The sequence below is a fragment of the Aphelocoma coerulescens genome, unplaced genomic scaffold, assembly GCF_041296385.1.
Source record: "Aphelocoma coerulescens isolate FSJ_1873_10779 unplaced genomic scaffold, UR_Acoe_1.0 HiC_scaffold_335, whole genome shotgun sequence".
Lineage (NCBI taxonomy): Eukaryota > Metazoa > Chordata > Aves > Passeriformes > Corvidae > Aphelocoma > Aphelocoma coerulescens.
The window spans coordinates 1-116,123 of record NW_027183678.1 but is presented as its reverse complement, the minus strand read 5'-3'; the positions used below and the strand labels follow the sequence as shown (position 1 = coordinate 116,123).

The following is a 116,123-nucleotide window of genomic DNA, read 5'->3' as shown; positions in this document are numbered from 1 at the left end:
CACCCCCTACACCCCCCCCCCCCCAACCCCCCCCCCCCTCTCCCCCCTAGCCCTCCCCTCCCTCCCCCCCGGCCCGGTCCCCCCCATCCCCCCTCCCTTTCCCCCTACACGCCTCAACCCTGCCCTACCCCTCCATCCCCCCCCCCCTCCTCCACCGTTCCTCCCCCCCCCCATCCCGCGTCCCCCCTGCCCTCTCACCCTGCTCCCCTTCCCCTCCCAATTTCCCCCACCTGCCCTCAATCCTCCCCCTCTGTCTCCCACCTTTCCTTCCACCTCCCCGTGTTCCTCTTCCCGCTTTCCCCCTCTGCACCTTGACCCCCCCCACCTGTGCTCCGTCCTCGTCCTCCCCCCCCTCCTTTCCTGTCCCCCCACCCCGCCTCTCCCTGCACACCCCGAACCCCCCACCTGCCCTCCTTCTTTGACCCCCTCTGCTCCCTTATTCCCGTCCTCTGTCCCGTCTTTCCCCCGCAGCCGCGGGGCTCGGGGCGCCGGAGAATAAAGCCCAGAGGGCCGGAGCCCGGCGCCCCTGCCCTCGCTGGAGCCCCACACGGGGCCGGACCCGCTCGGCGGGTCCTCTGTGCAAACAAGAACACCGCCGGGGCTCCGGCTTTCCACACACACACTGGGGATCCCCTCCTCAGGAGGGGGTCCCGGGGGGGGGTGGGTTTCAGGGAGGGGGGTGTGTTGGGGTAGGGTGGGCCCCCTCCACCGGAGGAGGGGGTCCCGGGGGGGGGGGGTGGGTGGGTTTCGGGGAGGGTGGTGGGTTGGGGTGGGCCCCCTCCGGAGGAGGGGATCCCGGGAGGGGTGGGTGGGTTTCGGGGAGGGTGGTGGGTTGGGGTGGGCCCCCTCCGGAGGAGGGGGTCCCGGGGAGGGGTGGGTTGGGTGGGCCCCCTCCGGAGGAGGGGGTCCCGGGAGGGGGTCAGGGTGGGCCCCCTCCGGAGGAGGGGGTCCGGGGGAGGGGGGTGGGGCGGAGGGGGGACTTTCCCCCCCTCCAGTCCCCGCCCCCTCTCCCGGACCCCCTCCTCCGGACGGGGCTCCCCCCGGCCCCCTCCCCGGGACCCCCTCCTCCGGACGGGGCCCCGGGGGGGAGGGAGGGGGGCGGGTGGGGTGGGGGGGAAGCAGAGGGGGTCATGTCACTCTGCAGCATGAGCAGACATAGAGACCACAGGCCAAACCAACAGCCCCTCCCGTCGGGCCCCCCCCACCCCACCCGCCCCCCTCCCTCCCCCCCGGGGCCCCGGTCCGGAGGAGGGGGTCCCGGGGAGGGGGCCGGGGGGAGCCCCGTCCGGAGGAGGGGGTCCGGGAGAGGGGGCGGGGACTGGAGGGGGGGGAAAGTCCCCCCTCCGCCCCACCCCCCTCCCCCGGACCCCCTCCTCCGGAGGGGGCCCACCCTGACCCCCTCCCGGGACCCCCTCCTCCGGAGGGGGCCCACCCCAACCCACCACCCTCCCCGAAACCCACCCACCCCCCCCGGGACCCCCTCCTCCGGAGGGGGCCCACCCCAACCCACCACCCTCCCCGAAACCCACCCACCCCTCCCGGGACCCCCTCCTCCGGAGGGGGCCCACCCCAACCCACCACCCTCCCCGAAACCCACCCACCCCCCCCCCCCGGGACCCCCTCCTCCGGTGGAGGGGGCCCACCCTACCCCAACACACCCCCCTCCCTGAAACCCACCCCCCCCCGGGACCCCCTCCTGAGGAGGGGATCCCCAGTGTGTGTGTGGAAAGCCGGAGCCCCGGCGGTGTTCTTGTTTGCACAGGGGACCCGCCGAGCGGGTCCGGCCCCGTGTGGGGCTCCAGCGAGGGCAGGGGCGCCGGGCTCCGGCCCTCTGGGCTTTATTCTCCGGCGCCCCGAGCCCCGCGGCTGCGGGAGAAAGACGGGACAGAGGACGGGAATAAGGGAGCAGAGGGGGTCAAAGAAGGAGGGCAGGTGGGGGGTTCAGGGTGTGCAGGGAGAGGCGGGGTGGGGGGACAGGAAAGGAGGGGGGGGAAGACGAGGACGGAGCACAGGTGGGGGGGGGTCAAGGTGCAGAGGGGGAAAGCGGGAAGAGGAACACGGGGAGGTGGAAGGAATGAGATAGGGTAGGGAGAGGAGTCGGGGTGCGTTGGGGAGAACGAGGGGGGAAGGGAAAGGCCGGGTGAGGGCGAGGGATGATGGTCAGAGGAGGGGGAGAAGGGGAAGAGAGGGGAGTCGGGTTGGGGAGCGGGGTACGGAGAGGGGAGAAAGGAGGGCTGGGGGACAAAGGAGGGCTGGGGGGGTCGGGGATGCGCAGGGGAGCAGGGAGAGAGGGTGGGGGGCGCTGGGGAGAGGGCAGGAGGGGGGCTGGGAGGGAAAGGGAGGGTGTGGGTGAGAGAAAGAACTGGGGGGGTAGGAAAGAGGTGATAAGCGGGGGAAGAAGGAGGAGGATAGGGGCAGGAGAAAGAGGGGGAGGAAAGAGGGGGAGCCCGGCCCGGCGGCAGCCTCACCGACTTCTGAGCGCGCAAATGGCGGCGGGGGCGATTTCCGGGCCTTAAATCCCCTCGGCCCCGCCCCGCGCAGCCGCGCTGGGGCCCCGCGCACCTGTGCGGACCCCGCCCCGCGCACCTGAGCCGGATTAGGGGCCGCCCCTGAAGCCGCGCCCCCGGCCCCGCCCGGGACCGCCCCAGAGCCCCGGCCCCGCCCGGCCCCGGGGCCCGCCCTGCCCGGCACGGGGGCGGCTCCATCGCTCGGGGCCCCGCCCCTCTCTCCCGGGCCGGGCCCGCCCCGCGCACCGGGGCCGCTCCCGGGACCGGGGCTCCGGGTCCTGCCGGCGGCCGCTGCGGGTCCCGGGCGGCGCCGCCTCTTCCCCGGCGGGATTGGGGCTGGCATCGGGACCGGGAGGAGCCGCTCCGGGACGGGCGCTGGGGCCGAGCCCGGCGCTGCCGCTCCTGCTCCGGCCGGCTCTCCGCGGGGAGCCGGGGCTGTGCCAGCGCCCGGGCAGCCCCGGGATCCCGAGCCGGGCCCGACGCGCCGGGCCGGGCTCCGCTCAGCCCTGAGCCCCTCCCGGAGCCCGCCTTGGGCCCCACGACGCGGCCCCGGGCTCTGCCGCCAGCCCCGGACGCGGCGCTGAGTCGCTGCTCCCGAGCTCTGCGTGAGGCCGGGGAGCCCGGCTTCGGGCTGTGCCTAAGGCAGGACTCGGAGCTCAGAGACACAGACTCGCCCTGGCCCGAAGAGCCCGCTTTGAGCATCAAAACACGGCATTTAGGCTTTAATTCAGGTCCAGCAAAACGCAGCACTTCAGTTTCTCTTTGTGAGCCCAAACACACAGGACTCATTCTCTTCCTCAAGCCCTGAAAACAGGATTTAGTCACTGTTTCTGAGTCCCAGCTCTGGCCATACCAGCCTGCTCTCAGGACTCTTTAGATAGAGAAATGCTGTTAGCAAGGGTTCTCTTGCTATTTTCTAAGTCTGTGAGAGACTTCTCTCTCTCACAGAAGAGGTGGCAGGGAATGTAAACAACCAAACCACCACCTGCAACCTTGAAAAGTCTTGATAATGGTACAGTAGAAAAATATTTTGAGAGTGGATGTTTTAGGATTTTAGCTAATCACCCCCAAGGGGAGGCTGATCGTTTGTCCAATTAGACTATGAAGAAAAAAGTCTATAATAGAGTTTGTAAAATAATTAAATAAATGAATCTTGCTGCACAATTCCTGCCTGCTGGATCTTCTCTCCTCCTCCTCCTCCCTGCGGCTGCGGGACACAGTGATATACCCTAGGGCCTCGGCCTGCGGTAATAGGACTCCACAATGCAGGATTTAGTCTCTGCTTTTAAGCTCTGCGCCTGCTTTTGAGCCCCCGAAACGCAGCACTGGGTCTCTTTTTGTGAGCCCAAAACCGCTCCTGTCCCTCGGGTTCGGAGCCCCCAGAAGTGCCCGGGGCCACAGCTGGACCCCAGCTGGGCACCAGCAGCTGCTCCCTCACCCCCCGTGGGATGGGGAAGAGACCAGAGACAAAATTCCAGCTCAGAACAGTTTAAGAATGGAAACCAAGACAAATACAATCATTTGAGATTAATGACAACACATAATAACAGTGAGAGCAACAAGAGCAGTGGTAACAATAATGAACAGGAGAGGGAGAAAAACCCCTCCACACCCCCCTCCCTTTAACATTATAAATCCAAAATTTAATCCAGAGCACCAGAATCTCCCACTGTGGGGGATTTCCATATTCCTGTTACTTTCTCTGTGTTCTGTCCTGGGGATTTGTGGACTGAGGGAGGCACTGGCTGCTCCTCTGGGCAAGGGGAAGGCCCCTGTGCTATTCCCATGAAGAGAACACCTGGAATTACTGCCCTGGGAGCCCAGTCCGGTCCTTCCAGTGACTGGGGGGCACCCAGAGGGTCTTTACATGAAATGAAAATGACATCCTGGTCCAGTGCATTGACAGCAGGATTGGACACTCCTGGCCAAGGTGACCAGTCCGTGGGAATCGCACCGGTGACCATCCAGGGGGGATTTTAAGTTGGATTCTTGCAGATTTCATCGTGCAGAAGCTCCAATTCTTTTTGGCACCTCTTGTTCAAATGTCTCCCCACTGGAAGAGGTCAATTAGTCTTTGTAATGACCTGACTGCCAGAGGCAGGGAAAAACAATCAGCGTTCCCTGAACGCCTCCATGACTTCCATGTCCACCTGCACCGAGTGGCCGATGGGCACGAGCTTGCCCAGAACAGGCTCAGAGATGGGGCTTTCAACCCAAACCATTCCATCATTCCATGACCTCCCCCGGTATTATTTTTGCACTGTTCCCTCTCAAATTTAAATTCCTAAATTTAAATGGTTTATTAAAGCAAGAATTTTTTAATTATTCAGGAATAAAAAGGGAAGCATCACACATACAAGAATCATTCCTACACCCACCAAACCATTCTTAACTGGAAGCCTATTCCCTCATCTCTGCCCTCCTTTTGCTTTCCTGGAAAACCCTGTGATCCCACAGTTTCTCCAAGAGATCTGCTGGGAGTACGGCAAGGTCTGCTCTGTCAGAGAGCCTGGGGGGTTTACAGCACTTGTTCCTCTGCATCTTCACCCTTTCATCAGCTTTCCCCTGGAACGGTGTTGTGGGAGAAGCTTGGAATTACCAGAAATGGATCAGGTTCACATTTTTTCCCCACCAGTTTTCATCTGGTTTGAAATTCCTGGAATGACCCTCAATTGTGCCCTGGAACAGTGCTGTGAAAGGATCAGTCAGAAGAACAGCCTGAAAGGAGAAAACCACCTCCAGCAGCAGCCGGAATGATCCCATTTCTGTTCTTACCTGGTCCTGCCAGAGCTCCCAACAGCCATTTCCATTCCAAAACAAGAGCTATGGAAGACATTCCTGCTGTCTGTGAGGGTGAGGTGGCAGTTCTGGACGTTCTTTGCTGTGGAATCAGACAACAAACAGCATAAATAATCTTGGTGGTCTCTTCCAAGCCAAACCACCCCGTGATTCCATGCGTGGATCAGCACCTGACCCAACTCCATTCCAGAAACCTCCTCCCACTAACCCAGAACTTTCCTTTTTCCGCTCAACATCAGGGATTTGCTGCCAAGTGCCCCGGGCAGGGGACGCCTCAGCATTCCCTGGGGTGCCTCAGCATTCCCTGGGCTGCTGTTCCACGCCGATCCCGTGTCCAGCGCCGTTCCGGGCTGCAGTGCCGGGCTCTCCCCACAAGGCGGCAGCACCGGGAGCGAGCAGCCCCGGCCGGTCCCGCTGTCTCGGGGCAGCTGCGCCTTTAACCCGCCCGGAGCCGGCGGGGCCGTGAACACAGCGGGCAAAAACCCCACCGATCCCCTTTATTTCACCCCCAGAGGCACAGGATCGCAGCATTCCCTGGGCTGGAAGGGACCCGCAGGGAGCATCGAGTCCAAATCCTGGTCCTGCACCCCAAGAATCCCACCCTGTGCCCAAGAGCCTTGTCCAGACCCAAACTCTGCCCCCAGGATCCTGAAAACACAGCGGGGCTGGGAGAAGGATGACAATGGAAGATTTTTTATATAGATCTCCTTGTACGATCGTTATATAATATCATTAGATCGCCCAGGAACCCATCCCTGTACCTGGACAGCCAGAAGTGCACAAAATCCCAGCCCCTCCCAAGATGCAGCTCCTCACACCAAACCTTGGGAGAATCCCTGGTGCTTCCAACACCGCTGCAATCCCACCTGGAGCTGAGCTTACAGGGTGCTCTGCCTAATCCACATCCAAGCCTGGATAGCCCAAAGCCTGCAAGAAAAGAGGAGGCAAAGTGAAAAGGAGTGAGGGGGAAAAAACCAGAGTTTTAGGTTTTTCCCCTGTTTGCAACAGGATTGAAGGGCAGGATGGAGAGGTTTTGTGGAAAAGAAGTACCAAAGGCTGCTTCATTCCCAGCAATTAGCGCTGCTCAGGTTGAATCCAAGAGGCCCAATCCACCAGGTTTAAACAGGAGCGGCCGACAGGATGGGTTATGACACAGATCTGTGAAGCTGGAGCCTTCTTTCTTCTCCCGGGCTCTCCCAGAAATTCTCCATGTCCGGACGCGCTCCCGCTCTCCCCGCTGGGGAGGACGGACTTGGATAGCCCGGGTGACTGGTGAGCCTAAAACAATAAGTGATGCAGTGATCCAAGTGTTTTTCCCCAGGAAATGACATATTCTCTGGACCTGGGATAACCCATATCCCATGGCCTTCTCCAGGAAGAGTCCCAGCTGGATAGGGTCTCCCAGAAAGGATTCCATAGGGGCTCACCTTTTGCTTGGAGCTCGGCTGAATTCCTCAGCAATGCCAGGGAATGTTGCCATTGGAGGCTTTGGGCAGATTGGGCTCAATTGCCTTTTTAGGTTTTGTTACCGTCTCTCAGACTTCCCACTGGAATGTGGTCTCCAAGGAACATGTAAATCCCATTGGATTCCTGCTCTTTCAGACAATTTTTTGTACCATTCCTGTACAAAACGAGGCCCCCTGTTCGGATGCTTTTCCCCACCGTTCCCCAGCAGTTTTATCTGCCAGTCCTTTCCCTGCGCTGGTTGGGCTCTTCCCAGATCTCTGAGCTCCTTCACAAGGCAGGAGATCCATTTGGCCCAGGAACCGAACCCTCCCGAGGAATTGTCTGATGCCATCTCCATATTTCACAGCTGATCCTTGTGCTCAAAGGATCCCCCTTTCTTCCCTCCAGCCAATTCCAAGCCTCGCTGCCCCCAGCCGGGAACAGTCCCCAGGCCGATCCCTGCAGTCTTCCCTGCCAGGATCCTGCTCAGGAATCCATGGGCTACGAATGGAAGAATTAATTCTTCCCACCCCTGCCCAGTTCTAATTCCAAAGGATTTGGTGGCTGCCTTACCCGGCTGGAGCCTGCTTCCAACTCTGTTCTTGCTGCTTCTGCTGCTTTCCATTTCCCAGGAATTCCACCAACGGAGCGACAGCGTTTTCCACCTCCTCCTCCAGGATTCCCTCTGTTGCGTTCGGGTGCTGGAAGGATATCAAAACCTGGGCCTCACTATCAGGAATTATATCCCCGGATTTGTTCCTTTCCAAATGTCACCTCTTCCCAACAAAGCACTGGCCATCCAAGGAATTCTAGAGAGCGATGTGCTGACCGCTGCTTACTCCTCTGGAATGTCAGAGCTTGGAAAAAAAGGGCAGTTGAGGCTTTTCCTGGTGCTGCCCATGAAGTGTATTTTACCTAAGTGCCCCTGCCCATGCCTTTGCCTGTATCCGCCAAAAATCCACCCGTTCATTCCCCAGCTGCTGCCTCCCTCTTTTCCTGGATCCAACAGAATTTTAACAGGTGAATATTCCCCTCTGGAAGAGCACCTTTCATTCCAAACCTAAGAACAAACAAACGAATCACTTTCCTTCGACCTTCCTTATTAGGATTCCACTGAGAGCAGTGGATGGAAAATGATCCTCTCCTGGTCCCTGCTGGATTCCCGGAGCAGGGATCCTTTCCCTCTTTCCCCCCACCCCCCGCGGTGCCCTCCTCCCCCTCCCGCCCCACCCCGCACCCTTTTCAGCCTTTGTTCCACAGCTTTTGCCTCTGGACCTCAGATCCTTTTGGTCTCCAGGAGCTCCCAGCAGCTCCACAGCCTTTCCTCTCCCATCCTGATCCTTTCTCCAGGAATGGAGCTCTGCATTGCAATTCCCTTCTCTTTTCTCCGACAATTCCCACCAACCCAAACCTAAAGCTGACACAAGGAACGCTCGGTGCCCACAAATCCAAATCCAGACCTGGCCATCCCTAAACCAGCAACTCCCGGACAATTTGCGTTCATTCCAACCTAACACTGAGGACTCACCTAATCCTTCAAAATTCCCAAGAAATATCCCGTTGCCTTCAGCTCCCAGGGGATTCTGCTTCGTGCTCACACGGATTTGGGACTTCCCTGAAAAACCCGTGCAGGGCACGCTGGAATCCCCGATCCCGTGAATCCGGGGAGTGTGAAAAGCTCGGTCCAGCCTGGGCCCCCAGAAATTTTTGCCAAATATCCCCCAAGTCCTCGGGACAACAGAACTCTCTGGTACTGCATTTTTGGCGTTGTAAAGCCTGGAATTACTTTACCCCTAGTGCTGGGCTCTGGATGTGGCCGAGAAAATCCCGGCCTCCGCACAGACCCAGATTCCAAACTTTTTGATACATTTGAGCAAACCGAGAAATTCCCCTTCCCTGCTTCTTCTTAAGGGCATCCTTCTCTTCCCTTACCCGGCCTGCTCTCTCCCACTGGGCTGGGTTTTTCCCTTCCCATGCTAATTAGTCCCTACTTCTAGGAGCTTTAGGTACCTTTCTTCCCTGGCAGGGATTTCTTAACACAGCTATCGAGGCTTTGGGAGTCTTCTTTATCTTCTACTTTCTGGAAACACACCCTCTGATCCATAAATGCCGCAATCCAGATGCCCAACTTCACCAAGACATCCTTTTCACCTAAAAACACTCACTCTCAACTCTTAGATCTTTTAAAGTTTTACCCCCGCAAAATTCCCCTGCTTTTCCACCGCTGAATTCCTCCGTCCTGATTCCAAGAATTTCTTGAATACCACGGGGCTTTTCTCAAGATTTACCCCCACAACCTTCCCTACGTGCCCACTGCTCACCACCTCATTTTTCCCTCAATGTCTTCGTTCTCCACCCCAGAGAGTCTGTCAAGTGTTGCCTCCAAAATGTTCCCCCTCTGTCCACTACTGAGTTCCCCATTTTGCCTTCAAAATATTCCTTCTGTCCCCTCCAGACTGCATCCACTTTTACCCCCAACATTTTACTTCCTCTACAATATTGATTAAACCTTTTCCACCCCAAAAATGTGCATTCCCTCCCTTAAACAGCACCTCAGCTTTTCCCTCAAAAATGCCCCAGAGAGAAACTCCGATTCAGCCCCCAAACTCCCATTTTCCTACACAAACAGTTCTTGTGGCCCCTCTCAATTCCCCCAGGCTTTCAGCTAAAGGAATAACTGGAAGCCTATTCCCTCATCTCTGCCCTCCTTTTGCTTTCCTGGAAAACCTTGCCATCCCACACTTTCTCCAAGAGATCTGCTGCGAGTACTGCAAGGTCTGCTCTGTCAGAGTGCCAGGGGGGTTTACAGCACTTGCTCCTCTGCATCTTCACCCTTTCATCAGCTTTCCCCTGGAACGGTGTTGTGCGAGAAGCTTGGAATTACCAGAAATGGATCGGGTTCACACTTTTTCCCCACCAGTTTTCATCTGGTTTGAAATTCCTGGAATTACCCTCAAACGTGCCCTAGAACAGTGCTGTGAAAGGATCAATCAGAAGAACAGCCTGAAAGCAGAAAACCACCTCCAGCAGCAGCCAGAATGATCCCATTTCTGTTCTTACCTGGTCCTGCCAGAGCTCCCAATGGCCCTTCCCATTCCAAAACAAGAACTATCGAAGACATTCCTGCTGTCCGTGAGGGTGAGGTGCCAGTTCTGGATGTTCTTTGCTGTGGAATCGGACAACAAACAGAGCGTAAATGATCTTGGTGGCTCTTCCAAGCCAAACCACCCCGTGATTCCTTGCGTGGATCAGCACCTGTCCCAACTCCATTCCAGAAACCTCCTCCCACTAACCCAGAACCTTCCTTTTTCCGCTCAACATCAGGGATTTGCTGCCGAGTGCCCCGGGCAGGGGACGCCTCAGCCCTCTCTGGGACACCTCAGCATTCCCTGGGACGCCTCAGCATTCCCTGGGACGCCTCAGCATTCCCTGGGGTGCTGTTCCACGCCGATCCCGTGTCCAGCGCCGTTCCGGGCTGCAGTGCCGGGCTCTCCCCACAAGGCGGCAGCACCGGGAGCGAGCAGCCCCGGCCGGTCCCGCTGTCTCGGGGCAGCTGCGCCTTTAACCCGCCCGGAGCCGGCGGGGCCGTGAACACAGCGGGCAAAACCCCCACCGATCCCCTTTCTTTCACCCCCAGAGGCACAGGATCGCAGCATTCCCTGGGCTGGAAGGGACCCGCAGGGAGCATCGAGTCCACATCCTCGTCCTGCACCCCAAGAATCCCACCCTGTGCCCGAGAGCCTTGTCCAGACCCAAACTCTGCCCCCAGGATCCTGAAAACACAGCGGGGCTGGGAGAAGGGTAACAAGGGAGGATTTTTTACATAGTTCTCCTTGTATGATCGTTATATAATCTTATTAGATAGTCCAGCAACCCATCCCTGGGCCGGGACCCCCACCCCTGTCCCGGGACACCCATCCCTGGGCCGGAATACCGATCCCCCGCGGCCCCCACCGTCCGCTCGGGACTGTCCCCGTTCCCCGCTCACCTCCGAGCCCGCAGCACCCGCCCCGGTGCCCCCGGCCCGGCAGCGCTGCTCCCCGGACTCCCCGCCATTGCCACGTCGGGCGAAGATGGGCGGAAATTACCGGTACCACACCAATGTGGCGATGCGACCTTCTCAAGATGGCGGCGGTGGAGGACCCCGCTCCGTCTATTCGGCTGCCTGAATGCTCCCGCCTACCCCAGGCGCCGCTGACCCCACAGTCGGTGTCCGCATAGCGGGAAACGCCTCAGAAAATTGCGTGCAAGCGCTGGGCTGGCGTTGGTGTCGGCGTCGCGTTCAGGCAGCCGAATAGACGCAGCTAGAGGGGGCCTTCCCTGCCACCATCTTGAGAAGGTCAGAAAACAGCGTAAACGACCGCCATCTTTAGTGTGGCGATGACCTAATTTCCGGTTTTGCCGCCATCTTGGGTGCTGGCAGAAGCCACTTCCGGTCGAGCCGCCATCTTTAGTGTGGTACTCACAAGGCCCCCGCCCCTCACAAGGGCTTCTGTCTATTCAGCTGCCTGAATCCAGCCCGGACTCCGACGCCGGCCCCGCGCTTTCCGCGCGATTTTCCGCCGTGGTCCCCGGTGCGAGGACACGGGTGGTGGGGTCACCGGCGCCGGAGGCGGGCGACGGTCCCGCGACCGGCGGCAGGCATCGGCAGGGATACCTCTCTTAGGGGCCTAGTGCGTCCGCCATCTTGAGTGTGGCGGAAGTGTCATCCACCCTCTGCAAGGTCCTGGCAGGTTCGAATAAAAACGCCACTTACGCCGTCCCGAAAGCGCCGAACTGCGCCTTCCTTTCCGAGCCGCCCCCTTGAGAGCGGCACGCGGGCGGCTCTATTCCCACCGTGCTCGCCCGGTGCTCCCCGCCCCGGCTCGCGCTGCGACCGCGCCTCTGCTGCCCGGCAAAACCGGCCCCGCCGGGCCGCCCCCCGCGCTGTCATTCGTCGCGGTCACCGCCCCGCACGGCGCCCGCTCCTTTGCAGCGCTCTGGCCCCGCTCATGCACGCCCGTGTCCCTTGGCGCTCCGAACCGTCCTTCGCCCCTCCCCTCCGCTGCCAGACGCGGCCCCGCTCGCTCCTTGCCCTTGCCACGCTCGGCAGCCACCGAGGCCGCCGCCCTCTCGGCTCCCCCGGCCCCGGGCGGCAGCAGCGCCGGGGCGCCGTGCCGGGGCCGGCAGTGCCGCGCTCTCGCCACCAGGCGGCAGCAGCGCCGCCCAGCTCAGCCCGGGGCCGGGCCGCGCTGCGGGGCACGGACAGAGCAGAGGCAAAAGCCGGCTCAGGGCGCTCTGCAGCTCCTGCAGCCCGAGCCTCTCGGCTCCTGGCGCCAGGCACTCGCTTCTTCCCTTCCTACAGAAAAACGCCGCCTCGTTATGCTCCAAACTTGCTCATCTCTAGTCCCAGCTTCTTATATTCCTATATGCAACAGAGTAGAGAGAGAGGGCTGGCTTATTTCAAAATGAATCTACATCTAAATCCATCGCCTTTGTCTATAGATGTCAAAATGAAGACCTTAGCAGGTTTTGGTATTCTGCACACATCCCTCCCTGGGAGGAATGGTAAAAAGTTAAAAACAAATGAAATTTAAACAGTAAAAAGTTAGAAAAAAAGTTACAACGGCAGAAATTTAGAAACAAACAAAGAGGTACAATACAAGAAACGAACAAATTTCTAAAGGTAGAAAGGTTGAAAGTTAAAAACAAAGGTAGAAACAAAAAAAAATTAGAAACAAAGTTAGGTAGACATTTAGAGACAAAGTCAGAAAGGCGAGTGTTGAGCTTTTGACAGGGTACCCTTCCTTCTCAGACCAGGGTGAAAGAGCAGAGGAGGCTGCTGTTCTGCTAAGTTCTTGATTTCACAGTCTCACAGCTGTCTTGAAGGCAGACTTTGAATGGGGTTACATGATAAAGCCAAGCAGCAGCAGCAGGCAAAACCAGCTGCTTCTATATGCTCCATACCCTATATTTTTTGCTTACAGAAGTGTGGATTATATTTGTTAATTGACCAGTAAGATTCACACACGATTCTAGTTTTCTTAACCCACCCTGGTCTAATTCTAACAGTCGTAAGCCTCACACAAGTGTTACATCTGTGTTACACAGATTTGCATCTACAGTTTCTATCAGCTCTTAGTGTTTATGTGAACACTCCATCTAAAAAATGGCAACAGTGCCACTCAATCTAGATTTTGTCTAAAGTAAAGAATTCTGTGAAAAGGTAACACTGCTGCAGCAAGAGCTGTGCTGAAGATCTCTGCTACAGCTTTTTCATGACTAAGGCACTTGGCATCTATTTCTCCTAAAAGTTAAAAATCCGTAGTTCTATTGCACTTTGCTGTGGCTTCATGGATGCCAGCTTGTCCAAAGGTTTCAATTCAAACCTAAGGCTTTGGCTTCCCTCCCTTTCTGGCTTCCCTGAGGCCAGAGGAGCCTCCACTCTAAGAAGGTTAGAAACAAGGTTAGAAAGGTAAAAGTTAGAAAGCAAAAAATACATTTAGAAAGGCACAAAGTTAGAAATGTAGAGTGTTAGAAACAAACAAAGGCAGAAAGGTAAAAATGGGGAGAAAAACAAAGGTAGAAAGTTTCAAAGTTAGAAGCAAACAGAGGCAGAAAGGGACAAATCTAGCAAGTTAGAAACAAACAAAGGTAGAAAGTCAAAAAGGTAGAAATGAACAAAGGTAGAAAGTTGGAGAGGCAGAAAGTGCAGAGGCTGGCAGCAGCCATTCCAGCCTTAAGGAGAGCCCTGTGGAGAAGAGCAACTTGTTCCATTGATCTTCACTTCGAGAAGGGCCTTCTGCTCTCTTGGGAAAGATGCAGACCAGGCCATGACTCCAGCTAGAAGCAGCAGGTGGGAATGCTTTTCCTTCACCTCCCAGAAAGCTGGGAGCTTTCATGTTTGAGTCAGTGGCCTAAAAGGGGCAGAAAGGCTGCCCTGACAAGTGTGTGGGCATGGATCTGTTTGGTCTTGCCCTGTGCCCATTCCCAAAACTCTCTTCAAACTTGCCCAAAATAGCAACACAAAGCCTGGGGCAGATTGTGCCTGAAGAAAGAATGGTCTCTGTTTTTTTTCCAAGCTGCTACAGAAACAAACTAAGGTAGAAAGGTAAAAATGAACAAAGGAGGGAAGGTGAGAAAGGTAGTTCGAAAGTCAAAGTCAGAGAAAGAGAGAAAGTCAGAGAGAGAAAGAGAGAAAGTCAGAGAAAGGGAAAGGCAGAAAGAAAGCAAGGCAGAAAGCAAGTCAGAGAGAAAGAAAGAAAGAAAAATAGAGAGAAAAAGGAATAGAGAAAGAGAAGAATCGGGTTTGAGAGAAAAAGAAATGGAGTTTAAAAGAGAAGTAGTGTTGAAGAGAAAAAGAGCAACTGAGAACTAGAGTGACAGAGACATCCAGAAAGAGTTAAACAGTGAGAAAAAGAGAAAGAGTTGGAAAAAGTCAAGTGAGGAATAGACTAAAAAGTAAAGCAAAGCAGAGCAGCAAAGCAAGAAATACGGCAAAAAACTTACTAAAGCACACCAAAGGAAGAGAGCAACCAAAGGGGGGAGGGGGGGTATCTTTATTAGGGTTTCTTCAACTTTATTGAATGAGGGTTTTTTAGTTACACTTCAGCAAAGCAAGTGGAAACAACAATGTGCACAAGCACAAGTACAAATCCAATCCATCTGCACACTGGTCAAAGTCCAAGTGACATCCAGAGCAATACGTGCAAGTGCAGCGGCAAACACGAATCCAGAGCAACACAAGCCAACCCCATCGCAGTACAACCTAACAATTGTTCTCTTTCTGGAAAATGTATGACATCTTATTGGTCCAGGAAACCCAAAACAACAGCAGCAGACAGAGAACAAAACACTCATCCACCACCCACCTCCTTCAGCTTCCACACAAACCCACCCTCGCTCTCGTCTCGAGAGCACCCCATGGGAAGGCGGTTCCCGGGAGCCCCAAAATCATCGCGCCTGACAAATGCCCAGCCCCGGCACGGTCAGCACCCAACCCCTGGCGATGAACGTCACCTCACAGAGCGGCCGGGGCCCAGATAAAAAAACCCAGCTGGGAGGGAAAAAAACCCCAGACAGCAGAGCTGGGTTGTTTTTACTCTAAGTTTAAAAAGTAGCTGAAAAGCCTGAAAGGCAAAACTCACACCCACAAGGTTAGAAGCATTCCACACACGCACTCTTCTCGCAGGCAGACAGACACAGACAGTCACACACACACACAGTCACACAGCCTTCAGCTTACACCCTGACTGCAGCCCTGACTCAAAACATTCCAGCCATGAAGATGCTTCGACGCAGCTTCTGGATGCCGCTCCTCGACGCCGAACGGGGCGCTCTGGGAAAATCGGTAGCGTCGGTGACCGCAGAGATCCGAGGCGGCCTCGGGGACCTGCGAGACAACGTGAGGCAGCCAACGAGCCGCCGAGGGCTAGGAGTTATTCCCACACCGGGCCCATAAGTCTTCTACCCAAAAACCCATAGAAAAGAGATGAACCACTAAGTTTTGTAACTCTTCTACTTAACCGTGACCCTACGTGCCGGGGCAGGGCAGCTCAAACCCAGACAGCACATAGGTAAGTGTTCTACGATGTACAGACCTGTGAAACAGAGAGGCAAGAACTAAAACGCAGGGGAAAGCAGGGATTAGATACAATAAAATGTCGGTAGGGCCTTTTTTAAGCTGAACCTAAGTCAATCACTACATCAACTCAAGTTGAACCCTATGTTAACTTCCAAAGACATATGTCTTTTCAAACCCAGATTTGCAATTTTAGGAAAACAGGAGCTGCGCGCTCAATGTACCTGGACTCCTGGCCAGTGGACGGGTGTGACAGAGCCCCAGGTCACAAAAAAGAAAAGCAAAACATGTGATCACATACCCTTGTACAAGAAACAATATCAAAGTGAGACCAACTTGGAGCAAGTCTGGATCATTCCCATAAGGGTTACCAGGAGGGGTTCTCTGCTCTTTCTCTGCAATGGGACTCCCCAGCTGAAGTTCAGACCAGGATGACAGGAACGTTTTAGGGTAACTGCTCTTGTATCCCTTCCTAATCGCTACTGTAACACATAATAATGATTTGATGCATTGCCTTTCTACCTTGATTTCTGTTACTGCTTCTTATCCATGTAGTTCATTCTTCTTACTTGCTTATCATCCATATAATAAATAAGCCTATCCCAAAAGAAGTCATTCTTTTGTTCTGATCACTTCACTAATAGCACTAACTAGCAAAAGAACACTCCCCTTCCTCTGGCAAAGAACTCTCCTTCTCATCCAGGTGCCTGTGGCTGAAACTGAAATTCCACCTCCAAAATGCTGTATGTCCAAGGTTAGTAATTCCCAAGGAAATTCCCCACCGATCATAAGCAATCACCTATAACTTCTCCTCTGGAATCGTTACTGCTTTGGCTTTCTGTGGAAGTGTTTCAAACATCCATTGAGGGTTCAGGGGCTTGCTCGGGTTGCTTATGGCTCACCCTGACAGGCCCAAGCCAACTCCAAGTACCCAGAATTTCAGGGAAATATTGATGCGGTTTATAAATGCTCCCCTTCCCTGCAAGTCAGTCCTTCACTGCACATCCAGGGAGCGGATTTACTCCGTCCTTTGTACTCAAGAGCACCTCTCCAGCACAAATCCCACCTCTCACAGACACAAACCAAACAGAAACCTACTGCAGGTGTTTGCGTTGAAAGTACAATTCTTAGCACATCTGGCTACATGATTAAAACACGTGCATGCACTGATGTCATAGAGGGAACGCTTTTCAGCGGAGAAAACAGCCATTTTGGTAGCATACTTGGATACACCTTCAGAAAAAGCAGAATTAGCACCAATTCCTAAGACTGCTGCTGAGGAATCCAGCCTTCCTTGGGACACCCAATGCAGCAGACACTGGAAAAGGAGGGAAAAAGCCAAGCTTGGAGTGGAGAAATAGAACATAAATACACCAGCCTTTCAAAAACCTTCACATTGCAATAGTGGGAACCAGTCACATTGACTCTTTCCTTGCTTTTTGTGATTACATAAATATGAAATACAAACAGGTAACAACTATTTTGAGTTTCCAAGTGCCAAAACCTGCTTTCCGAGTGGTAGGGGGGGAAAGCAGCAATTCAAACACCTCACAAAAAAACTAAAATCAACCAACCCATCAACCTAACACTCCTTTACAGCAAGCAAAGGCCACACATCCTAAGGGCTAGATGACCCATGAGCCAGCTTCCCCACATTCCTGCATTTCAACAGCTTCTGATTGCCCCTTGTACTCCTACAAAAGCCAAAAACTAAACTGAAGTTTTAGAAAAATAAAATTAGAATTGGTGAAACTAACTCTAATAAAAAGTGTTATCTCTTACACGGCTAAAATCTGTTGAGATATCATTAAGAAGCACTATATTTAGAACGCATTCTACTTACAACTCTTCTGTTTGACTAATCAAAGAGGCAAGCAGAAGCCAGTGTTTAAAAATTGATTCTCAAAACCGAATCCTAACACAAAACCCTGTCGCTACAACCGTCCCAAATGCATTTACACATAAATAAAGGGCAGTTTGTAGGAGTGGCTGCCTTCAGCAAAACACCAAACTCCCTCTCGAAGGTGAAACTCCTGAAAACTGATAACCAGTGAATCAAACTGTAACTACAAAAGCAGATGCTCTACCTACTCCCCACCAAAAAGAAATGTTCCTGGATTTTCCTGCGATAGCCACAGAGTTCGCTCAGATGCTTTAACTTCCCTTTTGAAAACTCTGTTCCTATATGTGAATTACCTCTGTGTGTACGTGTGGCAATCAAGAGAACCACTTCAGGAGATACACATTAACACTGCTAAAGAAAGAGATAGACCACAGAAACTCCTCCTGCCTGAGGGAGAGATTAAACCAGTTCCCTTTGTCCCTCAACCCCCCAAGCTCTGCCTGCTCGCAAAGACGAAATTTAAATACCAAAGGCAAAGCCAACCCCAGTGATATCGCACCCTACAGCAAAATTGGTTATAATGAATACTCCTGCAGTTATAGAAATACAGGGCAATAGCTCGAAATGTTGAAACAAGAGCACAAGTGATAAAAGAAAGACTAGGAAGTGTACCAGCCGAAGAATTACAAGCACTGGTAGTAAAAAGAAAGACAAACACTGTATGACTAATTTTGTATGGTTATCTGGGCTGGTGCCACATGATGATTGTATCGCTGAAAGTGTTAGAGTGGCAAGTGAATGAAAAAGAGAAGTTTCAGCAAGAAAAAGCTTCAATGGTTGTCTCGATTCTGATCCATACAAGTCCAGTTCTACCTGACACAAAAACCCCAGACCTTACAAGCCTATTGTAACAACAAAATGGATTCGCTGACAAAAATCAGAAAGATAAAAAGTAATCCACAGCACCGACATCAATTTGGTAAATGATTGCATTATAAGTTAAGCCATACTAGAAACCTTATTTTTGCAGCACAAAGAAAAGACTAACCATTGACCAAAAAGGTGTGTAAAATACTTCTATACAGCGCTCCCAGTGCCAGCTGAAACTTAGATAAAGCCATCCAAACCTAGCACCATCCTACACATCAAAAGATAACAAAACACGCCGTTCAACACAGCAGATAAGCTGTCTTGAACCTCTGAACCATCTACCAGTTACAAGTGATTACCACGAAACGCAGGCGTGCTGATACAGATCCTGTTATTTCAAGACTTAGTGACTGGTCTTCCAGTCCCCCTGTCCTAAACTGTACAAAGCGACACCCTTTCCTCTGGGCGAGCTCAGCTTTGCACTGAAACTAAGAAAATTTCTCACTGAAGCCTCACAAACCACTCCTCCACTGCCCCCGTCTGACAGCAGCGAGCGCAGCGCTGAGTCTGCAACCAGAGGCCAGAGATGGAACCGCTGCCGCAGCTCTCTGGAGAAACGCGTCCGCTGTTGCTTCGGTGCCACAGTTTGGATTTCTCCAACAACCTTGAATGTCTAAGCATTCCCTCACCGGACAAAAGCGAGGCACCGGGCCGAGGGGCACCCGGCGGCGCCCGAGCCCCGCGCACGGACGGCACGGAGCGGGCGGGACGGCCGGGAGCGGCGCGGCTCCGTGCCTCGCCTCCCGCCTGCGCTCGCCTCGGCTCCGCACGGCTCGGACCGGCGCGGCTCCGTCGGTCCCTGTCGGCAGCCCAGCCCCCAAATTGCCATTCCTCCTCAGAAATTCCCCAGGGGCCGGGAGTGCTCCCACGCAAGACATTCGGTGCCAGGGCACAGCCAGAAGCGCCCTCAAATGCAGCGGCACGCCCCCATCTAAACCCTTCAAATGCTGGAAAAGCTGGAGTTTCTTTCAATTTAACCCCTGGAACTGAGGCAACGGGGGGTGTTTACCTCAATTTAAGCAAATACAATGGCAAATAAAGGGGTTCTCCCCTTCAATTTAATCCCCCGAAATATCAGAAAGAGAGGGGCTTTCCTCAAATCTCTCAAATGATGGGAAAAGGGCGATTTTTACCTCAATTAAAACCCTTAAAAAGCAGGGACAATGGGGCTTCTTCCCTCAATTTAAACTCCTTCTGTCCTCGTAACCCCTCTTTTTTCTGGGGGCACTTGGGGAAGGTGTGGCAAGATGAAATCAAAAGGCAAAAGGAGAAAGACACCCACCCCCCCCCCTTGCAAATCCACACCGTGGCTCACCTGCTGCTGCCTGGCACAAAGGTTCGTCCCTTGGCACCTCCTTTAAGCAATGCTCCACATCCAAGTGCTCCCCCAAGACGCTGGGAGATGCTCCCACCGTCCTTCTGTGAGAGACCCCCCCAGGAGCCCACCACGAGCCCCTCTCCTCCAGCAGCGCCACGCAAAAGGGAGCTGAGGAAACCCCTCCTAGAACAGCCCCCGGCAGGAGCTGCCCTCTCCTCACCGTCACAGCTCACACCCGGGTGTTGGGGTGACCCAGCCCACTGCAGGGCTGGGGCAGCGTGCCAATCAATCCCAGCCCCTCCCCTGGATCGAGTCCCCCGAAGAGTCAGATTCAGGGGGCGGCTCAGAAGCCTAAGCTGCACCCCCTGGGCTGTGCCCGGGTCCAAGCCACCTCCCCCGGATCGGGAAAATTCTCGGTTACTCGGTCGTTCACTGGTTCTGTTATACCTCCCGCCTCTCGGTTTACCCCAGTGGTTCTTGTTGAATTGTATCCTCCCCCTGGCTTGTAACTCATTGCTTGTTTTCCCCTTTCACCGGGGTTTTCAAATTCCCTATAAAACTGAGGACAAGGGTCCAAGGAGCGATCCGATCCCTTCCCTCCGACCGACCTCATCATCATCCCATCGCATTAAACCTGTTAGAAGCCAGACCTGAACAGCCTCTCTTTTCCTTTGTCTCCGAGCTAACGTGAGCCGAGCCCGTCGGCTCCTGCTGTGTTCCCTCTGCCGAGAAGCCAGCTAGCTTGCCCAACAAGCAGCTCTCTTCCTGATCCCGAAGTTGCTTCTGCGACAGGCAGAAGTAACGCAGCTGGACTCTCTCTGACCTGGGGCACGCCAGAGCTCGTGCCTCGAGCACCAAACGCTGCATTACCTGGGGTTGTTGCTGGTCCCAGGGTGAGGGCAGGTGCAGAAAGCATTTGCTGCTCATTCCCTGGACAGCTCATCCTCTGTACCTGATACACTGGGGCACCAGGCTTTCCTTCCTATGGATAATAGATATTTGATGCCAATTGCAGGTAAACTGTCAGGGGTGTTTTTTGAAGTATCTTTTAAACTGTAATTACAATTATGCATAATTATTATATCATTAGCATTCCATAATTATGGGTGTGATTTTTGACATTTGATAGACAAGACTAAATCTCTTGCTGGTTTTAGAGTATTGCGTTGAAAGTCTGTGTGCTTTCTCTTCTTCCCCTGTTCCAGGAGAGTTCTTGGGAAACTTCTGTTATCTGTAAGAAGGGTGTAACATCAGAACTACTACAACCTATTTGCTCCTAAAGCAATGCACAGCAGCACATTTTTAGGCCGCTGGGCCTGTGCTCTGCGAGCTACCCAGCAGTGCAAATGATGAGGACATTCTCCTGCTACACTATCAACATCCCTGTCATTAGGTCTCCCCTTAACAGCATTCTTATTCAAACAAGGGGAACAGCAACTGTGCTGTGAGGAAGAACGTCCCCTCGCTGGTCCTTCAGGCAGTTCTAGTAAAAATAAAAAAATCCATTACCTTCTCTACACAGCAAGGATGGATCCAGCAGCTCTGTCATGTATTCGATTTCAGTCTCCAGCTCATCACACTGGGCTAGCACACGTGTCAACACAGGCAGGAAGTCATCGGCTCCATACGGCCTCCCTGGGTTGAAAGGAACGCAGGCAGTGAGAGACAAACCACACTTTTTCACCAGTTCCCGTGTTTGAAAGGAAAGCACTCTTTTGTGCCTTCTCTAGCCAGCATGTCTGTATTACTCCAGAACCCCCTGGAGTCACCAATGTGCAGCAAAGAGAACGTCGCCTGACACTCACTGCACGGGAGACCGGCTCAATCCTGTCCTTCCAACAAGCACGAATCTTACGATGCACGCCTTGAGGCATGCAAGGGAAATTTAGAGACTGGGCTCACCTTGGCACCAGCTCAACCGGTGAACTGGTGGAAAGGCTGCCATGCCAGTCACCTGCACAGTCTCATTGCCTAAGAGATGATGGATAGGCGTTTTCTTTATACATCCAGGGATAACATCCACCTTCTGGAAGTGTCCAGACACAAACACCAGTCTCTGAGTATGAATCCCACAGCAGAGAAGCCCGAGTATAAAAGCCTACTAGATTTGACAAGGAAATTCAACTCATTTCCTTGACAGAGAATAGTCAAAAACACCAGTGAGCAAGGGCTCCTGTGCCTGAAGGGAACCTACAAGAAAGATGAGGAGAGACTGTAAGGGCCGGGATTGACAGTGACCCACAAAGACCCAGGCCCGTCCATGGTCCAAGCACTTTTCCTGCATTTGGATTTTCTGTTCAGAAGTCACTGTGTGGCCAAATCTCTGGGTCTGGCTAAACGGTGTTTAGTGCAGAACTGATGCGATGGTCGCTCAGAATTGCCCAGAGCAGGAGCCAACTTGCAACTCTGGTGAAACTCAAGTGACACCAGCTGAGGCACACTCTCCAGATAACACACTGTGGGTGTGCCAGGTTCAGGGGCAAACGGTCAGGCCTTACCTTCTCCTGGTTTGAGGCCCGGTTTGGCAACAACACAACATTCTAGTGCAGGATCAGTGCCAAAGGGAAGGGCTGCGCAGACGCCCTGAGCCCCAGTCTCTGCATCAGCAGCAGCAGCAGGTGGGTGGAACTCACCTATTTCCAGATTCAAATCCCTTTGTTTGTCACTCCTGCTAGTTTCTAGGCTCTGAAAGCTCATTTCAGCTGTTGAGTGACAACACTAGCTGGTCCGTGGATTTAAGGAAGCAGACAGTCTTTGGGAATGTGCGCTGCCATTTGAGACTTGTCCAACAAAAGGGGCACGGGGGGACAGGAGGAGGACAGGTGTTAGGGACCGAGTCCGGAGGGCTGGCCGCATAAACGACACGTACCCCGATACGATTAAGCATCCTTCTCCCCTTATTGTTCAACTATGCCAACTTATATCTACTTTTGCAAAGATTCACGCCCAGTCCCTCTAGATGGCCTCTAATCAGAGGGGGAACTGGGCAGCTGTATACCTTGCCAAGGACTCTCAGGGCTGCCTGCAGTCAGGGGCCTGTTCAGGGGCTTTTCCTCAGCAACCCTGGGTTGTCCAATCTTTCCAGGGGTATCATATGCCCTTGTTCCATAAGGAATCCCTCTACAGACAGGGAGTTGTCACCGGCCCCGTGCTCATGGGCTGTAGGGGACACCTGCACGGAGGAGGAAATGGAAATGGGAAAGAGGGAAATGCAACCTAATGGGACGCAGCCCTGGCACCACATTTCCTCTTGTTCCTGCTGGCCTGGAAAGCCCCAGGTAAATCCAGTCCCTCAGACCTTGCATTCCTGAACACCAGGAGAGCTGGAGTTTTACCCAGATCCCAGTGCCCTGCACAGCTGCACTGACACGAGCACAGGCTGATCGCTCTGCCCAGCACCATCCCTCATTTTCCTCCCATTGCTCCCCAAGCGTCCCCAAACCACCCCGTGTCTGTGCCGGGGCCAGTGCCTGCCCCAAGCCCAACCAGAGGCTGTCACCCAGCCCTGCACCAGCTCCCACCCCTGGGAGAGCTGGGAATGCACTGAGAGCTCAGCTCCCTGGGCTCCCCAACACCCAAACCAGTCCTCAGACACACAAATAATGCCCAACCTGCCCCTCCGGGCACAGCCAAACACCACAATTCCATCATCCCCAAGGAACTCTGGCAGGTTGCCTCTTCACCTGTGCCTTTTTCCAGCAGCCATGGCTAGGACCGGGCTGTCAGAAATAGCATTCCCTAGGCAGTTCATCCCAGCACAGAGGAGAAGAGGAGCCTGTCACTCATCCACACCACGGGCAGGACAAGGGGGGCCCAAGCTGGCTTTGGCTGCTCCAACATCCAAAGCTCTTGGTGCCAAAGATAGGACGAGTTCAGTGGTTGCTCCTGTCCTGAAAGAGAGCAGAAAAGCGAAGTTAATCCCACTGTGGAATGCAAGACTCCTGCATTTCATATTTCTGCCCTGATTGCTCACCGCAGAGTATTATCCATAGAAAAAAAAGGAGAATGACACCATATCAAATAAAAAGTGCCCTTCTCCAGCACTTTTATTCCAAGCATTAAAAAGATGCTCATTTCTCTTCCAGCATTGTTTCCCTCATTTTAGCAGAACCGTCTTCATCCCAGACCCCCCTCGTCAGCTGTTCAATCCTCTGGCACTGGATTTGGACAAAGGAAGGGACGCACCTGGATCGCAGGAAATCACAGAGAGAAACCCCTCCAAAACCTGACAGAGAAAAACAACAGGAGATGCAGGAAGACACATCCCTCATTTGCACGTCCGGAGTGCTTTTCTAAAGACTTCCCTGCATCTGGATGCTCTTTGCACTTGGCTTTCTTTACAAGAATGCATTTGCTGCTAAACACGTCTCAGGCCCTTATTTGATCAGGATAAGGTCGGATGCAGATGAAGACTCACACAGGGAATAGCCAGGGAGATGCAGGGCCTGGGAACATCAAGGACGGAGAAGAGAAGGAACAGGGATTGTTTTTCTTGTTTAGAGCCAGCAGTGCTGTGAGCTTGGAGAACACACGGCACCACAGGGATCCAGGGCAGGAGCGGGATAACTCCGGGATAAGGGGAATCTGCTCCCACTCCAGGGCTGTGCCAGTGAAGGAGGGGAAGTTTTAGTGCCTTCATGGCACACAAAAACCAAACCCAGCACCACCGAGCTGGACTTTCGTGAACTGCAACACAAAGCGGCCCCTGGCCTTTGGGGGAACACAACCTCACCGAGTCACGGAGCCAGGGGATGACACTTGGGAATGAGCCTTGCGGCCTGCAGCCAAATCAGATGAGGGAGCCACAGGAGCTGTGGGGTTTCCTGCTCTTCCTGCAACGCCATCAGTCCAGACCAGGAGACCTTTCCTGGAACAGATCTTCCCTGTAAAAGGGAGCAACACCAAAGCTCAAGCCCTCATTTAGAGACCCTTGGAAAAGCAAAGGTGAGAGGGGATTACCTGGAGCCCCAGGGGACCGAGGTGAAGGGGATGAAGAAGCAGACAGCAAACTGCTTCCACTGCTTCTCACTCCAGCAAGGGGAACATCCCTGGAATTTCACGTCCAGCGTCTCTCCCAAGCCCCACCGGCGAACCCACACGTACTCCAGGACTGATCTCCTTTGTACTTCCAGCAGCACAGACCCACCGGGAGGAACTGCAATCCAAGGACACACATCAGCAACCGCCTTCCCGCTTGGCGCTCTCTCCACATTTTTCCCTTTCCAGTGGGATGCAGGTGCCACCCCCCAGAGGCAGGAAAACTGCCTTGCAATCCAGTACAAAACCTGCCTGGGAAGCCCAGGATGCCCGGAGCCAGCAGCCATTTCTCCTGGAGCTCCTGCTGACAGGCATTTGAAGCCTGCTGGGCCTCACAGCTGCTTTTCTGCCAGGGGCATTCCCATCTCTTATTTTTTAGCCCAAATAAAGGTTTGCAAAGCTGAGTTTTGTGAGAAGTGCTTCATATTTGGATTATTCTTAACTTGGGAGTTTCCCTTGGCACCAAAATCAGGGGGTAAACCCAACATGGCCTCAAAGGGCCATAAGATCCCAGATATCCAATCCCCAGTTCCCTCAGCATTGGTTCATTAAAGCTTTTCAGGGGTAATTTAGCAAACTTCAGGGTTTGGTGACTTCACCATCAAAGCAACACGAAACCTGTGCAAAAGGAACTTAACTAAAGCTGGCTAAACGCTGCCCAGACCTGGCAGAAAGCGCTTCCCACACCTCTCCTGGAATTCTCTTTCCCAGCCCTTCCAGCTTCGGAAGGCTTCTGTGGGAGCCTCAAGTCGCGGTGCAGCTCAGAACCTGCACGTACCTAAAGCAGCCCCACAGGAACACGAAGCTTCCCTCGGGCATTTCGTTTCTTTACCCCAAACATTCTTCCCACTCAGCCACAATCTAGAAAGGAAAGAAAGGAAAAGAAGGAAGACCAATTAATTCTGACATAAGGAGTCTTGACTATTCCAACACACTGCCAGGTGAAAAAACATCCCTGCCAGGCTAACAAATCCCCCTGATACTGTCTCCATTCTGTATCAATTATTTAAACGCTGTATTAAGGAGCGTAAGGACACAATGCTTGGAATTCTCAAAAATGGCTCAGCTTGGCTACTCCAAGCACTTTCTCACCCGGGGAGCTGAGCTGTCCCACATTTAAACGCCACATTTGATCCAAATCCCATAGAAATCTGATATTGTTTGGCTCCTGAGCTTTCCCAAAAGCTGTGCAGTCAAGCCTGGAAATCCTCACTGAAGCTTTGCCATGTCACATCGGGATTTACCCTTGGGAAAACGCCACTCTCAGCACTTGGGTTTCAAGAGGTTGCACCCAATGTTACAGACACAGAATTCCTGTGGGGTTTGGCATTTCCTGCACCTCCAAACACGTGAAAAGAAGGAAGTGCAGAGTCCCGAGGCTCCATTATTGCCATTCTCCTCACATCCCTTTCCTCAGCTGCACGTGGCTTTGTGCCTCCTCTGAAGGGCTGGAAAGGAATTTGGGAACCCCCCTCAGCTTCTTCGGTTTTCAGCTTTTTCTCGGAGCCGGCCCAAAAGGCAAACAGGAAAAAAAAAAACCCAGAAGTGCACAAAATCCCAGCCCCTCCCAAGATGCAGCTCCTCACACCAAACCTTGGGAGAATCCCTGGTGCTTCCAACACCGCTGCAATCCCACCTGGAGCTGAGCTTACAGGGTGCTCTGCCTAATCCACATCCAAGCCTGGATAGCCCAAAGCCTGCAAGAAAAGAGGAGGCAAAGTGAAAAGGAGTGAGGGGGAAAAAATCAGAGTTTCAGGTTTTTCCCCTGTTTGCAACAGGATTGAAGGGCAGGATGGAGAGGTTTTGTGGAAAAGAAGTACCAAAGGCTGCTTCATTCCCAGCAATTAGCGCTGCTCAGGTTGAATCCAAGAGGCCCAATCCACCAGGTTTAAACAGGAGCGGCCGACAGGATGGGTTATGACACAGATCTGTGAAGCTGGAGCCTTCTTCCTTCTCCCGGGCTCTCCCAGAAATTCTCCATGTCCGGACGCGCTCCCGCTCTCCCCGCTGGGGAGGACGGACTTGGATAGCCCGGGTGACTGGTGAGCCTAAAACAATAAGTGATGCAGTGATCCAAGTGTTTTTCACAAGGAAATGACATATTCTCTGGACCTGGGATAACCCATATCCCATGGCCTTCTCCAGGAAGAGTCCCAGCTGGATAGGGTCTCCCAGAAAGGATTCCATAGGGGCTCACCTTCTGCTTGGAGCTCGGCTGAATTCCTCAGCAATCCCAGGGAATGTGGCCATTGGAGGCTTTGGGCAGATTGGGCTCAATTGCGTTTTTAGGTTTTGTTACCGTCTCTCAGACTTCCCACTGGAATGTGGTCTCCAAGGAATATGTAAATCCCATGGGATTCCTGCTCTTTCAGACAATTTTTTGTACCATTCCTGTACAAAACGAGGCCCCCTGTTCGGATGCTTTTCCCCACCGTTCCCCAGCAGTTTTATCTGCCAGTGCATTCCCTGTGCTGGTTGGGCTCTTCCCAGATCTCTGAGCTCCTTCACAAGGCAGGAGATCCATTTGGCCCAGGAACTGAACCCTCCCGAGGAATTGTCTGATGCCATCTCCACATTTCACAGCTGATCCTTGTGCTCAAAGGATCCCTCTTTCTTCCCTCCAGCCAATTCCAAGCCTCGCTGCCCCCAGCCGGGAACAGTCCCCAGGCCGATCCCTGCAGTCTTCCCTGCCAGGATCCTGCTCAGGAATCCATGGGCTACAAACTGAAGAATTAATTCTTCCCACCCCTGCCCAGTTCTAATTCCAAAGGATTTGGTGTCTGCCTTACCCGGCTGGAGCCTGCTTCCAACTCTGTTCTTGCTGCTTCTGCTGCTTTCCATTTCCCAGGAATTCCACCAACGGAGCGACAGCGTTTTCCACCTCCTCCTCCAGCATTCCCTCTGTTGCGTTCGGGTGCTGGAAGGATATCAAAACCTGGGCCTCACTATCAGGAATTATATCCCCGGATTTGATCCTTTCCAAATGTCACCTCTTCCCAACAAAGCACTGGCCATCCAAGGAATTCTAGAGAGCGATGTGCTGACCGCTGCTTACTCCTCTGGAATGTCAGAGCTTGGAAAAAAAGGGCAGTTGAGGCTTTTCCTGGTGCTGCCCATGAAGTGTATTTTACCTAAGTGCCCCTGCCCATGCCTTTGCCTGTATCCGCCAAAAATCCACCCATTCATTCCCCAGCTGCTGCCTCCCTCTTTTCCTGGATCCAACAGAATTTTAACAGGTGAATATTCCCCTCTGGAAGAGCACCTTGCATTCCAAACCTAAGTACAAACAAATCATTCCCTTGGACCTTCCTTATTAGAATTCCACTGAGAACGGTGGATGCAAAATGATCCTCTCCTGGCCCCTGCTGGATTCCTGGAGCAGGGATCCTTTCCCTCTTCTCCCCGCCCCCCCCCCCCCCCCCCCCGCAGTGACCACCCTGCCCTGCCCCCTTATCAGGCTTTGTTCCACAGCTCTTGTCTCCAACTCTTGCATCCTTTCCCTCACTCCAGGAGCTCCCAGCAGTTCCACACCCTCTTTTCTCCCATCCTGATCCTTTCTCCAAGAACAGAGCTCTGCATTTCAATTCCCTTCGCTTTTCTCCGACAATTCCCACCAATCCAGACCTAAAGCTGACACAAGGAACACTCGGTGCCCACAAATGCAAATCCAGACCTGGCCATGCCTAAACCAGCAAGTCTGAACACACAATCCTGCACCATCTGCATTAATTCAAACCTAACAATTAGGACACACTGAAGACTTCAACATTCCCAAGAAACATCCTGTTGCCTTCAACTCCCTGGGGTTTTTGCTTTGAACTCATACGGATTAGGGGATCAAGGGATTTCCCTGAAAAAAACCTGTGTGGTGCATGCTGGAATCCCCTATCCCGTGAATCCAGGGAGTGTTAAAAGCTTAAGTCCAACCTGGCCCACCATAAATTTTTGCCAACTATCCCCCAAATGATCAGGTTAACAGAACCCTGCTCTGGTGCTGCGTTTTTAGTATTGGAAAGCCAGGAATTACTTTATTCCCAGAGCGAGGCTCTGGATATGGGCTTGGGGAGAACAAGACCTTACCAACTTACAGAGCCAGGGGATGACGTTTGGGAACAATCCTGGGCTGCCTGGCAGCAGTTCATTGTACCTCTTGTCACCCACGAACACCTTCACCCACTCCTCCAGGAGCCCGGGCCAGCGGCTCTGCTTCTCTTGGAGCAGGAGGCATTGCCCTGCCCACTGCAGGGACCTGCAAACCATTCCGGAGTCAGCTCCGAGCCAGGGACGGGGCAACACCCCGTCCCACGGCTCCAGCGGCTCGGGCCCTCGGTAATTCCGGATCTGAGCCTCGTAATCCCTGCAGGGAAGAGGCCGGCTCAGGCCGGGATCGGGGAGGGTGGGAAGCGCCCGGGGTGGGCGGAGGCTCTGCCACCCCCACGGCCGCGGCATCCGCACAGCTCCGGGGGACGGGGCCCGCCCCGATGCCGCTCCCCGTCCCGTTATGCCGTTCCCCCGCTCCCCATCCCGTTCCCCCGCTCCTCGCTCACCGCCCGGGCCCGTCCATGCCCGCCTGTCCCCCGCCGACCGCGCCTGCCCACTCAAACTGGCCGCGCGCGGCCGCGCCACGCCTCCCCATTGGCCAGCCCTCGGCCCGCCCCGCCTTCCTATTGGCCTCTGGCCCCGTCAATCACGCGGGAAACCCCGCCGCCCGCAGGCACCGCTCCCACGGCGGCCGCTACACGGCGGCCCGGGCGCATCCCCAGGGGAAAAGGAGGCACAAAAGGAGCAATTGGGAAGTTAAAGGGGAAGGAAGGCTGCGCAGCGCCCGCGGCGCCCCGACAACGAGGAGCAGCCCCCACTCCTCTCCCCATCTTCTTTTCCCACCTCCAAGCCCTGCCCAGCACTGAGGGAAATCTGACAGAGGATTCATAAAGAGCCCTCGCTGAGAGCAGTCATCGCCCCAGGCCTTCAGGCTTGGCAAGATTCTGTAGTGAACGGACCCAAATTCAATTCCCAAATCTCAATCTCTGACAAGTCCTGTTGGAAAGACAGCGGACAGTCCATCAGAACACGGAATTAAAAGGCTGCACAAGGAATAACAGAAGCTTTCCCAGGAATAGCCCAAGTTCCTTTTCTCCCTCACCGGTCCGGGGCCGTGAGACCGAACCTTGGGCCCCAGGAGACAGGAGAGGTGTTATCAACACTCGAACCTCCAAAGCGTTGTTATTGCTCAGAGAGCTGCGCCGGCACTGAGCTACTCCCATGCGCCTGCAGGGCTTTGGGGAGGGGCAAGACCACGTCCCACTCCTGCCTGGAGAAATTTCAACGCCCTAAAAAGTCATTTCCCTTCTCTCTCTCTGACCCAGGGCCAAAGCAGCTGTGTAGAACAACCCGGGGGATTTATGGGAGGGTGACTCTCTCAGGAAAGACCCCAGACCCTGAGGAAACAAACCCACCCCAAATTTCCAGCTGAAAACACGCTGCTTCCTGAACGGCAGCGCACAAAACTCTCTATAGCCAGACAGGAGACGACAAACCAGAAAAAGCCAAAAGATGTGCTCTGCTTGCATGCACTCTCTGACTGGTAATTCCAAAGGAAATTCCCCACAGATCGTAAGCAGTCGCCTACAATTTGTCCTCTGCATTCATGACTGCCTTGGCTTTCTGTAGAAGTGTGTCAAACATCCATGCAGGCGTCAGGGCCTGGGCTGGCTCGTTTATGGCTCTTCCTGACAGGCCCAGGCCAAACCCAAGCACCCCCCTCACTGCTCCAGCCCCGCTTTCAGGGAAATACTGACACGGCTTAGAAATACTCTCCTTCCCTGCAACTCACTCCCTCCCTGCGCATCCCCGGAGAGGATTTACTCCGCTCTTTGTTCCCGACAGCCCCTCTCCAGCGCAAATCCCACTTCACACAGACACTGACTAAGCAGACCTAAGGCAATGGTTCCAGCAGCAGCTGCAATCCCCAACTCCCTGTCTCCTGCACAGCTCATCCAAGCACTCCCAGCAATCTCACCTCGGCCCAGAGACTCTCTGTCCGCAGAGGGAAACACAACCCGATGGCACGCAGCTCTGGCACCACATTCCCTCTTCCCTTCTCCCTTTTTCCAGCACACCAGGCTGCTGGAAACAGCATTCCCTAGGCAGTTCATCCCAACACAGAGAAGAGGAGCCTGTGACTTACCCACACCATGGGCAGGACAAGGGGGGCCCTAGCTGGCAGGGACAGGTTCTTCTAGCACAGAGGTTTCTGAGCCCAAAAAGGAGCCTTACTTTGGCTTCCCTGACTTATTCAGCAGCCTTTTAGAAACACGTGGCAGGGAGGGAAGCTGCTTTTCCTGCCACCATTCAGCTGCCAAAACCAGTAACCCCTCCACAGTGCTGCTGCAGCCTTGCCTGGCCCTGGGGCCATAGAGCAGGAGTCTTGTGGGCATGAACCTGCCCTTGATGCATCCCCTGAGCAAAACCCACTAGTGAAAGGTGGTGAGAGCAACCAGGGCAGGGGTGGTAAGCAAATCTGTGAGCCCTTAGGAGAGGCCTGTGCCATCAGAAATGTAGAATGGTGTCTTTCAGTTGAAAGGGTCATACAGTGTTCATCTAATCCAGTTGCCTCACCACACACGCTGACATACAAAATAATAAGCAGAAACCTTATTTCTGGTATTTCCTCACTTCTAAGTCTCAGAACTTGCAACTAAACCTACTCAATCTGTAAATTTGCATATGTCATTGATTAGATTATTTGTAATCTTTCTCACTGCTGAAGGATTAACATGGTGTCCTTATATCCTGATGCTTATAAATAATTAAAGACACAGCGGAATTCTTCACTAAAATCTACCATAGTCTTTTCCAGAACTGATTTCTAATCCTTTCCAAGACAGCTGCACAAGTTAATATTAAAAAAAAAGTGCTGAACCATATTTCACAACTTGCCAGCTGCCTGCCAGGGCAGAGGGGTGCATGGTTCTGGCAGGGAGGGCACAGCCTCAGCACCAGCATGCTTGGAGAACCTAGCTCTGCTCAGTGCCAGTGCCTCAAGCAGCAGTGACTCAGGAAGGAGCACTTCCCAGCCCATCCAAAAGGACATAGGGATTTACTGGTCTGGCCACGGGGAGGGGGTGAGTGCTGCAAGGGGGAGGCTCTTGCACAAGTCTGGAGTGGGCAAAGAAGGCACAACTGAGAAGGAATGGCCACCTCAGCCCCTCTCCTTCATTACAGCTCTGCACCTTCCCCTACCTGTAGGTCATAGGGAGAGGTGACAATGGGCACTGAGGGAATCAGTTGGCTGAGCAAGCTGGCGGGCAGAAGGTCCAAGAAGCTGACTTGTAAAAAAAACCAAAACCTAGAAAGGTTAATCGTGATTAACCACATATCAGAAATGCCTTCCTCTCTAATGGTAAAGCCACTGACACACTTTTTCTCCTCTTGCTTTGTCATTTATCTCGTAAATCAACCCATCTGCTTTCAAACCAAACGTGCCAAGTAAATATGAAGATTATTAGGAAGCCTTTTTATTTCCCTAGAGCCAATTAAACAGCTGGAGGTTACATTTTTTTAATATTGCCAAGCTGTTACCAGGCGTAACAAAAGGCAGTTGGCTGCACACACAGCCCCGCAAGGTTTCACCGGGCTGATGCAGCAAAATCAAGGAACTTGTGCCTTGCAACCAGCTGCAAATGCCGGAGACGCACCGCTGATTTTATGGCAGCTGTCACACCAGAAGAGCTGATCCTCCCAGACAGTGGAAGTACACAATTAGGTCACATTAAACATCGAGAAAATGCCACAGCAGTTCCCCATGCCAACTACAAGTGAGTGACACTGGAAAACAGTTCCTAGCTGGCAAGAACCATCCCAGCATCAGTGCATAATTTCTGCTAAAAGTTTACAGATGAAGTCTGAGGGTGCAGAAGCGTGAGCAATCACCCAAACAGAGGGATTCATAACGCTTTCCCACAAGGCAGAGAAGTGAGACAGGCAAGCACCAAAGACTGGTTTATCCCCCCTGGGAAGCCACCGCTACCTCCTGTTCACAGAAACAGAGGGGCTGGCTACAGCATTCCTTCAGGAGGGTTTCCTTTAGGGCCAGAATAACAAGATGAAGCAGTGATGCTCACAGCAGAAGCTTCAGACTTGTGAAGGCTTTTTTTCCACGTACAACACCAAGCTCCTAGCCTTACCACAGGAGCAAAAGTATTTGCAGTGTCCTTACCATTGCACCCACACACTACAAAGTACGTCCTTGGCCAGAGGTGGACTAGCGAGAAAAGCACAGCCCACTCTGCTTACAGAAAGCCTTTTTGCATCCTGTCAGCACCACCTACATTCAGCTTAGTCCAGTCTTGCAAACCTGAAATCAAAGGTAGTTATGAAAGGTAGCTGTTGTCACAGGTAACAGACATTCTGTTGCACAATATTTGGTGCTCGCCACAAATTGCACTGAAACAACTTCTATGCCATTGCCACAACAGTGGTAATTATTTAAAACATGAATAAAAGGGCTCTGTACAGGAGGGCAATGCTGCATGGGGAGAGAACACACCACACCATGTAAACTTCAACACTGTGAGAAGTGTCAGTCTATGTCTTTTTACTCCCATATACTCCCATGTATCTTGAAACTACTTGTGGAGTCTACTGATTACAAAAGCATGGTAATTTTGCCTGTGATCAAAGACATAGCAATGATGCAGCAGCAAGCAGTGCACCTCAGGGAAATGTTACACAGTTTTTGGGATGGTAAGTGGGCAGCACAGCTTTCTCAGCACATGAATTAACACCTCAATTCTTTAAAAGTTTCCATTTTACCAGTTTCTTCACCAGGCTTTTTCAGTAGAAGCACTAGTTGTCACGATCAGCAGTCCTGCTGCAGTATCTCCTCTGCACGCATCCTCACAGAGCACCCCCATGCTTCGCTCCCAAACACAAGAGCAAGGCTATTCTTTACACTTTTAGGTCAGCCCTTTAGCACAGGCCAGGAGCAGCATCTCCTCCCAAAAGCAGCTGTCAGAAAGGCACAGGCAGATATGCATGCAGGAAGTAACCTCCTGAGGTACTGCTGCTGCACTGCCCATGACCAGGGTCTGAGAGCAAAGCCATGCACCAGCACATGCTAAGAAGCAAGCTGAGGGCTTACAGGAAACAACCAACCTCCAAGATATTTTGAATTGTGAAACAATTTAAGCTACAGCCCAGAACAAAGACATCAAAGTTATGACACCCTCCTAAATCAGATTTAGTCTGGTCTGTCATGGCACAAGATTACAATGTCACACTTTCACAGAATGGTTAAAGATTGGAAAGGGACCACTGGAGGTCACCTAGCTCCCAGACATGCAAGGGTCCCCCAAAGCAGGTTGTTGAGGATTGTGTCCAGATACCTTCTGAAAACCTCCAAAGAGGGAGACTCCACAACTTCTCTAGGCAATCTGTTCCAGTGCTTGGTCATCCACACAGTAAAGTTCTTGCTCATGTACATCAGTTTCTGCCCGCTGCCTTTTGTACTATTGTTGGGCAAAACCCAACCAGAGCCTGGCTCCATCCTCTTGGCACTCTCCCTTTCAGATACTGATAGACTTTGATGAGGTTCCCCTCTCTGGCGTCTCTTCTTGAGGCTGACCAGGGACAGCACCCTCAGCCTTTCCTCATACATGAGATTCTCCTTAATCATCTTTGTTACTCTAAGCTGGACCCTCTCCAGAGGCTCCATGTCTCGCCTGTCCTGAGGAGCCCAGAACTGCACACAGCACTCCAGATGTGGCCTCCCCAGGGCCAAGCGAAGGTGCGGGGTCTGTCCCTCCCGGGGAGGCTCCGGCGGCCTGCGTGAGGGCCGGGCAGGAGCGGGGCGCGCCGGCTGCTCCCTCGCGGGGCCGCGCTGGGCTCGCAGCGCTGCGGCTGCCGGGCCCTCGCTCCCGGCAGGGCCCGGCCTGGGCCCCACCGCCCGTGCGGGAGCACCGGCCGCCAGACCCGCCTCCCGGGACACAGCCCCGCTCCCGCCCGACCCCTGCCCCGCTTACAACACCTCGAGCCATAAGTGACAGCTGGGCTTCGCAGGACCGAGCGCGATGGAAAAAGGGAATCCAGCTGAAATACACATGGCCTCACACTCCCAAGCTGTAGGGTGGTCTGATGAGAGCAAGAGCTCATCAAGACAGGTCCAGCCTAACCTGGGGGAGACCTGGGACAGAGGAGCTTGAATGTCCCATACCTGGGAAAGCAACAAAAAGCCTTAACCAAAAATTATTTAATTCATTTATATTCAGCATTAAGTTCTCCTCCCTACCTCCCCATGCCCTCCCCACGACCCCAGCCAGCCTGGGTTTTGTAGAGTAATTTTAGGGCTCCGTGTTTCTGACCAGATCTCATCTACTGTGACATCTGAAAGAGCCCAGTGAGTGGAAGGCTCCAGCCCACAGATAGCCAAGAAAATCTAAGATTTCCTTGCTGCTCATGCAGTTTTCTCAGACTGTTTGTCAAAAGTTATTGGTGGCTATTTTTTAAATGAAAGGAGTAGAGAGAAAATAGCTTTGCGGCATATTGGGCTAGCAGATTGTTCAGACTCTGTACAGGGACAATAAAGCTTTTAGGATCCTTTGATTGACATATATAATGAATGTAGCTGTCAAACTTTTGTGCAGCAATTTTATTTTGTATTGGCAAGCTATTTCACTGGCCAGGGTTTTGCATAAAAGGAATAATTCACATTGTTGTGGTGCTGCTATTTACAGAGCCTAGAGGACAGTGGCATCACTACAATATAAATATTAATATTCAAATTTCTTTTGAAATACATAATTCTGTATGCAACCTATCCTACGTGCACATCTTCACACAGGGAGAAAGGCATTGTTCTGCAGAGAGAAGGGGGCCTGGAGCCGCTGGGGGTTGTTATTCATTCACTGATTCATTCTGTAGCCTTTGAAAAGCCACTTAGTTACTCTGCACTTTAATGTTTCTCTCTGTGGAGCAGAGAACAAAGCCTCAACACAAACTGCCATCACTGTTACCAGTCAGAGTGGCAGAGGTCACAGAGCCAGCATGGGGTCAAGGGGCTGCTCTGAGCAGCCCGTGTGTGCACAAAGCCCAGGACAGCTGTGCTCTTCTCAAACAGCTGCTTTCTCCTGCCGAAGCAGCGGCAGGATCAGCTTGGGCTACCTAAGACAGCAGTTGCTGCTTGCCCACTACCTTTCTTTGATTATGAACAATAACTTGCCAAGAAATCACTAGCCTCAGAGAAAACAGGCAGAAAGCAAAGGAGAGGGCAAAGCAAAACATAAAGGAGAGAGGGGGAAAAAAAAATCCATATAAACAAGGATGACTCTCACACTCTATTTGCTATGCAGTCAAGCCCACAAGTGGGTTGTGTATCTGAAGGTGGAAATACAAAGACATGTCCTGTTCCCTGGGGAAAGGTAAGCAACTTCTCAAATTATCTTTAGAGGCTGTTATTAGCCTTGCACTAGCACTGACATACCCTGTGCCCAAAGCCACAGCATGCACACACTGTATCCATAAAAAGAGATATTCACAGCTCATAGAAGTGCTCATAGAAGTGCTGTGCAGCTCATAGAAGTGCTGTGCCCGTGCTCTGGTACCAGTATCATTTAAAACAAAACAAAAAAAAAGTTTGAGTAGCAAGTGAGCGCATGGAAAGGACTTGAACGGCAAGAATTTGGAAAGAGCATGGGAATCCAGCTTGGGGTGCTGAGGTCAATGGGCACACAATTTTTTAAGAGTGTACCAGGTTTGTTTGTTCAGTCATTCCTATATTCATTTTCAATTCCAGAGACAGGAGCTTCATGTCTAGCCCCAAAATAACAGCATTGTCTGAGACAAAGCCAACTTGGTAAGGGGTACCAGAGCTTTTCCCAGCCCATTTATGTAATAAAGCATTATATACAACTGTTGGAAAACATACCAGTTTAAAAATTTTTTATATATGACTTTGGCCAGGTTTGCTCATCTTTGCCTCAGGGAAAGGGAACTGAAGCTTCTTTCCAGGGCATTGTTTCTCTAGGTGAGGCCTGATGGGTTTAGCATTTCAAAAGACTAGGAGTAGCCCCAATAAGATAAAGCCATTGAGGGAACATCACCAGAACAGATGTCAGCGGCCATCTAAGAACATCTACCCCTGAAGATCTAATTAACATCAGAAGCGAAGAAACACAGATCTAATAGGAGACCAGATACTAGGAACTACACAACTTGAGACCAATGAACACTGACCCAATTCGTTTCTATGAGTTTTGACTGTAAAAAAGATCTGAAAATTCTAGTAAAGGTCATGTGTCATGGAATGATTCTCTCGGCACACCCGGGCTATGTGTGGATGAGATGATTTCTGTGCTACATCCTGGCCAGAGAATAAAGTAGTGCCTTGACTCTCTAACATTAAAAATGTTGCTGGAGGCTTTTTTGTTTTTCCTGCAGTTTCGGTGACACAACCAGGAAGCAGAACAGGAGCTTTATGGCCCTGTTACTTGGGTCCTAAAATACAGAGAAAGAAGACAGGGCAGAGAGCAAAGAAGAAAAACAGAGCTTTGTCCTCATTCACATCATAGCCCTGTAAGGCTTTGACCAAAAGATATAACTGTATAGTGAAACATCTATGGGGGACTCTCTTGTCTGGCACAGAGGGGTTCTGCAGATGGACTTCCAGGGCGGGGAAAGAGTACCAAGTCGGCAACACAAATTACTTCAGGCCAAACTCCAATACATAACTATAGATTCCATAGATACATCCAGCCTTAAGCCCAGAAGCAATACAGGTGGGGAGAACGGAGCCTGGGTGATTTAAACTACGTGTTTAAGCAGTTCAAGGTAACTGGAAGTAGCGCTGGTGCCTCTGGGTTTCTCTGTTCGTTATTTAAGGTGAACATAAAAACACAGAGTGCAGGAGCCCAAGGATGTTCCTCACTGGCTTCAAGCTGGCAGTTTCCTAAAAGCAGTGCTTGTTGCTTTCCTTGGTTTGCCGACCAGCAGTGCCACCTCCCCTCCCTGCTGCCATGGAGCTCAGCCTTCCCCAGTGTTAACAAAATGGCACGTTACTCTACTTGGCCAGATTTTAGCTCTGAGAATTTCATTCTGAACAGTTCAGCATCTGCTTTAGCCAAAACAGTTCCACTATTTCCAGGAATATTATTAAAGGAAAAATAGACTGCTTGGCACATGTTACATAAATTCAGGCAACCTTTTACATGAGGATCTCTAGCTTCAGAAGGGAAATTTTGAAATCTGGCAGAGAGGTGACCTTTGTGGTAGAAATGTGTCTATCCCTATTAAAACCTACCTAACTTTGGCCAGATTATAGAGCAGGGAAATACTGCAGTTAAGGGCGCAGTAAAGAGTTCTGAGAATTGCACTTACTTGCTGTTTCTGCTGTGGGCAAGAGGTCCCTTATCTCCTGCAGAGCTGCAGCTTGTGCTCCCCCACTACCTTGGCCAGTTATGGCTGCACAGGTCCTCCATGGCTGGATGACGAAATTACAGAGCCAAGGGTGAGCAGAGAGACCAGCATTCCATCTGACGTCTACATACATTCCCGTAACTTTCTGATACAGGACAGCCCCATCTGTCACACAGCCCAGGTTCAACGGCAGCATCGCGAGTGCTGCGCAGGCACGAGGGCACTGCAGAAAACAAACTGTGACCAAAAAAGTCAGGGCAATTACAATACATAGATGCACAGCTGGAAGAATTAATGTCAAGCAGACAATGGCATTACAGACGTCCCCTAACAATGAGGGCTTGAATCTGCTGTCTCAGTAAAACTCTCTAAATTAGGTTTGTGTGCAGCATACGGAGAGTTTCTGAAAGAAATATAAATATAGGCCATCATTCTGCAAAGCTTCACAAACCCAAACCCTTGCATTCAGGTGCCATCTCACTGACTTTGCTGCAAAATCAAGGCCATTCACGTTAAAAGCACAGACAAGAACATCTGCTCAAACTGAACTTGTAGAAAAAAGCCCCAGTCCTAGGTAAGGCAGAACACACGTGTTTTAATTTTTAAAGTCACTATGACACAGAGACTTGTTAAGAAATGCACGTGCTTTTAGATGTATAGGGCTGCTGGAAGGAAAGGCTGAAGTTTTTTTACAAATGCCTGTAGCTCATAGGTTAAGGCTACCATCAGACCGATATCCTTCAACACTCCAACTTCAATACCAAAATTGTAAGAACCTCCTGCATTCCATTCCCTAGTACGGTAACAAGACAAAGTCCTCACCCACCCTGGATCGTCCAAACAATAGAATACAAGGTTGAAACGAGCCTTGTGGTTTGAGGGGCACCTTCTGCCCAAAAAGCCCAACTGTGCATCCAGATAAAAATGAACACCACAAATAGAGAGTACAAAAACCACGGAACACCGCTTCCAGCAGGCGCCCTCGTCGGTATTTAAAGGCGTGGCTCAGGCAATAGCAACAAAGCCCCGAGGCAAAAAGCCTGGGAGGTCGGGGTTGGGTTTTTTTCCATTCAAGCCACACGTGTTCCCCAGCGCCCATTACCGGGACTCGCTCCGGGCTGGCGCCGTTCCACGGTGCGAGGGGACCGGAGAAGCCACGCGACCCACGGCATCGGCGGCACTCGGTGCCCGGGGGCGGCCCCGCGCCGGGAGAGCCCCGCCCGCCCCCGGCACCTGGACAGCTCATCCTCTGCACCTGACACACTGGGGCACCGGGCTTTCCTTCCTATGGATAACAGGGGAGAACGAGGGGGGGAAAGGATGATGGACAGATGAGGGGGAGAAGGGGAAGAGAGGGGAGTCGGGTTGGGGAGCAGGGAGAAAGGAGGGCTGGGGGGATCGGGGATGCACAGGGGAGCTGGGAGAGAGGGTGGGAGGCACTGGGGAGAGGGTAGGAGGGAGGCTGGGAGAGAAAGGGAGAGTGTGGGGGAGAGAGAAAGAAACTGGGGGGGTCTCTGCTTTCCTACCCCCCCGCAGATCCATCACCTTCATCAGCAGCTTGGGCCAGAAGCGGGGAATGTTGTGTTTGCGGTAGTTGATATAGTGCTCAAAGGCCAGCAGATACATCTCCTGGCACTTCTCAATCTTCTCGACACAGATCAGCCCCGTCAGGTCTGCGGGAATCAGGGAATCATCAGGGGATTGTGGAATCATGGAATGGTTTGGGTGGGAAGGGACCTTAAAGCTCACTCAGTTCCACCCCCCTGCCATGGCGGGGACACCTTCCACTATTCCAGGGTGCTCCAAGCCCTGTCCAACCTGGCCTTGGACACTTCCAGGGATGGAGCAGCCACAGCTTCTCTGGGCAGCCTGTGCCAGGGCCTCAGCACCCTCACAGGGAGGAATTTCTTCCCAATACCCCATCACAATCTCCCCTTTTCAGTTTAAACCTCTCCTTGTCCTGGCACTCATTGCCCATGGAAGAGTCCCTCTCCCAATCCCATACCTGCAGGGATTCTCCCTCCCACAGGGCTGAGTGTCCCATGCACCCCCTGGGTGTTGGGGTGCCCACCCCACAGACCCACGTCAGCCTGGCAGGGGGCCCCAGGGCACCAAGGGGACCTGTGCTCCTGGGTACCAGGGATTGGGGTGCCCACCTCATGCTCCTGGGACCCCTCCCAGCCTGGCACAGCTGCCTGAAGCTCTGGGAATTGGGGTGCCCACTCCAAACCCCCCCAAAATCCAGGGGGGGCACGGTTTCCCACCCAACACACCCTGAAGATGTTGTGAGGCTCTGGCATCAGGGTGCCCACCCAACACACCCCCAAGACAGTCAGGACTCTGGGCATTAGGGTGCACACCCAGTGCACTTCCACGTGCTGGGGGTTGTGGGCAAGGGGGTGCCAACACAACAATCCCCGTGCACAGCCTCTGGGCATGGGGTGCCCTCCCAATTCCCCCTGAAGCTGCTGGGGATCTCTGGCATCAGGGCGCCCACCCAACACCTCCCCAGGACAGTGAGAACTCTGGGCATTGGGGTGCCCACCCAACACCCAACCCTGATTCCTCTGGCATGGGGTACCCACCCCATTCCCCCACTACTGGTGTGCACGCACACCTGAGGACATGAGCAGCACAGCCTGGAGCAGGGCCACCTCAGTGTCATCCAGGTTGAAGGCAGAGAGGGACTTGCCATGGTGGCATTGGGGAACGTGGTGTGGCCGTGTCACCCCTGGGACCCCCACAGCAGATGGGTCATTGGGGGGGTGTGGTGTGACTGTGTCCCCCGTAATGGACAGTGGGGTTTGGGGGTGCAGTGTGACCGTGTCCCACTCTGGGACCCCCACGGTGGACAGTGGCAGGGGGTGCAGTGTGACCCTGTCCCCCCTCCCTGAGACACCCCGGGGGGTGTGATGTGACCCTGCCCCCCCTCTGGGGCCTCCATGTCACCGGGGAACACTCGTGGCAGGGCCAGTGCAGCAGCCAGAAGAGGAAGCTGCGTGACAGGGCCAGTGACAGGGCCAATGGCAGGGCCAGGGCCACCCGCGGGCACAGCTGTCCCCTTTGGTCACTGCTCACCCCTGAACCCTTTAGGGGTGACCAGCTCAAGGACACTGGGCAATGTCCCAACCCCCCTCGACTGCCCAAGGACACCGGTGACATCCCAAACCCTGGCACTGCCACCATGTGTGTGCTGAGTGTGTGAGTGCTCAGCAGATCCTGGCTAGGGCTGGGGGCCAGGGTGGGGGACCGAGATGGTGACAGAGTCCCTCCACTGCATCCCCTCACCAGGAATTTCCGCTTCTGCTTCCAGTGGCTGCCCTGGGCATTGGTGCTGCGGTGGGCTTCTGTCACAAGGCGGATCAGCTCCCACTCCTCGGCGCTGGGGCGATGCTGCAGGGACTTGATCATCTCCTCCTTCTGCTGCCACTCCCGGTTCTCCTCGATCAGCTTCCGCTTGGCTACCTGCTTCGAGTCATCCAGCACCACTGCCGGACCCCCAGCATCAGCCAGGATCCCCCCACATCAGCCAGGACCCCCCATCCATGCATCCCACAGCTGCAGCATAGCACCCCATGGTGACCCCCCCCAGCCTCCTCCTGTGGCTGCTCTGGGCATCCCAAATTGCCCCATAGCACCAGGACCCCAACCCACCTCCCAAAAGCCCCCCACTATCATCTGGGATGCCCCCCAGTCAGCTAGGACCCCCCATTCATGCATTCTACCCCACTGCTGCATCACATACCAGCCCAGTCCTGCAGCTACTCCGGGTACCCCAATGTGCCCCAGGGTGTCGGGACCCCAACCTGCCCCCCAGCCGAGCCCCCCCACGCCCCCCAACTCACGGTCCATGGCCATGCCCACGGAGATGCACTTCTTGAAGCAGCAGAGCTGGCACTGGTTGCGGGTGATCTTGTCGATGACACAGGAGTAGGTGGGGTGCAGGTTCTTCTGGATGGTCCGACGGAAAAATCCCTGGGGAGGGCATGGGGGAGTGACCCAGTGAGCACTGCTGAGCCCCCCTAGCCCCCTGCCCCAAGTCACCTTGCAGCCCTCACAGGCGATGCAGCGGTAGTGGTAGCTGGCGGCCTTGTCCCCGCACACCACGCACTGTTCATCTTTGTCCAGGTAACTAGGGATGTACCCTGCGGGGACCCCCAGGTCAGGGACCCCCAGGGCACCCCAGAGCAGGGACCCCCGCAGCGGGGACTCATGGGGTGCTCCATGACAGGGATTCCCATGACAGGGACCCTCAGGGCACCCCAAGTCAAGGACCCCTGGAACACCCTGTAGCAGGGACCTTCCCACACACCCCACATCAGGGATCCTCCAGGAATCCTGAGTCAGGGACCCCCTTGCATGCCTCACATCAGGGACACCCCACACACCCCATGCCAGGGACCCCCAGTAAGCCCTCCCCTCCCTGTGCCTCAGTTTCCCCTCTGTCTGCACCCACTGTCTGCCCCACCACTACCCCTGCCCTGGCATGGGAAGGGTTAACACTGGGGGTGTGGGGGGGGTGCCTGAGCCCCCCACGCCAATAAAGCCCCCATTATCCCATTATCTGGCCGGGAACCGGCAGCGGGGGGGGTCCCTGTCCCCCTGGCACACAGAGACCCACTGTCCCTGTCATTGTCCGTGGTCCCCCCGCCTGGCAGGCCAGGAACCAGCCCCCCACCAGAGTCCCCCCAGCCTCCCCACCACCGACTGCTCAGGGAAACTGAGGCACAGATTGCCCATGATGCATGGGGCGGTCCCCAGCACCCTGGGCCCCTCATGTCCCTCCCGGGAGCCCACCCTTGTGTTTTGGGGGGGCTGGAATTGGGGATCCCCGAAGGGTGAGAGGGATGGGAAAGGGACCGGATGCCTGGGTCCCCCCTGCATGGAGCACCTGTAACTCAGGGGAGTGTCCCCAGCACCCCAGGACCGCCGCACCCACCCGGGATCCCACAAACCCAGGCGTGGGCACCCCTCGAGCCCACTCTGGCGCTCTGCAGGTGCCGGATGCGGGGGTCCCTGGGTGCTCCCTCCCTCCGGGAGCGGGGCGGGTGCAGGGGATGGGCGGGAGCCGGACGCTTGGGTTCCCCCCTGGCCCCCCATCGGGTCCCGCCGGCACCGGCTGCTCCCCGCCGGGAATGGGGCAGGGCGGGGGGCAGTGCCCGCAGGGCTCCCCTTATCGCCCACCCCAGGGCGCTGCCGCCCCAATGGCGGCACCCCGACCCACGAGGCGCCGAGGGGGATGTGGGGGACTGGGACCCCAGCAGACCCTGCAGGGATGTGGGGTGCAGGGGGGGACATGGGAGTGGGGTATCCATGGGACTCTGGGGTGCCTGGGGGACATGGGGACCTTGGGGTGTCTGCCAGGGACATGGGGTGTCCACGGGACCCTGGCGTTCCTGGGGTGCTCACAGGGGATAAGGGGTGTCCGTGGGACTCCAGGGGACCCGGTCGAGACATGAGGCGTCCGTGGGACCCTGGGGTACCTGCATGGACACAGGAATCTTGGGGTGACCATGGGGGACAAGGGATGTCCATTGACTTTGGGGGACCCAGGTCATACATGGGGTGGCCAGGGGACCCTGGCAAGGACTTGGGGCCCCCAGGGTGCCTGCCAGGGACATGGGGTGTCCGTGGCACCCTGACTTGCCTGAAGAGACTTGGGGACCCCAAGATGTCCACAAGGAACACGAAGGGTATCCAGGGGTCCCTGGTAAGGACTCGAGGCCCCTACAATGCTCACACGGAGTGCCTGCAGAACCCGGCGAGCACATGAGGTACTCGGGGGACCCGGGGGTGCCCAGCAGGGCCATGGGGTGCCCGGGGGGGTTCGGGGGGTGCCGTGGGTCCCCGTACCTGACATGCTGCTCTTCACCAAACATTGGCTGCTCTTTCTTTTGCGCTTCCCATCCAGCCACCTACGGGAGGGGGGTGACAGGCTGAGAGGGTGCCCACGGATTCCCGCTGCACCCCCCCAAACTTCCAACAGCTCCCCCAAAACCCCCCTCGAACCCCCTTCTCTGCTGGGAAATGGGCAGCCCCCACCCGGGGGTCCCAGTGCAGCGATGTCACAGGTGGGGTCCAGCCCGGGAGTGCGGGATGGGGGGGGGTAGGAGAGGGCCCTGGGGACCCCCCCCACCCAGAACACCCCTGTCGGGACCCCCCCCCTCCGGGACACGACACCGCCCTGGGGGGGCTGGGACCGAGCGGGGGAAGGGAAGGGAAGGGAAGGGAAGGGAAGGGAAGGGAAGGGAAGGGAAGGGAAGGGAAGGGAAGGGAAGGGAAGGGAAGGGAAGGGAAGGGAAGGGAAGGGAAGGCGGGTGGGGGAGGGGAAGGAAAAGGGTGGGGGAGGGGCTCCTTCCCAGTCAAAGACAAAATGTCCTTTTGGCTGAGCGGAGAAGTGACGTCATCGGGGCTCAGCCAATGGCGGGCGGCGGGGGTCCGCGCGCGCCCGTCCCCGCGGGGGGGGCCCGGGGCCGCGGGGATCGGCACCTGCGGGGGGGGAGCCCCGGGGACCCCGCATCCCCCGGGGCCGCTCCAGCCCAAGGGGACCCCGGGCCGCCACCCCCCACCGGGGGCCCGAAATAGTCCCGGGGGGGGGTGGAGGGTGAGGGGAGGGGGCGGCTGGGAGAGGCACGAGTGGGGGGACACCATGGCGGGGCACGAGTGGGGGCATGTGGGCGTGGGGACACAGGGACACCAGGGGATGGACCTAGCCGGTGACATGTGGGGGGCAGGGGGACACGCAGGACATGGGCACGTGTGGGGATACCCAGAACGTGACATAGGGACACTTGCGGACATGTGGGGTACAGCGGGGCTGGGGGACACCTGGGGTACGGGGATGTACAGGACATGGGGACACCCAGGTTCGGAACATGAGTGGGGACACATGGGGTGGACGGGGACATGGGCACAGGAACAAAAAGGGCACCCAGGACACAGGGACACACGAGGCATGGACATATACACAACCACACAGGGACACATGGGGACACAGGGGGTACCCAGGGCACGGACACATACGTGACCACGCAGGGATGCATGAAGGCACACTGGGCACGACGACGCAAGAGACACAGTGGGCACTGGGACATGGAGACACTTGGGGACACACACGGCATTCGGACACAGAGGGCACAGCCAGGTATGGGCCACACAGGGATGTGCTGGGACACGCCAGGCGTGGTGCCACACGTGTCCGCCGCATGTCCCCGTGCTGGGGTGGGAGCTCACCGGGTGTCCTCTGGCTCCAACAGCGGGTCCAGGGTGCTGGGCTTCTGTTCCATTCACTGCAATTCCATCAAGGAGCGCTCAGCACCGACCGAGGGGGCTCCGGCGCCACGCGGGGGGCCACGCCGCGCACCCCATGGTGCCCCTCAGTGCTCAGCACCGCGCAGCATCCCGGGCTGGATCCTGCGGGACAGGGGGGTCAGCCCAGACCAGCCGTGGGGGACACAGGGGACACCCAGGGAGGGGTGTGAAGCCATAAGGGACCCCCAGGAGCTGTGGCCACCGGGGAGGACTGGGTGTGAGCATGCAAGAAGGGAGGGAAGGAGGAGTATAAGGGCAGGAGAAAGAGGGGGAGCGGGGGCCTCACCTGGGCCACGCCCGGGGAGGCCAGCCCGGCCGCAACCTCCCCAGGCTCTAAGGGAGCAAATGGCGGCAGGGGGCGAATTCCGGGGCTTCAAACACCTCGGCCCCACGCACCTGAGCCGGGCCCGGGACCGCCCCAGAGCCCCGGCCCCGCCCGGCCCCGGGGCCCGCCCTGCCCGGCACGGGGGCGGCTCCATCGCTCGGGGCCCCGCCCCTCTCTCCCGGGCCGGACCCGCCCCGCGCACCGGGGCCGCTCCCGGGACCGGGGCTCCGGGTCCTGCCGGCGGCCGCTGCGGGTCCCGGGCGGCGCCGCCTCTTCCCCGGCGGGATTGGGGCTGGCATCGGGACCGGGAGGAGCCGCTCCGGGACGGGCGCTGGGGCCGAGCCCGGCGCTGCCGCTCCTGCTCCGGCCGGCTCTCCGCGGGGAGCCGGGGCTGTGCCAGCGCCCGGGCAGCCCCGGGATCCCGAGCCGGGCCCGACGCGCCGGGCCGGGCTCCGCTCAGCCCTGAGCCCCTCCCGGAGCCCGCCTTGGGCCCCACGACGCGGCCCCGGGCTCTGCCGCCAGCCCCGGACGCGGCGCTGAGTCGCTGCTCCCGAGCTCTGCGTGAGGCCGGGGAGCCCGGCTTCGGGCTGTGCCTAAGGCAGGACTCGGAGCTCAGAGACACAGACTCGCCCTAGCCCGAAAAGCCCGCTTTGAGCATCAAAACACAGCCCTTGTGCTTTAATTCAGGTCCAGCAAAATGCAGCACTTCAGTTTCTCTTTGTGAGCCCAAACACACAGGACTGGCTCTCTTCCTCAAGCCCTGAAAACAGGATTTAGTCACTGTTTCGGAGTCCCAGCACTGGCCGTACCAACCTGCTCTCAGGACTCTGTAGATAGAGAAATGCTGCTAGGAAGGATTTTCTTGCTATTTTCTAAGTCTGTGAGAGACTGCACAAAATCCCAGCCCCTCCCAAGCTGCAGCTCCTCACACCAAACCTCGGGGGAATCCTTGGTGCTTCCAACACTGCTGCAACCCCACCTGGAGCTGAGCTTCCAAGGTGTCTAATCCACATGCAAGCCTGGATAGTCCAAAACCTGCAGGAAAAGAGGAGGCAAAATGAAAAGGAAAGGGGGGGAAAAAACCCAGAGTTTTGGGTTTTCCCCGCGTTTGCAACAGGATTGAAGGGCAGGATAGAGAGGTAAAGAAGTACCAAAGGCTGCAGTATTTCAGGTGATTCAGAAGGGAGAACCCATTAGTTACAATAGCATTAGTAAAGGCAAACATCTCCTATTCCCTCATTTTAAGGGGTTCAGTTGAAGCAAACTCCCCTTTTTCAGCATTTTAAGGGTTTAAATCCACACTTCTACCCATGCCCTGGCATCAAATCTCTCACAAGGGAGCGAGCCCAGTACATATATAACCTAATGCTGCCCAAGAGTCCATTACTTTTCTTGTTCTTATTCATGACACTTATGGCCCTAACTAGAAGCCCCAGCAGGAGCTACACCATTTATACTACTACTACTATTCTTCTCTTGCCTACTTAGTTGCCTACAGCATACTACCCAGGAATGACTAATGAACAATTACACATGTTAACAAGGAATTACCCAACTCACCTGCCTATGCTGCTGAGACAAGAAGCTTCTTCTCTTACCTGTTATCTACTCTTTTGGCAGGTGTGGCTGTAGTAAAAAAAGAAGGCACCTACAGAGCCCCTTACTCCCCTGGAATTTAAGTCAGAGCAGCCAAACAGCTACAACTCCTCCCAGTGCTTTTATCCCTGATGGTAAAATTGCCTCCTCCCTTTTCCCGGGCATTGTGGGAACGAGAGGCGGGCCTGGCCAGGGGTATATTAACCCCAGTCCTGGGTAAAAGAGGCCCATTTCCTCTGTGGGGTTAGTTGGGGTAAGGGTGTCTTCTTATTTCTGTGAAGGGGGTCTTTTGGGTTTTCTCAGCTTTTTTTCAGCAGGTACTTTTGGTATCTGAAGTAATAGAGGCTTTGAAGACTCTGTGAAGAAGATAGCATTAAGTGCATGGTTCATGGCAACTTCCTGAAATTCCAGATTGTGTCAGGTACGATACTTCAGTTTTTTCAGCAGATTCATTTTGCTGCAAGAGGAAGCTACCCTGGGTCCAAGATGACATTGGAGATGGAGGCTTCTGATAGGTAAGCTAAGGACTGTAAGTATGAGTGGGAGTGGGAGCAGGGTCCCAGTTAGTAGCTGACTTGCTGGGATTTGGCTTGTATGCCACTCCACGGGTGCATTGATTTTGGTTTTCTTTGTCATAGCTGACTAAGATGCCAACCTGGTGATCACAGTGCCTTTGGAGAGGGCTGAGGTGGACTCCTTTTGCATCCAGTGTGGATTCACATTGTTGGTCACCTAAAAGCTAAGTTGGGGGCCAGGACCTAGAGATGGGATGATAGCAGGGTAGTGGGTTGGAAATTCCTGGGAGAGATGTAAAAATTAGTGTAGGGGAAAGGGATGCTCTCCAAGGGGCTTGTTAGGTAAGCTAAAGGGAGTAGCCCTACTTTTGATTGCAACTGTAGGGTGTGCAGCGCAGAGCAGTTCCAGTGTGTGTTGTCTCGTCCCGTGTGTGTTTTGTGTTTCTGGCATCCCTCGGATCAGATCTCTGTGCCTTTTATCCTTAAGGGGCTTATCATAAGCATTGGCCATCATCTCTAGGTTCTTGAACTTTCATACTTCTTGGTAGGATGCCAATGTCACTTGTTCTTTTACCAGTGGGCTTGGCCGCATCTTGGAATCACATCTTGGAAGCATTGAGTCAGATGTCTTTTGAGGCCTTGTTCCCGGCTGTACTGCCATCCATCCTTTCCAGCCGTGAGCTGTAATGTCCTGGGGCTTATAAGATTGTCAGGAGATGGGAGCATTCTAAATGTGGTATTGTCTCTCACAGCCATCTTGATCACTGTGACTGACAGTTCTTAGAAGAGGTCACTGTTACAGTCTTTTCTTCTGCTCCTTAGAGCCTCCTTCATCCACCATTGCCACACCCTCGGTTGTCTCTTTTGGCGTCGTCTCTTCTTCTTGCCATCGTTCTTCTTGCCGAGAGCTTTTTTTATCATCCTTGTGTCCTACTGTTTGTAGTATAATGTGTTGAGTTTGTGTCTCGCCTGGAATTGCTCTGCCCTGTAGAGTAGTCCTGAGGGGGGGTAGGTGGAGAAGAAAGGAGACTTTAGAGGGAACCTTTTGCTTTGCTTAGCCACCTGAGCCATGCCTCGGACAGAGTGACTGTGGCCAGTCTGTGTGGTGTTCAGTGGAGATGTGGGAGTGGTGCAGTGGTGTCTTGCAGTTTTATAGTAGTTTGTCCTAAGGCCCACTGTTGTGGGATCCTAGGCAGTTTGCTTTGAGGAATGAGAACTTGGGAAAGGCTAAGCTTTCCCTGTCTGTCTGGGTAACTTTGACAAATAATTCTTTTGCAGATGGATAGGATGTAAACCTGATATGAACAGAGGAGGCCAGAGGAGCACAGCAACGAGGTGGGTCGGTGCCTGAAGTCCAAGCTATGGCCTGACTTTGGGCTCTACGTTTACCTCACTGTTGGGACTTTCATTTTGAAGATGTGAAGTGCTTGAAGCAGCAGGGTATTGGCACCGGGGGGACCATGAGCTGGATGAGTATTGATTCCAGCACAGAACTGGATGTTACTGGAGTTGTTGTATTAGTGATGAAACTATAAGTAGCCTTTGATTTTTTGTGTTTTACAGGTGGTCTGCAGCATTCAAATTGCTACTCCAACATGAGAGACACCCTTCCAGACAGAGGTCACAGTCGAGCACTTTCAGGTGGAACCTGCCTCGGCAATGCAGCACTTTTGGACACTACATCGGTATGTGCCTTTCCATTTTGTTTTGCCCCTTCTCCCTTGGGAAGGTTGGTCATCATTCAGCTTTTCAGGGGTGGTGTTTCATGGTGGTTATGTTGCAGGGCTGTTCTTTGTCCTTATTTTTAGGAAGTAAACCTGGATATCAGCAGTCAAGGTCAAGTGAGTGAGGTAAGCAGTGACCAGTGGACACAACCAGTTATTGCTTGGGTGCCAAATTCTGGGGCAGCTCAAAGCATGCATTGTCTAAGCATCCATTTGTGTGTTTTAGGTGGCCCACTCGTATTATGCCTACAGGGGCTGAACCCCCTCATGGACCAGCTGATGGAGCCAGTTTATCACCCTTGAGCTGCCCCTGTGAGCCTTCCAGAACTATTACAGGACTCTGCGATGAAGCCTGTACCTTTTCTGTTTGAAGGTGCCATCTGGGCAGCCTTTGGCAATGGTTGAGGAGTTGCAGCGACTCGGGGAGGGAGGGAGGAGCGAGGGTCCACTCAAGTTTCAGCAATGCCCCATCACCTTGTCTCCTTTTAACCCAGGTATACCCTGTGCCGGCAGCCTTGGAGTGCGGCCACGGTGTATGAGCCGAGGACCGGGGCGTTCTCAGGAGACGGTGAGTAGTGGAATTGTTGGGTTTTGGCTGATGTGCTGCTGAGTTCAGGCACTGATGTTTGGTTTTCTTTCTTGTAGTAGACTAAGAGAGAACAGCTCACTGAGGGCAGGAACTCCCCAGAGGACGAGGCGGCCTTCTTTTGCACCTGATGAGGATTTGCATCCCTGGATATCCGAGAGCTAAGTCGAGGGCTACACCTCAGGGAGGGGGATGAGAGTGGTGTGCTGGGTCAGGACTTGGTGGGAGGGATTTTTGAATTAGCTTTGGAGATGGGGATGTCCACGAGAGGGCCCCTTAGGCCGTGTAAAGGGAAAGTCTCACTTTTGATCACAATGCTGAGGTGTACAGGGCAGAGCAGTCCCGGTGCGTGTTGTGTCACTTGTCTATTGTGTGTTCTGTGTCTTTTGGGCATCGTGTCACATGTCTTCTGCCTTACCCCTTTGAGGGGCTTATCAGAAATGCTGGGCATCATCCTTAGCGTCTCCTTTGCATTCCTTGGCCCGACGCTGGTACTCTTGAACCTTTGACTTGCAAGCTTGGACATGCATCGGAATCGCATCTCTCTTTAGCAATATCGAGTCAGACACCTTTTACAGTCTTGTTCTGAGCTGTATTGACAGCTGTGCACCACAACGATCCATTATAACAGATTAGGACTTGTGAGAATGCGAGGATAGGTGGAGGATTCCAACCGTATGGTTCTCGGGCATCCATCTTTGCGGTTCTTGGCATAAGTCCTTCTGTTAGGGTCTTTTTCTGCCGGAGTTCTTTGAGCCTCATCGGCCTCATCTAGGTCATCTCATTGGTAATTCTTCTTGCTGAGAGTTTCCTCTCCTTGTTGCATCCCCTTGTTTGTCATCTCCTGTGTCACAGGTGTCTGTGTGTTTGGGCCGGGGCTGCTTTGCCCTGCTACATGGTCTGGGTGTAGGTGTAATAGGATAAGTCCTAGGGACTTGACATTTGTAATGTAGGGATTAGTTGGACTCAAGATGGTATTTCTAGATTGACACAAGATGTCTGGAGCTGGTAAGTTCTCATGCAGTACTTTGACTTTTGTCGTAACTTTCTTTCAGCTGCAGAGGGATTGAACCTGTGACAGAGTGCCCCATACCAGGTGAGGTGGTTCCCACAGGAAGGTCAGTCACCATTTGTCTTTGCAGGGCAAGTGTAAATGGTGACCGTGTTACAGCTTTGTTCTTCATCTTTATTTGTAGGAAGTAATGCTGAATAGCAGTGGTCAAGGTCGATGGAGCGAGGTGAGCGGTGACTGGTGGACAGAATGAGTTGTTACTGCTTGGGTATCAGTTTCTGGTGCAGCTCTAAGCATCCGTTTTTGTTTGTGCATTTTAGGTGGTCCACTGGGAAGGTGTGCTGGCCCTGGGGATGCTGGAGGCCAGGTGCGTGCAAGCTTAAGGTATGGGTGTGGTGTACTTCAGTTGGAGCGGGGAGGCTGTGGTTTCAGTCTCTCAGCATGTTTTTCTGCTTTGCTTCTCTGCAGGTGCTGCTGCTGCCCTAGGCATGCCAAGGGACAGAGGCGAGCAGGTGAGTTGGCATTTAGGTGGGGCGACTGATAGGTGAGAGGTACGTGGCAGCATGTGAAGCGTGTCCCTTTTCGCTTTGCAGGTATCGTCCGGGCCACCTCCGGAGTCGGATGAAGATTTGAGGTGAGCCTGGGCCAGCGGTGCAGAGGGAGCCTGCGCATTATTCTTCTGGAGGGCAATAGTCACAGGTTGTTTTGTTGTCTTAGGTACCACAAGTAGGTGCAGAGCCTAAGTTTGGAAACGGCCGGTAAGCGATGAGCCTCGGCAGTTATGAGGGAGAGGGGCGTTGTGCAAGGGGTCACTTCTGGGACGTGTCATCACAGTCTGAATTTTGTCATTGTTCTCTGTCTTTTGCAGCCGCCCAAGTGGACTGTGGGCCATGTATTGACGTCCACGGTGCTGAAGCAATGTTTTCTGTCGAGGATGGATTTCGTCTGCTGGTCTTCAGAGAGCTAAGTGTGGGGACTGTTGGTTGGGAGAAGGCAAAACACCTTTGGAATCACAGGAGGCAATTTGAAGTTAGCTGAGAGGAGAGGGCTGTATTGGGCCGGGCCCCTTGGAGGTTAAGGGAGTTTTTCTTCAGCATCACTCGAGCCTTTGCCGGGCCGGGCAGTTCCAACCCATCTCCATGTTCTCGTGAGCTTCGCATCACTGGATTTTGAGTCCTGATGTCATTGTCCGTCTTTTCACCCGAGGAGCCTGCCTTCGGGTCTGGCATGATTGCCATGGTCTAAATTTTGCCTACTCTTCAGTGGAGCCACACTCTTGAGCATAACACGTGGGCATCTTGCATCTTGGCCATTTGTCGGTCGGTCATGTTTTGAGATGTCACTTCAGCCTTTGGCGGCAGAATCCTTCTCTAGGGAACCCTTTGTATCACCTGGCAGTCGTTGCCTCCTTCTCTAGGCCTGCTGCACTTCTTGAGCATCCTCTTACCAGCTTTGGCACTAACTTCTCATAGGGAGTTTACATTTCACTGTCACATACTACTGCCGTAGCGCCTTCTTTCCTTCGGCATCGTGGGCCTCTGGCTCATCTTGCACTAGGAATCTTGGGCCCATCAGGTGAAACTGCTGGGCAGTTTCAATTTGTGTCTATGTGATGTGGTTTGTGTCCGTTGTCTTCAGTGTCACAGGGCTTTGTGATGTCTCAGTTCTTTACAGGCATCGTTCTGGGCCATATCGGCAGCGGGAGTACTTGCATACTTTTCTGGATTGGGCTTATTCTGGCATCTTTATGGTTTTGCTTTTTGAGACCAGAAGTACACAAGATGTTCCTATCCGTCTTCCTTCTCAGTTTTGGTAGTATCTTTTTTCATGTGCCATTCCCTTGGACTTCTATATGCAGTGTACTAGACCCTCCTCACTGCAGTAGTTCCATAGCTTCCGTCGTCTCAAAGCATCCTGGTCTCAAGAATTTATCTTCTGAAGCGTTCTCTCAAGTCTTCGTGTCATCTTTGCTTATATTTGATGCACTGTGTGTCCATGTGCCACTTATGCTTGGAGCTGCCCTGCCCTGGCACATTCAGTCGTGGCTCATTTGAACAGTTTTAAAACTCTCCTCACTTGTCTGTGGGCTTTTGGGTAGAAAGCTTATGGGCCTGGTGTGGGGATAACTCCTAGCTGTCAGCTACTTGTAGACTGCCTCATGCTGTCTTGCAGGTCCCCGAGGCAGATTTTGATCCCTATGGTCACTGATGTTACCAATTTTCCCAGGGTCTACTGTTCCACATCAAGGAGAAGCAGACGGAAGATGCTTTAACATCTTCTTTGGGAGGGATGTTTCTAGTAAGGGCTGCAGTCAGAGTGTAAGCTGAAGAAGGGGTGTCTGAGAGTGTGTCTGTCTGTGTGTGTGTTGACTGGCTCTAACCTTATGTGTGTGGTGTTTTTTGCCTTTCAGGTTCTTCAGTTCATTTTAAAATTTTGAATACAAAAAGCCCAGCCGGTCCTGCCCATGCTGTGGGGTTAGTCAGAGGGACACAGGGTTCCTCTTCTCCTCTCTGCTGGGATGAACTGCCTAGGGAATACCATTTCTGACAGCCCAGTCCTACTTGTGTCTTTTGGAAAAGGGCAGAGGTGAAGAGGTAACTGCCAGAGTTCCTTGGGGATGATGGAGTTGTGGTGTTTGGCTGTGCCCGGAGGGGCAGGTTGGGCATTATTTGTGTGTCTGAGGACTGGTTTGGGTGTTGGGGAGCCCAGGGAGCTGAGCTCTCAGTGCATTCCCAGCTCTCCCAGGGGTGGGAGCTGGTGCAGGGCTGGGTGACAGCCTCTGGTTGGGCTCGGGGCAGGCACTGGCCCCGGCACAGACACGGGGTGGTTTGGGGACGCTTGGGGAGCAATGGGAGGAAAATGAGGGATGGTGCTGGGTGGAGAGATCAGCCTGTGCTCGTGTCAGTGCAGCTGTGCAGGGCACTGGGATCTGGGTAAAACTCCAGCTCTCCTGGTGTTCAGGGATGCAAGGTCTGAGGGACTGGATTTACCTGGGGCTTTCTAGGAACAAGGGGAAATGTGGTGCCAGAGCTGTGCCCCGTCAGGTTGTGTTTCCCTTTGGGGACAGGGAGTCTCTGGGCTGAGGTGAGATTGCTGTGTGAGTGGCAGGGAACAGGGAGCTCAGAATTGCAGGCACTGATGGAATAATTGTCTTAGGTCTATTTGGTTTGTGTTTGTGAAAACTGGGATTTGGGCTGGAGAGGTGCTCTTGGGAACAATGGATAGAATACATTTGCTCTATGGATGTGTAAGGAAGGACAGGGAAGGGGAGTATTTATAAATTGTTACCAGTATTTCATGCAAATTTGGGGTGGAGCGTTGATGTAGGTGGGTGGGTTTGGCTTGGGCCTGTCAGGACTAACCACAAAGAATCCAACCAAGCCCCTGACCCCTCAAGGCATCTGTGAAACACTTCCACAGAAACCCAAGTCAGAAATCCAGTGATAATGGAGGTAAAATTATAGGTAATTGCCTATGATCGGTGGGGAATTTCCTTTGGAATTATCAACCAAGGCAGAGCATATCTTTCAGCTCTTTTCCTGGTGTGCAGTTTCCTCTCTGGTTTAAATGAGTTTGTGTGCTCCTGTTAACAAGCAGTGTGTTTTCACCCTGAAATTTGGGGTGATAGTCTTTCTCTAGTGTTTTTCCCACAACTGAGTCATCCTTTCCGTGAATAGTCCATGTTGTTCTACACAGCTGCTTTGGCCCTGGGTCAGAGAGAGAGAAGGGAAATGACTTTTTAGGGCGTTGAAATTTCTCCAGGCAGGAGTGGGACGGTCTTGCCCCTCCCCAAAGCCCTGCAGGCGCATGGGAGTAGCTCAGTGCCGGCGCAGCTCTCTGAGCAATAACAACGCTTGGGAGGTTCGAGTGTTGATAACAACTCTCCTGTCTCTTGGTAGCAGTCCTAGGTGGAGGAGAGGAAAAAAGGAACTTGTGTTATTCATGGAAAACCTTCTGCTGTTTCTTGTGCAGACTTTTAGATCTTTGTATGATTTACTATCCAGTGTCTGTAGGTAGAGAATGACTTATTTGAGGTAAAAATTGAGATAATCAGTAATGGACAGGTATGGAAAATGTTTGAAGTAAACTTGAGGTGACCTGTAGTGGAGAGCATGAAGATTTTGAAGTAAACTATAGCAATCAGTTGTGCACAGGTAGGGAAACTTTTGGGGGTAAAATACAAGGTCATCTCTAGGTGAGGGAATGAACACTTTTTGAGGTAAACTGAGTGAATCAGTTGTGGAAGTATTAGTAAATTCTGGGGGTGAAACTTGATGTAACCTCCATGGTAGAAAATAAATAAATGTTTTGAGGTAAAAAGGAAGTCATCAGTGTTGGAGAGGCAGGGAGATTTTGAGAGTAAATTTGAGTCTGTAGTGCAGAGAATGAACATACTGAAGTTAAAGGGAGGTAGTAACTTGTAGACAGGGAAAAAATTTGGGGGTAAAGTCTGAGGTAATGTCTAGGGGAGACAACATTTTTGAGCTAAACTGAGGCAGTCACTAGGTGACAGGTTGGAAAAGTTTTGGGGGTAGAAATTAAAATGACCTGTTGGGCAGAGAATGGACATACGGAGGTGAAAATCAGGTAATAAGTAGTGGACAAGTAGCAATAATTTTGGAGGTGAAATCTGGGGGGATGTGTGGCAGGGAGAGCGTACATCGTGAGGTAAAGTGAGACAGTACTGGAAAGATAGTGAAATATTTCATAGTAAAACTTGATGAAATCTCCAGGGCAGAAAGAGAATATTTATAGGTCAAAAAGAGTAAATAGTTAGCGGGCAGGTAGGGAAAATACTGGGGGTAAAATCGGAGGTTATCTCTAGGGGAGAGAATGAACATACTGAGGTAAAAATCAGGCACTGAATAGTGAATGTTAGGGAAATTTTGAGGGGTAAAGCTGGAGATAATCTCCAGAGTAGTGAATGAATACTTTCTTGTAAAAAAGAAGAAATCAGAAGTGGACAGACAGGGACAGCTTGGAGGGAAAATCTGAAGCAATCCCCAGGGAAGAGAATGAACATCATGAGGTAAACTGAGGTAGTCACATGCGGAGACACAGTGAAAATTTTGGGGATAGACACTGAGACATTCTTGAGGATACAGAAAATTACTTTTTGGGCTAAAAATGAGATGATGGGTAGGGCAAAGCTTGTGGGAAAAACTTGAAACAATCTGTAGGGCAGAGCATGAGCATTTTGATGGAAAAATGAGATATTTATTCTTTACTTCCCTTTGGGCTAACTTAATCTCCACCCTTCCATGAGCAATTCCTTGGCTTCTCCTGGAGAAAACCCCACGGCAAAGGCAGTCTGCAAAGGAGCCCAGAGCTGTGCTTGGAGCAGAGAGTGCTGAGGCCTGCATGTGCCTCTGCTGCTGCAGGCTGGCAATATCCCCATGGAACAGACTGGGAAAATGGGATTAGAGGGAGCACAGTCCCTTCAGGGAAGGGGTTTTCTCCTGTGCACATCAGGCGCGGGGCAGGAAGGGAACTTTGGAAATCAGCTGATTTCCCCCAGAAAGCATCACTCGCATCAAGAGCAAAGGTTGGTTTGGGTGTGAGCACTTGAAATAACTTGGAAAGAGAAGCAATCACCTTTTGCTGCTTCTTTCTTTCTTGCAGATGCTGGGATTGCCTCTGTGGACATGTGCTGAGCTCTCCCCGCAGGGAACTGTCAGCCCTGAATGCCTGTGCAATAACTGCAGCTGCCCAGGCAGGCACAGTTTTTTCAAAATTATTTTTCTCGGACCGAGCACATCTCCTCAAGTTCCTTCTCACTTCCTGCATCCTGGAAATGCAAAAAGGGAAAAGATAAATGTGCAGCTCAACTGAAACAAAAAGCATCATTTCCCTTCTTTCTTGTTTTGTTCTTAGAGCCTGTTGGAGTGCTGGCCTGGATTTGGGAGGAGCCAAGTAGCCTGGAGCAGTGAGGTTTTTCCTGTCAGACTTGGCTGTCCTGTGCAGGGTTCACTGATGCTGTGAATTGCAATCCAGGGCATCTTCAGGCTCCTGGTGCTTGGGACGTGGCGTTTGGTGTGCAGAAAACATCCCAGGCTGTCCAGCTTGGGTGTGGCTGTGCATTTGCACAGTTCCTCAGAGTGGGAAAAGGCCAAGAGAGCGATGGGAAGGTCTTTCTTCCAGGCCTGGGCATTCTCAAGACACCTCAAGGATGTTTTTTAAATGTTTCTTGTCTTTTGTTTCCCAGCCCAGGGCTGAGCTGGAGAACGGTGGAGACAGTGGCAAGCAGGAGTCCCATGTTTACATCTGCCCTTGGATTCCAGTTTCTCCCAGTGGGTCTGTGCTGCCCGAAGTACAAAGGAAGGAGGTGTTGGAGTACCTGTTTGTTCACCTGTTAAGCTTGGAAGAGATGCCGAGTGTGAAATTCCAGGGGTGCCGGCTCCTTGCGAGCTGTTGGTTGCTCAGGAGATGGGGTCGGGGAAAGGGGGGGGAGAGTCCAAGCACAGCACAGTGGTAGGAGCTGGGTTTGCATCTCAATCTAAGGCATCTCAAAGCCTGATAAGCTGGAAAGAAGACTTTGCTGTGTTAATGCACAATTGCATTTTTGTGCCATTTTTTGAAATTAGGGCTGGGATCAACCTGGGGAGGAGGTTGTCTGGCACAATTCCCTGTGCCCTGCTTTGCCATGAGGAATGGATGCCTGATCTCTTTGCAGAGAGCTGCTGCTGATATAGATTTCTCTGTTTCTATAGTGAATTTATCCCAGTACTTGGCTGCTATAAAGAAGTCTCCTCTTGCTGCAATTTCCCCCTATTACATTTAAGATCAGCTCCAGCTGAGTTAGAATTTAATCCCGACCTTTCCTCCCTTTTTTTTTCCAAGAGGCCTCAGCTATCTCACTATTTCTTTCCTCTCTCACCCTCCAGGTCCTGTTTTTCAGACCTTTCCTTATAAAACCCTTGATAACCCATTCCCCACTTACGGCTTTGTTGTAGCCTTGTTTTGCTACCTTCTGGGTGCTGTGGATGAAGGTCTGGCTTTGAGGAGCACGCCCTGCTCCCTTTGCTCAAGGGATTGCAGTTATTCCAATCTCCTGCTGCTGAGGGCTGCCTTAGGCTCTTGCTGAAATGAAAAATGTCCAGGAAACTTTTCCTTTTTTGAGATTAGACTGGTTGAGATATGATCATGATGGTTAAAAACCCACAGTGCAAATGAAGGTTTCCCCCTTCTTCCCCCCTGCTCCCCACTTGCTCCATGCTCAGTCCTCTCCCTGCACAGTTCATTCCTTTGTAATCACAACTGCTAAGGAAACCTTTCTAATCTTGTCAATTGGCAATGCAACTGCTTTTAAATTCTGTTTTAAAATAGGTTTTGAAGTCAGGCTCTGCCCTTGCTATTGATTTGAATTCTTGACTGAGTAAGTTATTGGTGCTTAAGAAGCCCTTTGTTGCTTTAAAGCCTTTCTCCAAGGGTCAGAGAATAACACTGACAGGGAGTGAAGGAGCGCTGCCCAGTAGTTGCTTAGAAAGGGAGTGTGTTAAACCAGGTTTCTTTAAAAGCAGTTTTGAGTAAGTGAAATTCAGGCACTTGAATTACTTTGGGAAATGGTCCATTTAGGATAGGTCCACACTGACAGAAGCTGTTTCTCTGAGGTCAGTCCATGCTTTGATCAGTGCAGGGCCTTCCCCTCAAGAAACGCATGAGCCAAGCCCAGCAAGGTAGAGGAAAAGACAGACACAAGTTCAGCTTAGGGAGCTGCACGGGTGAAATCCCATGAATATGCCTGGAGCATGGCCTTCCCCAGCAGCTTTTCTTACAGTTAAATTCTTAAAAAAGCTAGAAGCTGATGCTCAGTACTTTGGGATCTGGCTCAAAACTGCGGAGAGGATAAACTCCCTTACTGGAACTCAGGCAGTGGAGTGCCCACAAGCCAGCAGCCAGATTGCTTCTTGTTCAGCTTCATTTCAACGTCGTTTTTTTGTTGTTTTGGTTGGTTGGCTGGTTTTAAAGTATTCTTAGAGATGCTACAAGTGGAAGAAGAGAACAGAAATAGAGTGGAGCACCACTGGCACATTAACTGATATTTTACTGTTCCTCTTTTTCTTTTAAAAATATATGTAGATAACATGAACTTTTAAACTCTGTGATTTGGGAGAAACACTCTTTTTTCTCCCTCTCTTTGGAAGAGATATGCAAGTCCTGAGCCGTTGGGCCAATGCTTGCTGCGTTTTGTTTACGTTTTTACAATCAAACAAGGGGCTGATAAGATTGACAAGGAAGATACAACTCAGGAGCTCACTAGGCAGCAGACTCTTTGGGTGATGCAGTAGGGTATGAAGACTGTTCTCCAGTGCAAGATTAATCCATAATAACATGCTCACTGACATAAAAGTCACTTCTTATAAGCCACTTCTTATTCCCTGAAGTGCAGGAGCTGAGGTGTTTGACAAAGCCTTGGCAGAATGATGAAGTAGATCCCTGTCAGATTTCTCCTTCTTGTGCTAGCGAGAGCAATCCATCTTGTTTAAGGGTTTTGTTCCTTTGGGATTGTGTGTAGTTTAGAGGGAGAACAGTACCCAGAAGCATTAATTATTTAATCTGCACTGCTTTTTCCTCGACATGTGAGGCCTGAGTATTGTGCTGGGAAGCGGGGCCAATAAAATTTCTGGGAGTCAGACTTGGAGCTTAAAAGTTTTAGAATTAACACTGGCGACTCAGCTCCCTCTATGGTCAGAAGAGGGGGAGACACCTTCCTTCAGGATGTCTCTCCAGGGAATGCTTTTGCAAAGTTTTCTCTCGTAACGGCTCAAGTCCTGCCTCTTCCTGAAATTGCGGTGTAGATCCCACTGGAGGCAGTAAATCTCTCAAATGTATGAGCTTGGGCCTACACACCTGCTAAGGTGTGACTAGAGGTGTGAGAACTTTTGCAAATGAATTTGGAATCATGAGAATCACAGAACCATTGAGGTTGGAAAAGCCCTCTAAGGTCATCGAGTCCAATGTGTGCCCAATCCCTACCTTGTCACCCAGCCCAGAGCACTGAGTGCCATGTCCAGGTGTTCCTCGGACACCTCCAGGAACGGGGACTCCAAACCTGCCTGGGCAGCCCCTGCCAAGGCCTGACCACCCTTTCCAGGAAGAAAGTCCTCTTGATGCCCAACCCTGGTGCGGCTTGAGGCCATTTCCTCTTGTCCTGTTATTGGTTGCCTGGGAGAAGCAGCCAGTCCTCACCTGGCTACACCCTCCTGTCAGGGAGTTGTAGAGAGCAAGGTCTTCCCTGGGCCTGTTCTTCTTAGGACTGGTATGGAATCACTATTTTGCATTAAAGGACAATAAGCAGATGTGTTGAAAAAATACTTTGAAATGTTTTTGCATTGTCCTGGAAATCTGCCAAGAATTGGAGTTGCTTACCAGGTTAGGTGTTCTTGCCTGCAACTTCCCAGGGGCTGCTGGAGGTGGGATGAGGCTATTGCAGAGGAATTACAAGTACGTGGTTTCTCACTCAGGAGACTCTGGGTTTACTATAGCTATGGAACTGGTTTTCCAGACTAGAGGAACCCCTTAAAGGACTGCAGAGGGAGGCGGAGATGGGATTTGGGGTTTGCATCCCCACCTCCTGAGCACACACTGGGTTAGATGCCCCTTGGCAGAGCTGTAAGGTGTAATGTGGGCAGCAGCTCCTCCTCTCTTTGGGGGCCTAAATTGAAACGCTTAGGAGCCAAATCACCTCTGAGCTGCTCTCTTGTGAGCAGGAGAGGAAGGGACACCTCCAAAGGCTACATAGCTCACTCATAGTCTGAAAAATCCTACTGCTGAATCTGGAACCCCCCCAGGGACGCCTGGGACCCCCCGGGCCCCTCTGTGATCCTCGACAATGCACCCCTCCATCATCAGACCATGCAGTGCCCCCCAGTGTTTTGCCAGTGGGAGCACTGGAAGAGATACTGGGAACGCTGGGAGGGAACTGGGAGGAAACTTCCCACCACTCTCCAACGTGCAGCAGCCCCAAGTGCGACCAGTGAGGAGGAGGAAGTGCTCCCAGTGCCTCGCCCCCCCCCCAAAAAAAAGGGGGGCGGGGGGGGGTTACGAGAAGAAAAAGGATTTTAATTGAGGGGAAAACACTCCATTTCTTTAATTGTGCTTGAACTTAGGAGGATCCCACTTCATCTACTGTTTGGAGGGTCTCAATTGACACAATGTTTTCATGATTTTGTATCTCAGTTGGCTGGGAATCACTGTTTTGCATTATTTTCCTGTCTAATTGGAAGAAGAAAGCCTTTATGGTGCTGTTTGATGGATTTGAATTGAGGGAAACCGCCCCATTTTCATAATCTTAAGGTTAAAACTGAGGGCAAAACACCACCGTCCCTGGTTTTAAAGGGAAGCCCTTTATGTGCCATTATAAGAGTTCCATCGAGGGGGACCCTCATTTGAAGGGACCTTCATAGAGGAAAAACGTGTCCAAAAGCCCCCAAAATGGTGTTTCTTGAGGGAAAGTGAAGAGGAAGCTGCATTTTCCCTCATTTCAGGAGGCTAATTTGAGCAAAAGTCCCCCTTGATTCACTTTTTCTTTGGTTTTATATTTAAGGGAGACCCTCCTTATGCATCAGTTACGGGTCTAAATTGAGAGGGAAGCTCCGTTTTCCCCTTGATTCAAGGCTTTGAAATGGTGACTAAAGGGAGTTTTCCCTTAATTGATTAAGAAATTGAAAAAGAAGCCCGGCATGGACCGGCGGGTCTGGATGCATCCCCATTGAGGGGGGGCAGAGCCGCTGCTCGGGGGCCCCGGGGGATCCTTTATCCCCCTCGTGCAGCTGCGAGCTGCCGAGGAAAAAGTCCTCGTTCCTAGGCTTAAAGCCCTGCAGGTTTACCTCTCATTCTCTTGCTCTGATTTGTTTGACAATAAATTCAATTTATTCCCCCCAGTCGTGTCTCTTATTCCAGTGACGGGTGAGTGATCTCTCTGTGCCCTTCTCCCGATCCTCGGGCCTTTCCTGATGTGTTCTGTTCCCTGCCCAGGGTGAGGAGGAGAGGGACAGAGCGGTTTTGCTGGCACCAGGCACCTGGCCAGGCCCAGCCCACCCCAATAATCCCTGCGATCATTCACGCCACCATTACCCAGGCGCACGGCGGGTCCGGCTCCGCGGGCAGGCGGCTCCAGTAGTTCAAAGTGGGCAAACTGGGACGGAGTGAGAGGAAGCAGGTGCTGCCGGTGGGTGAAATGTCTCTGCTGCGAGCTGCCTGGGAAAGGAGGAGGGAGAACCTAGTGCAAAGGAAAGGGGAGAGAAAGAGGGACAAGGCTGGAGCTGTGGAAGGAAGCGGAGATGGCCAAGGGGCAGCTGAGCATTTTGCTTTCCCACTCTGTGGGGGGAAAGAAAGCGCTGTCAAATCCATCCAGGAAAAGAGAGGAGAAATAGCAGGTGGTGGAAATCGCCGGCAATTTGGATGCAATTTGTCTGTCTGAAGTGCAGACGCCGACAGACACGGAGCACCGCCGGACGCCTGCTGGCGCTGCGCTGTGTCCTGCTCTGGCTGCAGCCCGCCTGGCGAGACCCCCAGCAGCAGCGGCCCGGGGGCGGCGGGTCGGGCAGCAGCCAATCGGAAGCGCCGCAGCGTGCGGCAGCCAATAGGAGCCCTGGCTACTCCGGCAGCCAATGGAAAGCGCCGTTCCCTGAGGGACCAGGCCCAGCTCGAAGCCCCTCACAGCGGCTTCGTTTGTTGGGACGTTTGTGGAAAGTTCGGAGTTCATTTTTTTTTTCTTTAGCGCACCTTTTCCAGGACAGGAGGGATTCCGGCGCCGCTTCGTGCCGGTAGGGAGCGGGAGAACGCGGCGGCGGGCGGCGGGTGGCGAGGGCCGTCGGCGAGACGGGGCTTGGGCCGCCTGCGGTGTGCGATCTCCCGAGAGCAGCGGGGAGCGGCGGCGGGCGGGGCGCTGTGGGAGCCGGCGCATGTCCCCGAATGAGCCGCCCGGCGCAACGCGCGAGGTGCCAATGAAATAAAATAGAACACGGTAAAGTGAAAAGCATCTTCTGCCAAATAATATATCAACAGACCATCTATGTAAGTGGTACAAGAACATAGTTTCATTGTGCTCTGGATGAATGTCATCTTTGTTATTGCAGAACTAAGTTAAGAATATTAAGTCTAATGATGCAATTTTACTTTTAGTCTATTTGATTTTATAAGTTACTAATCTGAGTCATGTATGCTTATAGTTTTCTCTCTTATTAACAAAGACAATTCAATATCCAGTTCATGATTATAGTATAGTTTTGAACCACTCAATAGTAATTTTTCTTTTGGAATATGTATGATAATTTCAAGGTGAGACATCTACATAATGCATTGGACACGTATTTGTATATTTGCAGTTAAAGTAACATGCTTTAAATGTGTGTGCATGTATATAAAGTACATATACTTAAGGAAGAGATCATAAAGAGATAAGGTACCTTTCAATCAATTTGAATTGTAGGCGGGGTAATTTTTGTTTCTTCTTGTAGGTGATTAGTTTTAAATCTTTTAAAGCAGTGTGTTTGTCTGACAGGCCACTCATGCTATTTTATTGATGTCTAGAAGGGACATCTTTTGCTGGCTTCTGACTCCATAGACAAAATAAAACCTCGAGATCATCTCAAACAAGGATAGATGAGGAAAAGAAAGAAAGAAAAACTCTAGCATCAGTGATAGTAAATTAGATATTGAGGCTACGTGGCCTAGGCAACTTACTCATTAAGTTTATAATGAATTTATAAGCTTATGATGACTGGGTTGCTCTAGATTTTCAGCTGTCACAATTTGCAGCATTGCTGTTAGGTTCACTAAAACTGAGCCGTAACTCTTTATTTGAATGTAAAATTCTGAATTTCAAAATGACCTCGGAAACCTAGTGTTGGAAACAGGTTTTAAATTATCCTCCAATTCCATAAAGGTTTTTATTTTACAGAACTAACCAAGAGTTACACGAATACAGTTTATAAAGCGTGTGTTTGCAGATGGGTCACAGTCCTTTCAGCTCTGGACTTCATGATGCCAGGAGAAGTCGGAAACTACACAGTATTTGTGAATGCAAGACTTTGCATTTAGATAGGTTTGAGCTGAACGATCTGAAAAAGCTCCCATAAGCACAGAACTCCTTACTGTCTGTGTGTTTGAGAAGGCTGAAGAGCTCTGTTTATTGCCACAAAGGGCCTGGAATAAATTATGTTTAGTAAATTGGCCCCAGGTTTTCTTGTTTCAGACAGTAGCTTCAGAGCAATCTGTTTTATAGGCTCCACTAAATCTGACCAATTGCAGGGAGGTGACACCTCATTTCAGAGACGTGGCATCCCACATGTGCCAGTCAGGTCCAGCCCCTCTCTCTGTCAGGATGGCCGGGCACCAGCAGTTCAGCTTTCTGTCTTTTGGCATTTAACCTACGGCCTGTTCCCAATTTATGGGCCCCGCAGGGAGGTCCTAGCAGGATGGAGCCAGGCTGCTCAGCCCCTCCTCAGCCTTGTGCCTCCCACCCCTACATGGGGCAAATAAAAGCTTCTTTATTCCATTGGAAATGCCCCTGTTTCAGCGAGGTGTATGCCTGGCTTCCTTCCCTGGTCGGTCTTGCAGGTGATAATGAACACAGTGCGGTGCTATTTCCTAGCTGAAGCCAAGGTGGGAAACCAGCTTTAGCCTCAGCATTTTTCATTTCAGACTCTTTTTCCTCAGTTATTTTGGATCTGTTCATGGTGAGGAGGTTTTACAATGTGTTGGTCCTTAGCTGAAGTATCGAAGAACTGAACAAACCAGTAATTTTTCCTTCTCTGACCAAATTCTTCTTACTTTTGAGGGGAGGAAGGAATGGGGGAGTCAAATTTGCGTTTAGGTTTTATGTTTTATTTCTGCCTATGGAACTGTTTGCTACTGAGCTGCGTGACCGTGGGTCTTTTCAGCACAGGACACTGATTGACATTGCATGTGTTACAGAGAGGAAGGGCATTTCCTGACGATTAATGGCAAGTTAGTTGGCCTGAAGTTCATTAACCTGAGCTAGACTGTTGGAAGGACTCTGTGTGGAATTGTATTAGAGGATCATCATAAACTAAAAATATATGTGACAATCTGGCCAGATTGCAATGAATCTAAAGACAGGACAGGGTTGGCTCGAGCTCACAGAGCAGCTGCCTCGAGTGTAAACTAACTGCCTTGTGAAAGCAAATGGTTTTTCACAGACTTTATTCAAATAAAAGGGGAAAAGGAAAAAAAAAACCAACCAAAACAAAGGAAGGTTCCCATTAGCAAAAAAAGCCTACATGAAAAAGTGAGGTTGTGAGCTATGGCCGAAGGCCCGAGTTTGGTGCTGATTCTCAATCAATTCAGCAAATGACAGTGCATTGACACAACTGGTTTTTTAGTCAAATTTAGTCCTGATTCTTCACAGTAATTTGCCTCAAGAAAATGAGCCCCATATCCTTTGGTGAGTTCCCTGTTGGCTGAGGCCCATGGCTTCAGGCCATGACTTCTCAACATACTTGCAGTGAGACTGGCTCCCTCTTAATTGCTTCTTTTTGAAGTATGGTTTGTCACTATCATCCTGCTGAAGATGAACAGGGCTGGTGTCTCATTTTCACATATTCTTCCCCCTCCTCCCCTCTCCTTCTTTTCCCCTTTTTCACCTCTAAATAAATTTCTTAAAGGCGATTTAACCCTGGGATGGTCTAATCCACTTCAGTCCTTCGTGGTCCACCCTCAAATAGATGTGTTGGCACAGAAGAAATTAAGGGTGTTCTCTTAGGATCTGATACTGTAATAAAGGGAAGAGAAAGATGAAACAGGCATTTCATGTTTGTCTGTTTTCTCTCCATGTCATTTCATGAACGTGTACTCACGCTTGGCCAAGAGTAGTGCATTCAGACACTGAATATGAGTGTTGAAGAGGGGACTGAGAAGAAAGAAGCTTAGTGTTCTGCAATAGGAATTATGCTTTGGGGATTTTACGGATTGTTTCCCTCTTTTTCACCATCATGCTTTTCTTGCACACTTCCTTGTCTTTTGCTACTGAGCGAAAGTCTGGAGGCTCAGAAAGCCCAAGTTTCATCTGAGCAAGATTTCCTGTGTCAGAGAGAACTGAAGGGATTCTGTTTCCATCCTTTCATGCCAGGAAGGATGAACTGCCTGTATCAGGACGTGCTGAATTGGTTCTGGGTGCTGCTGTAGCTCACAGAATTGCAAGACCTAGTGCTGCAGGAGTTCAAATAACAGACCAGTGGAAAGGCTCAGGGGCCACAAGCTGTGCTGCATCTCTCATGGACTTGCGAGGAACCTCTCCTTTGGTGTCTGTGCAAGTGCTGGCTGATGTGGGCACTAGGATTGCTCTTTTAATCAGGCAGCTCCAGTTCCTTTCAGAAAAGAATTTTCATGGCACATCATGAGCCATTAATCTCTCGACTAACCATAACATTTCCTTACTCCTTGGTTTTCCAGCATTACTCAAACACTGACATTTGTCATTTCACCAGCCATCTCCCTTGACCTCTAGCATCAGGCACTTGCAGGGGGAAGGATCTGGTCTCACAAATATTTTCATACTCTGATCTCTGTGATTTATTAACCGTGAAGTTTTGCCTTCAGAACTCAAGATGCCGTTTCAAATAATTTCACGTGCAAAAGTCGAGTTATTGGGCAAAAGGGATCCTTGATAGCTGGGTACAAAGGACAGCAGGACTGCTGTTGCTGTTTTCTTTTCAACTCCTGTGCTGGCTGTGTGACCTTGAGGAAATAGGTTCATTGCAGCTTTATGGTTCCGTTTTTGCATAGGGAAAATAAGGGCAGTGATAATTGCTTTCGTTTGTAAAACACTTTAAGATTTATGGACTACGAATGATTCTTACTAAGTGAAAAGTGTTGCAAAGCTGGCTTAGTTACACACTGTGCTAACAAAATCCCATATCAGCCTATTGACTCCAGCCTGAAACACTCATTAAAGTTTATAGGACATTTTGGTGGATGAGTTGAGGCAGTTATTCTGCTGGAAATATCATACTGAAAACACTTTTAAATCCATCATCCGCTTTGACTTTTTTCTCTATTAAAACGAAACACAACTGCTTGCTCTGTCCAGTTTTCTTAGTTTATTTATGAAAAGTTTTTGATGGATATGGATATGTACTCACTGTTAACTCAGCTTGTACCCCCATGGCATCTGAGACATTACAGTTCATTCTAGTCATAGCATAAACACACAATAGCTGTTGTACTGAGACAAAAAGAGCTATAAAACATATAAGATATCCAATGGACTAGTATTAACTATCAAGTTGCATGGTCACTTTTGAATGTCATATGTTCTTTTTATGGATACTGCATTAATTTAATTTGTGCTTAAACTTTAGCTAGGCTAGACACTGGTGTCTGAAAAGTTTACATATTTTTCCAATGTCAAAATGTGTAAATTTAGTATTAAGGAAACAAAACATATTTACTTGTACTAGAGGAAAACTACTTTTGTAGCAAAGAAATTAACTGAGGTGCTCCTTAAAGATAGGTCTGGCTTGCTTACAGAATTGTTACTTATGCAGTAAAGCAGATCTGCAGATGTTTTCTTTTTTTCTTCCAGATAAAACTTGGATTGTTTGAAAAGTGGGGAGATACTTCACCATAGTACAAAAGAAGGTACAGAAGAGGAGAGCAGAATGAGAGCTTTGCAAGTGCCACGTGCCTGCAGCCTGCTGTCTTTAGTGATGCTGTTCCTTCCAGTCACTGGAATGTCAAAACAAAATATCCCAAGACTGAAGCTTTCCTATAAAGGTAAACTTTTCAGTAGTTTTTCTGATTCTGCCACTTCCGTTTTGATGTGATACTGCCAGCAGTTCTTTTGTATTACTAACCAGGAAATACACAATAGAAGCCTTAAAGATGGATGAATTCTGCCTCGGGGCAGTATTAAAATCTGGGCTTTTTGTTGTGTCGGGGCACATGTTTCTGAAGTATAACTGTCTTTTAAAAGTATTATTTCTGTTTGCTCCAAGAGGATGTTAACAGACTCTACATAAATTAGAGGGGAGTGGTACTTGAAACACTCTGAGGTGCATTGGAGACATTCCTATGTGGCTGGTAGGGATGATGTGAGACATGGAGGACGTTCACACCTTCCTACAGCATCAGAGGAAGTTGAGAGAGCTGACTCAAGTGTTTCAAGGGGACTGACATTTATTTTTGTAATAATTCTTTTTCTATCACTAAGTGGGTATGTTAAACTCTTCATAGGTGGTTTTCTTTCTCCTTGCCTCTTTGGATCACAAAAGCGTGTTTCTCTGCAGAATTTCTTAGTCTTGTGTGTAGTTCTTGTTAAGAATGGTACCGAGGGATTTCAACACAGACATATTTATGTATTAATGGACAAGTTTTTAAAGAAGGTAGATTTCTTTTTGCTTTGAATGTACAGCACACCTGCACAGGCACAGAGGTGTGTCACTGATACTTTCTTCTTTAGTGAAAACAAGTGCTCTCCCATTAGTTATGTTTCAGCTGTGTCAGCACCTTGCCCTTATGGGAGCTATTTCTGCTCTGTTTTTCAAACTTATGTCTTCCTATGCATTGCAGAGTTACACTCAGGATGGTGTGATGGGACAGGCTGTAAAGCCTTCATTGGGGCTTATGATATGTTTATCATGAGTTTAACACCCAGAGAAATTTATTGAGTAAGCAGAATGACTTGCTATTTATTTACAAGCTTCTCTTTTGCTAGATTTGCGTGCCACTGCGCATGCTATTCCACTGTGTATATAAATGTGTTTGGATGTGTTTGTGTGAGAGAGACAGAGGAAGCAAGATCAAGGGATCTTGACAACATTTTTATTACTTTGGGAAACAGTTGCACTCACTGAAGCCAATGAATAGAGAAACTGAAAGACCTGACGTGAGTTACGAAAGTTAGCAGTAAAACCCTCCTAACATACAGCCGGCCTTCTCACAGCCAGGCCTTTTGAGATAATTCCCAAAAGCAGCATGTACCACATGGCGACGGCATTTATTGTGGATTTGACACTCACGATTAGTGAATTCCTCTCAACTTCAAAAGCAGATAGCCTTTGGCAAAATCCTGATGGATGCCTTTGGCAGGTAAAGAGGGGGAGAAAGAAAAATTATTGAGGTCAACACAGGGAAAAAAAAATGGCTGAAATCTTAGTTTAAAATAGTGGCAGAGACCTGCTGGGAACAGTTGGGGAAATGCCTGAGCTCGTTTAAAAAGACAATGAGCAGATGATTGATATTTAGGCCCTGATCCAAACTTTTATTAGCAACTTTATAAACCTTTCAGTTTGGCTTGAGGGATACCGTTTCCTGTCCAAACTTATTCACCTATATCCCCGTAGGGGGGGAAAATCAACAACAGATGCAGATGCAAAATAGCACATAAATCTTAATTTTGAGAGCTGTGATGGAACTGAAAAGTCGGAAGAAAGAGAATTACCAGAATTTATTGTGCTTTGTCTTACTTTCTTGGGGGGTTGGAAGGTGTATATTTTTCCACATGGAACAAGAAACAATTTAATGCTGTTTTTTCACACTTATGTACTGTAAATGATTCCAGTATGGCTTATCATAATCAAACTATATTTTGTGTGTTGACAACAGGATATCACATATACTGAGTATTTAATATAGTTGTGAGAATTAAGTCTACCTTCCTCCCCCCAAATCTTTCAGACAAAACAATTCCAAGGTTTCTGAGAATAAGATGTAGGAGAAATGAACTGTTTTGCCAGTTGTCATAAAATTGTTAGTCATGTCACTGACAAGTCCTGGCATCTCTGTTCTTTGGAATTAATACTTGAACTATCATGAAGAGGAGAATACAGGGCTCTTCTCCTTCTTTATGGAAAACAGATGAGAACTGGCCACATCAGGCAGTTCCAAAAACCTGGTCACACGTGTCTTTGAAGGGAAGGTTTCGTCTCCTTTCATGTGCAATGTGTTTATGGCATAGCTCCATCTTCCCAGAAGAGCTGAGCATTTGCTGGGGCAGGAGAGCTGGAAGTAAGCAGGACTTTGCAGTTACTGAGTTTTCCAGTTGCATCAATCAGTGGTGGATGGAGGAAGAGGGAGAGGGTAGGGTGGTTAAAGATGTGTCTATAACTGCAGGAGTGCTTCAATAAACCACAGCATGTCAAAGCTCCTTTGTGTTCAAACAGCAATTAAAATTTTAGACCTTCTCTGAATGGCAGCTATAGGTTTCCTTCTTCTCAAGGTCGTCATCTTAACGAATGGGAATCTGTGCAGGAAATGTTAAGATATTCCAGTGAATGATGTCGGGATCAATGTAAAGTCGTACAATGGATTTCCTTTATTGTTTGTCCCAGTCTAAAGATGTGTTCTAAAAAAACTGTGCATGTATAAAACTAAAACTACACACAAATCAATTAAAATACGTTGTAGTACAGAATCAAAGTCATATATTCTCCACCTGTGTTAATCAAATCCACTATGATCTTTAATCATGTATCTCATCTTTTCACATTTTCCCATATCCATTAGTTGAAAAATTCTCTTATTCACTCAGACTTAAGTTAGATACTTGTTCATGTCATTACTATCCCAGAAATTGTCACTCCTCTTGTGATGTTTTTAGGGTGCTCTCAGTGCATATACCTTACTTAATCTGTGTATCTTAGATACTTCTACAAGATTGAGGTGCTTTTATTACTGTAGTTTTAATATTAGGAGAAGGTAACAAACTGTCTTCTAATAGAAGATTAGGATCTTTAGAAAACCAGGGGATGATTTTGAGTAATATTCCATATTTTAACCCTCTTTGCCTAGTACTCTTTCAGTCTTAAGACCGACAGTGTATATTTATCACTCATTTTCATGTAGATGGAGATAACCTGTGACCTTCATCCAAACTGCAGAACTCCACAACCACAGCTTCCCTAAGCAGCACATCCTTGTTGTCTGCTGCCTCATTTGACATCCTCATTCCAACCTCTAGAGCAGATGCAGAAGGTTTTCATACATCAGTCTAATTCATTCATGTCATTTTCAGGACAGCATCAGTTCTGTTACTAAAGGATGGAAGGCTCTGTGTCCTAATTCTTGTATGTTTAATTCATACGGTGTAGACAGTCTTGTTTCTGTTTTATCTTCTGAGTAATAATTTTTCCTAATTCATTGGGAGGTCCTTCCATAAATATCGTGTGTGTCTTTTTAGATTTTACTTCATAGGGAGAAGTAAAGAATAGCCAGACCCAGAAGGTTGATTGCCTTCTGAGAAAAAGAAGAAAAAAATCAAATTTTTCTCAATTTGTGGCTATCCTAAAATTTTCCTGCAGAAAGAGAGAAATTGCAAATTTAACCCTATTGATTTGATTTACTTGGCTGCTTTTCATGGACATTTCAGTAAGTGTAGTCTGTGTTCTCAGTGAATGCATTTATATTACCAAAGTGTGCACCCTAGTTTCTTGGCTGGGGGGCATGCACCAGGCCAGATTTGGGCATTGTCACCAGTGATATCCACAAACATGTATCATTCCCGTGTGGGAATGTGGCCATTCCCCAGAGCAAACCATGCTTACTGTGACAGCCGTGACTTGGTCAGAGGACCAGGAATCCTGCACTGTGACACAGTACAGAGGAATAAGCACGACTGAAGGCAAGGTTTGGCTTTTAAAGCAGGATTTACTTAGCACTGTTCAAAACGACTATGGTAGTAATTTAAATCTAATAAACAAAAGCATTATTCTCAGCTGGTTTGTTTTTCTCCATATAGAATGAATTAAGGTGCAGTCTCACTCTCACTGAAGTCATGGCAAGAGTTTTTCCACTGAAGTAAATTGAAGCGAGATCAAATTCACACTCCTCACTTTTTTCATCTTACCTAAGTAAACTAAAGACAGGCAGTTCTTTCTCCTCTGCTGAAGGATGACCGTGCTAAACCATCAGCTCCACGTGGCAATTAGCCATGTTTAAGGATTGTTTAGTTTCCCGCAGTGTTTTGCACACCGGATTTTCTTCCCCCTAAGAGTGATCCATTCTTAAAACATGGTGAAAAAGCAAACAGAGAACATTTTGGTGCCATGAATTCTTTTGAAAATTTGACTGGGTGAGTACATTTCCTTAATGTTCAAAAATTATCCTTTGAACATGCTATTTAACAGTGTCAAGCATTCTGTTCTCTATATTGCTTTTGCTTTAAACCTGTTTCATTTTATAACTGATGAGATGCTTAACTGTTGCATCACAGCAGTTAGTTTGTTCAGTTTCAGTACAGCTGGCTTATTTCCATGTCATGCATCATTTAATTATACATCTAAAACGTAGTTAAAACTGTACAGCTCCATGAGCCTCACTTAAGCTGTCTGTGACACTGCAGTAATCCCAGTACCCTGACGGGGTGTTGCACAGCTATGACTGGTTGGAATGTGGTAAACTGGTGATGTGTAAGAGAGCCTAGAAATGAGCTTGCATTTTGCAGCTGTGCTTGCTCTACTAGAAGAGGAAGTAAAACCAGAAAAAAACTGCTCTTGTGGCAATATCAGCGTCTGTAAATCTGAATGCTTAATGAAAATCAAGGAAAATGTGCTGAGTGAGGAAGTGGTGCTTTTCCCTTGTTTGTCGTTTAATTAATTTTTGGTGGTCTGTTATTTGTCAGAAAAATCTATCTCAGATTCCTCTATGGAAAAACATGAAGTGTTTATGTGAGAGTGAAGATCCTAGTATTGGATGATTGTCTAGATATGCAAAAGACTTTGCCTGTTTTGTCTCAAAAATGCTTTCTGGAGGCAGTGATCATTGAGACTTAAAATGTACCCTAGCTTGAAGATGGATGGGTGCTGCTGTCCATGTGTATATGCCGTCGACCGAGTATAAACTTGAAGGCATTTATTACATCTTAGTAATGGGAAAAGCAGCAAATTTCTTGCAGACATTTTTTTTCCTTTTTTAAGCTAGTGAACTTGAAGGTCAGATTCAACTCTATGTTGCATTTTCTGTCATATAATTATCATATATATCATGTCCTGAAGAGCAGCCTCCAGTCAGTGACATCAACAGCTTACATAGCAGTTGAACTAAGAATAACCTTGGAGAACTGACCCATGTCAAGCTCTTATGAGTGTAAACTCTTGATGTCACTGACTGGAGGCTGTTTTTTCATGATCACAGAAGGGCCTCAATTGGATAAAAGAAGAATTGTATTCAAAAAATACAAAACTATTCTGCTGAATGTTCACTTTACTGTATCTCAGAAGATGAGAGGAAACAAAACTGAAAGAGTAATACTTAACAAAGGATTTTTGCTCTCTTATAAAAAGAAGGACGGGACAACATCAAAAACAGCTTCCCTAGAAGAATGCAGGGAAGAGACATGATAAGTGGCATCAGCTTGGAAGAGGGATCAAAACTCTTTCTTTGATTACTTTTACTAATGACATCTGTTTAAGCAAATCCAATTCAGAGCAGTTTCAGAAATCCCAAACTTGTTCTCTTTCTGAGGACTATTTGGAGGGCACGATCTGCCTGACGTCAGTGTCTGTCTAGCAGTGGACATCTGTGGTCACTATGCAGGTGCTCGATTCACATCCTGTTTCTTTTTCCTCCCTCCCCATTTCTGCAGTTCCATTTCTAGGTGAGTTCCCCAAAGAAGAGCTGAGGAATATAGGGGATGACTCTTCCGTACTCACAGTCCTTTGGAGATAAATACACAGAGATAGCAGAAAGAGTCAGAATTTCCTTTATTTAACCAGCGCAACATCAAACAAGTCAGAGAGATTGGTTAACTCTGTTTAAGGCAGACAATTTTGAAGATGGTGGGAGTGACAGATGTACATCTTTGCTACAAATTTGAAAAAGGAGACATTCTACTTTCTGAACAAAATCCTGGCTATCCCAGAATTTTGCACTGTGTTGAACCATAGAGTTTTAAGAGCTGAGAGGTTGCTGAAGACACCAAAATTTTGTAATTAACTTACTGGGCCTCTTAAAGGAGGGTGTTAGATCTTCCTGTGCATCATTCAAGCAGCCTGGATTTCTTTCAGAAAGATTTCTCACTAAATCTGTAACAAAACATTAGCCTATATGACATACTGCCCCAAAAGTAATCAATATAAATATTATTAATAAAAAATGTCCCCCTCCAAGATTAAATAAAAGCTTGCACCCGTATACCAAGAGCATCCATGGATCATGTCACCCATATTTATATTTGACAAGGGTTTGTGTGGGAGGGCGCTTGTGCCTGCTTTGTACAGGGAAGCTCTGGGGTTCCCAGGTTCACGACTGATGGGTCTGCACTTTGTGTCTCTTGAGGCTTTGGGTGCCCAGGGCCATGATGAGTTCCCGGGCTGGGGATGGCGGGTGGGGCTGGCCTGTGATGCGCTCTGGGGCCTGTGACAGCACAGGGGCCGTGTCACAATGGGGGCAGCTATTAAAGGCCCCATGGGTTGCCGCTGCCCCAGTAGAGCCTGGGCAAGCGGTGAGTGCACACAGGCGGTGGGGAGGCAGGGCTGGGGGAAGGCTGGGGCAGAAGCGCCGGCACCCGGGGCGTGTGTTCTGTCCCTGCATCCAGGGCCCAGCCCCTGGTGGGAGTGCCTTGCTCAGGCTCGGTGCTTGCTGGGGCAGCGGTGCAGGCCTTGCCTCCTGCCAGCTGCCAGGGGCCCTCTCCTTCCTGCTGCCACGTCCCTGTGGCTCCTGCCCCCCACTGGCTGCCTCCATGCTGGCCCTACTGAACCCCTTCTGTGTGTCCTCTTGCAGACCATGGCTTTATTGTCATTGCTCTTCGTGCTCGTGCAAAGCCTGATCCAGTACCCCCAGCCAGCTGGGGATGGGCTGGATGAGGCCACGCACCGGCGAATGCAGGAGCGTGAGGAGCTGCTTGACCGCGAGATGGCTCGGCTGCTGCAGGAGCTGGAGCAAGGGCCCCTGGAGCAGCAGGACGAGGGCTGGGGAGCCCTGCTCTTTGGTGCCCTGCAGCAGTGGCCATTCTGGGCTCTTGCTGGACTCCTGCTCCTCTTGGGCCTGTGGTTTAGCTGCAGGAGGAGTCCTGAAGCCAGCGAAACCAACAGCAGCGGCAAGGACCAGAGCTCCTGCAAGATCTTGGGAGAGGAGAAGGAAAAAGAAAAGGAAGAAGACAGTTTGGATTCCAAGGGAGATGGAGAAACCATAGATGTGACTGTGGAGGCAGATGACAGCGGCAGCGGAAATGAAGGAGAAGGCAGTCCTGTGGCTGCAAACGAAGGAGACGATGATGATGCCAATGAACGAGATGAAGATGTGAAGTTGAAGAAAGACAGTGATGTTAAAAGTGATGATGGCCATGATGCAAAGAAAGATGAAGGCTGGAGTGATGGGAATATGCCAGGAGACAATACTGCCGAAGGAAATGAAGAAGAACCTGGCAATGTTACTGGAGGTGTGGAAGACCTAGATGAAGTAAATGAAGGAGAAAACAAGGATGTGAAGGTGGAGCCAGACAAGGATGCTGGAAAGGAAGACGGAGATGGAAATGAAGAAAAAACCGATGATGCGTATATGAAGGCAGGCAACAGTGATGATGTAAATAAAGGAGTATACGAGGTAGATGGAAAGGAAGAAAAAGCAGATGTGAAGGTGCAGGGAAGCAGTGATGCCAGTGAACAACAAAGCAGTGATTGGATTGGGCAGGAAGACAACAGTGATGGTGGGAAGGCAATAGACCACAGTGGGTTTGCTGCAACTGAAGAAAAAACCACTCACCTTGGAAATGAAGAGACCAGTGCTGCAAACAGAGATGAGAAGCAGGGTGATGCAAATGCGAATGGAGAGAAGAATGAAGATGCAAAAGAAGGAGAACAAGGTAATGTGGCTACCAGTGAAAAAGAAGGCAGTGCTGGCAAGGGCAAAGGCAGCCGTGGTGGAATTGAAGAGGAAGAAGACACCTGTGACACTGGGAATAAGCGAGGGATCCTTTTAGTGGATCGCATACAGTGTCCCGTCGAGGACGTGGAGAAAGGTCGCTCAGTGGCAGCTGAGCTGATGGAGAGCTTCACGCGTGTCTTTATTGACAGCGTGAGCAATAGTTTCTACCCGGTGCCTCAAGAAGCCATCGGGGTGGGCAGTGCCTTTGAGGGTTGGAGTCCCCGTGAGCAGGATGGGGTGTACTGCGTGCTGGTCCCACTGAATCCCCCACCGGGACACGCCTTCCACCTGGAGCTGAACAGTGGAGGGCAGATGGCAGCAAGGACCTTCTGCGTCCGTGTGGAGCTGGTGTGCACGTGCGAGAGGGAGCAGCTGGGCGAGAAGCTGTTGTGCTTCCTGCACCACTCGCAGGAGGAGCTGCGGCGGAAGCAGAAGCCCAGCCTCCTAGAGACACTCTGCACCGGCTCCTACCTGGACGTGGAGAAAACCTCCCACTGGTTCTACCAGCTGGTGAGATGCTCGTGGCTGCATTTGCCTCAGTCGTACTCATGGCACTTGGTGTTTCAGCCCTGCAGCCGGTCCTGCCAATTCCGGCTGAGCAAAGGCAAGAAGAGCCTGGTGGTGAAGATGTTGTTTGGGGTGCGCCACGGGGACTCCGACATCTTTGTGGTCAGCCAGCCCACAGAGGCCCAGACAGGCGGCTCCAGCATCTTTGTGAGCAGCCAGCCCGCCGACTCCATCGCAAGCACAGCGTGGCCTGAGACGTACGCTGTGGCAGAGGCAAAATTCTTCCAGCACGTCGCCAGGCAGGTGCCGTGTGAGAGCTTGCACCTGAAATGCCTGCAGCTCTTCACCTGCATCCTGAGGGGCACAGGTTTTTCCAGCTCGACCTGGAAGACTGTGGTCATGCACGTGCTGACCACCGTACCGCTGTCCCAGTGGCGCAGGAGGGAATTTGCACGGCGGCTGTGGGACATCATGGCATACCTGCGCCGCTGCCTGCAGTTGAAACGCCTGGAGCACTTTGTCCTAGGCAACCAGAGGCTTCCTGCAGAGATCAGCTTGCCGCCGGCAATGCGAGCGGTCGAGCCGCTCAACCTCTTTGAGCACCTGGCCCAAGATCCGGCCGCCCACGCAGAGGCGATGCGAGCTTACGGTCAGCTGCGATTTCGCCTCTGGATGCTGCTCTCCGGCCACTGAGAGGAATTCCCTGCACAGAGCTGTGCTGGGGGGGGCTCACACCCGATGGCAGCCACGTGAGCACTGCATAATTCTTCCTTTTTTCACTGGCAATCCTGAAGCTGCTTTCCTGCTCCCGTGGATGGAAGATGCTGCGGCACACGGATTCACTGTGCAGACACACATCTCTGGATTGCCCTGCCCTTCACCTTCCAGTTTACCACGGTGCTGTTGTGATGTTCCTACGTCTACGAGGCAGAAACTGGCTCCACCTGCACATCCTTACAGAAGACTACGAACTGAGAGAGGTTGCTTGGCACACCTCAAAGACATGAAACTGGCCTGTTAGGGACTTGATGTAGTTGTTCAGTGACCTGTAGCTCACTTTACCATAGGAGAATAGGTAGTCCAAATTTTTATAATAGGAATTCTTTATTAGCATTGCTTCCAGAGGTCCTTTATTATTATCAGTGTACAACTATTTTGCAAAGTTGGTCTTAGTTTAGGAAATTGAGCTACCCTACTATAGTAGATTGTCTCCTTTTCAGTAATATCTGGATAGCTATGTTTGGAAAATTAATAAAAGGAGAGAAGTGTCTCAAATTGCCTGAAACGTGACATTCTTTATATTTAAGCCTCTGTATCTTAGAGAACGTCGTTCCTATATACCTGCCTGAAATAATGCCATTTTGCAAACAGAGATGTTGGATATGTTGCGTGTGCTCTCTCTTGAGCAAACCCATAGAGATGCTTGAAGGTTGATGTGAAAATGCCCTGAAATGCCTGAAATTCTACAGCAGAGTACTCCTGAATTTTTTAGGAATCTTTGGAAAAGTGTTCTTTTCACAGTCACTTTTATAACTGTAATACCCTCCTGGGGAACAATTCCGTCCTGAAAGATGAACAGAGAAGTCCCTAACTGCAAAACATGTGGTTTAGTACACAGCTCTTTTTTGGGCTTCTCATAACCAAGGTTTTAACACAAAACTGTGAACACAGAAAGTCATGTTTTCTCTATTCCCAGTTGTCTGTATCCTTTTGGAGAGGCCCTGCTGTTCTATGAATATTACGTTTTTCACCAGGCCTAATAGTATTGTATATCAATGAGAGCCACTTCACATGCACAGCTTTGTCCATGGTGACATGCAGCTAAACAAAATGTAATTTACTTCTTGCACTACATTGTAGAGATTGGTAGTAGTCCGGAAGTATTTATTCTCTTTGCCTTCATACCAATACATCTGGGGTCAACTGGTCAACTTTAAACTCAGCATACCTTAGGAATTGGATAAATTGCTGCAGTCATGCGAGAAATACTTTTCTTTATCCCAGAAATTTGCTTGAGTTTCTACAATGCCCATGTAAACCTTCACGTGTATTCTCCAACATGAGAAAGGACTTGCTCCTCCCTAAAGGCAAGTGATGCAACCTTTGTTCTTTCCTGTATATGAAAGTTATACAGCCTTTAGTTTCAGAGTCCTTCAAAGTTGTCTGTAACTGTTTTGAAAGTGGCTGAGATGTTCCCTTTCTGCTAATTTAGGCATGGCTTGTCACTAAAAAAAATCTGTACCTAGTCACAAAGGGCATTCTGATTCTGAACCAAGTGGTTCTACATTGCTGCATTGTGACAGCATGCTGGAGTTGAGGAATGGCAACATGGTCACCACACATGTGACTTGATGCTAACAAGTGTAAATATGTTTTATAAATGCAAATACATATGATCAGAACAGAATGAGATTTTTACTTTTGAAGTCTCTTTGCTGTGGCTCTGCTGCTGGAGATTTTATAAGTAAGCAATGATCATGCTGTTTTGAGCCAAGTCCACCGAGATACTGTGTGAAATGAATAAAACCCAGTCACTATTCCAGCTTCTATCAGTCAGCAGTGAAATATTAACCCAGAAGGGGAGTTAGCTGGATACTTAGTTAATCACCGGGCTGGAAAAAAGTATTTAATTTTGAGGAAAACAGCAAATAGAGACCATAAACTGAGTGCTGAACACGTACTCGTGAAAGACCATCCCTGTAACTTTGTTACTGTACCTTGTGAGAATGCTGGTTCTGTGTTAGCCAGGCTACAGAGATGCAGTGATTCAAATCAACAGCTTGCTCTAAGCTTGAGAATCATTGGGAAATGTGCTTTTCACAGTAAATTTTTCCAGTGCAATATCCTTGGTGATAGTAAATATGTCTCGCTGTGAAGGGAAATTTCAATGCGTAAGATTAAAATGCGTTGTTTTATAGACTGAGAACAATTATTAATCTAGCTGAAATTTAATCAACCCTCTGTTAATATTTGCTGGTAAAGTTTTATTAGGTCATATTACAGTTATAATCTTATCAGTGGCCATGCTCAGAGTCTTATTTCCAAGCTGTTTTCAATAGTAGGTACCAAACGTGATTCTTCACCCCTTTGCAGCTTGTGTTGTCATTTGCACCAGTAAGAAAGGAGTGTGCAGTGTTGTCATTTCAATCTGGAATATTCTACAGATGTTTTCCTTACGATGCAGTGAAAGAAATGATTGTACAAGGCATCAGGCAGGGTTCATTCCCACTTGGGCATTTCAGTCATGAGGCAGCATTTTCCCTCACTGTTGTAGCTGTTCTAGGTGGGTTTTTTTTTACTGAGAAATTCTAGAACTGTTAAACAACAGATGACAAATGTCCATTTGGGATGGTCTCTTCAGAGATCATTCCTTTCAAATAAGGAAACTGGAAGTAGACAGCAGTCTCAGTCATCGTCCTTCATGTATGTGGAGAAGAATCAAATCCACATATTTTTGCAATTGACACTCTTGCAGAGGCCCATGCTTTGCATGGCTTTAAGTGCTGAAAGTGCTTTAGAGCATTTGCACAAGCATGTAATTTATCCTTAGATCAAATTCCTGTGACTGCAGAGGAGAAGGAATTTTTCCTCATATTCTGTATGCTAGTTACTTGTGTTCTGCAGGTGAGGACTGAGGTTTTTATAGTACCATGTTAACCATAAGCTGCTTCCAAAGTGGTCTTGCTGGCAATTAATAAACATCTTTTAAAGTGTTACTGGTTTAGAAAACAAATCCTGACATCTTTGCCTTCACGAAAGGTATGTGGGAAAGGACAGTGCTGGTGTATAGTAATGTAATGCTCAGCATCAGATAAAATTTTTCAGTGTGAAGCAAGATTTTTTCCCAAAGTACTGCCAAATAAATCTCACCTAGGGGAATAGGAGCTGCAATGCATGACAATTTGTTTTCAGATTGTACCATAACAACATCCTGCACTGAGCCAGACAAAAGTACACAAACTTAAGTAGAAGTGACTGAGCCAAAAAATAATTGTCATAATTATATACCAGGTAGTCAGATTAATAATGATAAAATATTTTTCTCCCATGGTTCTGTTCATTAGCCAGGACTAGAACTTAATCTTTTCTTGCCTGTCACTTGGTTTGTGTAAGACCTTGGAGAAAAATGTTTGGGTGGGGTTTTTTTCCCTTTATTTAATTCAGGACTTTTTTCTCCAAAACACTGGCCCGAATTTTCATCATGATCAGGATATGCCAATAACTTGTGCGGTAAGTCTGGGTTTTCTAGCAGGAATGCTACATTGTCCATCCAGTGCCAGGAAGGTGGAAATACCCTTAATTTTATCTTCCCATTAAATACAGGATTTGCCTTTCTGTCTGAAGATTTCCAAATAGTTTAGCTTGGAGAGTTGGCTTGTGGAAGAACTGATTCACATGTTTATTTTCTTTTCCCCAAAGTAATGACTACCCAACAAGACTTAAATATTCTTGTGCTCTTTTCTATATGTTGTTTGTGTCCTCGTCCAGAATTACGTCCACAGAGTATTCATTAGGCAAAATGCTACAGAATTTTTATTTTACAGCTTTTTTAGCTTTTTTGCAACAGTATAGGTTCTTTCATTAGTTTCATAGAGCTTTTTTTTTTTTTTCTTAATTACCTACAGTCCTACATGCAGTTCTGGGGCACCCAGTTCAAGAAAGACATGGACCTTGGAAGGAAGAGCCCTGAAAATGATCAGAGGGCTGTAACACCTTCCGTATGAAGACAGGCTGAGAGGTTTGGGGTTGTTCAGCCTGGAGAAAAGAAAGCTCTGAGGAGACCTTATTGCAACTTTTCAATATATAAAAGGGGCTTGTGAAAAAGATGTAAAAAAGGAAAAAAGGACTTTTTAACCAAAGCCTTTAGGGACAGGACAAGGGGCAATAGTTTTGAACTAAAAGAGAGTGGATAGAAACTGGATAGAAGAAAGACATTTTTTATGATGAGAATGGTGAGAAACTGGTACAGGTTGCCCGGAGAAGTTGCAGATGCCCCATCCCTGGAAGCGTTCAAGGCTGTGTTAGGTGGGACTTTGAGCGAGCTGGTCCAGTGAAAGATGTTCCTCCTCATAGTGAGGGAGTTGAACTGGATGATCTTCAAATGTTCCTACCCACTGTTTCCTGCTCCTAATTATTCTTGGCTGGCATTGACCTTCTTCGCTGCTTTATATCTGGAGCACCAAATACGGTGAGGTATTGATCCTTGATCATGTGTATCCATGAGTATGGTGATATAAACAGAATTCGTTTTCTTGGGATGAAGGAAAGATATAGCACACATCTTGCAAAGATATGTCTTTCTTGGTTTCTAATTTCTGTTGAATTTCTCATTCCTTTATGCCATACAGATAATTTGTTAAGAAAATTTTATATAGAAAAATATTTTGTGCAAGTAAATATTGCCCAATTTGGAAGTAAGAAAAACCCCAGAGAACCCGAAGTTAACAGGAATTGTATTATAACTCTGGAAAGACATGCTCCAAGACTGCACTCATTTCCCTGGTACACTCCATGCTGGTTGCATGTATTTATAATAAAGACACTGATGAGTCATATATAAACATTTTGATTATAAAGATTTTCTTCGTTTTCCCACAGACTTGCTGCTTTCAAACAGCTGCATCCCATTCCTGGGCTCAACAGAGGGGTTTGATTTTCGAACCTTGCTGCCGGATGAGGAGAGGGGCCGGCTACTAGTCGGGGCAAAGGACCACATCTTCCTGCTCAACTTGGTTGATGTAAACAAAAATGTAAAAAAGGTCAGTGCCTTTTCCACGGAGTTTATCTCCTAAGTTAAATTTTGTTAAATTCTTTTTGTTTGGTTGGTTTTGTGTTTTTCTTTCTTTCTTTCTTCTCTGGGTAACTGCAGATTCGTTGTGCAATGAAATTTACCAAGATTTGATCATCTCACCTGCCGTAGTTATACGGATTATCTTTAATCAATTGAGTTTCTTGTGCTGATTGATGTCCTTTGTGACTGATGACCTGCAAGAGATCAGCTGTGTGGAAGAGCCCTGCAGTGCATGAAAATAGCGTCAAAATATCAGCAGACAGGAAAAATGCAGCTCAGAGTGTTCACTTCTCAATTCCTCTGGTCATGGTTACCCTCCTCATTTCAAAGCATTTGGAAGGAAATAACTGAAGACAGCTCTTTCATTGCTTCCTGGCATCCCTGGGATTACTTTACTCTAATACTGAACAGAGCAGAGGCAATTTGGATGGTTTAAATCATAGTAAAATAAAAGTGGCAATTTTAACATTTTGGTTAATATCTAGAATGACTAGTTTTAGGAAAAGCTTCCACTGGGATCTCCTGTAGTCCCTTGCCTGTGCCCGGTGACAGTGTGTTAACTTGAGATAATAAGATGACAATTTAGCCTTCGATATTTCTAGCAGACATGGTGAACTGGAGCTTTTGTAAGCACAGTTGACTGCTATGAGTGGAAACCAGATGCTTGCAACAGGAACACATGAAAGCTGGTTTCCTGCTTGTCCCAGATAGGAAGAAAATCTGAATTCTCAGCTGTGTTTGGTATTTTCTCTAGGCACCAGAGGGTGGTTTTAAATTGCTACGTACTGCTGCCAGCTCTGAAGAGGTAACTGACCCTGAATTAATGTGATTGCAGGCAGGAGCTGAACAGGTGGAACAAGAGACTATTTTGCCCTCACGTTTGAGAGCAACGCTTGCTGTCATTGTATAGAAGAGATACAGTACCAGTCTGAATATCTTGTTCCTTATCTGGACTTCAGCAATGCTGCACATGGCAGTTTCTGTAAAACTCAGATTCTGGGTATTTCAGGAAATTTCTTCCTGGCATGCTTTATCAAGCACTTACCTTGCTTCTGTCATCTCAGTAATTGATTCAAAATCCACTACCCCTCCCAGGATATTGCATTAATAACAGCACTACTCACAACTGCAAATTTTCAGACCACAAATTGATTTTTGGTGTAGGCTTTCTGTAGAAGACAAATTTTGTTTGTGTGAAAAGCAGACTTCTGTTTCTGTGGGCTTCTGCTTGCCTCCTGAGAGATGCTGAGTGCTGTCACCTCCCATTATGTTCAGTGGGGCTTTCTGAGCCCAGACCTTTCTGGAGGTGGCAGCACTCTGTGCGAGCCACCCCTCAGTCCAAGCTGGTGACATTTTCCCTTTGGCCAAACCAGCGCTGTTCATTACGGACCTTGTGCTTTCCAAGAAGAGCAGAACACAGATGGAGCCAGGAGCACTAATGTGCAGTCAGACAGTGCCATTTGGTATAGATGTGGTAGAGAAAAGACTTACTTTGTATTGGAAAGAAAATTTGGATTTCCTAAGATGAATAGAGAATGCATGCTTACGTATCTGTGGTAACCAGAAAGGAGGGAATAAAATTCCTAACCACTTGCGTATCTGGACTAAATATGTGTGCAGGTTCAAATACTTCTTTTAGTAGTAAAATAATAGTTTAACTATTCAGATAATATTTAACTTTTCACAAAAAAGCACTGAGGCAAAATATATTTAAAGGGGTAGGACTGACTGAGAAGCCTTGCAGAACGTCCTGGTGTGCTGATTTCCCAGGTCTCCATGGGCATTCAACAACTTTATAAATGTATCTTCTTGCTTAAATGCCCAGGTAACACAAGGCAATGTCACATGAGTGTTTCTCTTTAATTCCACTGTGCTTGGCTGGTTGAATCTTGCAGTGGAGGGAAGGGATGAGATGAAGGAAGTTGCGTGAGGAGCTGTGTATAAAATCTCAGCCCCTGAGGAGGAAGCTAAAGGATACTCTACAGTAGCAGTGAAGTGTCAGAAAGTAGCACTTGCCAGTGCTGTGTTTAGACTGAGCGTGGTCTGGGTTGGCACTGGGCCAGGCGGCTCACTTCCAGGCCTTCCCAGTGTGGGGAAACCACACATGTTGGGACTACAAGGGTCTGAAGTGTGTCCTTTGTACTCCTCTGGAGTACGAGTCATCTGGAAAAAATGATCTGCTTACATACAGCTACTAAAACGAGTAGAAATTGATTAGAATATTAAGTTTCTGCCGATAAATGATGTGTTCATTTGTGGACTTTGTGGAAGGAGTGTTAAAAGCACGCTGATGGGGCGAGAGAGGCATAACAGCTTTGAGACTGCAGTGCAAGATTGTGCATAGTTTGGGGTTTCCGTTCTTTAAAACAAAGCTGAACATGAACTTCTTACTTTGATAAAGCTCTCAATTTCAGATATTTGTTTTGTTAGGAGCTACTGATACCTCCAAAAGCTAAGTCAGGATCCCCAACAATTTATTCTCATGTGTAGATATAATTACTTGGCAAGATTATATTTTAGAGTCTAATGCTCTATATTAAGACATTTCTGGCAAAGAAGGATCCAAAGCATTGTATCCTGCTCCCTTCTCTAATGTATACATATATATAATTTAATAACTTCCTTTTTAAAACCTATTAATTTACCTAAATTAGTTAATTTGACTTCCATATATTAAGTTATAGCTTTATTTCCTGGTGTATTTTTCCTGATGAAATAAATCAGTAGTTCTGCTGGAGTCAGAATTTCTTAAATCATTGTAGTTTTTATGAAATGTATTGTGTAATAGGTTGAAAATTTCCTTAGCTGGCAGCTTGAAAAAAAATCTGTCTGGTTTCCAGTGCTTGTAAACCTCATTATAAAACAACAGCAAGTACCACAGTGTAATGAGCAAGTCCTCCAGAATGACAGATGAATGCAGAAAGCGAAAGTGATTATAGTCAATAAATATATAAAATATAGCAATGGATAATCTTCTTTCTGTAACAGGGATGTATTTTCTCTGAAGTTTTCCTGTACAGAAGCCATTAGCTCCTGTTGCAGGAATGGCATTATGAAGTGTCCCTGACAAATTCTGCAAGCTATTTGCAAACTGGAAAAATTGTGATTTCTTCCTGTGAGTAAAATAAAGATGGTCAGCAAAGGAAAGTAGTTCTACTGAAGGCCTCTGTGCCATTACCACCAGAAGTGCAGTGTAAAACGGAGAGATGTTTAATAGCATGAGAGGCTGGAAAGCTGGCAAAGAAATTCTATAGGAGCACCAACCTCTGGGATCCTGCTGGAAACATGACGTCAGTACATCGAAGTTTCTTGTGAGTTTGCAAAAGCCTTTTCTATTTTACTCCTTGCGCTAAATAAATACGAAATACAAAATGTTGTCAGCTGGGTAAACAGTGGGTAAATAGCTGCAAAGCAATGGTGCCCCTTTCTGTGGCTGTGCTAACAGTGCCCGCGGGGTTACACGTCAGCGCGATCATCACGGTGTGATCTGCAGCGCGACCCGCCCAGCTCCGCAGGAATAGGAATGCTGTCAAGGCCTGACAAGCTTTTGAAAAGCTGCCAACCTGCAGGAGCTGTGGGTGCTAGAAGACACAGCCCCATGTGGGCCAAATAGATAAACATGTCAGATCCCCAGCAGCAGCTTTGGAACAAGTTGTTTTCATCTGTCCCAGCGTGCACTGGCTCAGGGTCCCAAATCATCATCTGTTGTAAGCGGCCCTTTGGGATACTTCATGCAACTTCTTTAGGAATGTTGTTGCTGTGGAACAGATCCTTGTTACGCCGATGTTTCAGATTTGATTTTTGTTCAAATCTACAATCTATTATTTATATTTATTTATTAGCAGTTTATACCCATTTCCTCTGGCTGTTGATAATTCTGGTCTTCAGAGCCCTTTGATTATTCCTGCATAATTTAACTTCTTTTGTTTTAGTGATGCTTCCCAACCTTGTGTCATCTGCAGGGGTTGTTGGAGAGTTCTGGGTTTTTACCAAAGCTACTGAAGGGTGCATGAAATAGGATGAGCTCTGACACTGTTTCTTGGGGAACTGCACGAGTAACTTTGTACCTCAAGTTCTTTACTTATCAGACCATTTTTTTTTCTTGTACTAATGCCTGTTTTTGGCAGCTGAGCTAATCAGTTTCCGTGTGACAATGTAGTGAATACTTAAATGGAGCCCTGATGAAGAGCAGCTCTACCACCTTAATGTAATTCAGCTAGGTTATTTAAGAAAAGTACAATATTAGAGTGGGATAGTGGCTGTTTACCAAGTTCTGTTGTCTTCTCTGCCACACTCCGTTTTCATTGGAAACTTGTATTATTTCTTCCCTAACTAAAAACTTGTTCTGAAACCTTAAAAACAGATGAAAAAAGACCCAGTGGGCTTCTAAATTGTTTAGATAGCTTGTGATCTTCCTCTTTTGTATTGTGACAATAGATAGCATTTTCCACTCATTTTGTAAAGTTCTGCACCATCCTAGATTTAGTAGCCTAATTAGAAGTGATTCTTGAAAAAGCTGTACTTTCACACATTTTTTTGTAATCAGATTTCACTGTTTTATCTTTGAGCACCCCTTCTCCTGAAGATTTATAATCTTAAGTGTTAGGCTAGGAACAAAATCTGATAGAGAAAGATGCATACATAAAAATGAGTAAAATACCAGTATTATTAATTCATGACAGATGGCAGCTGAAATTTGGCTCTTAGTGGTGGATCCAGATATTATTTTTATATATACATACATACATACATATATATATATATATATATATATATATAGCATTCACATACCAATTTATTTATATATAAATAATGTATTAAAAAAAATTACTTCCTTTTTCATTCCTTTCTTATAGTAAAATGCATATTTGGAGGAAGGGAAAATGTTACTTTTAGAAATTCACTGCTCCTGATCTGGAAAAGACCTCTGTGGTTTTAAATGTTTTGTTTTAATCAGAAATCAATTTCCAGCTACCCTTTAAAGTGATACCTTATCTGTCCTACACTTATGTACTGCTTAATTTTGTACTCCTGGGAGGTTTTCTTTCTCTCTGATAGAAAAGAGTTTATTAACTTCCATTTATTAGGAGAATTTAATTTCTTTCCCATTCCTAAATTTAAGAAAATATTTGAAGAATGATTTAAAATTAATGGTGAGGTTGTTTTTTTTCTTTTAATTGGGCAATAGAAGATAAAATCTAGAAATCATGACAGTAGCTGACCTTTGGAATTTTGATATGGTTATTTTAAAAGGAAAATAAACCGAAGATTAAGAAAAGAAAAGAATCCTGTTTAAGTATACAGTTCACATATTCCAACTAGTTGCATTCTTGCCTTAAATTCAGTAACTCCACTTAGCTATTCTAAGATTTCTCCAGACATTTCAGATACATACAACTATAAAGTATATTAAGTATATAATTTGTACTGATTGTAACACAAAATTATTGTAACTTTACAAGTCAATGTTGTTGTCACCTTTAATATATAAGGCCTGGCTATCTGGGGGTTTTTTTCCATTCCTTGAGGTTTTTACTTATTGAGAAATTTGGGAATAAAAGAGAATTTGTTAATAAGATGTTACCATTGTGAATAAAGCATATAAATAGAAAAAAAAAAAAAAAAAAAAAAAGACCAACTTCAAAGCTTCAAACCATTTACAAGCTAAATGATTTTAAATCTGAAAGAAACTACAGGAGCCTCCAGTCTTACTTTTTTGGCATATTGTGAAACTAAGTAACACATTGGAATAAAATATAATGGTACAATTTAATTTCACCCCCTACAGAAAAGTCAGTACACATGTATAATGTTGCTTGTGCCAGTGTTTGAGGGAACCAGGCTTGTGGCACTGTTACACAGCATGTCCTGTAATAAAAAATGAAGTTCATGCTTTTTTGCTCAGCACATCAACTCATTATTTTATGCAATTTTTATGATGCAACTCATCAAATGATGCAATTTTCTTGATCTATTACGATTTAGAACTGACAGTTTCTGGGAATCTCTCATTTCTCATATGGTAAGCTAATAAATATCACTTTTACTCCCCCATATATAATTGCAAATTGATTTTCAAGTTAAATCACTTAGCTTCACTTTTCATTGTCTAATGTGGCCTTATATAATGCTAAATACTGAGGCTGTTGAGTAACTAGAGAGTAAAACAATTGATTTTTTAAATAATAATTGTCTGTGGTCAATTATCATAGAAGGGGGGATGTGTGTATTTCAGCCTTGTAGGACAAACACTGATTCCCATGAACGAATCTGTAGAAGATTTGAGGGTAACTCAAGTCCATTAACACTTCTGAAGCCTTGAAGCAGATGTCTCTGTTTTTAACTCCTCCAGTTCTTCTGTGTAGTTGGCAAGGACAGGTGGGCATTTTCAAAAGCCTACAAAGGGACATCTTGTCTACCTCATTGGATAACTAAACTTTGGCCAAAAATCTCCCAAACCCCTTGAAGACCTCGAGGCTTTCCTGTAAGTGATTCAGGGATCTTGGGCATAAAGTTTATGTACAAGAAAACTGAGGATCAGATCTCAGACAAATCTCCGTGGCCAAATGTATTTGGAGATCCATGATCTTACGTTCCTCTATCTGTTCCTTTTCATCAGCTTTTCTTCACGGGTCGCTTTTCATCAGCTTTTCTTCTTAAACTTCTCTGTGTTGCAGTGGAGACCAGACTGGACCTACCTTCAGCCCTTCATGATGTTTCCAGTACTTTCCTCTGTGCTTCCTGGCACTGTGCTCTGTGCCATCCACACATCCCTGGGATGGCTGATTGCATTTCCATACCTGGGTGCTTTGACCAGATCTTTCCGAGAAAATGCTCTGGGAAAGCAAATTTGTGCTCCAGTGCTGCAATGCTGTTACACTGTCTTATCTCTGACTCCATGTAAATATTGTTGCAGAGGGTTAAGGTTTAAGTAACTTAAACTACATTGTCTCTGCTAAGAGGTTTTTTATCAGGAAGGTAACGGAGTTCACTTGAGAGGAAATTAATTTCCTTGCAGAAATCCAATACATCCATTTTCACTGGGAAGGAAAGAGAAAGAAGTAAAATCCAGACTGTTTCCAGATTGAGAGAAACAGTGACTGTAGGTTTTGGAAAGTGATAAAGGTACTTGAGGGAGGCCACTTGCTTTTTGCTTTCCTTACCTGTGTGGGACTGAGCCTGGGTATGTCAAGCCACTTCCAGTAAGGTGCCAACAGCTGGGTGAAGGGGAATATGACAGCAGTCAACTCCTCTTGCATGCCACTGAGTTGTGCGTCCTTCCTTGATGTTGTTTTTATTTCTAGTGCATATTATAATAATTCTTCATTCCTATACATTTGCTATTTAAGATTTTGTAAAGCATGACTGGAGACTACTATAAAGCATTTGTGACTACTAATGACCTGCTGACTGGTGCCTGGGACTTCAGGCAATTTACTAATCAATATTTGCTTAAAAAGTAGTGTGATTTGTGGTGTTTTTATTACTAGTCATGAGAAATAACAATTGCTTTTTCTTGTCAAAATTAGAAGTACAAAATATCCATATTTAACACAGTGATTCGAGAAGAATCTGTATTTAGCTTCTATTTTAAATTTAATAGAATCAGATGTACTCAATCATATCCAGTTTTGACTGCTTAATTGAAATCAGTGAGGCAGAACCTGCACTGTTGTTCACTGACATTTCTTCACCATCACAATTTGGATTACAGTAACTGATAGTATGTTGTCATCTGGATTTATCTACATCAAAACCTATTTTGTAGAATTCTGCAGGGCAGATTAAAAAAGAAAGAGAAACAGTATCAATATATACTGGCAATTATCTAAGGTCCACAGTTCTTCTCTAAACTTCTGTGTCATTTTCTCAGTAAACTCAGTTAATGTTGATGTTTTTAAACCATGCACTGTTGATTCCTGCCAAATGTACTTTTTGTTCTACAAATTTCCCTCCAGCTGTCCTTAGTTTTTTGAACCTAATTATTTTCATTTGAAAATTGGCAGAAAGAGCTAAGTGTTTTTTTTATAACAGTTCTGCCAAGTCCACTGGACCAAATTCTTACAAATGTAATTTGCCTGGCTTTGCAATCAGTTTAGTTTCCAGATGATTTGGCTCATCATAACTTTGAGAGAAACACATAATGGTGACAAGGTGCCCCGGCCAGATTAACTGAATGCTTTTTAAAAGTACATGTAGCCAATGAAGAAATAAACAAGAATCAGGGGGGTTGATTTAAAGCCTCTTAACTTTTTGTAATGGGATCTTGTACTTGAAGTCATGTTCATTTCAATTTACATGCAAGGTCCTTCAACATGCATAAATCTGTTTTAACTGTTTATTCCTGGAATAATCTACAGTCACAGGACAGTGTATAATCTTCATCATCTTTGTCTTGTTTTAACTCTATTACAGATTTACTGGCCTGCAGCAAAAGAAAAGGTAGAATTATGCAAATTAGCTGGGAAAGATGCCCATGTAAGTATGATGTATGTTTTTTATTATGGCTGAGGATTATGCATATCTATGTATTTTTTATTAAATGCAAAAAATGCTTTAGTAAGCTCTTGTTACACTTCTTCTGAACTAATGTCCTAAGTGTTTTTTCTTAATTGAAAAACAAAGTTACATTTCTGTTGGTTTTTAAATATTAATACTTAAAAAAATTCAATCTTGCAGGCATCAATCATGATATGTTGTTCTTTTGTGTAATAAATGCAGCTGAGAGATGAATGGCGTTTCCTCAAAAATGTATACCAGGCAGTATTTCCCTGGAATCCTCTTTTCTCACATTAAAATGCTTCTTTTTTTCTTGGGTGTATCCTGAATTTAACTTCATTATAATTCATTAAAGAAACAGTAGTAGAGCAGTGTACAAATCAACTTAATTTGCAGACAGCTGCAGTTGGGGTTTAAAAAAAAATCTCAGACTCAATGGCTTTTGCCAGAAACCACAAATCTTCTTTAGGAAGTATATTTAAGGTACATACGTGTACACAATACAACTTTTATATGTTTTGTGCAGCACAGATTACGTCATGTGTCTAGAGCCCACTCTAAATGTAAACATTTCCTGGCTGTAAAATAAAATTTCTTCCTTTTCTCTCCAAAAAAAATCTCCAGCATGTCGGTTACCAAGGTATCTTCCAGCTCAAAATGCTCTCAGCTCTCTGCCTGAAGAGTTTAGCTTTTTATTCTAACTTGTTACTACCCTTACCTTTACAGCAGTCAGAACCTAAACAATGCTGAGCATTGGAAATATTCTGATACTGGTGCATGTGGAAGATTTGTGCTGGTCTATTTCTACACTAAGAGAAAAAGGAGAAGGTCCTGAGAGGGAAATAGTTGTTTCGGACTCTCACTTAGATGCAGGGTGATGGCTTGAACATATGAACAAATCCTGTGTGTTCCCTCTGAAGTATGTTATGTGTTTTTGTGTTCATTTCGTTCTGGGCAAGGCTAAATCAAGGCTTTTCCCCCAGCCCCATGTATCATCCTTGCAAGCATGCCTGTGCTACTTACCAACAACAACAACATGGAGCAAGCCCAGCTAGAGCCAGGATGTCCCACTGGACTCAGAAATGACCAAATAAAAGTCACCAGTAAGATGTGGTTGGTGCAGAGACAAAGCATGCCCTTGGAAGTGTGTTGAAGCCTTTCAGCCCACCGCAGTCGCTTTAATCATGTGATCTTTGGTATTAAAGCATGTGCAGTACCCTGAGCTGGGAGCAAAGGCAGGAAGACTGGTAGCCAGACAAACCCAGTGGCTCTGCGACCTCTGCCCAATTGTTGACGGGTGGTGTTTGCTACAACACTGGCTGAACAGATTCCCTCCAAACCGTGGTGTGAGCAGACAGTTTCTCGTGGCTGTAAGCATACAGCAGAATTAGGTTTGCAAGTCTGATTGATGAACTGCCTGGTAGATAGCCACTGTCAAGTTATAGTCCTAACAGGTTTGAACTACTTGTAAACAGTTTCTGCTACAGTAGTTCTGAGTTTAAATACACCAATGCTATGGCTGTAACTTATATAAGCTTATATGGCTGTAACTTATATTCTATGTATAATGTGAAAGAGAAGAATAAACATGAAAAGTAACCTTTATCTTTCTTTTCCCAACAGACAGAGTGTGCCAATTTTATCCGAGTTCTTCAGCCGTACAACTGGACCCATGTTTATGTCTGTGGCACAGGAGCGTTTCACCCTCTCTGTGGATACATTGAGCTTGGAACTCACAAAGAGGTAATTTAACTTTCTCACTAGTCTGACATGTCAAGGAATAGCCCTCATCTTGTGTAGCATTCATCATAGATTGGAAAATACTATGTGAGTGTGTAAAAAATGACCTGACAGCAGCTTGCATAAATAACAGGGTAAGTGGTGGATTCTGTGGGTCAGACGGGAACTCTTGTTCTCACATTTGCTATGTGCATATCGCTTTTGAACAAAGCACTTTTCCTCAGGCTTAATACACAAAGTTCTTCAGAATGACACTTCCATGTGATTAACTAAGTGAAGAGAACATCTGACCCAGATGTCTTCCTTTCTAGTAAGTCATTTCTGCACATACTTTCCTTGCGCACACACATTCAGAGTTCAAGATGAAACTTGTGGTTCTGTCTTTAATGTACATATACCGCAGAGGGTTTCCTGTGCCTTGTGCGTGAGAGTAATAAACACTTTGAAAAGGTTCTCTAAGCCTGAGTCCAGAGACAGCATCTCAGGACTTTGCAGTGTGTTGCAGTCTGGTCACCAAGCAGGTCTTGGATGTCCTCCATCACTAGTGGCATATTCCTGAGCTGAAGTTAGCAGCTGACTGGTCTTCATTTACTGGTGACAAAGAAATCACTATCCTAAGTGGTAAATGTTTGAGACCTAACCCCCACAACAGAAGAATTTTAGTGTTGTGTCAAGCAGCCACTTAGTACACAAGTCTCTTTTTAACTCCTATATGTATCACACCTTGGCTGTATTTATCCCACTGATACTGTTCTCAGACAATGTTGAGATGTGTGTGACCTGTCCCTCTGCTTGCCTGTGGTGCAGGCTTCCTATGCTGCTATAGAAATAGCTTTCTCTTTTCTTCAGGGCTTGGTGAAATTCTATAGGAATATAGGAAATGAGGTTTAAAGTTAATAAATGCAATAACCTGAAACAGAATAATAGAATTATAGAATGGTTTGGGTTGAAAGGGCCCTTAAAAATTATCTCGTTTCAACCTCCCTACCATGGACAGGGATGCCTTCCACTAGACCAGGTTGCTCAAAGCCCCATCTAGCCTGGCCTTGAACACTTCCAGGGATGGGGCATCCACAGCTTCTTTGGGCAATCTGTGCCGGGGCCTCACCACCTTCAAAGGAAACAATTTTCTTCCTGCTATCTTATCTAAACCTACCATATTTCATTAAAAGCCAGTCCCCCTTGTTCTATCACTGACACATGGAATCGAGGGAAGGTCCTCATGGAAAAAAAAGTGATTAAGCTTGCCCAGACTGAGACCCATAATTATGTACCCCCCAATCTGTGTGTTGGATGACCAACCCAGAGGGGCTGCCTATGCAACAGAAAACTGAAGCTATGAGAGATCTACTTGGTGGTGTTCTTTCCCTAATAAACCATTAATGCTCCTGGTATTGTCTGGTATATCCTGTATAATTTGGCTTACAATGAAATAATTTGTTGGCTTCTTTGCTTTGCTACTTTAGATATTCCGGTTGAAGCAACTGAAATTTTAGATCCCTTGTATCATGCTGGTTTCTTAGCTGAATGATCAAATACACAGCTGAATGGAACAGAACAGCTCTCAGCAAGAGTGTAAGTAAGGCTCTGGTTTACCTCTGGCTCATTAGCAAGATTCCTTATTCACTCTACCATTGCCCTACTTCATTTCAACTACTTCATTTGTGAAGGTTGTTTTCACCAGACCTTATGAAATTATGGATTTGGTCTGACTGTTCAGTCCGGCAGCCAGTCTAGACAAGGGGTCTGTCTCAGTTAGACAGGACCAATTACCTTAGAAAGGAAATGGAAGAAGAATCCTGGCATCGTGTTTCCTAATCCCCTCACTGTCTCCCAGTCCTGCCTCTCCCACATTCCTCCTGCTTGCTCAGCTGCAGTGGTAGGTTGGGCAGTGTTCAGCACTGCTCCTGCCTCTTCTGACAGAGAAGCTCTTCTACAGCCTCCTACTGAGTTATCAGCCTTGAATGGCATCAGGCATATTTTCCCTTTCCTTCTTGGAGCCCCAAACACCCTTCAGCCACCATCCTTCCACCACCTCTCCATATAAATGTGACAAGGCTGGAGGGTGCTGAGGATAGGCCCAGTGATGTGAATTTGACAGGCAGTTGAAAATGTCTCCTTGTAGGAACTGAAGCCAGGAGTCCTACAGGATAAGTCAAAGCACTTTTAGTGCAGATCCATTCTCTTAGTATTTTTTCATTCTTCCGTCCCTCCCCTTTTTAATTTGGTTTTTTTTTTTCAATTTAAATCTCTGGGTTATAAGAACAGATAATGAATGTCTGGTAATTAGCAACCTCTCCAGGAAGCTGTGGGATGCTTGGGAGAGCCAGGCCCTGAGATAGCCTCACGGAGGCTGTGAAACCAGGCAGTGCTCTGCTGACCTTTGAAAGCTGCTCGTGGATCTGCACAGTGCTCTCCTGGCCAATGCCAGAGCTGTGAAAACAGAGAGGAAAACAGTGTGGATCAGGTGACTCAAAACCACAGCAGACACTGCTTTTGAAGCAGCACAAATCCCCAACAGAATCACACAATTAAAGGGGATTAAAGTCCTTGTCTTGTTATTGCTCGAGTCGCTGCCAAAACTTCTCTTGGCTGGTGAAGAAGAGGCTTGGCCCGGTTGGTGCTGTTAGCCACAGCTCTCCAAGGGATGCTCTTTTCTTTGAAAGCTTTGCCCGAAGTGAAAGCAGGAGGTTAATTCTGTGTGAATGCTTGGTAGTGTCCATTAGTTTGTCGGGGTGAAGCCTGAAATACTTGATGTTGATCTGTAACTCCCTTGGTCCCCTGAGTATTGCTGGGCTTGCAGACAGCCTCTTCGCATGTGATAAGGCAAGGGTTCCCTGAGCAGCTCAGGGTTGCACATCCTAGAACTAAGGACAATTGGACACCAGCGTAGCATTGTAAGAAAAAAGAAAAAAAATCAGTTTAGTTCTGTCCTTGCTCTGCTCACTGTAGGAGCCTGAGAATTTGGTTTGCTGGATATTCCACAGGTTTGGGAAGGTAACGAGTTTTTTGCTGGTTGAATTCTGCTTTGTATGAGCTAGGACGGCTGGAGGAAATTGAATTTATGTTCACGGATTGGAATTGATTTTTCTTTTCTCTTAAGGAGCTTAATTATTCAATATCCTGGGCTTTTGTCTTCTGAGCCTAGAGAGTTTAGGAGGCACCTCAATAACATAGAAAGGTTTGGTCATTTATAATCTGATGTCCATTAAGGATGAATTGAATTAATGTGTTGTGAAGTCTAATCCTATGTGGCCATCTTTGGACATACTTGCTTGTCATTCGTACTCTCCAGGCGTCTTGCAAGTCAGAGGTATGGAAACAAATAATTAAAATCACTTCACCTATTTTTAATCGTTTAAACCATGGAGGTGTTTTGATTTTTTTTTTAAACTAGCTTCTAAAGTTTTTTCTCTACAATAGACATTAAATCCACATTGAATGGGTTTTTGAGTACTAGAGGGATTTTAAGTATCACAGTAGATAGGAAAGCATGGTGAATGAAAATATGTTAAAAGCCATTCTCTAGGCAATCTCCCTTCTCTTAATGGCAGGACAATTCTGAAGATCAAGTCTCTATACCTGCAGAGAGTTCACTTTACTCCTCTGAGCTATCAATTTGCCTTCAGCAGGACTCACAGTGGATTTCAGCTTAAGTGTGCTTTCAGGAAACCACTGAAAGGGGCAAGTAAAAGAGCCCTTGTTGGCAATTCTGAACTATAAGAAAGCTTCAAATGGATGCTTACAGGAATCGACTTGTTGATTACCCACTGAAAACATAGGGAATAATTTTTAAATAATTTATTTTCTTTATCTTCCTCTATGCCCTTGTTCTGTGGCCCAGGAATTAATCACACGGTATTTGGAAACGACAAGGAAAAATCTATTCTGATATCTCTTGTATCGTTAGCCTTGTTAAAAATAATAAGAGAGAGCATATGCTCTTTCATTTTAAAAGAGTCTGAACTGTGTCTGCTGTGAACATTATTCAGCAGTCCCTGGAGAAATTTCTGAGTCAGCCAGAATCCCTTCAGGGTCTCCTGTTGCAACACAGTCTATCAGCACTTTCCCAAATAGAAGCCAATGCCTTTTAAGTACAATCCAGCTTTTCACTGGAGTAGAAATGAACAATGCATCTCCTTTTTTTTGAAAATAATTGTATTTTTTTAAGATTTGTGTTTCCCTATAGAGTGACCAGGATACAGTAAAACACTGAATGAAAATATACAGATGTAAAACAGACACAGACTGTAAACATCAATGCTGCGATGACAGCTGCACGATCTAACACATCTTTACTTTGTACATTAGCAGAACAGGCTGTCTAAGTGAGTTTTTCTCTGTAGCCACACCAGGATAATGAATTTGTGTTTATTCTCAGGAAATGGTATTCCGTTTGGATACCCAGAACCTGGAGTCTGGCAGGTTGAAATGCCGTTCGATCCCCAGCAGCCGTTTGCTTCAGTGCTGGCAGGTAAGGAGCCACCAGAGCCGGGTGCTTCCCTCGGACCTGCGATGGCTCAGGATGCGAGCCCGGGGGCTCAGCAGATGTCACCGCTGGAGCTCCTCTGGCGCTGGTCGTGTTTCCAGTGCTGGTCTGTGCTCTCAGAGCTGGGGAAGCCTTCAGGCTGCAGACAGCACAGAGCTGGAAGGGCAGCCGTGCAAACAGAAGCATTAGAATGCCTGTAAAGCCTCTGTCAGCTGGACAGGAAGGCAGTTTCATCCTCACCCAGTCATTGCTCCTTTAAGAGGACAACAAAAAAACCTGCAGGGACAGGGAGTGATTGAAGCCCTTTTGGGCCTCTTTCTGCAATTATCAATATGTTCTGCCCTTTGAAGTCTGCTGACATGCACTATTTCCATAACTACGTTTCTGAGGTTTCTATTTACTCGAGTAGCCACTTCTGAAGCTGGGAGCCGAGGAACAGGACAGTGCGCTCTGCCTGCTGCGTGCATCGCAGCACTGTGTGGTCTGACATTTGGGGCCGAGGAATGTCAGCTTGAGTGATTTAAAACCACTCTAAGAGCTACTTTTGTCATGGTTTGGTTCATAGCTTTGGACAATTCTCATTTAACTTGTCTGTCAAGCATATGAATACAAGATGAGAGTGAAGCACCATGACGTTTTCATTTACAGCCAGAGAGCAGTGATGACAATGCTTTGAAGTATCGGTCACTCTGTGTTATAAAAAGAATATGACTAATGTTCAGTCTTTATTCTCAGATAATAAGATAGATGATTTGTGATTCTGACCCTACAGATGGGGCAGGACTTCCTTTATTAAAAACAATAGATTAAAGCCTGTGCTTATTCTTCTCAGAGACCCCTAGTACTCTTTAATGACTGTGAAGTCTATTTTTAAAATGGGAATCCAGAAACTTTAACTTTTTTTTTTTTTTAATGCAAGCAGTAGAACTCTGTGATTTATTGCAGCATTTCCTAATTTCAGTAGCATTCTAGTGCTTTGACTGTTCTATTAAATCTTGTGAAATGAAGAAGCTGCTCTCCTTTAGCTACCTAAGACATGAACTTTGCTACGTAACAATTTTTTGCTCTAGATAAAATTAAGGGTCAGGGTATTCTAGTATCCCTTTTTTGATTGTGCCTGGTGTCAAGTGCTTCACAATAATGTACAAGGAGCACTGTAAAGAGTTACAGGCCTGACCAGAGAATGTGTTTCTGCTCTATCTTTGGATGCTAACCTTATTCCCAAATGAACGAGGAGAGCAGTACAGTTCATGCATAAGATGCTGCCCTGGAGCTCAGGTGAGATCATTTCCCATCTCTGCCACTGATGAGCAGAGTAACCTTGGTGTGTCACTTCTCTCTGTCTACCGCCAAATGGCAGTAAAGATTACTTGTATCCTTCAGAGAACACTTTTTATTCAGTTATACATTTATGAGCTAAGTAATATCTAACTGTATTTTCACTCATATATGTAAGTTAATGCAGCTGAGTAATTTTCATTCTTTGTAGAAATAGGTCATCTGAGTACTACATGACATATCACTTCAAGTAAATCCCACAGATAAATTGGAAAAACTAGTCCTTTTGACTGAAGAATCACCTGCTGATCATCCATCCTCTATTACAAATTACCACTCACCAAAACTGTTCAGGACGTAGCAGGAACTTGGAATGAGAGATACCAAACACTGAGAGAAGTGCTGAAAGTGCCTTGTCAGCAGAGCCTAAGCAAGGATGGAGAATTTCTGTTGGCCCTTCAGATGCATCGATCACCGAGTGCCTGTCAGTTGGCAAACACCAATTACCCTGCCCATTCCTCATTATGACAAATACCTTTCAGAACGCACTATTGCCCAATAATCTGTCTTGTTGTACAGTGATAGTTTGTAATTAAACTTCTTGTTCCCTGGAGGGCCCTAGTTTTGGCTTCCTAAGAGAGAAAGTGCCATGTGATAGATGTATCGCTTTTTTTCACTTCAGACGAATGGAACAAATGTCCAGATTTGCCCGAATGACTGCCAAAATGCAATCTTTAAAAATTCAAAAGAAAACAAAAAAACTAGCAGTTTGTTTATTTGAAGGAATTCTGCCAGTATTTGGAAGCAACATAGATGCAAGAACAAATGGTTATTTAATTATTTTAAAGCACTAGTATTGTATTTATTGGCCTATTGTTTGTCCTAAATTCAGCTGTTTCCATGATGTTTAGTCTTCTTAATACAAAACGTAAATTCACAGTTAATATCCTGAGGATTTTTAAAACCCTGGGCTAGGGACGGGCACAGGGACAACGTAAGGGGGGGCTGGGCTACCGCTGGGCCCGCAGGGGCTGGAGGGGGCGGCGGGAACACCGGGGCTACCGGCGGAGCCGCCCCGCTGGGACAAGCGGTGGAGCCGCGGGCGCTGCCTGAGGGCCGGGACAGGCGGGACCTCGGGCTCAGGAGCGGCGCTGCAGCTGCGAGCGGCGCCACAGGAGCCTGGGCTTGGGGGGGGCAGGCGGCAATGGAGGGGGCGATGCTTCCAGGGGTCCCAGCCCTTCTCTTTCTTGTTTCCCCTTTGCTCCTTTCCTTGGGTCTCTGACAGCTTTAAAATTCTTACCCCTTAGACCCTATGTTTCCCACCCAGCATGAAGCGTACTTGCTTTCTTCTGCGTTAACGAGTTCTTTGGAATTTATAAATACTCGTATTAGCGGTGATGGCGCCCGCCCGCGGAGTGATCCGCCAGGAGGGACTATTTGTGATGCGGTCCTGCCCGCGGAGGGATCACCGGTGATGATCACCGGTGATGCGGCCCCACGCGGAGTGATCCGCCAGGAGGGACTATTTGTGATGCGATCCTGCCCGCGGAGGGATCAGCGCTGGTGCCGCTCCAACCGCGCGGCCGTGAAAAACGAGCTTCACTCTTTGTAGAATTTGAAGGAAAGTTGAAGAAAAGGGACAGTTTAATGAAAGTTTAATAAAATCAGGAGACAGCAGCAAAAACGCCGCTACGGCCGGGTGCTTCGCAGAGAGACAAAGGCGCACCTTTACAGCCAAAAGAGCCTCTTTAACACCGAGCTCCCTCTGCCGGCTCCCAATCCCAGCCCGCGCTCCCGGGCAGGGTTTCTTTCGGACCAGGGCTGCGTTTCCATCCTCCGCTCTGGGAGTCACCAGGTGCGTTAGGAACGAGCCGATCCCGCTCTCTGAGACACAAGGGCTCGCTCCAGGAGACTGTTCCTGTTCCTCTGTTCCAGCCGCTCTGCTCTCCCCAAAGCACCATTTCCTCGGAGCTCCTCTGAAACTGCATTTCAATGGACCGAGGGCTCCAGAAGCTGCAGAGTCGTGCAATGGGGTTTTTTTGGGAAGCGACCTTAAGCTCTTGCAGTTCCACCTCTGTCATGAGAATTTCAGGGCTCTAAGACTCACAGAACGATTTGGGCTTGGAAGGACCTTAAAGCTCATCCAGTGCCACCGCTGCCACGGGCAGGGACACTTCCCACTGTCCCAGGCTGCTCCAGCCCCAATGTCCAGCCTGGCCCTGAGCACTGCCAGGGATCCAGGGGCAGCCACAGCTGCTCTGGGCGAACTCTGCCGGGGTCTCCCCCACCTCCCAGCCAGGAATTCCCAATTCCCAATCTCCCATCCATCGCTGCCCTCTGGCACTGGGAAGCCATTCCCTGTGTCCTGTCCCTCCGTCCCTTGGAAATCCTTTCTCTATCTTTTCCTGCGGCCCCTTCAGGCACTGGGCGGCCCCCGCTGGGTCACCCCGAAGCTGCTCCTCTGCCGGCCTGTCCCGGGGTGTCCGGTGTGTCCCTGTGTGTCCCTGTGTGTCCCGGTGCGTCCCGGTCTGTCCCGGGGTGTCCCGGTGTTTCCCGGTGTGTCCCGGTGTTTCCCGGTCTGTCCCGGGGTGTCCCGGTGCATCCCGGTCTGTCCCGGTGCGTCCCGGTCTGTCCCGGTGTGTCCCGGTGTTTCCCGGTCTGTCCCGCTGTTCCCCGTGTCGCTCCGCGCGCGCTGCGCCACGTGACTCTCCCACCGCCCCGCGGGGAGGGGGGGCCTGACCCGCGCCACGCCCCCTGCGCGCGCGCTCCGCCGGGGTCACGTGGTTCCCCGCGCGTCACGTGATCGGGGCGGCGGCGGCGGCGCGGGAGCCGCCGGGAAGCGCCAGGCGGGACCGGGCCGGGATCGGGCCCAGCGCAGCCGCGGCCCTGCCCGAGCCCTGCGAGCCGCCAGCCCGCCATGGACCGCCGGGACCTTTCCGGATCGGCCGCCCGCTTGGCAGCCGCCCCCCCCTCCCTCCGCCGGGCCCGCCCCGCGCCCCCCCCGGCGCTCCGTGACTCGCCGGCGGCTCCGCGGCTCCTCCGTCGTTCGCCGGTGGCGGCAGCCAAGAGATGGTGCGGGCCTAGCGGAGCGACCAGCGCAGGTGAGCGCGGCCGGGCCTGGCCTCCCGCCGGCACCGGGGCAGCGCCGGGGCCGCGCCGTCCCCGCCCCGGGCACTCCCGGCACATCCCGGCACCCCCTGGGCGGCACCGGCGGGCCCGAGGGCGGCATCGGCCGCTCCAGGCGCAGCTCCCGCCGGGACCCGCGGCTTTCCCCGCGCTCGCGCCCCGCTGTGGGGGACACCCCGGGAGGGCGGGGGTCCCTCCCCGGGCAGCGCAACCCGGGGCATTCCCTGGAACGGGGACTCGGGGCGGGCTCGGGGCCGGCGGGGCCGCTGCGCTGCCCTCCCCGCTGATGGGTTGAATGGTGTTCCGCTCATTGGCTTTGTCAGGGCTTTGTTCCTTCCCCTTTGCTCTCCCGGTTTGCGGCCGGAGCCGCTCCGGGATGGAGCGGGCCAGCACCGGCACGGGCTGCGGGGCTCTGGGGGCGGCCGGCGGCTCTGGGCGGCTCCGCGGGGCTGCCGTGCTCGGGGAATTGGCTTCCGCCGGCTGCTGCCGAAGGTCAGCGAGGGAAGAGTCGCGGGTCCGGACACAATCCCGTCCGGACGGAGTAGGTGGCTCTTACGTAAAGCCTCATCCTTGGGGGGGGTTGTGTTGGACTTTGTAAAAGAGCAGTCGCTTAACGTTCCTGGGCTCTGGGCTGACTTTTTTCCTTTTTTGCCATTTTTCAATGAACAAACCAAAGCGAGAAAGTGTTGAGAGGTGTAAGCCGGGTATCGGTGCATTCAGTGCTGTGCCTGTGATTCTCTTCTGGAGATGAGCAAGTGGTTCACTGGATTCTGGGGGAGAACTGAGTGCTTCTGCCCAAAGCTCACTCACAGCCTGGGCAGATGCTGTACAGTGGAAAGGGAAAAGGGGCAGGTGTGGGACCCACTGTCCCCCCGGCTCATCTCTTGCCTTATGACGGCCTTGTTTGGTCATTTTCTCAGGAGTGCCGGTGCTTTGAAGCATTCCCACGTTCCCAGTGCTGGCAGCCAGGCACCCACCTGCCCCTGTGGGACTGCCCAGGCCCTTCCTCAGTGCCACTCTTTGGAATGAGCTGGTTCTGCTGGGGCCTGTGTGTTTATTTGTCACCTGGGCTCCCTCCCAGCTACTGAACTCCTCTCAGGTGTATTCCTAGTTGCTGACATTCCTTTAAAACTACCGAATTCTTCTCTCAGGTCCCTGGCAAACGGGGCTTTGCAGCCTGGGGGAGTTATTGCAAAACGGGGTCTAGTGAAGTGCTCTGCAGGAGTGGTTGTGCACCTGAGTGGTCATTTAATTGTCTCCTCTAATGAGGGAAACGTGATTAAATGATGCCTTTTCCTGGCCTTAAAATCAAGAGTCATACACGGTTCGAAGGGGAAAAGGGATTTTACCTTGGTATTTATTTTAAGGATCCTTAGGTGCACACGTCCAGGTCATATGCATCGAGATGCACCCCGCCGAGTCTCTGTGTCCCCCCCTCTCCCCCAACATTAGGTGTAACATTATAGGTGTTACTAATTAGCATATCTATCAAAGATTCCCCAATGAGAGGCTCAAGTGAGCCCCCCTCCCCAAGGAACCTTCCCCTGGATGGTTCTATCTTGGTTTACAGAATGTGTTCTGGAGAGGACCGTGGGGTCTGGGGCACACTGATCCCTAGCTACGAAGCTTCTAAAATGTTGAGTCTCTCAGCTTGACAAACAAGTCCAAGAATGTAGGCAAAAAGCACTAGGAATACAGAATTTGTAAAAAGGTACAACAGGGGTATAAAAGAAAAGGCAAAAATCCTCATGGCATCACTAGCAATCTTGTGCCCGTTGCTGGGCAGTTTCAGCTCGTGTCTGTGCTATGTCATGGGTGTCTGTGTTCTGTAGTTTGTGTCCATCCTCTCCTGTGTCACAGGCCTTTGTTACATCTCGGTGCTTTATGGGCCTCGCTCTGGGCCGTAGCGGCAGCGGGGGTCTCTGCTCGCGTGCTTTCCCAGATCGGGCTCATTCCGGCATCTTTACAGTTTTGCTTTTGGAGACCAGGAGAAGTACACAAGATGTTCTCCTCCATCTTCCTTCTCACTTTTGGTAGTATCTTTTCTTTCATGGGCCATGGACTTCTCTATGAAGTGTATTAGACCCTCCTCACTGTGGTAGTTCCATAGGTTCCATTGCCTCAAAGCATATCGGGTCTAGAATTTATCTTCTGGAGAGTTATCTCAAGTCCTCGTGTCATCTTTGCTTCTATTTGGTGTGCTTACACTTGGAGCTGCCCTGCCCTGGCACGTAGAGTCGTGGCTGGGTCGAACAGTTGTAAAACTTTGTGGTTCATCTCTTGGCTGTGGGGTTTTGTGTAGAAAACTTATGGGCCTGGTGTATGGGGATAACTCCGAGCTGTCAGCTACTTGTAGACTGTCTCATGTTGTCTTGCAGGTCCCTGAGGCCGATTCTGATCCCTGCAGTCACCGATGCTACCGCTTTTCCCAGAATCTACCCTTCCACGTCAGGGAGCAGCAGTTGGAAGATGTGTTGAAGCGTCTTCATCGGTGGAGTGTTGTGAGTAAGGGCTGCAGTCAGTGTGTAAGCTGAAGAAGGGTGTCTGTCTGTGAGAGTGTGTGTCTGTCTGTGTCTGCGTGTGTCAGTCTGTGAGAGCGTGTGTGACTGGTTCTAACCTTGTGTGTGGGATTTTTGCCTTCCAGTTTTTTCAACTGATTTTTAACTTTATAATAAGAAAACAGCCAGCTGTGAGGTTTTTTTTCCCCCATCTGGGTTTTGTTTTTCCTTGGTCCCGTCCTGTCTGCGAGGTGATGTTCATCGCCAAGGTTTGGGTGCAGCCAAACAAACAGCCTCCCTAACAGGGTGGAGAGTACCCAGTGGAGGTTAGGAATACAGGGAAAAGGTGCACCAGCCCTCATACCACCCCTGACAGCACCATTTTCCCCCCACCAGCAGCACAGTGCAGCAACCCTGGAACCCTCACTGCAGCAGAGCTCAGTAACCCTGGTGCTGGGATAACCCTGGAACCCTCAGAGGAGGACAAGCCCCACACCAAAAAGTTAGGGATGACAGCTGCAGGCTGGAGAGTGACAGGTACGGGTTGAGGGCTGGGGCGTGTAGAGCAGGAGTGAGGGGTTCCAGGCAGCAATAGCAGTGAGGGGTATAAAGTAGAGGGGGTTAAAGGTTAGGGGATAAAGGGACAAAAGTCAGGGCATAGGTTGGGGGGTCAGGGAATCAAAGGTGAAAGTCCAGGGGTCGAAGGTCAAGGTGGTCAATGTCAAAGCACAGAGGTCACATGTAGAAAGTTGGGGCAAAGGTCACAGGGCTCAGGGGGGTCAAAGGTCCTGGGGTCAGGTGTCATGGGTCAAAAGGCAAGGGTCAAAGGGCTCAGGTTGGGGGGGGTCAAAGGGCAGGGCTCAAGGTGTAAAGGTGGATGGTCAGGGGTCAGGGATCAAAGGTCAAGTTGTCAAGGAATGGGTCGAGGGGTCAAAGGTCAGGGGGGGTAAAAGGTCAAGGCTCAGGCTCAGGATTAGAGGTTTCAGCATGATTTTCCATGGTGGTTCCCAGTGTGGGGACACGGGGTGTGGGGTCAGTGGCGCCGGGGGCGGGCAGGAGCCCCATGGGCAGTGGCCGGCAGCGGCGGGGACGTCTCCGTCCGGGTCGCGCCCCTCCACTCCCAGCAGAAGCCCCCCTGCGCTGTGCGGTGCCCGGCCGCACTCCTTGCCCTCCCTGCCGCTGCCTTCCCGCACTCCCACCGCACCCCCTGCTCCCCTCCAGCCCAGGGAAATGCAGGAAAACACAAAATCATCGAGGTGGAACAGTCACCGGAGCTGCCCGAGCCATCCCCCCGCCTGAAGGCGGCAGCTGCCCAGAGCCGGGAGCACCCAGCAGGATGCAGCTCCTCTTTCCCAGGAGCTGGAGGCAGGGTTTCCCAGGCAGGGGGAGCAGGGAGAATTTCAGCTCCCAGCAGCTCTCTGTGAGTGCTGGATGGACTCTGGGCTGAGCCAGGTGGGAGGTGTGGGTGGTGTTCATGTCCTCAGGAGCTGCTCGAATCCACCTTAAACTCCTGGAGTGGTCTGTGCTGGGAAGAACCTTACAGACCATCCTGTTCAGCCCCTTGCCATGGTCAGGGACACCTTCCTGGGATGTCTGTGCCAGAGTGGTGGAATGGGCAGGACTTTTTCCCTGAGCCCAATCCCGGGCAATACTGGGGTTCCCATGGGAAGAAGCCTGTGAGCTGCATTTCCGGAGCTGGGAGCCTCCATGCCTGGGAGTGTTCCCAGTACCGCTCTTTGGTTTTTTCCATAACTGGGCATGATGTTTCTCCCCAGAGCAAGGTGGTTTTCCCTGGATTGTTGGGGTTACACACTGGCTGTTTGACAGCTCTGTTGTCTCTTTGTCCTGAATGGAAGAGCGAGGAACGGGAGATGCTCCCAACTGTCACAGGGATGTGGGAACAGCCCAGTTCCAGTGAGGAATGTGATGCCCAGCTTGTGGCGTGTGCCCTGAGATGGTCTTTCCTGTTGTTTTGTCCTTAGAGCCTGTTGGAGTGCTGGCCTGGATTTGGGAGGAGCCAAGTAGCCTGGAGCAGTGAGGTTTTTCCTGTCAGAAATCCATGCTGGGGATGTTTTCCCTGGCTGTCCCAAGGGGAAGGAACAGCTCTGGAGTTTTTGCAGCCACAGGCTGGGGATGCATCCCCTGAAAACCAGTTCAGGATCGTTCATCTGACTCTGTCCCTGACCTGTGGCTTCCAGGGAGCCTTCTGGTCTTCTGGATATTCCCAGGAGAGGATATTCCACCACCTGACTTTTAAGCCAGGAATTGCAAACCCAGTAAGTCAGTCACATTCTATGGGAGCTGCCCCAATGGTGGGATGGCAGAGGGCACAGCCCACGCTGCTGTTTGGGACATTCCCAGCTGGAACGGGAGCCAGCTGGGCATTTTGGAGCGCTGAGGCCACAAGGGCAGCCTTGAGTGGCATTCCCAGGCAATGCTGAGGCATCCCATGCCTGTGGCACGTGGCAACACATGCCTGATGTGGAGCAGAGAGAGGAAGGGAGAAATTCTGAGTTGATGGGAGGAATGGAATTGGGCTTTCCAGAATGGAATTGGTATAGGTGCTGATGGTATCATGGAATCATGGGGTGGCTTGGAAGGGACACAAAGACCCTCTGGGCTCTGTTTTCCCATCCCATGGCAAAGAACACATCCAAAACTGCCTCCTCACCCTCATGGAATGGCAATGGGTGTTGGGAGCTCTGGCAGGAGCACCTGGAGACCAGGTAAGAATAGCAATGGGATTGTTTTGGCTGCTGCTGGATGTGGTTTTCTCTTTTCAGAATGTTCCTCTGATCGATGTTTTCACAGTAGCTTGCTAGGCCTCATTTGAGGATAATTCCAAGAATTTGGAAGTAGTTGGAAAAGAGTGAGGACAAAAGGTGAACCTGATCCATTTCTAGTAATTCTGAACTTCTCTTGCAGCACCATTCTGGGGGAAAGCTGGTTAAAGGATAAAGATGCAGAGGAACAAGTGTTGTCAACCCCCCTGCCTCCCTGACAGAGCAAAGCTTTCTGCAATCCCAGTAAATCTCTTGGAGAAACTGTGGGATCACAAGGTTTCCTAGGAAAGGAAAACTAAGGACAGAGATGAGGAAAGAGGCTTCCAATTAATAATGATTTGATGGAGGTAGGAATGATTCTTGTATGTTTGCACCCCTTTTTATTCCTGGGATAATTTTAAATGATTTCTTTAAAAACTCATTTTGATTTGGGAATTCAAATTAGAGAGGAAGCGATGCAAAATAAATGCAGGGAGAGATCACAGAATCATCCTGGAATGGCAGAATAGTTTGGGTGGGAAGGGACCTTAAGGATCACCTCATTCCATCCACAGGGTGCTCCAAGCCCCGGCCAGCCTGGCCTCAGACACTTCCAGGGATGGGGCAACCACGATTTCCCTGGGTTTCCGAGCACAAGAGGAAATTTCCAGCAGGAAGTGAGGGGTTTCCTTTGCTCTGCCTGGCCCTAGCAGGGCTTTGGGAGGCAGAGGGTGTGGGAACAGGAGCTTTGTCCACTGCCTTGGGGGAGTCTCTGATGTCCCAAAACCCAGCCGAGCAAGTGGTTGTGGTTTAACATCCCGTTCAAAGGAGATGCCAGGCCAGGAACGGGAATGGACTGCAGAGCAGGGATGGTGCCCAGCAGAGGGGTGACCGTCCAGGGGGTCCCAGCAGTCCATCCCTGCTGGCCAGGTTTGGGATGAGCAGGTTGGTGACTGTCCCTGTGCTTGCTCTGCAGGATGAGGAAGCCAGGCCTGCTGAGGAGGAAGATGAGGAGGTGTGGGAGGATGGAGACAGCGGCCACCAAAGGCTGCGGAAGGCACAGGTCCAGGTAGGAGACGTTGCCTTCCGAGGAGAGGGACTTGTCTGTCCCGTTGGAATTTGGGGCGTGAGGCCAGTGGAACAAAGGGTTTGATTCCATTTTCTTACTCGGGTTTTCACGTGCCTTAAGAGAGCTTTGTGAAAATGTCATTATCCCTGATTGAATCTCTGCAAAACAGGGATTGAAGCTTTCAGAAGGGGCCCAACCCTGCCTGCACGTATCCAAGTGCAGCCCCCACTCCCTGTTTTTGTGTACAGCTGGGATGAGACCTCAGCTGCTGCTACTTGCCCACTCACAAGTTGTGTAGCTCAGAGCCTCAGCCATGAAGGGCCAGGCTGTGTTTAAAACAGCCCAAGGTACCAGAGAGCTGAAGTAATTTCCTAGCAGGTAACTTGACTTGGAAGCTGCATTCTAAAATTTGTCCACATTTAATTTATGTCCCACGTGGAGACACCTAAAGAAGCAGAGGTGGGGTGTTCCTAAGAAAAGAACATCTAAATTCTTTGGTGGTAGAGGGCTTAAAATTAAAGTCTGAGTGGAGGTGCCTTTAGGACACTTCCATTCCAGTATCTGAATGGAATTTACATGAAGTATCCAAATCCTGACAAGCTTGTATGAACTCCAAAGCCTCTGCAAGTGTTTTACAGCCAGGGAAGGAGATAAGAGTCTGGAGTCTCTTCCCAAAACCTGGCTGCTGGTTTGTTTGGCCAGGCATAGGAATAATTGTGTATTCCCTGGGGCTGTCCTTATGGGGAGAGGTTTACTTATGTGCCCTGGGTTTATTCAGTGCCTCTTCAAAGTGATGGAAACTGATTTCATTGAAATGCCAGGGGTGCCAAATGTTTTCCCCAGCCAGAGCTCGGAGCCAGTCCAGTGGGAAGAGGCTTAATGGCCATTTTCCCACTCCCTCGGGGCAGCAGCACTGGAGCACTCGCACCCAGCCGTGCCCGAGGGGCCGAGTACTGGCAGGAGGCAAAGCCGGGGACGGGGCAGTAGGAGCTTGCAGTGCTCCTGGAATCGCAGAGCTGGAGCTGTGGGTTAGAACTCCCAGGAGCTGCTGCCTCACTCAAACCTCGTTTCAAGCTCAGCATCCCTCCTGCTCCCTTGGAATGATTGTTGCTTCTGTTGTTGCTCTTTCCCGATACATGATGATTATTATTGTAAATTCCCACTCCATTTCTTCCATAGCCCTTTGCTTCCCAGAGGTGGTGCTTTAGGCAAGCCCCTCCAGCCTGGGAAGGTGCTTTTGGCTCCGCACTCATTCCCAGTCCCCATGAGCAGCTGGACCTGTGCTGCCCCAGCAGGTGCCTTTCCTTCCTTCCTTCCCTGCTGCACTTTGGCTTTTCAAGGGCTCTCTGGGGGGCTGAGGGAGAAGTTCTTTGTCATTCCAGGACAGCATAAGCCCTGATCCCACTAAAAGCAGGAGGAATCATTTCATCCTTGTTTTTGGATACACCTTTAGTGTTTTCTCTCTTTTGCTGACACTGTGTGGTGAAGCAGCAGCTCCCTGGAATAATTTTTATTTGTAAAACAGTGAATTCCCTGCTGGAATCCCAGTCACAGCCCCCCAGATCAATGTGCAGTTTAAGGCCTTACACCCTGACCAGGACAAGTTCCTGTCCTTAGACATGGAAAACAGGGGAGAACTCAGACTGGATTGGAGCCAGCATCCAGAATGGGGAAAGTGAGGCAGCGTGCTTGGAGAAGGCTGGGGCTGGTACAGGGGGTGTTCCCCGTTGGATGACACCCGTGTGGAGCCGATCCTTCTCTTCCTTTGTCCAAAGTCCGATGGCAAAGGAGTGAAGAACCCACAAGTGGGGCCTGGAAGGAAAACAGTTCTGTTAAAATTAGGCAAAGAATGCACTATGTAAAAATGGACATCCTTTTTATGTGTGAAAGAAAGTAGGGGAAAAATGTTGAAAAAGAGTTCTTTTATTTGGTGCCACCTCTCATTTTTTTATGGATAAAGCCCTCTAGTGAGCAATCAGAACAGGAGTGGGAAAGCCAGGAGCCTTTGACTTCCACAGTGAACTTAATTTCCATGCTTAATTTTAACAATTTCCTCTCTCTCTCAGGACAGGAAAACCCACTTAACTTGTCCCATCTTTGCCAAAAGCTTTGGTGTTTGAGCAGCCAAACCCAAGGAGCTCTGGCCCCACCAGCCTGTACTGGAGGGCCCCTGGTCCTGCCCGTGGTGTGGGATGAATCCCCAGTTGTCCCCAGAGGGGGCTGCCCTGGTCCCTGCAGTGCCCAGCACCTGAGACAGAGAGAGCCCTGTCCAAAGGGGCCTTTGGCACCTTGTCAGGAATGTGGCAGCAGCCCCAGGAGCAGGCTGGAGGTGAGAACTGGGGCTGTGTTTGAGCCTGAGCAGGTCAGCTCAGTGTTTACCTGTGGGGGGAGCTTGGCCCCACACTCTGAGTTGAAGCGGGATCAGGGTGACAGATGCTGCATTTTGGGCACCCTGAGAGTTTCTCTCCCCCCTGGAGCTTTCCTGCAGGGATGGGGCAGGGCAGGGAGCAGAATTAACCCTGCACCTCCCGTGGACACTGCTGGCCTTTGTCTCTCTGTTGTGCCATCAGCCTGGGGGAATTTGCTGCTGCCACTGCCACCCCACCTGGGGGCTGCGTGCTCCTGGCAGCCCTTCCCAGCTCCACACCCGAGCTCCAGCGGTGCCTCCGGGCTGTGTTGGGAGCGTTTGCTGGGAATGGGCCTCATCCCTGGAGTATCCTTTCCTTCCAGAGTGGATGGACAGAGCTGCTGGGCTTGTCAGCTTCAGAGTTTGATTGCAAAAGTCACTGCAGGGAAGAATGACAAGGAGGTTTGTCAGAGTGGTGCTGTCAGACCCCACCTGCCACTCTGTGCTTTGGGTTGGAGGTTGTTGTGTATTGGCCCTGCAGGCAAGGAATGTCCCCTTCCCACCTCAGCCCAGCAGCTCCCAAGGGCTCTTCCTGGAGTACTTATTCTTTGCTTCCCTTTGGGCTAACTTAATCTCCACCCTTCCATGAGCAATTCCTTGGCTTCTCCTGGAGAAAACCCCACGGCAGAGGCAGTCTGCAAAGGAGCCCAGAGCTGTGCTTGGAGCAGAGAGTGCTGAGAGCTGCGGGTGCCTCTGCTGCCCCAGGCTGGCAATATCCCCATGGAACAGACTGGGCAAATGGGATTAGAGGGAGCACAAGTCCCTTCAGGGAAGGGGTTTTCTCCTGTGCACATCAGGCACGGGGCAGGAAGGGAACTTTGGAAATCAGCTGATTTCCCCCAGAAAGCATCACTCACATCAGCATGGATGACATGACCTGTGCCCACCGCTCACCATGCACCCGGCCAGAATCAAGAGCAAAGGTTGGTTTGGGTGTGAGCACTTGAAATAACTTGGAAAGAGAAGCAATCACCTTTTGCTGCTTCTTTCTTTCTTTCTTTCAGATGCTGGGATTGCCTCTGGGCACGTGTGCTGAGCTCTCCCTGCAGGGAACCGTCAGGCCTTAACAGCTGTGAGGTTGTGTTCTTCTCAGTGGGGAACTGGAAATAATTATTAATTAATTAATTGCAGAAATGTCTTCTGAACCTTTCCCCTTTCCTGGTAGATCTTCTCTCTCTGCCTCTGAATTTACAGCTGTTCCCTGGTGTCATTGGCCCTGCCTGAATTCCTTGCAGCTCCTCACTGGGAAAACCTGGGGTGACTGAGAGGGGACACAAGAATTGTTTGTGTAGGAAAATGGGAGGGGATGTCGAGGGGAGCGAGGTGGCATTTTTGAGGGAAAAGCTGAGGTGATGTTTAGGAGAGAGAATGCACATTTTTGGGGCAGAAAAGAGTTAATATTGTAGAGGAAGGAAAATTTGGGGGGTAAAACTTGATGTAACCTGTAGGGGACAGAATGAATATTTTGGCATAGGCATAGAGGAGTAGACAAATAAGGAAAATTTTGGAGGCAAAGCGTGACAAAATCTCAAGAGCAGAGAATGATCACTTGGAGGGAAAAATGAGGTGATGAGTACTGAGCATGTGGGGAAAATCTGAGCTAATCTCTAGGGGAGAGCATGAACACACTGAGGTAACATGAGGGAATCAGTTGTGGGCAAGTAGGGAAACTTGTGTAAAAAGAACATTAAATAAGCTGTAGAAAGAACATGTTGAGGTAAAAATGAGGTCATCAGTAGTAGACAGATGGAAAACTTTGGTGGTAAATCTTGATAGAAGCTATGTGGTAGAAAGTAAATAAATATTGAAGGAAGAAGAGGGAATCAGTAGTGGACAGGTAGGGGAATTTTGGGGGGGTAAAACTTGAAATAATCTAGAGGTTGAGAATGAATATTTTGAGGTAAAAATGAGGTAATAAGTTGTGGACAGTTAAGGAAAATTTTGGGGGTCAAACTTGAGGTAATCTCTAGGGAGAGTATGACACACTGACATAAACTGAGGCAGTCACTGGGGCTAGGCAAGGAAATTTGGGGTGTAAAACGTGGGAAGATCTGTAGGGCAGAGAATGAACATATTGAGGAAGCAATGAGGTGACCAGTAGTCAAGAGGAGGTAGAATTTGGGGGGCAAACCCTGAGGTAATTATGGAGGAACAGTAAGTGTTTTTGAGAAAAAATCGGACCTAATTTGTAGGGGACAGAATGAACATTTTGGGGATAAGACAGACAGAACTTGCGTGGTTTTGGTTTTACAATCTGGTCAGTATACAGGGGACAAAATAGACATTTTGGTCATAAAATCCTAGTTAATCTGTAGAAGAAAGAACTCCTATTTTGAGGTAAAAAGGAGGTGATCAGAATTGGGCAGGTAGGGAAAATTGAGGGGGTAAAATGTGAGGTCATCTCTAGGAGAGAGCAGGAGCATCCTGAGGTAAACTGAGGGAATTGCTGTGGACAGGTGGGTAAATCTGGGGGGTAAAACTTGAGGGAATCTCCATGGTAGAAAAGGAGTATTTTGAAGTAAAAATGAAGTACTCCGTGGTGGAGAGGTACAGAAAATGTCGGGGGTAGAATCTGAGGTGATCTGTAGCAGAGAGAATGCACTTGATGGGGTAAACTGAGGTTTTATGGCCAGGTAGGGAAGTTCTGAGGGGTAAAAATTGAAAGTGTCTGTAGGGTAAAGAATGAGAATATTGAGGTGGAAATGAGGAAAGAGGTAGTGGACAGGTGGGGAAAGTTTTGGGGGCAAATCTTGTGGTAATCTCCAGAGCAGAGAAAGAATGCTTCCTTGTAAAAAATGAGGAACTCAGAAGGAGACAGATGGGGACATTTTGGGGGTAAAGTCTCAGGTCATCTCAAGGTGAGGGAAGGACTATTTGGAGGTGAACTCAGGACTCACTGTGTCCTCCTTCCTTGGCAGCAGCTGGCAGGGAAGGGAGAAGAGGCCTCAGGCTGGAGAGGGGCAGGAGAAAGGCACTGTGGGCAAAGGGACCTCCCTGGCATCCCCAGGGCACCTGTGGGGAACAGAGTGGACACTTTGGGAGCAAAGGGAGGTGAGTGGATTGTCCCTTTGGGGGATGCTGGGATTTAAATCATTCTATCCATTTGCCTGCTGACATTTCCCAGCCCAGGGGCTTTGGCTGCCAGGGCAGCACAAAGATTGTTCCCTGTGTGGTGCCCAGATTTGGGGTTAGGCTTTGCTAGTTCACATGAATTCTACCCAAAGCCCTGAATTGCCACTGGAATAGCCTCCTAGTGCCTCCTGGAGCATGGATATTCCCATGCAGAGCTGCCTATTTAACAGCAGGTGTCAGGAAGCAGCAGAGCTTCCAGGGAAGCTCAGCAGGGTCAGGGCAAGGACAACTTCATGTTCCATAGAATTTGCTGTTTGTAACCCTCATCCCCCAGCCCCCCCCACCATGTCCCTGGGGCACCTGACAGAGTTCCCTGGAATTCAGCTGCCTGCACCCCCCGAGCTCGGGCTCGGGTGATATTTGGAAGCAGGAGAAGGCGCTGGCCGGACGCGCTCCCAGCCCGTGCTGAGGCAGCCCCTGTGCCCCCGGGAGGACTTCTCTCCCTGCAGGAGCAATTTCATTGCAGAGCCTCTGGAAGTTCTTTTCCCTCAGGAAAGGGATGCACATCCCTGCCTTCAGGGCACCTGCAGTGTGAGCCACCTGTGAAAGCTTTCCATCAGTTGTGCAGTTCCAGCTGGTTCCCCAAAAACTGCCAACTCAATCCAAAGAGATTTCTCTGCCTCTCACCTTTCATTTGAAGGCATCTCTGAGGGCATTGCTTGGCATTTCATTGCTGTGGGGGAAGCTTGCCTTGGCTTTAACGCTGCTGAGGGATGATGTCCTCAGGCTGGAAGGGAAGGCATTTTGGGTGGCTGGGACATAGCTGGCAGGTGTGTGGGAGGTCGGCAGCGGGAATTGCTGTCTGAGCCCCTCTGCAAACAGCCCGTGCCGACATTCCCCGGTGCCAGCTGTTCCTTGGGGTATTTTTGGGGCGTCAGTGGGGTCTGTCGGGGCCGAAGCATCTCCGGGTGCCTGTTCAGAGCAGCCCCTGGCCGAGGGGCCGCCCTTTATCCATGTCCATCCCAGCGCTGCCCAGGCAGCCCGGTGCCCGTTCCCGGGATGTGTGTTTGGCATGCTGTGTGCCACAGGCAGGACACTGCAGGCACAGCTCCTCTCTGCAAATCCAAAGCACAAGAGCTGCTGGTTCCCTTCCTGGGGCTGCCGGCCTTCTCCCTCCCCCCGTTCCCTGCCAGCTGGGACACACAGAAGGAGCACCAAGGAACACTCCTGGCAATGAGCAGGAGTCACTGAGAGCTCTGTGCAGCTCTGGGCCACAAAAGCTGCCTCAGCCGCCACTGTGATTTTGGCCTGTGAACACTCACCTGCGGGAAATGCCCCTCTGCAGGCAGGAGCAGCTCTGACACTCTCCAGAACTTTGGCCATGGAGCAAGTGAACCCTCAGGACTTGCCTTGCTTCTTTCTCCCTGGAAAGGGACGTGGAATGAGCACCTTGACAGCTGTTGGGGAAATCCTGGAAAGGGCAGGAAATCAGGGCTATGGGAAGAGTTTTGTGCTGTCCCCCAAGCGATCACCTGTGGTGTTCCATGATCAGGTGCTGGCCATGGAGCTCTGCCCTGTAGCCATGGCAGGGGCTGGGGTGTAAAGCAGCATTAGCATAAAAGAAGGAGCTGTATTTGCAAAGGAATTACCTTGCTGGCACTTGGCATTGCCATGCCAGGCAGGACATTGGCAGGAGCTGAGATTGGCTTGGTTGGAGCAGGGTGCTGAGAATGGCCAGGTGTGGGTTCAAGGCCCAGATGAGGCATTCACATAAGGGTTCGACTTGGTGCTCCTTGTGTATCCATTCCCACTCAGGAGATGCTGTGCTCTGGAAATAAAGAAGAAACAGTTTCCACTGGACTTTCAAAGCCAGAGGTTTTTGCACTGGAGAGTGCAAGGCGCAGAGAAAGTGGGGGGGGGGGGGGGGGGGGGGGGAAGAAGAGCATCAGGTACCGGCTGAGCGGCCCGAGCCCCGGCCCCAGAGCGGGCGCAGTCAGAGCAGAAGCGGCAGCAGCGGACTCGGCGCCAGCGCCCGGCCCGGGGGAGCGGCTCCTCCCGGCCGCGGCGCTGCAGCCGCGCTCGCTGGGCGGGGGCGCGGCGGGCGGGAGGCCCCCGGGGGAGCGGCCCCGGGGCGGGGGGAGGCGGGCGCTGCTCTGCGCAGGGGGTGCGGCGGCCTCGGCAGCGCCGGGGCTGGGGGAGCTGCGCGTCCCCGCGGGGGCTGCGGGCGGGCCCGGGCCGGGAGCGCCGCCGCTCCGGTTCCGCCCCACGGGGCGGGCGGCGCTGCGGGAGCGGCGGCCTCTGGGGGTGCCGGGGCCAGCACGGGCGGTCCCCGTGCCCCGCCCGCTTCCAGGCGCGATCCAGCGCCTGCTCCGGGGAAGCGCCGCCCGCCCGGCACGGCCCCGGCTCCCCGCGGTCGCGGCGGGACCGTAGCCGGAGCTCCGGCGGGACCGCAGCCCCGCGCTGGCCGCAGCCGGAGCGGCAGCGCCGGGCTCGGCCCCAGCGCCAATCCCGGAGCGGCTCTTAACCAGCCGCGGCGATCCCGATCCCTAATGCCATCCCCAATCCCACCTCAGTTCTCCGAGCCCGGGAGCCACACCCCGCCCGCCGAGGGACAAGCGGCTCGGCCCGGGACCCCCAGCAGACACCGACAGGACTCGGACCCGAATCCCCGGACCCCGTTCCCGGTCCCGGTCCCACCTCAGCGCCTCGGGCTCGGCGCAGCGCCGGGAGCAGCCCCCGGGGCCGGGCTCCGCACAGCGCTCCGAACGACGGTCCCGCCGCAGCCCGGGACGAGCAGAATGAGCATCCAGCGCACAAAGCGGAGCGGGCGCGGATCCGCCGGCATTTACGGGCGCGGGCGGGGCGGGGCGGGGCCGGCACAGGTGTGAAGGGCGGGGTCCGCACAGGTGCGCGGGGCCCCAGAGCGGCTGCGCGGGGCGGGGCCGAGGGGATTTAAGCCTCGGGAATCGGCCCCGCCGCCATTTGCGCGCTCGGTGCTCGGTGGGAGAGGTTGCGGCCGGACCGGGTTCTATATCTCTATATTTCTATATCTCTGTGTCTCTGTATTTCTTTTTCTTTATATTTGTGTTTGCTTCTCTTCTTCTAACCCTCTCTGTTCTTCCCCCTCTGCCTCCCCTCCCC

The 116,123-nt window shown here is 49.8% G+C and overlaps 3 protein-coding genes and 4 long non-coding RNA genes across 16 annotated transcripts; 5 read left to right on the top strand and 2 right to left on the bottom strand.

Annotated features, from left to right (window-relative positions):
* Window positions 1-31,556: 31,556 nt before the first annotated feature.
* On the bottom strand, window positions 31,557-47,188 carry LOC138101551 (thyroid hormone receptor alpha-like). Of its 6 annotated transcripts, XM_068999325.1 has the most exons (8): window positions 47,085-47,188; window positions 45,084-45,263; window positions 43,704-43,765; window positions 41,696-41,995; window positions 41,139-41,315; window positions 39,396-39,523; window positions 37,812-37,914; window positions 31,557-36,932 (listed from the first exon to the last, which is right to left on the bottom strand). In XM_068999325.1, the coding sequence occupies exons 2-8, from the start codon at window positions 45,134-45,136 to the stop codon at window positions 36,922-36,924; spliced, it is 834 nt and encodes a 277-aa protein (XP_068855426.1). In that variant the 5' UTR covers window positions 45,137-45,263; window positions 47,085-47,188; the 3' UTR covers window positions 31,557-36,921. The 6 variants fall into 6 exon arrangements, with proteins under 6 accessions (XP_068855426.1, XP_068855425.1, XP_068855428.1 ...); XM_068999324.1 differs by having other exon boundaries at window positions 31,557-37,914; XM_068999327.1 differs by lacking the exon at window positions 37,812-37,914 and having other exon boundaries at window positions 31,557-32,796.
* A 1,976-nt stretch (window positions 47,189-49,164) lies between these two features.
* Window positions 49,165-49,782, top strand: LOC138101546 (uncharacterized). Its single transcript, XR_011147183.1, has 3 exons — window positions 49,165-49,282; window positions 49,406-49,447; window positions 49,548-49,782. It is a non-coding gene; the product is annotated as an uncharacterized lncRNA (long non-coding RNA).
* A 38-nt stretch (window positions 49,783-49,820) lies between these two features.
* On the top strand, window positions 49,821-51,148 carry LOC138101548 (uncharacterized). Its single transcript, XR_011147184.1, has 3 exons — window positions 49,821-49,889; window positions 49,970-51,003; window positions 51,104-51,148. It is a non-coding gene; the product is annotated as an uncharacterized lncRNA (long non-coding RNA).
* An 11,453-nt stretch (window positions 51,149-62,601) lies between these two features.
* On the top strand, window positions 62,602-77,004 carry LOC138101550 (uncharacterized). Its single transcript, XM_068999322.1, has 3 exons — window positions 62,602-62,687; window positions 67,469-67,659; window positions 74,602-77,004. Exon 3 carries the CDS (start codon window positions 74,605-74,607, stop codon window positions 76,942-76,944), a length of 2,340 nt encoding a protein of 779 aa, XP_068855423.1. The 5' UTR covers window positions 62,602-62,687; window positions 67,469-67,659; window positions 74,602-74,604; the 3' UTR covers window positions 76,945-77,004.
* Window positions 77,005-79,996: 2,992 nt separating this feature from the next.
* On the top strand, window positions 79,997-98,796 carry LOC138101549 (uncharacterized). 3 transcript variants are annotated; one of them, XR_011147185.1, is made up of 6 exons: window positions 79,997-81,439; window positions 81,850-82,010; window positions 90,458-90,520; window positions 92,165-92,284; window positions 93,748-93,856; window positions 96,663-98,796. It is a non-coding gene; the product is annotated as an uncharacterized lncRNA (long non-coding RNA). The 3 variants fall into 3 exon arrangements; XR_011147187.1 differs by lacking the exons at window positions 79,997-81,439; window positions 81,850-82,010 and adding an exon at window positions 83,800-83,867; XR_011147186.1 differs by lacking the exons at window positions 79,997-81,439; window positions 81,850-82,010 and adding an exon at window positions 84,120-85,353.
* A 649-nt stretch (window positions 98,797-99,445) lies between these two features.
* Window positions 99,446-104,513, top strand: LOC138101544 (uncharacterized). The gene is made up of 4 exons (XM_068999321.1): window positions 99,446-99,519; window positions 100,777-101,149; window positions 103,553-103,679; window positions 104,069-104,513. Exons 1-4 carry the CDS (start codon window positions 99,446-99,448, stop codon window positions 104,218-104,220), a joined length of 726 nt encoding a protein of 241 aa, XP_068855422.1. The 3' UTR covers window positions 104,221-104,513.
* A 5,071-nt stretch (window positions 104,514-109,584) lies between these two features.
* On the bottom strand, window positions 109,585-115,858 carry LOC138101545 (uncharacterized). 3 transcript variants are annotated; one of them, XR_011147181.1, is made up of 3 exons: window positions 115,680-115,858; window positions 110,884-114,810; window positions 109,585-110,289 (listed from the first exon to the last, which is right to left on the bottom strand). It is a non-coding gene; the product is annotated as an uncharacterized lncRNA (long non-coding RNA). The 3 variants fall into 3 exon arrangements; XR_011147182.1 differs by lacking the exon at window positions 115,680-115,858 and adding an exon at window positions 114,936-114,955; XR_011147180.1 differs by lacking the exon at window positions 115,680-115,858 and having other exon boundaries at window positions 110,884-114,882.
* Window positions 115,859-116,123: the final 265 nt, after the last annotated feature.

Excerpts from the sequence above, each read along its gene's own strand:
- LOC138101551 (XM_068999324.1), bottom strand. The coding sequence starts at position 45,136 with ATGGAACAGAAGCCCAGCACCCTGGACCCGCTGTTGGAGCCAGAGGAC. Across the intron at positions 43,766-45,083 it reads TTGGAGCCAGAGGACACCCG|GTGGCTGGATGGGAAGCGCA; the intron begins GTGAGCTCCCAC and ends CCCCTCCCGTAG. Across the intron at positions 39,524-41,138 it reads AGCAGAAGCGGAAATTCCTG|ACCTGACGGGGCTGATCTGT; the intron begins GTGAGGGGATGC and ends TGATTCCCGCAG.
- LOC138101550 (XM_068999322.1), top strand. The coding sequence starts at position 74,605 with ATGGCTTTATTGTCATTGCTCTTCGTGCTCGTGCAAAGCCTGATCCAG.
- LOC138101544 (XM_068999321.1), top strand. The coding sequence starts at position 99,446 with ATGGCGCCCGCCCGCGGAGTGATCCGCCAGGAGGGACTATTTGTGATG. Across the intron at positions 101,150-103,552 it reads TAGCGGAGCGACCAGCGCAG|GTCCCTGAGGCCGATTCTGA; the intron begins GTGAGCGCGGCC and ends GTTGTCTTGCAG. Across the intron at positions 103,680-104,068 it reads TCATCGGTGGAGTGTTGTGA|CAGCACAGTGCAGCAACCCT; the intron begins GTAAGGGCTGCA and ends TCCCCCCACCAG.